Genomic DNA, 130,095 nt, shown 5'->3' with positions numbered 1-130,095 from the left:
CTAAAAACTCAGTTTTCTCATTACTACAATAATGTGTTGATTTGAAATGGCTGAGTGGCTTTAATTATAATACTGATTTTATTTTCCTTTTTGGTTGCAATAATAGTCGAGCAATGGCATGCTCACAAAGACAGCTTTGAACGAGCAGCAATCCTGAGAGTTGCCGTCCTGTTCCCTTCCCCCAGCCCGTCTCCCAACTCCTGACAAAGAAAACAAGTCGCTGCCTCTTCAAGACTTTTCTTGTCCTTTCTGTTCGTGACAGGCGTAAGTGTTAGTAACATCTGCTGGCCCGAGCTCGCTTCCTCCTGCTGTGCCGGGCTCTGGCAGGGCCGTGCAGAGCAGCGAGGACCCTGTGCCAAGCACGGAGCGTGGCTTTGCCGAGCCAGGACTGAATTCAGCGGAGCTGCGCCTGCAATAGCCGGGCACGGGCTCCGTGTGCCTGGCAGGGTCTGCTCAGCTCCTCCTGCCTTCTCAGGCCCCAGCTCTCACAAGTGGAAGGCCTGTTGGCTTTTTCTCTTTGTGGATAGTGAATGTTATTTTAAGCAAAATAGCCAAGGGGGATAAGCAGATCAACATGTGAATCTGTAAACATCTTCTATGAGCTTTGACTTAGAAAGTAACTAGAAATTAGATGTTACAGAGAACACTTTTCTTTCACAATTTATTCTGTGTTTTTGCTCTTCAATAATATTTGTAGTTCACTAGGCGTTGGGGTTTTTGGTGGGTTTTTTCCCTTTACTCTGTCAGATTTCCTTGATGGTGGCAGTATTTTCCAGAGCAACCTGAAGTGAAAGTATATATGTATATAATTTCACAGGGTCATAGAATATGTAAAGAGAGATGCAGACCTTGCTTTATTTTGTAATTGTTTGCTTCAGAGTTGGCTAGCTTTTCCCTTTGGATAAAATGGACAGCAAGTATTTTGGCTTTGGTTTTTTAAAGTAAGGCATAGGGTTTCTCTTCCTAAGCCTGGTTGGTTGAATACTTTTAATTTTTTTCATCAAATTTAAAAAAAAAATAAAGGAATATGTAGAGATTTGATCTATTTCATGTCACATGTGAGGTCAATGGGAAAAATTATGTATGTTTAAGAGTAAAATGTATCTGAGACTTGTCAGCTCCTAGCAAGTAGTGGTCTTGCTACTTGCTCTTAGGTTGGCAGTAATGTCACACTGTGCTTCAGATCTGTTTTTTGGGGGATGGACAGGGAGTTCCTGAGGCTATTTTATGTGCCATTTCCTGATGTGAGAATTTTTAGACTCTTTATCTGGAGATTTTCTTCTAACAGCATCAAAAGGCAGCCTGAAGTTACACAATCCTATACTTCACTCCAATTAGCCTTATAGAATAATCCAGTTGTTTCTTCTTTCTGAGAAGGAATGAGTGTGTGTGGCAATGATCCTGGAGCCTGCAGGCAGCTGCAACAGAAAAGGACTTCCGTGGTTTGCTTTTGCTTTCTCTTCCTGTCTCCTCCATTTCATATATGTTTTTGAGAAGGCTGAGTTTCTAATGGACTACCTAGTGCAAGACCAGGGACAAGTGAAACTGTTTTTTGGGGCTTGTTTAGTTAGTTCTTTTGGTTTTCATATAGTGTTCTATCAAAGGCACTGGTCATTAATACTAAAAACAACCCAGTGCACGGATAAATTAAAGATGCCAGTCAATAAAGATTAAAATCGGAACTTTATCTGTGGAAATACTAATGAGAGGGAAGATGAGTATGTCTCCCCGTCAGCCCTGCCCCCTACAAAATGCCAAGCATCATCACTCTTGCATCATTTAGAAGTAACTTCTTAGTACTTCTAAGTAGCTGAAAGTGGAGAGATTAGAAATCAGGTTGATGATACGGTTTCTTTTCAAATGCTTTCTCTAAATTTTTAATACTGTGTCCCTGAGGAAGTCCCATTATTAAAGCTGCATGACTCTGAAATCACCTTGACTCTGCGGGGGCGATGTTTGAGAGTTCTGGGGATTTTCGTCATCTAACTCTTAGAGTTCCCTTTTATTGCAAGGATTACAAAGGTTTTTTGAGAAACATGTCCCTCTCAGAGTTTGTGTCATCTCCAGTCAACTCAAATTGATAGAGGCAGCAGGATTACCCCGTGTACACTACGTGTATAAACCAAATCATGTTATTAACTGAGACTAAGGGTCACTGTAAACTTTTCCCAAAGGGTTTTGGAGCTTATTCACAAAAAAATACTGAAGAAGAGTTTCAGTGCTTTCCAGGCACCTTTCCCCCCATGTGACATTAATAACGCTAACAAAAATAACTCAAGAATGCATACTTCTAATAGACTTAGTGACAGACCCTAACACACTTGTGCTGTGGATACTTTGTAGAGGAGAGCTGTTCTCTCTCCTCTGCTACAGCCTGGTGTGGGGTGGGACATGGCACCTGTGTGTCAGCATGGCAGCACACAAGGCATTGGGATGAAAAGTGGGAGAATTTCACTATGTCCTGTAGAAACTGTGAAGAGCTTAACCCAAAACAGAAGCTGATAAAGATAGGAGGGTTTAACAGTTGGCTGGCTGGGAAGTTTCATTTCTCTGCAGAGGGCAGACTGTTGGTTGCTGGCTGGTTTTTTTTCTCTCCTGAGTTACAAAAACTTGCTCGTTCTTCCGTTCAACTTCCCTTACTCCAAGTTTGGTTATAGGGCAGACAATGGGGTGTGCAGGCTGAGGTACAGAGTGCTCCTCTCCTGTATGGATAATGTGGTATCAGCTTTGAGAGCGGAGCTGTGTGTGTTGCATAAGGGCGTCGCATGTCTCCTTCAGTGTCTGCTCAGAGCTGTGAGGCGGTGAGATACCATGCTGCAGATCTACAGCAGCTTCCCTGGGGGTAGGCAGTCCATGAGAGAGCAGAGCAGTGCTGCTACATCACTACCAGTTCTACTGTCTGCAGCACTTGGATCTCTCCCCGGGGGCCTCTCCTCTGCGTATTAACCCAACCTGACCCTGCTTGCCTTGCAGGAACTGCCTAGATCACAGCTAAAGGGGGTATGGCTGTACGCATGGAAGTGTAAGGTCTGACACTGATGGTATCAATGAGCAGGAAGCCTTATACTGCTCTGTGTGTTCTTAATGCTGAAGCCAAAATATTCTTAATTTCTTTTTTCATCTGTTACTGCTACAGTATGTTTAATAGTTTTTTGAAAACTGCATGGTGAAAAAGAAAGGCCAAAACCCCTTAACTAAACCATTAACCAAAGCATTCTTGTTAATCTGTGTGGACATAAATATGGGCAGAATGCCCTTACAGGTTTCTGGCTGGGTCATTCAGCCTTAAATTGAAGTGACCTCATTCTGGGGGGATCCAAGAAGCTCAAGCCTTGAATTTTTTTCTTGCCATGGTTGCTGACAATTTTTATACTGTAAGCAAGACTTCTGGTGGGTGATATACCAAAAATCTTGCAGTGGCAAAAATTACTGATAAATTCACCTAAGGAAAGCTCTGTGTGTGGAGGTTCCAAGGAGAGGAGGATGTCTTTGGATTTTTGTTATTTCAGCTTGAGCTTTGGTGTGTAGTTTGTCTGGTCCTTTGAGCTGCCACTCTCTGACAGTGAATTCACATTTCAGATTTTTTTCAGTTGATTTGATTTTGCCTAACAGGTCAAATTTTCTCCTTACTTATGATCAGACAGTGCTGATGGGTTGTGTTTCTATGAGTATATATGGTACTATATATTTACATTGTATACATGAGCACAGAAATATTTTTAGTGACGTGTTCCTTCCAGAAGCACATGCTCTTCTCAATGCTTTGGGTTTGGTTGGTTGTATATACCAAAACCACTTTCTCTTATGTTTTCCTCTTTCTGTTCCAGAAACTGGTCAAAGATCTGTTTGATTTCAGGTTTTGCTTTTTAATAAATTTTTTAATGGACAGATTTTAGCAGTGATTTGAAATGAGCCTGACATAGAAGTTAGGCATAAATGTCACAAAATTCAGTATCTGTGCATTATTTCAAATCTAAACCACAAAAAAACTGAGATTTGCTTTCAGATTTGAAGACAACTCAAACTGCAGAGCAAGGCAAAAAGAAAGTCTGATGCTTCTAAAGCTGCTGAAACTTGTGCAGTTTTTGAGGCCACCAGCTACTAAAACATGCTAATTACTCCATGGAGATGATAATGTTTATGGGAGTCAGCTGAACAGTTAGCATGAAACCTGGGCCCTGGAAAGTCAGCTGCTACTGACTGTAAGGGAGTCAGTGTCAGTTGCTGACCCTTCTTTTAAGAGTTTAGGCATGGTGTGTAAAGGAGGTAGAAGATGTTTTCCTTACTTAACAGAAGATATGGGTGTGTGACTACAGAAGTTGCCACTGCCCAGAGGCAGAGAGTTGGGGTAATTAAGCAGGAGCGCAGACACCTAAAGAGGGAGAGAATTTCCAATAAGTAGACATACAAAATTAAACCAAACTGGTGATTCTAGTTTCAGGCGGTGACTGTACTGGTTTTGCATGGCAGAGACAGTGTACACAGGGAGTGTGAGGTTATAGTGCCCACAGTAGCTTTCCAAATACCATTCAGACAGCCACAATTGATTGATTTTTGTGCCTCTAATTTTGACTTCTTTTGATCAGTGAAAAAAACAGATTCCTCTAAGCCAAGGGGACCATACTCCACCATCTTGCAGTTGTAAATAGAGATTAGTTCTCTCCAAACTTCATTGTGAGTTGTTGTATATCATGTGTGACTCATAGCCTAATTTAACAGTCTCAAAAAGAATACAATCTCAGCATTAGCTGTGTTTTTACTAAGCATATCCAAGTATTATCTGTCTTTTGGAGAATCAGATATGTGGTTTTAAATCATCTGCTTGCCTGATGTTAGATTGCCAAAGCATCAGTGATATCTGTCATGAATGTGCAGGACTGCGTTGTCCTGTGAGTATGCTGGCTGGATGAAATTTCTATCAAAAAGTAATGGCACTTACATGTAAATTGGGCCTTCACTTCTTAGATACGCTTATCTGTTAAGTGTATGAGAAAAACCAGCTATGGAAAATAATCTTACTGTTCTCTATGTGGGTGTAATGGAGGAAGGAAGCTTCTTTTCTTATTATTTTATTTTTAAAATTTATTTTGCTTAGTAGAATAATGTAAGGAGGTTCAGCCCTGTGTTTTCAGTGAACTAACTACTTGGTAGTGAAATGAAATAATGAAAAACATCCAGTTTTGGGGAATACTGTGATGTGAAATAGAGCACTTCTGCATACTGAGTAGGATGCTCCAAGGCATGCGTAGTTTTTGAGGCTTTTTTTGTTTCTTTTACATATGGGCCTTGGTGAAAAGTTGGACCTGTTATAGATAAAATTTCCATTTGTGATCCTCTTGCTTCTAACCATGTTGAGCTCTTAGATCTACTAACTTCTCCCTTTGAGTCTCTGTGTGCGGTGCAGTGCTGTTTGTGCATCTCACACTCCCGTTTGCTCACCAAAAGCCATCTGATGCCCATAGAGGTATCTTTCCAGGCCAAGATGCTTTTAAATAGAAGACCCGATTTTGATTGTTTTGTACCTAGTTTTTAATGACCACGAACTGTTGTGATAATATCAATAACTTCAGAGACTTTAATTCCTTTGAATTAGCCTGGTTTTGGATGTGCTTGCTTAATTCTTGTCAATGTTATTTGAATGTCCATCTTCTCTACTGCTTCAAATTTGTCATTATTATGTTCTGCTAGTACTTTTTTTGGCTTCTGAAGCTGCCTTGTGTTGCTTTTGGGTTTATTGGTTTCTCCAGAGGGAAAAACTTTTTGGTTAGTACTTAACCTACTCAATAGCATAGGTACTTTGCAGGATAATTTTTTATAAATCCCCCCAAAACAGGTGTCTTCCAGTTGACTGGAATACAGGAGAGGAGAGCAGGGGGTGTTGTGGGATGGGAAGACAAATCAGGAGACTTGAGTGCCCAGCTTTTAAACCTCTCTTGCATTTGCTATTCCTTTTGCTGTTTAGTTCCTGAGGATTGTATTTCCTTTTTCCATCCCTCTGACATATCTGTTTAGGTTGTAAGATGCCTGGCACAGGGCTGTGTGTCCAGACATGGAGGTGTGTGCAGAGCCAGACCCCCATGAATCTCTGGGTTCAAGAGGAGGACAGCAGCGACAGCGTTGCCATCCTGGAGCTGCAGTGGTTATATTCTCATCCTGGGAGCTCCTGTACTTGAGGCTGCTTGTCTCTAGGTAACTCCTCGGTATAGGAACAAGGAAGTCGCACTCCTCTGCAAGTTGCTGCAGCACATCCTAGGAGCATTCTACCACATCCAGCCCTGTCCTTCCCCGGGGCTCCCTGATCCCTTCAGCCCCTGTTGTACACACACCGTCTGAGGAAGAGTAGTGTTGGTTCCCTGAGAGCCCCAAACTCCGTGAACCAGACCCACTGGCGTGATTCCTCTGTCTTTCCTTCTCTGGTGAGGTTTAGGGGATTTGCTTGCCTGTCTGCAGGTGTTAAAGTCTTCGCTACTTCACCTCTGTCTTGCTTCATTTTTCCCCTGAAAGTGGTGTAGTGCTGCAGCTGCCGCTGGCTTGGACTAGTGTGGCCCGAGTGCTGCTGTGAAGTCTCCTGGCCCTTGCCATCTCTGGATAAGTTACCTCTGTAATAGTTGTCTGCTGTAGCTGCCTTACAGGATGATTTTTTTTAACTCCTGCACCCTTCTTACCTTTATTGGGTGGCTAGGTGTTCTCTGGAGTGGGTGCTTTCCTCCCGTTCCCTCGCTATCGAGCGCTCATCACATGATAGCAGACCTCACCCAGACCCAGGCGGCTGCCGATCACAGCGTGTCGTCAACTGGCACCGCTCCCGAATCTCCGGAGCTGGCAACTGTCCTCTTTTCTTTGAGCTTCGATAACGGGAGCAGATTAGCGGTGGGAGCAGTCGGAGCACTGCTTTATGGAGCTTTACTCCTGTATACCTCCGGTTTTCCACAAATCTTGCCAAGTGAGTTTCCTGATTATGGGCTATGTCATTCACTATACTCCCTTTCCCTGCCCCCACCCATTTCCTGACATCACTTTAGATCCGGCTGTAGCACTGGTCCGGTTCTCCTGGAGCGCTCCACCCTGGACTTCCGAATGCAGTAAATCTTTCTGGTTGGGAGAGTCATACGATTTGTGGAGCATGAAAAGCTAGGAGCTTTTTTTTTTGTGGAGCATGTCAAGCTTAGGAAAAAGATCCTCAAAAAATGAGGGAGAGTATTGAACTCCATTTATGTTTTTTCTTCTCTCCCCCCCATACTGTGTTGTGTTCATTTGGTGAGTATGCTCTACACTAAATAGAAATAAATAAACAAACAAAAACTTTAAATTTGTCTCTACTGCAGTCTCCTGCAGCAATTTTGAAGTGATCTAGCATAAAGGAATGAAGAAAATGCATTCTTGTTGCTTTCAGTGGTGTCTTTGGGTTGCCTTTCTAGACTATCACCGTCATCATCTTTCAGAACACCATGGGTACTGTTTAGTTTACCAGTGCTTACACCATCTTTCCTCAGAGGTTGGAGCTGGTCATTCTGGGGCTAAAACTGTCCAAAGCGAAGGTTTGCAGTGCTCTCTTTGATTATGAATAATCTCTTGGCAATCTTGTTGCCATACACCCTACTAAAAAAAGCTTTTTATTTATAAGGCATTATGACTAGCATACATTGGCATTTTTCTTCTGGAGATCCCTAGGATCCATGATTTCCTCACCTTCCTGGCATTTGGGCTTGTCCCATTTGCTACTGATTAGAATCTCAAATAGCAAACATAGACTAGATTTTGTGCTTTTTGTCTTTTGTATCAGCTCTGGGAGTAAAAGGACATGTCAATTTTTGAGCATTGCTTTTCCCAGTGTGAAGTCAAAAGTCTTTCCAACTGCATAAACGAGGGAGGGATCAGATGGACTTGAGTCAGGTGTGTTTATAACAGCATGCTCCTCTTCTAAAGAAAACTAATTTCTTTAAACAGTGGGTAATTGATGGAATTTATAGCCCAGTATGTTTTGCTGCAGGATTAATAAGTGGTGTCCTGTAGGACAGCTACAATTTCCTGCCCTAAAACACTGCTTGGGATCCAAGTGCCCTTCTGCCATATTGCCCATGAGCTATATATGGTGACCAGAACTTGGGTGTGAAATGTCTTCAGGTCCTTTTTTCCAGGTCAGTTGTCTGAGGCAAACACAGCTACCCCTTCTGCCTATCTCTGCCTCCTTGCCTTTAGCCACAGTTGAATTTTTGTATCAGTCTAAAGAAATTTGCCATCATAGTGAAATGTCAAAGCCCTGGAGAGAAACAATGTCTGCTGGAAATGATGTCTTGATTGAAATAGCTTTGATGAATACTGTAGAAAGAGTGATGCTTGCTGGTGAAAGTTTTTAGGGGAACCTGCCTGCTTCTTGCAGGAGACATCACAGTTCTACTGGATGCTCCACCATCATGATCAGGCAAATGCTCCTTTTCACTTTTGTCTTGCTGAGGCTTTTGCACCGCTTTTTTGTTTTTTGTTTTTTTTTTTTTCAAATCAGCTGCGGTCATCTCCCTTACACTGGGTTAAATAGCAGCATGGCACTTGATGTGAGTTATTTTAATTATGTCCTGTGGCAGAGCACAGTGATCCATTATGAGCAGCCATATTTGCATGATAGCCCTAACAACTTTCCATATTTTATTGTGACTCTCAGGTTACTCCCAGGGAAATTCCAGGGACTGGACGTTGTAGGGTGCAATGTCACAAGTGCTCTATGACCAGTTTGTGTCCACAGTGGTCAATTCCTGTGTGTCCTCCCCAGAAGTGACATGCAGTGGGGGATTTTTCTGCTGTGGGTGCCGATTACACTTGCAAATGATACTGACATGGGAGGAGCTCTGAGTTTTCTTGAAACAAGGGTTAGGATTTAAAATCTTGACCAAGTGGAGAAATCACTTGGAAAAAATAAGAGGTTATTCAGAAAAGGACAAGCACAAAGTTGTTAACTTAGGTGGGAATAATGGGCTGCCCAGACCCAGAATGGGAGGTGGCTGGCTGAGCAACAGCTCTGCAGAGGGGGGAATGGAGTTGATGGTGGATTCCAGGCTGTGAGTACCGGCCTTGTAGAGTTGTGAAAAAGGCAAGCTGAGGTTTATAACAAAAAGGGTACAGCGTTCCTTCCACTCAGCTCAGGTTGAGGGCTCAGCTGCAGTCTTGAACCAGTTTTCTGCTCACAGCCTTTAATAACAGCAAAACAACTCAAAAGTGGGTCAAAAAAAAAAAAAAAAAGGGAGGAAAATAGCATAAATGGATGATTTAGCAGACATGACCTATACAGAGAGAGTGTAGGTACTGGGGTTGCTCAGCCCATGGAAGAAAAAAGTGAGGGGATGGCTGAACATGTTAGCACCTGTAAAACGTGGGAAGGAATAAACTGTTTAGCATATATTTCAGGAAGAGGACTGTGTACTTGAGTCTTGTGGGAGCTTTGTACAGAGCAGTCCTGGTGACAGGCTGTCACCAGAAATCCACGGGAGCCTTTTTTAAGCAAATGTATTTATCTGGAACTGTTTCTGTGGCAATGGCCCTTCTTCTCTCCTGCTTTGTGATGGCCAAGCCTGAGAAACACATGGTGGGAAGGGAGCCTGTGCTTCCCATTGCAGGAAAGCTGGCTCTAGCCCAGTGAATCGAGCAGAGCTGTCCTGCCCCTCTGATCGATGCTGTCATGGCAAAGCTCACCCTGTGCTTTTGTGCTGAGGAGGCAGCACATTTGTATCCAGGTGGGACCCCACAAATGCTTGGTCAGAGGTGTGCTCTGACATCAGGGAATGAGATTTTTTGGCTGCTGGTGTAAGGAAGTTGAACATATGCATTTGGCTTGCATGGAAAGGCCAGTCATTTTCCTCTCTAAGGCTGGAGGCAGGAGAAGTGACCAGGGTAAAAGCAGGAATACGACTTTAGATTCACTGCAGGACTTGGTGGTCCTGCAGGAGCACCAGGTATCAGCTCTCAGGATATGACAGATCCATCCTGACAGATGTCCCTTTAGCACCAGCAGCCAAAACATTGTGGTTGTGTTGTTCTGAGGGGTTTGTTCCCATCTTTTAGGGAGATTTTTGTCTTGGGGATGGGCTCACTCTCCTCCATCATGTAGCAGCTACTGCAGCCAAGCAATATTGGGAAGTAAGATTTTAGCTGTCTTCCACGTGATTAGTCCTGCTTGAGGGAGGGGGAAAGGCCTCACACTCCCTGTTAATCATTTCTTCTTCCCTCCTCCCATCTGCTCAGTGATTCTCTTGCTCTTGCATACACCACTAATATTTGATCACTTTTATTTCTCTCTGATTCTCTGACTCCTTCCTCTCTTTGTTGGTTCTTTCTTGAATCTCTGCCCTCCTTGTTCCCACATTCTTGCAGAGATGCTACTCAATGACCTAATTTTCTTCCCTAGCTTCCTTAAAAAAAAAAAAAAAGAAAAAAGGGAAAAAATGAGAGAAAAAAAAATTCCAAAGTTCCTCATTCCCTTCTCCATTGACTTTACGCCTTTTCCCAGTGATCAGCACCTTCAGCCAGAGTTGTAGAGCGTGTGTGGGCAGTGCCTGCTTCCCTCCTCCTCCTCTTTGTGCCCTCCCCAGAAGGTGCACGCTTGACTCCTCCTCCACCTCCTTCTCTTCCAGCTGCTTTCACTAGCCTCCTAGCTCTTCTTGGCAGTGAGGAACCTGGACATCTGTAGAAGCAGCTGGAAGCAAGATGGAGAGCCAATATCCTGCAGCTCATCAGATCTCTACAAACCTCAGTTCAGGAACAAACTGCTTAATTTGCTAGGCTTTTGTACTCTTTTAGTTCGCAGTGCACACTGCTTGTTCCTCACCATCCCAGCAAAGCTTCAGCTTTATTGATACATGGCATGGCATGGCTATAGCCTGTTGTTTTAGAAATCTTGTCACCAATCTGTAAATCAGAAGAAGGCAAAGTTAAGCTTTGTTTCCACCTGGATCTTCAGCACTACCTGCCATTAGCATCATATGGTTCCACAGACAGTATTTAATCTTGTGTTAGTAAAATTTGACCTCTGTCAAACAAGCAGCAGTACCACAAATTCGTATTCCTGAGAACACAACAAAAGTGTTTTTTGCTGGTTCTCTGTCACTTCCCCACCTGATTTACATCAAAACCTTCTTGTGAAGATGAATGGTGATATTCTGAAAGGTGACAGTCATCCTTCCCTGTAAACACTGGAAGGCAGCGTTAAAATGAGCTCCACAGGGCTGAAGGAGTAGAAGAGGTGCAGGATCCCTGCTACTGTTCCTGTGGAGATGGGAGAAGCTGGCGGGGGTTGGGAGCTGCAGCGTTTTGCAGCAGGGCATTAGGGGATGGGCCCCCGAAGGGAAGCTTGCAAGCCGCGTTGCCGTGAAAAGCCTCGCAGCATGTTACATGATGCAAGCTCCTTGGCAAGTGCTGTAATTGTGTCGCTGAAATGGCTGAGCCACAATACTCGGGGAAAAGGTTTTTCCTGGTAAGGCTGCGAGCGCGCTAGACCCTTCCCTGGTGCACGAGAGCAGTCTGGGAAGGCCAGGGATACCACAAAGTGTTGAGAGACCTCGTGTTCGGGGAAGGGTTCTTGTGCTCTGTTTCGGGATTTGAAATTTGTGAATTTGTGGCTGAGAGCACGTAACAAGAGATATAACTAAACAGATGCTTTAAAAATATTTTTCAAAGGACTTGGAAATGAGTGTGACAATTAGGGACACCATTTTCATAAAGCTTTCAGCCCAGCATCCTGTTTTACTCTCACGACAAACTGCAGTTATGCACAAAAACACCTATTGGAGTTTTTAATATCTTGCTCCCTCAGCACTAGTGGTAGCTGTTTGCTTTCAAATGCCGTTATATGCACCCAGAACTGTTGGAGCAGAGAGCTACCAAGTGTAAAGGGAATTGCTTTAGAAATCAGGCTTTAGGCCTGATTCAGGGTCAGTCTTTAAACCACCAGCTTGGATGTGGCTGGGCAGTCAGACACATGCTTTTTAGCATGGGTGCCCGTGAGTACATGTGGGTACACAGAGCCTGCGTGTGGTGTTGTCAGGTGTTTAAGCCCAGTGTAAAGCAAATACCATTTGCAAGTAGCCCTAATATGTCCTATTTTTTTTTCTTCCCCTGTCTCTAAACCTTTGCTGTGAAACAGAGCTCTCATATTTTCCATTCCTAATTCAAGAGCTGGAGGGATTGCTAAAGCCAGGTATCAAGTTACAGGAGAAAGAGTGAAGACATTTGGTTGTAGCTTCATTGGCTCACACAGTGCATACACCCAAGCAAAGATTTTCATCAGTCCCTATGTCTCTGTTAAAACTCTAAGTCAAGTCATCTTTTCTCTAGGTCTGTCCTTGGGAAGGACACTGTCTGCAGGGAAAGTTCCCATCAATAGAGGTGTTTGAAGGCTGTGAACAGGAGGAAGGAAAAACCCTGTAATGATCAAAAAGCATCTCGTCCATAGTACAGGAAATGTTACTACTCATCTGAGCTACCAAAATAAGGCAAACCAACAAGTTTCAACAATAACAGTGTTCAAATTAAATACTTTGAATGGGTAATGTGTGTAGTTTAAAATGTGACTCAGCCAGGAATTGTTACTATTTCTGGTACTGTTTCAGTTTTTAAACCTAGTCTACTTCAGATATTTGGTATGTCCTTGATTGTGATAGGAGGCTGATTAGAGGTGGTCACTAAATATCCTTTATGGACTGACTAATTCAAACTTGGATCTTTTTTGCTGAAATTGAGATTTGATGCTCTCCAAGTTAGACATGAACTTGAATGAAGATTGCAGTGTGCAAAAGAAAGCCAAACCCCTGTGTTCTTTTTTTTAACCTTCTCGTTATCACCTCTTATCTAGCATTTCTTGTCTTGTTGGGGTTTTCAAGACCATGGTTTTTTTCCCAGACAGAACCTCTTCTCCTCTGTGTTAGGATGCTGTCCTCAAATCTTCAGCTGCTTATGTTTGATTCTAAGAGTGGTGGCATGTGTTTGTCTGTTTCCTCAGTAGTTTATCCCACCAGAAGAACCTTCTCACATCCTCTTTTCCTTTCCTATGTAGTCTCTTGGTCTTTCTCCTGTGTGCTGGTTTTCCTTTTGCTGATCTCCAGGTGTTAGTCCTTTTTGTTGCTCATTTGCACTTGTCTGGCTTGGAATGGTCTGCAGGCAACCCTTCTGTTTCCCCACCATGCCTTTCCTTTGGTAGAACTGATGGGGAATGCTGTATTTCCCCCTTCCTCTCCTGCTTCCTTTGCTTGTATAGCTCAGTGAAAAGCACTTAATAACAAGGACTTTGGGTAAAAGAGGAGCAGAACAAACTCCAGGTATTTCCCTGTGTGTGCTTTCTGTCTGCTGGTCCCTGCAAGCAGGCACTTAGCTTTTGAAGCTGCATATTCTTGGGGAGCAGTCGAGAGATTAATTTTGGACAGAGTAGCAGTGGACTGACATTTGATTTCCTTATTTGAGTGTGACTGTTATCCATATGCTGGAGACAACACGTGACTTACAACACCCGTTCTCTACGCTTCCTCAGTTTTTCTGCCCAACCTTCAGTTAACATTTTGTTAACTATACTTGCAGTGAAAAGAAGTAGAAATTGTCTTCCTTCCCACTGAAAGTTTAGGTTAAAATTAAAACACATACAGAGCTGCAGAAGCTCTGGGACTTGTCTCCTATAACCTCAAAGGCTGTCTTTAGGGGCAGCCTTGGGGGCTTTTTGGAAAGCTGGAAAGGGGAATTTCAGTGTTGTACACAAGGATTTTGCTTCTTGCTGCCCATGTGGCGGTTGTGAAGGTGTCCCTAAACTGTAGTAGTTGTCAGTGTGTGTTTGCTATACTGAGATACTCCATGAACCCTAAATGTGAAACATGCTGAGATCAGAGGGGAGCCATAAAATGAATCTGTGTATTTTCAGCTTTTCTATCTTTATTTTTCCCAGTTTGGTGGACAGTGATTTGTTGTATATGCTGCTTATGTACTGTGTAGCATGAACAAAGAGAGTCCATGCAGTATGAAAGACACAAATTGAATTTAAACTGTCAAGTTCTTCCCCTCCTGCCACTTTTCCAGGCCAGTTTTTCCCTGTGGGCTGTGTGTTGTTTGCACGTTTCCACTGCTGCTCAATGAAACACAGGCACTTCTGGATAACAGACAAAACAAAATTAGGTGCTTTGTTGTTGTCATATGCCCAAAACTAAGGATAAGAAAAGACTCATCCCTTCTCACAGTGTGGCTCTTGGGGATGGTTCTGTGTAGGGCCAGGAGTAGGACTCGACAATCCTTGTGGGTCCCTTCCAGCTCAACAGATTCTGTGATTCTGTCCCTCATCTCCACAGACCTTCAGTGCAAGCAGTAGGAGTTTGAAGAAGTTGGGTGAAAACCTGAAGGGAGTCCAAGGTCTCCTTATGTTTGTGTAATTCCTAGTGGGAGCAATGTGATGTAACACTGAGCAGAGTCACTGTGCTAATGTACCTTTAGACTTGAGCAAGAGGAAGAAAATCTGTGAGATAGCCTCTTGTGAGGAGCTTCTCCCTGCAGTCCTCCAGATTCCTGAAAGACGGGTCACATCCTACCAGGCATGAGAGATGCTGAGTGAGGATGTACAGCCTGTGCTCTGTAGGTCTGCAAACTGTGGATAGGTCCTTTGAGCCTTTGCCTGTGAATACAGGAAGGATGCACTGTGAAAGGTCCTTTATGCAGATGCCTTCCGTAGATGAGGAAAAAGAAAGCCCAAGTTATCTGCCTCTTCTTCCGTCTTGCCCTTACAAATGCCTCTCATGGTTGCTAGCCCTTTCCTGGGAAGCGCAAAGCCCTTCCCTCTGAGGGGCTGTGGATTGGAGGCTTGCTCTGGGGCAGTCCAAAGAACCAAATCACCTTTGAGAACAAGACAAGAATATTTGAATCGCAACTGCATGCCCTCTTGTGTACCCTGGTGCTCAGGAAAGGGTGCTCCAGTAATAACTGGAGAGCTCTAACAGATGAAGTTCAGATGAGCAAAACCAGATGTCAAACATATTTTCTACCTATCCAAGCTGTCCCTTACTGTAATAGTAGCATCAGAAGAAATTTGAACCTTCTGCAACTGAAAATGTAGCCCCAAACTTTGAATTGTTTGTTCAGCTGTCGTGTCAGATGGGTAGTGTGGGATAGAAGCACACATCATCTTCTGTCAGTCTAGGAGGCTCCCATAGCAAGGTGGACAGGATGCTAAGGGTGGGACAGCTTGGAAAGACTCTCCAGAGCTTAATCCACATGTGCTGGTTAGTCACTGCCTGTCCTTTACTCAGGCATGAGTTTCAGGCTGGGTACTGTAGCTCACAGTCTGACCCCAGATGTGTGTTAATTATTTATTTTCCTCTACGTGCTGGCCGATGGTTGGAAGAAGAGTCTGCCAAGCATAGTGCATGCTTGAGGGCAGTGATTTTGAGACACGGTGTTGAGATTATCTGATGTTTCACATTTTCTGTAATTTAGTTTGTGTGTGTGTGAAGGGAGTATTTAAAACTTGCAGACAATAGTTTGCTAGTTTGCAGGGAATGAAACCCCTAATGAATAGTCCATTGTTTACATCCATTTGAGGCTGTTTCTTTGCTGAATTAGTGCCATAAAACATAGCTGCAACTCTGTTGTTTTTAATTCCCCTCTCCTTACCCATCCCCCTTCCTATTCCTTATGGTTGCTAAATCCTGCTGCTGTCTTCTCTACACAAGTTTCCAGGCTTCCTTCTCTCTTCTTGATTTTCCTCTGCTTAAACCTTTTGTCCAAACTGGGTCATCTTTTGCTTCTAGTGTGGTAAATTTTCCCATCCTTGGCCTCTTGGACTCACGCTTCAGTCCTTATTATTTTTGTCCTGATGAATGTGGGGAAAGAAAAAAAAAAAAAAGAGCCCAGACTATTTTCTGCCATAATCAGGTCTAGATCTCCCTCTTGCCATTGCCTTTCCCTCCCCACCTCTTTGCTTTGGAGCTCTTTCTGTGTCAGTTTGCAGCTGTTTGTATATATATATATATATATATATATATATATATATATAACTGTTTTATCTCATATTTGCCTGCAAGCCCCCTGCCCAGTTTCTAGCTCTTATTTTCCTCTCTACTCAGGAGGCCTTCCCCCTTGCTCTGTCTGTACTGCTCCATACTCTGATCTCTGTGCCTTCTTCTGGTGATCCCTGCAATCTGAGGTAGCTCCCTTTCCCCTGTCTTCAAACAGAAGACAAAGATTGGCAAAGTTGTAAGCTTTTTTTTTTTCCCCCTGTACTCTGGTTTGTAGATGGCCTCTTTTTTGTGTTGCTAATTGATGCTGTATAGCTGTTTACCTGCATGACTCGCTGGAGTGATTGCTCAGACTGATGCATACCACACTCTGGAACAGTTTCTTTTCTCTCCAACCGTGATTTATAGATATCTGGAAAAAGCAGTTTTTGGCTGCCCTGTTTTGAAAACTATTACGCCACAGAAAAACTCATTACATGAACACAGCACCTAATATAAAGAAGTTCTATTTGGTTTTCTGGTTTCCCCCGTGGAAAAAAAAAAAAAAACAAACTTCCCTTTATTATTGAAACAATAACTCCCCTCAAATTATATTTAAGGGATATAGGCACCAAGACTTGCCTGCTCTTCTAGGAGTTCCTGGAAATTGGAATTGAGGAGTTTTTTGTTATCAGTAGAGGCAATGGCGTATTTTGGAGAGGTTATGTTTGTTTTCTGGATAGGCAGTGTGCACATGCCACATAATACAAATCCACCACAACTCTATTTGGCTTGTGTATACCAGATGAAATGCTAGCACAGGTATCTGCAGAGAATTCCCTATGGATGAAGGGGTTAGGAGGGTTGGAAAGCCCCAAAGATTTCAGGAGAGTAGGTACAGACCAACTGTATCTTTAATTAAAGGAGTGCTGTGCATTGTGCAAATCAAGTGCTGCATTTGCTTCCCTTTTCTTCATAACCTCGGTGGGATGCCCTCTGGACCGCAACTTGAGGTCAGTGCTGTAAATTTTGAAATACTGTTTGTTTGTGTAGGACAGTGTTGGTGTCCTTTTGGGTCAGCATAGCTACTCTAAAATATGGCAAAATCATCAAGTGACAAGCAAACCAACGATGCTTCAGCCAAATGCCAAAGAAGATTCTGCAAGGGGGAGAATTAGCTGTGAAAATTTATCCTGTTGCTACGAAGCTCATTTGGTTGTGTAGATCATGTCAGAGTTGAATGACTGAAGAAATACTCCACTTGGTAAATGAACATTTGTGCCAGTTAGAGGACAGCTTATTCATGCATAATACCTGAGACACTTGGTAGTGGTGCTGGAGAGGTTATTTTTGAATGAATGTGCTTGTTGGAAGACAAGGGAGTAGTGAAATGGCTTTGTGTCTTGAAAATATTTTTCCTTTTGATGCTATATACTGTTAAGGATACCTGATTCTGGGGACATGTTAGTTCTGTAAGCAGCAAAAGTTTCTGCTTCCTACAGTGGGGATGCTTTCTCCTTCTTACTTCCACTCCAGATTGATGTTAAGATCCTGAGGCTGTGGCACTGCTTTTGTTTTGGCCTCTTCCTTCCCTCTAAAAACATGGAGCCAATATGTAGAATATGATCAATTCCTGACCTTCTCACAACAATTTTCTCCTCTTCCTACCTCCATCACTAGACATTGCACATTCCTCCCAAACCCCTGTAGGCCAGAAATAGGTCACACCCCACCACCTGGACAGCAGTCATGGCTTGCATCATTGCTTGGTGTGATGTTGGTGAGCGCTCAGTGAGCAGGACCAGCTTCTTCAGGGAGCAGGATGTGAGAACACCCCTCGTGATTCCTCTAGATGGGCCTTGGGAGGTGATGGGAGAGAGGACACTGTTTACACAGGGAAAAAGAGGAGGTGTAAGCTAACATGATCAGCACACAGATTTTCTGCTGGTTGGTTTAGATGATTTATAATGGTATACAGAGCTTTGTCACCTTTATGCTGACTTGTTCCACTGCTACCCAGAGGTCAGCCCATCGGCCTGTAAAAAATGAATTGTCAATCTCTGTGGCTTTTCCTGGTGACCACAATCCCAGGGCTGTTGTCAGTCCTGCTGTTGAGCTCAACTGGGGGCTGGAGGGGACTGCTCCAGATACTCAGTCAGCCTCTTAGCAATGGTGATTTCATTTTGGACGTCCCAATAAAGTGACCCTATTCAGGGCATATCCAAATCTCCTTTTCGGTTAGTGGGTAGAGGAGCAGCAATGCCAGCAGTTGGACTAGTAGCCCTTGCTGAAAAATGCGATTTCTTGTTGCAGTGGTTGCTTTGGGAAGCTCACAGGTTGCTGCAAAAGGTTAGCTGCACAGCAGATGGGCACAGTGGAGTTAACAGCAGAGACAGAGGTATCTAGGAGCACGTGATCATTTTCATGGGATATGTATGTTGTACTTCTTCCTGAGAAGTGCTGAGAACAAATTGTCATAGAAATGCAATGTACAGTCAGTCTGTTTTGGGCTGAGGCAAGAAATGTGGGCCCTATGACCTGGAGAGATGTGTATGAATCTGCGTGGAGAAAATGCTCCTTAATTAGATGGGTTGACAGATCCTGTTTCTCCTGCTCCTTCTGCCGTTTGCGGCGTTCAGTCTAGGAAACACCTCCCAGACTCGCCCACCACTGCCCTTACGGGAGGCCCGGGACACTCACCTAGAGTCCTTCATGACTTATGGCTGGATGTCACTGGGACCTGGATCATGACCTGCTTGTCTGGATGGACAACTTCAGCCTGGGAGGGGAGCCCAGCAGATCTCCTGCCCTCTGCACACCGTGTTCTTTCATGCTCCTTCCCAGCAGCTGGCTGGGCTCTGGCAAGGAGAGGATGGCGTCTGTCCCAGCAGGGCCTGGCTGGGCGCTGGGGCTGGGCCTGTGTCAGGGGCCGTGTCCCCTCCTCTCGCGCTGGGCAGCTTGCAGTGCTGCTGTGCTGAGCGCTGCTGCTCTGAAAGTTGCTTAATAGACATGCTGGACTCTATCTTGACAATGCACCCTTTTCTTGAGAGAAATGAGAAGTTTCAGTTTCAGTTACGAGCCTGTTTTTCATTGACCTGTTTTAGTCAGCAAGTAATGGCTTTACTGTGCCACTCTCAAACTGCCACTCATGAGCCTAACGAGACGGTGGAGCAAAACTCGGGTCCTCTGCAGAAAATGCAAAGAGAGAAGAGACAGTTTTACCCCAAACGTTAGAAGAGACTTGGTCAAATTAATGCTATGGTAAATGTAAAATATTTTAAATTTAATTTACAGAGTACTTTAAGCCCCAGTTGGGAGGTGGGGGGGAAAGGTTTAGAGTGAAGTTAATAAACCTTTAAAAACTTTTGACTGAATCTTTTACTCAGTGTTTGTATAACTCAGTAATCTACTAGTTAATATCAGTATTTTTGATACCTCTCCAGAGCCAGTACACGACAGACCTTCAGCCGCCCTGTTGGGTATTTGTGCTACAGCATATTTAATAGCCATGACAACAATTCAACAATTGTATAGAAGCCTCCCCTCCCTGTCTGAGTGTTGCAGGCACCAGAGTGTCTCCATTGGAAAACCCCTAAACATACAGTTTCAGCCAAAACTGGTTTAATGATAGTCTACTGAGAGCTTGACAGGCTTTTTTTTTCTTTAAAAAAAAAAAGGGGGCACCTCCCCTCCCCCCCCAATTTTTTCTTAACTTCTTCACTGCTTTTGTGAAAGCTGCTGTAAAACTGCTGTAAAACACAAGGCAAATTAAAAAAATAAATTGTTTTAAATTGCTTAACAGGCTTGATGAGACAAAGCCTGGTGTGTTGGAGTGGCTGCAGGGAGCTGTGCGGCTGCTTTTGTATGATTTCAGAGGTGAATTTAGATGGCTGGAAGATAGATGGGTGCCAGATGCAGTTTGACACAGATTCCGGCAGCTGCTCCTGTGCGAGGTTTCATTAGTGGTGAGTTAACGAGCAGCAGAGCGCCAGCGAGGCCCCCAACGCTGCGCTGACAGCGAGGGCACTGAAACAATACAATATTCGCTAAGTGATTTTAATCTGGGAGATTAAATGACACCCAGTTGGTTTCCGGACTTAGAAAGCCAACACAGTATAAAGCTGTTCATGGCACTCGCTCTACCCGGGCCCTTGTCACATACATTTAAGTTGAGAGTGCTTTCCCGACCCCCTCATCCTGAAATGGGAAGAGAAGGGTTGATTTTGTGTCGCAGACATATTTTTCCATCCTTACTGTATAATGTACTTTTAACTACAACAGGAAACATTGGCCTCACTTCAGCAAATGCTTACATTGGACCGAAGTGCTCGCATGCTCCTGCTAAGCACAGGGGAAACTGTTTGAAAGATTAGGGCCACGGTCTGTAAAGTGAACGGCTTCCTTTTTATAGATGGGCAAGTCCCAAAATCAGGAAGCTGTTGGTATTTACGGGCTTGGGCATTAGGATTTGGTTTTAAATAAACCAGTGTACTACAATGGATGACTTGATAGAAATGGTGGAGGAGCTGCTGTTCTCTAGGCAGATGAAGTTTTATTTGTGGATTAGGACTTCGTGAAGGGAGAGAAAATGCAATCAAACTTATTTGCAATACAACCCAGGCTGACTTCAAGATTCTTCTAGGGGGACTTCACAGGCTGTATTTTGGGAAACCTCCCTGTGGCATATTCACTTTTGTGGTTATTCAGACTTTCTGTATATTTTGTGTATCTGTAATTGCTTCAGCAAGTAAATCCCTGACTAGGAAAAAAAGGTGTTTTCTCCTCTGATAGATGGGGGAAAGTATGTAGGAAAGCAAACAAACAAAATCTCTTTTCTTTCACATGTGCAACCTGAATTTTGCCTTTACATATTTAACTGCTGATGTCAAACTACTCTGTTCAATTTGAGTCATTTACTATCCTCACTGTAAGCAGACAAACTAGCTGCTTTTTCTTTTTCCCCTTCAATAAGTATGCGAGTTGGATGTGTATGGGCTGCTGTTTTTAGATCTCAACCATTGTTTGTTTATGCATATTACAGTTCTGTTTCTCTATGCCGTTGGTAAATACCCCATGCATGGCTTCAATTAAGCTTTCTATATTGAGAAAGTATGCCTTAATTTATCAGGTTAAAGATATCTCTGTTACATCAATTTGTTCACAGTGTGCTGTGACCTAATCAACTAGGGATGTAAGCCATTTCATGAGGAATAATTACTCAACAACAAAAAATGTCTCTCTTTCCTAATAGCCGTGAGTGAGTTGGCTAATTGGAATCCATTTTGGTAGTGGCAGGTCAGCAATCAGGAGGTGGCTTTCCTGGCTGGCTTCTAGGTGGGAGGGAGAAGGCAGCAGCAGCAGAAACACAGACTGTGGTTTCCTGAGGTCACTGGGAGAGCTTCTATCCATCACATCAGTGTCACATGTGCTGGCATTGGGGTGTCCTTGTGATCCCCTTTAACCACCAATGCTGTGACAATTTGGTCAGAACCCTTTTCTGGATATTTTTGAAGGAAAGAATAAGTGGGTTGGAAATGCCAGATATTCTTTCAAGACTTGCAGAAGAGTTCTGGTGTTGTTACTGATAGTGGGAGCAGGGGGCTGCAGTGATGTTCCCATGTGACAAATCTCCATGGGCTGGCTAGGCCTTGGTAAGGAGATGACGTGAAATTTAAGGGTGATGGCTCGTTATGTCTCTACTCAGATTAACTTATGACAATGACAGAGCAATTTTTGCTTTCAGTGCTGCATCACTTAGGAGCATGAGCTGCCAGTCCTGCTAGGGATGTCATGCAGAGGCATCTTCTAGATGATCCCACTGGTTGCTGTCCTGTTTTTCTACTTGATAGATCATTGAGGTACATTCTGGTTTTTTCTTCTATTTTTTTCCCTCCCCTCCTTGGCTTTAAAACTCACTGAGAGGGAGGTGGAGAGGAAAATCCTCATGAATTAACATTATTTCCCTGGTGGGCTTTGCTGCCATTTTATCTAATTACGCCTGCTGTTTTCCAGATCGCATTGTAAGCATTTGCATGAAGGGGCTTTCACTTACCTCCTCAAGTAAATTAAATAACAGCCCTTAGGCTGGGCTGACAGCATAATGCATTTTCATGTGGGAGATCAACAGCTCCCATACCTTGAGATGGGAAATGCTGAAATGACAGGGAAGCTCTGTGCTTTTGTCTTGAATTAGGGCAGCTACATGGAGTTAGGGCCACTCTGAAAATGCCTGCTGCTGGCTCTTGTGGTGTATAGGGATTGGTAGGAAGAGAGGAGCACATATGAGTCTGCAGAGGGCCACAGAGAACAGACTCACGAGGATCCATGAGCTATGTGTAATATGTGTAGGAAAGCCGGGGAAAGTAAGCCTGTTGTCAGCAGGTTTAAATGCACAGTCCTATTGGAAAGCATGAAGGGATCTGCAAACTGTGGAAGATTGGAAGCCACAGACATAAAACAAATGCGAGGTGTAGGCCCAGCCCTGAGGATTTACAGCATGACTTTGTGGATGAGGAAGGCTGGACTTGTGTGAGGAACTCAGGAAATAAAAACACATGGCCTTGACTTTCATTTCCACAATAAGCCAGCCTGTAGTTTCCCTGTGTTTCATTTCTTCAGTTTGCAAAATGAGGCAGTAGCCCATCTGCTGAAATGACAGTCCGCTGCTTTCCTTGCCTGACCCGTTACTCCCAACGAGTATCCAGCCCCAGGAATTACCCTCCTCCAAATGTTTCAGAGCTTCCAGAGCCCTTCATGATACCAGCCTCATGGGATGATCTGGTCCCTTCACAGTCATGTGTGTTACACATCAGAAATGTAGATCAGCTCTTCCCTGACTGTGGTCACTCCTTTATTCCTATGATATAGTTGGGAGCATGTGAGGAGGAGAATGGATCAGGAACAAATGACCATGAGGAATTGTATTTCTTCAGCTCCTGATCAGCCCAGGCTCGTCCTGGCAGAAAAGAGGATGTTGATGAGAAGGCAGAGAGACGAACTACACTTCCCCCAAACATTAGGCTTGGACAAGCTGTGGGTAGCCCAAAATTCTGGTGTCCTCTTGGATTCTTTCTTTACAGGACCTGAAGTGGGGACATGCCAGTAAGTGGGCTGGTGAGCTGCATGGCCAAACTGAGTCAGCACTTGTGGAGTGGGGAAGAGAAGGAGATGGACCTCTACAGCAAGTAGGGAATTTAATCCCTACTCTGGTGTGCTCATGTTGGTCATGAATGGGGGTCAGCAACAGGAGAGGCTTCTTCTTGGGAGGCTGTGCCTGACTTACACAAAGCTCCCACATAGAAGTTTCATGTAAAGGAGAAAAGTGGTATGTGTTCATTTAGTTCACTGTAACTGTGGTGACAGTATTACACCTGTAATGTTGAAGTACCTTCTAGCTTTTGGTGCTAATTCCTTTCATCTTGTGTCATTGGTTAAGGAATAAGGAAATCATGCAGATCACTAAGATCTGTTTGAAGGAGTCTTCAGTGACTTCCTTTTGTCTAGGGATCTTTGCTGAAGAAATGTGATTTACTTGTTTTTCATTAGAAAATCAAGTTTTCTATTCCATCAAAACACAGTTACAGGTTGAAGGTGAAGGGGAGCTAGAAATGTTATTGTGGTGGGTATGTAAACACCTTTTAACTTACATGTTAAAGCATCTTGGCTCTTCCAAGTAACTACAGAACTACTTTGTGATGCATTTCTGTGTCTGAGATGAATTTTGAATGCCAGCGAGATAATGAGATTTATCAAATAAAAAGCCTGTCTTTCACTTTGTTCAAGCTTGGCCTGATGCCTCAAATACATGGAGTTTAGCTCAGAAGCAGCTTGTAATTTGTATCACAAAACCACCGTATGTAATTTGTGATGGATGGTGGTCACTGAGTGTGGGAGGTTTGCAGTTGGGATGTGCTGACAGCTCCCGCTGACATTTTCACCTGCTCAAAGTGACTGCAAGGGACAGAGGACTAGGGAATGGTCACCACGAGGCTACCGTGGGAGAGGCTGAGGAGATGTTTGCTTTTATAAATCAGGGATTCAGGTTTAATGTCAGTCACTTTTTAGCATGAACTTGCAGGATATTCACGATGCAAGACACAGTGGTGCTTTTAGCGTGTATGGGGAGATGATTCAGGACTGATACAGCTGCTTCAGTGATCTGGTAGTGTACATCCCATTATCATTATTCACTCACATTATTCACTGTTAGAAAGCTTTCTAACAATTCATGATATTTCTCAAGCTTTCATCCCCTCCTCCCTCTTTCTAAAAAAACTAATTTAATTTTATTATTATTATTATTCAGATTCCTGCTGTACACGTCCCCCAAGCAGGTGGGAGGGGGAGTTGGTGGGTGATGACTTGGCTTTGTTGGAACTTCACTTAATGCAGGGTGGGGGCAGAGAAAATGAAGCTAAATTACGCAGATCCTGAAGGCACAGTTAGTGCACTGCATCACTTGTGAGCATGACTAGAACTGAAAATGAATCACAGCCTTGTTAGATACAGTATGTGTCAGTGCATGTGGGCAGAAATATCATTCAGCGAGAGAGAGAAAAAGACAGAGAGACTACATCTTTTAAAGTGTGCTGGTCCCACTGAAATTGCTGTAGTATTTAACCTAATGGGTGAGAGCTGGGAAACACTGGGACAGCTGCTCTCAGATACTTTGCCTTGTCGATTTTTATTCCTTTCTGAAGGTTCAGGAGTCTGGATTTGTCAGCAGTTTTTGACATCTATTTTCTAAACAAGAAAAAGCTATAATTGCAAGCTCATGTTTGAACCTACTGTTGAGGACTTTAAAATACAACCACCCATTTGAGGCTAGATTTGAATATGGAGTTGCTTCAGCCTGTGTGTTCATTGTGCATTAGGAAGCAAATGTGATCTGCTCTTTGTGTAAACTTTTGATGGTTGCATGTGCGCACGAACACACAGTACACACACATGCACACTGAGCCAGTTCACGTATTCCAGAGGAAAAAATCCAGCTTGGAACTATAACCCTGGTTCTTGTGGATGTATAATTCATTCTATTTCTAGAATGGAAATTGGTTTTGCAGTTCAGTTGCAGTGTGACAGGGCCATGTCAGGTGATTTGGTGGAGAGATGCTGGAATCAGCTGGCCACTAAAATCTGCTGTATCTCTATTTGTGTTCCAGAAGATACTTGCCACAAGTGATAGCAATGTTACTAAAGAAGTTCTCCTACCTCCTGCAGAGATCTATCCGTGGCAACCAACAAGCAGCAGCCATCTTAAAATTCCCCTCTTGGCACACTAAAACCACACTTTTTCGAAGCCAGATGGAATCAACTAATGTATTCTTTAAGGAATTTTGGTTGTGCATTTTTGAATGTTGTGCTAGGTGTCTGTGCTCAGTCACAGGCCTGTTATGTGTGATGTGTTGTATAATTTAAAAGCTGATGATTCTAGACACTAGCTTGTTTTTAATAAGTGGCTAGAGATGTGTGATTTCTTCTCTGTCCCTCTCCCGCAGACTAGGTAGTTTGTACTTTCTGAACATGCAGTGGTTATGAAGGATGTGAACTGCAGCTGAGAACATAACAGTGCACCTTCCCCTCCAAAAAAAAAAAGGGAAAAAAGATAAAAACCCCACCATCAGCAGCTTTTTTACAATCCTTGTCATCATGTGGCATTCCTAGAATGTCTGTACATACTAAATGAAAGAGGGAAAATGGGAACAGCTTGTGATTTTCTGACTCTTAATATGACTTTTTTGGGAGGAAGGCAAAGAAGGGATCCATACTTGCGACAAGTTAAAAATAAGTTTTAATTACTTAGAGTAAGAACATGTTCTGAAAAGTAAAGATTTTGGATTTAATGTGCATGGAACAAAAGGCTGTTGTGAGCTATGTACGAGAGTTGCTGTGAGTTTGTATTCTGCCTTTTTTTTTTCTGTGGGAGTTATTTCCTGTTGTTGACTAGAGTTCTTTATTTAGAACCACCTAGCTACTGAATGACGGCTCGCTTGCAACAAGAAGAAGATGTGCGATTAAAACTTGCCAAGGCTTATTCCAAGATCTCCCCACTTCCATTTATTTAAGGGGAATCTTTGCTAAATGAAAGAAAGTGAAGTTCAAAAGAAAAACGCATTACCTTCTCATTATTGTGCCCACATCAGCTGTAGCAGCTAGCATGAAGATCTTGGGAGGCTGAGGTCTTTCACCTGAGCATCTCATGGAAGACAATGTTTCTCTAACAGGTGATTTAGTTTAGGTTGTTCTGGTTTTAAAACAGAAACAAACCCATCAAATGCCAGGCCTCCCTTTTTGCTGGCAGGAGTTATGTGCTGATGCTCTTGGGAGCGGCTCTTTCTATGAACCCCACAACTTGACTAAGAAATGACCACTTGCACTTTACCAGCTGCTCAGAGAAGGAAGAGTTTCTGTTGAAGAGCACTGCCAGCAAAAAGAAGTTTCTGTATGTTGACCTGCTTGGCAATAGTATTTGGGTATGTGTGTGGAGTCAAATTATCAGCACTTTGACATCTGCCTAACTTCTTTTGCTCTTGTGGCAGGGCCTGAACATCCAGCAAGAGTACAGTGAAGTTAGCAGAAGAGCATATTCAGCGAGAAAAAGAAAAAATAACTAACATGAAGGTTAACTACTGTAGGTAGTAGGTAAGCAAGCAAAGTAACTGGGGGTTTATTATGACTTTTTTGCTTAGCAGGAAACACACTATGAATGTACCCTGGGTGTGAGTGATTAGAAAATGCACTGGGGCATGAGTGATAGCAGATGGACAATCATCCCTCCTTGGCTTGTCTGGCCCCTTGCTGTGAGTCTCTGGCAGAGAGCGCCGCTTTTTGCCCAGGTCTTGCAAAAGAGCTGGTGCCTCTCTCTGCAGTATCTGGGGCTGGCTGCTTGGGGTGAGCAGGTACACTCTGCAGACAGGAGTTATGGCTCAGTTGTTGGCACCTTCCCTTCTGCAAATGAATCCAATAGAAACTGGTTTGTAAAGTGGATCTCTGTGAAAGAGAGATGGGTTTGGGAGCCTTCTGCCCATCCCACGTATGCTGGGAAAGTTTGTGGCTGGGAGAAGAAGCAGGGAGAGCCTCAGTGATACATCTTGTGTTATTTTCTTCTCCTGCTGCTGTCCAGTAGTCGAACAAGGGAAGACCCTGGACTCAGTAGCAGCACCATCAATGGGAAGGCAGCTCTTCCTCCTTGTTTCTTTGGGTCCGCTCCTTTCCCTTGACTTGTTCCCCTCTATACTCAAGTTATGTCTCTGTTTTGTGCCCTCACCAAGGCTAAAATAAAAATAAAAAGGGGACAGTCATTACTGTTTGAACAACCTGTTTATGGCTGTCACAGAAAAACTCAATAGGCTTTAGGGAACCATATACTACATGCAACACCTTCTTCCCTATCTCCATGCCATCCCTGCTCACGACATCTCTTTTTTTCTTTCTTTTTTGTTTTTTTCGTACTATTTTCTTTTGGACCCCTGCAAATGCCCACACATGAAATGTCATATGGGTGTGACCAGACAGGAGAGCTGCCCCTCTCCTGTTCCAGGCCCTTGCCACATTTCAAGGACATTAGCACCCCAGAGCCACTGGGGAAGGAAGAGAGAGACCATTAAGAGGTGTGAAAGGAAAGGAACTCTGATGATAAATGGTGGGTTTCCAGCTTTTTTTCTTTGTTCTGTTGGTAAGACCTAAATGCTGTGTGGGTTTACTGTGATTTAGTGTTTCATCCTTGCTTGGGAATACTAATTAGGTGTAAACCTTTGTTAGCCTTTGCCTAATGGTCACTATAAATGAACAGCTTCCTTTAAAGTGGAAGAACATAAAAAAAGGTTAGAGGAGAACCTAAATTAATTTGTGCAGTTCTCTTTTTCGTCAGAAAGATAAAATGCGTTTCTGACGGTTATGGGATGGTTTTAGGTAGAGTTAAGAAATGCAGACACCCACAGTCTGTTTACCTGCATACACAGTATGAGGTTCTGCTGACTCTTAGCCGTACTAGCACTAGGGAATGTAGAAAGACAAAATGAATCATTACCACAGGCATAGCCACTGAAAACATCTGATGTACTCATTCAGTCTTTTTTTTTTTTTAATCTCCTCTTTGCACATAATCTAAGGAGTTACACATTTTGTGAAAGGTTAAAACAGAAATATTTCTTCATTCACTGCATTGACTCAATGAGTTCAGTTCTAGATTATCTTCAGTTTTTTGTAGAGGAACAGAATGGCAGTGGGAGTTAATACTGCTACATTTGATGTTCTTGTGCTAGGTTTTCTGCCAGCTCCTTTTTTCTTTCCTCATCTGAATTTGGCCCTATAGATTCAACTTCCATTTTATTGGGGTTTGTTAGTTTTGGCTTTTGTGCTTTATTTTTTTTTTTTAAAGAAGTGGTGTAAGTCACTCACTGTTTATTTAAAATTAGACCCTCAGAAACCTTTGTCTGAAAGGAGTACAGATAAACATCATCTGGAAAGAATTTTGCACCTGGGACAGTCAGAAAGGATTTGTCATTGCAAATTTGAGTTACTTTGAAAATGCCTCTATCTTGGTAAGCATTCTTTGAATCTAGAGGCTCTGAGAAACTGCAGAAACTAGTTTAAACAATAGTCCCAAGCCCCCAAATCTGTGTAGGAGCATAATGTGCTTTACAGGTTGTATTCCAGCCAGCAGAAGCAGCTATAGGTGAGTGCATTCACTTGGATGTCCATGTATTAACTGATGTTTTCATATAAATAAGGATTGAAATAGCTTGTTGTTGGTTTGGTTTTTGGTTTGTTTTGTTGGGGTTTTTTTTGGTAATGTATCTGAGCACAAACACCTTTAACTCCAGTGACATGGTTTAAGTCCTGCATAACGTGCTGAAATGCTGTGCAACATCCTATATCAGCACTGTAGCCACAACACCATTTCGATTGTGCCCTCCCAGCCTCAAACTCGTTGTAATTGTTGTACAATGCTTTAATGCAACAAATCTGAGCAGGAACATCCACTTCTGGAAGCCTCTGGTCACCCCCACTGGTGGCTCCATTTGGTCTATCAAGCCTTTGTCATCTGAGCAGGGTTGAGCAGTGCTAGACATACTCCAACCTGCCTATGCACCCAGGCCTCTTTCAGGTTTCAAGAGTGCTTAGGAAAAGTGTGGGGTGCATCTGCGCTCCAGAAATGTGTGGCTCCACGGAGACCTTTGTAGGAGTAGCTTTGCTTCAGGAAAGCTGAGCACTGCTTCTGTGCACTGCTTAGGGTAAGGCAGAGCAGTAGAGCTGCTCTCCCCTGGTGAACAAGGAGCAGGTGACCCCTCAGCACTGGGGACATGGTGGCGACCTTTGTGCTGAAGTGTGTGTGGCTTGCATTTCTGACAGCCCCATGTTGTTAAGATTTTCAGGCTCGTGTTGGGTTTGTGCTCAAGACTGGTGGGTGGCCCAAAGTCTTCTGGCTTGATTGCAGCAACATCTGTTTACACCGGTGGTTAATTAGGCCTGAAGACTGGCCATCTCTCTATTTTCCTCAACCGTTTGTGTTTTTTCTTGATTAGAAGTATTCCCTCCTCAGCTCTAAAACAGAGGCTTTGGTTTTATCTGCAGAATTTTTTCCCTCTTGATCCACTGGCCCTGGTATGAGATGAATATCAGGACATCAGCGTAGCCTCTCTTCAAAAAAGTAACCAAGCGTTCCCGAAAAAAATGGCTTGTGCTTTTGATAGAGACTGCAAAGTGAGAATTGAAAGGGAAAGAAAAGCAGCCTGAAATTGTTTAAAACTCATCTCAGTGCAGAGTACAATTCACTGTCACAAGAAGCAAGATTGGAAAGGGCAGACTGTTTTAGGAGCCTGTGTGCCGTACAGGGAGTGTCAGTGTGAACAGTCTGGCCTGGGCCAGGAATGAAGCACATCTTGCAGGGGATGCAGCCTGAATGGGATTTGGAAAGGAACACAGATTTTATAAAAAGGCAGAAATATGTGAGGAGATATACAGCATCGATAGGCAGCCCGAACCTCTGCCAGAGGACAGTCTTTAAGCTGGAGCAAAGATGATGCACACCAACAGTCTCCAGAGGACTGGGAGTGCACAGGGAATTACAGAGGGAGGGAGTCATCTCTGTGCATGAGGAATGCAGCAAAACCTCCTCTGACTAAGCCAGCTAATGCACACTGCTTTTTTTTTCTTCCCTGATAATCCTGTTCCATAATATTTCCTTAATAATTTAGTATGTGAAGAGTAGCCGTTCTGAAAAGCATCTAAATCACCAAATCTTGCTTTCAGATGAAATCTTGCTACCCCTGTCATTCTCACACACTGGGGGTTTTTATTTAGTACAGCTATTTGAGAGCTATCCTGGAATTAAGGGTTGGGGTTTTTTTTCCTTAATTACTTAATGAATTTACCATGTGGCACAACCCTTGGTACTGCCAAGCAATAGCTTCCTATTACTAGACTGTACAGGCCTGGTCCTACATAACCGAAGCCAAAAGCATTATTTGGGAACCAACGTTGTCATCAAAATCTGTAGGAAGCTTAGAATAACTATACAAAAGGGGTTAGTTGCACTCAGAATATTGATTCATGAGCTCCCTCATTTTTTGCATCGCTGTTCATTTTACCCAAAGAAGATCAACTGCCCAAGTGGACATATAATATATGATACTGCATTAGAACTAAGGCTGCATTTGGTCATATTCATTAATTAAACTGATTTCTCCTGTAGGTTTTTTTTTCCTAGAGAACTAACTGAGAATGATAATTAAGCATGTTATGCATTCTAGGGAACAGTGTTTCTCCTACTGCCACAAAAACATTAGAGGACAAAAATATGAACTTAAGCAGAAAATTAAGTGGAGGAAAAGAGCTAAAACTGGAATGAGAAGGGGTGAAGCATTACTTCCTTTGGTTTTTACTGACTCCTGTGCCTTGGGACACATGGGACAGCCTTGTTAGAGTAGAAGAGTTGCACCAGCAAAAAAAAGAAGAAAAAGCCCTTGAAATCCCAAGAAAAGCAGCCCAGCTTCCAGGAGCAGCTCCCTCCCTCCTCATGTACAGATGCAGATTGCAGTAATGCAGCACCCCAATTTTTTGCTGAGGAACTTGTTTTTATTTGTGGCTGAGCCTGAACGGAGATGGCGTGAGGTGTGAGCAGTGTTTAATTGTGCCTTTGCTTGCAGCATGCTTTCTCCTTACCCTGGAGAATCTTGCTGCTCGGTGAGGAGCGCCACTCGAGTGGAACGAGCAGCTCTGGCTGTAGGCAGGCCCTTTGTTTAGCTTTTCCCAAGTTACCAGTGCTGAGGGGGTCTTTATTTGCAAAAAGTTGTCTGCTCTGGGGGACAGTATTAGTTGTTTGCCTGCCAGCTCCTCACACACCAAAGATATCCAAGGAGAAAATGAAATTGTGTTGAACAATTTTACCTGATGAAATCTCATAGTATTCCTGTGTACTGCAATCAGAAAGGAAAAGGCCAAGGACGCAATTAGAAGTATAGGAAGCAGTTCACTCCCTCTATTTTTGAAAAATGCAAAGGATGCCAACATTCCAACACACCAAACTTTGCCATTCTTTCCTAATTAGCACCCGTGTTGATGGGCCGATTACCTGGCAGTCTGTAGTGTTTCTAATGAATTGATTTATGAAATCCAGTGTCTGTTTCCCCCTTCCCAATCTTTGATCTCTGGTTGTTCATCTATTACCTTGTTCATTTATTTATCTTAAATTCAGGGGTGATTTTTGAATGATCTTCATGAGACCTGGCCTCATTCAGACAGTCTTTGACCATCCTTGCTCAAAGACAGGGTTGCAATCAGGCTATGCCTGTAGCCCGTGTCAGGTCGGTACTGCTGCAGACGAAGCTCCTTCCTTTTACTGTGTCATCTTCACATGTGAACAGCTCAAGGGCCTGTGTCAAGGCTATGACTGCACAACTAAACCTGTGCTACTGCTCCCTGGGAAGCCCATGCATGCATGGTTCTGAAATGGGATGCATTTTGGGTGGCTCCTCCTTGCAGACGCTCAAACTTTTCCCCCCTCCTGCTCCTGCAGGCTCTAGAAACCTCTGCCAACAGACACACTTCCTAGCACAGCATTTTGTGGCTCTGTTGCAGGCTGCTTCTCTGTGCTTACTGACGTGTTCGGGCAAACTGCATTTGGGTCTTGCAGACACTTTCTGGTCAGGATGCTCCAAAGCTGCAGAACAGAGTTTCTTGGCCAGAAAAGTCTTGTTCAATCAGGTGCGAGGCCATGTGAGGAGCAGTCGGCAGTGGGATTATTCTCCGTGTGCAGCCCAACCTTGTCCCACCGTGCTGGAGCCTGTGCTGTGCATGAAGCACAGGAAGGAGCTCTATTCATATTGATTCGTATTGTGACCTATGCTCAGCTGGGAGTGCTTCTGAGTGTGGATGCAGGTTGTACTAGTTGTGTTCAGAGGCACAATCTGAGTTACAGCGTGACTATAAACTCCTGCCAAGAAAGACTCGGGAGAGTTACAGTAGGAAACAGAAGGGGCAGTGAGCTTTTTCTTATACTGGTGTGAAATTGGAGCAACTGAGTGAAGTCAGAAGTATTTAAAACTCGAATGACACAGGCTCAGGCTTTTTACTGCCGCCTGTAACATGGCAAGATCAGGGCTGTGCATATCGGGCTGGAGCCCAGCTGCTTATTTAGCTTTAGTTTGTGGTTCTGCCTCTGGTGCCGGTGATAGCGTGCACACACCCAGGCACAGGGACTGTAAACCTGCTGCGGACTTTGAGCTCCGGAAGGCAGGCGCTGCTTGGCTGGGCGCATCCACGGCTCAATTGCGCAAGGCCAGATCCCGCTGTGTTACAAATCTGGTGTAAAGGAGGGTGGAATGAGGCCCCTGAAATTCAGTGAATCTGGCATGCAAAAAACCCCAAACAATGCAGCCAACAATATACAAATCTTACAAATAGTCTGTGTGGCTTTTGAGTAGGCAGAACACCGCTGAACAGGTATCAATCAGGCTCTAAAGAACATGAATCCCTTTTATTTAGTGCTTTTTATTGTGACGCTAGTAATTTCAGGGAGAGACTTGTTTCCCCACGCAGAAAGACCAAATTTCAGTGCCTTGCTGCTGGAAAGTATCCAGCCAGGGAGATTCTGGTTTTAATGTTTGCCAGCTCCTGGGCAATTCGCAAATCAGTCGTCAAAATCTAGTAAACGATTCGTGAATTGCTTTGCAGATTGGTTTAGGCTAACTCTGGGCCACAGATGAGAGAGCTTGGATCTCCTCAAAGGAACGGCTGATAGCACGGATGGAAAGGGAAAAGTGTGCTGAGGCCTCCAAACTGGCAAAATAAAACGTCAGTTTTTAAATCTGATGCCCTTTTGTTCCTTTTTATTGAGTTCAGCAGAGTGCTCAAGTGCCAGTCCTGGTGTTTAAACATCAATTAGATGGAGTCTTTTAAATTCTAATTTTAAGAATACATAAAATCAGTGCTTAGGCTCCTTTTATTTTGGCAGATTCACTATTTTAATTGTTGGGTATTGTTTTTCCTTTGTGGATTTTTGTCAGATACAGTTTCCAGGTAAGGAAACCTTTCTTCTAAAAGTATCCTTTTTTTCCATTTCAGTTTTCTGACTGAAAATGGAACTTAGTTTCTAGCAAGACCATCATCTTGATTTATCACAAATCATTCCAGACCGTTTTGAGTATAATACCTAAACGAGTCGTGGTATTAATGACTAATAATCGCCTTTATATTAGGTCTAAAAGCTTTATTGTCCCGAAGTACAACCGGTTTAGTGGAACATGAAAGGCCGGAACGATCCGAGATGCCTGCTGGGGCTGCAGCCGAAACTGTAAGGTGTTTGAATCGCCTTTAACAGCGCCAGCTGGGATTACAGTCCCTTTCGAAACTCAGTCATTTAGGTGACTTGAAATAATTATCTTCTTTCCAGATATTTATTTTATTTATTTATTTATATTATTATCTTTCCAGATAGCGCCTAGTGCCGAGCGCTTCCTTCCTTCCCCCAGGGCTTCGCGCGCTCGAACATCTCCGTTTGGCCTCATTTTTGTGCTTTGGTGGTATCTGCACAGCCCAGATTAGCAGCGAGGATTCCACGGACGGGGGCCGCTGCCTCCCTCGGCTCCCAGGTGAGGTCCCGGAGCGGGGATCGGGCGGCAGCGCTCCGGGCTTTCTCCACATCCCCCCCGCGCCCCCGCCTGCTTGGCCGGGATGGGGACTGACCGGAGGTGCGGGGGGAGAATTTTGGATTGTACTGGGACAATCCGGGGCCAGCCCCGCGCGGGGAGCAGGGCTGGCAGAACCCCATGCTCCGGCCGGGTCCCCGCCACCGGATAGCAGGGATACTTGTCATATTTGCGGTCGGGGCGCGCTGGCCCTGGCCTTTCTGCCGGCCCGGCGCTCCACGGGGAAGCCGCGGTGACTGCGGGGGCCGCTCTTCCCGCCCGGGGCACGCGTGGGCAGCGCGGGGAGCCGGAACGGGGGAGGAGGAGGAGCAGGAGCAGCCGCGGGAGTTGGGGGGGCGAGGGAGGAAGGCCGGGGCCGAGGCGGAGCTTTGACGCGGGTCGGAGGGTGAGGAGCTCGCCGGAGCCGCCCCTGTCGTCAGTGCTAGTGGCAAGTGCTGGGAGCGGGACTGGTGGTGCCTCCTCCTTCTCCTCCTTCCTCTCCTCCTCCTCCATTGTATAATGCTGCGTGATCGCAGCCACCGGGGCAGAGCGGAGGCGTAAATCCTCACGCCGCCTGCTCCTGCCTCCTCCTCCTCCTCCTTTCCTCCTCCTCCGTATCCCACCCTGCCCCTTCCCGGAGCGGCGCGGCGAGGAGCGACATATGGAGCTGCTCTAGGGCGAGAGTTTCCGACCTCCCCCTCTCCATGCTTTAGTTCTCAGGTGGAGCTTCATGTGGTGAGTGGGGCTGGGGGGCTGCGGGGAATTGGGGGGGGGGCAGGGGGCGGCGACATTCCCCCACCCCCTCTGGCTTTGCGAGTCATCGGGGTTTGTTTTATCTCTACCTTAAAATTGGTTCCCGGGCAGAGAAGCCCGGGGCGGAGATCATCTCCCTCTCCTCCGGGGGGGGGGGGAGGTTTCGTGCTGAGATGAGCAGAGGAGGAAGAGCGGCGGAGTTGACCTTAAAATACGCCCCCTCCCCGCCGATGCGGGGAGATCCCGAGCCGAAGCAGGTGCGGGTAGCTGGAATATACTTTTTTTTCGAGGTGGTTGTGCCGGCCCCGGGAGTGCGGCCGGTTGTGCTCTTCGGAGCCGGGCTCCTTCCGACGCCGCGGGAAAGCCGCGCCACCCCGGTAAGTTCGCATGTGCGCCGGGGAGCCCCTGGAACCGGGGGCTGAAGCCTGGCTCCGTTCTCCCAGCAAGAGCGGGGGCTTCAGGGAACCCCGAAAAGTGCGTGCCGTAGTGCCGGGAGAGCTGAAAGGGCCTGGGGGAGACTTTCACTCCGCTGTAGCAAAGCTGGCATATGGCTGGGCAGGACTCGGCTGGCCCCACTGCCTGGCCCTTTTCAGGGGTTGGTGTTAGGGCGGGGGGATCAGCCTGTCTTTTCCCTGAGCAATAGCGCGCATGGGTCTTCCTTGGGAGCACCGCCAGCACGGAGAGACAGGCGTCTGGAGAGAATTTTGTGAGTAAGGTGGTTCATCTTTTGGAAGCGACGGCAAAAATGTATATTTATTAGAATTTTCTTTGGGGTGGATGAACGCTTGGAAAAGAAGTCGTTTTGCAGTGCCGCCTTGATTTGGAGCGTTGTCTGCTTTACTCACGTCAGGATCTGGAAAAATAAGTTCTTCCTAAGCATGAAAATAGGAGTACAGTTACCTGCTGTCATTTCTTGCGTTTTGTGAAAGAGCTGGAAAGCCCAGGGCCACTTTAGCTGGAAATCATCGGAGGGGCTTGTGTGCTGTCCAGTGGGCCCCTTGGCTGATTTACAGCTGTGGGTCAGCCGCTGGTATAAAATAAAGTGAATTTGCCCATATTATCTCCATCGGGGGGCTGGGGGGGGCGGGGGCTCTCAACTTCTTTACCTGAACTTCAGTGCAGCACGCCAGAGCTGTTGCGTGTGATGGTGAGTGCTCAGATAGATCCAAGGCTCTCGGGAGCAGGGAAATCCAGGCTTTTTCATCTGATGCCTGGTGCAGTCATCAGGGTGACTCTCACTGCCGTCAGTGGGTGCTGGATTTGGTGACTCCAAACAACGGTGGGAGAGGGCTTGGCTGCCCCGAACACCAGTTTTATGCTTGTGTCTCTCAAATGAGTGAACACTTGCTATGTGTGTGAGTTCAAGCAACGCTTTCTACCTTTTAAAATTCTGATAATTTTAAGCATGGATCTGCACAAGTGAAGGTTCCTGTGTCTTACGGACTTCTTACAGGATACAAAATTGACAGAGGCACCTCAATTTGCATCTAAGGTCACAGGAAGCTTTCACATGAAACAACAGACTATAAAAATTAATTGTGTTTTCTTTAAAATGACTGCTATAGAAATTAGCCAACTGATCTAGTGGGGTAAGTTGAAAATAGCCCCTTCTGGCTGAAGTTAAAATGCATGCATTTTTACATAATAGGATGGTGTCTTTGGGCTCTGTTTTAACATAATGAACCAGTGGTGGTGGTAGAGATAAGAGGAGGATTAGGAGTTTGTGCTGCTGGACAGGTATCCGAGAGCATGTCCTTTGGAATACTTCCATTGTTCAGGCAAGTGTTGCAGCATCCAATGTAGGAGCTCTAGATAATTCCTTCTCTCATGACTGATCCTGCTTCCATTTAAGTTGGTAGCGGCAACCACCCACTCCTTTTCTGCTGGAACTGGATTGGACTGCTAAACAACGAAGCTAGACTTTGTGCATATTAAAACACTGCTTTGATTTTTTTGTCAAGCTGATTTCTTTTTCTCTGAAGCTGATTGAAAACAAACAAAAAGAAACTTGATAGCCATAGGTCCTTCAGGTTTTGTCTGTAGATGAAACAGTCTTAAAGAGCATTAAATACATCTGTAGGTGCTGATTTATTAAGAGTTGTAATTGTGTTCCTTTATACACCTGCTCTTTTTAAAGATGAAATAAGAGTTTCACAGGGAAAATAATAACGTAAATATACCAAGTGCTCAAATTTTCTGCCTGAGAGGCATCAAGGACTTTGAGATAATGTCCTAATAGCAAAGAAACACTCAAACTTCATATTCAAAATTTTTTTCATTTTCCATGAAGTACAGCAGATTTAATGCAGTATCTAGTTTGAAGGATTTTGCCATAATTCACACAGGCTGCTTTTCTTTTTCAATAAATATTTCATTGGGAAAACATTTTTTAGGAACTCTGACTTTTTTCACACTGATGTAAAGCACTCCTGGCACAGTTCATCTCTGGCAGTGCTAGCACTAGACAGGTAATCCAAAGTATTTGTGACTATTTTTGCTTTTATGTAACATCTTAAAGTGTAATCTGTCAAACAAGGAGAATGCAGTACTTTGAAAGTGTGAAAAGTCTTCTGGTGATCTACTTCTTATAAGGGCCAGGTAGCAAGAGTTCTTTTAACTCAGCTCTGTAGTGTAACTGTCTCATAAGGAGACAGCTCCAGTTGCAGTGGTTCCTTAACATGCACACGAATCAGTGCCAGAAATAGCAGCTTTCAGTTACCAAGTCCAAAGATCAGGAGTGTTTCAAAGGAGAGAGCAAGGTCCAGCTTCAATGTAAGCAGGTTGGCAGTAAGCATAGATCTTTAGTCTTGATGAATCTTTGCTAATTAATGGTTTGTGGAAGATGAAGTTTGCCAATCTGAGCACAGCACTCATTTTCTTCAGGGGTATATAATTGCATGTTTTCTGCCACTTCTTTTGATTTCTGAACTTCCATCAGTCAGAGAAACTGCTGTCATGAAGAGGTGCCTGTTTTCTGTAAATGGAGAGAGACTCTCAGCATGTGTTAGTTCTTTAATTCTTTTATAAACAGAGTCAATTTTTGTGCTTGCTGTAGTGGAGGCTTCAGGCTTGTTCAGCATTACCAATGCAAACACTATAACAAAAATAAGATAACAATGCTTGGCTGTTCAACAGGAGTGGAGAAAGCAAGGCCCATAAATGCTGTGTTAATGTTGCTCTTGAGTGTGCTGAAGTGAAGCCCAAACTGAGGTCCAAAGCAAATGTGTGTCTGGGAGACAGCAGAGGTTTAATGGGAGAAACAGGCTTGTGTGTCTCACAGCCTTGTCTCTTGACTGTGTGTCACTGTGCAGAGTAGAAGCTGCAGTGCCACCACGTTTGCCTCACTGATGGCTCCTGGTGAGCGTATCAGATGCTGGGTGTCATTGCCAAGTGGCCAGGAGGAGCTGTGAAGATGTGCTGGCTGGGACATTCCTCCAGCTCAGAGGGGATTTTCGAGGTGGGGAAGACCTGATTAGAGGGGCATTTCCAAGGGAGAGTTGGGGCAGTCTCCAGGGCTGTTGGGTGCAGCCTTAACGGCCTTCAGAAAGAGCTTTAAGCAGTGACTAGGAGTGGGAAGGCTTGAAAGGGCCAAAGAAACTGTCAAGTCACCAGAGAGCAAGTTTTAGTTTTCATGTGTCCCTTCTTTGAGGGTAGAGGCTCATCTAGCTCAAGTGAGACAGCAGCCACCACCATATCAGAGTGACTCTGGATTCAGGCTGCTGCAGTGAAATTAAAACCATGCTCAGAGCCCTGCATTAGGTGAGGTCAGACCACTTTTCTTCAAATGAGGGGCCAGGTTTGATACCTTCCTCAGCTTGGTACATAAAATTAGAGGTGTTGCCATAGGACATCTGAGGTTCCCAACCTGTATAATATGAGCAGTGTTTTGAGTACCAGTGATTTTAAAGATAAATTTCTCCTTAATATCACCCTGGAATTGAGTTTTAAGTGACATTGATTGACGTGAATCTCTCTGTAATTATTAGGAGCCAAACCTGTTTACTTTGCTTTCACACCAGTAAGGTGTGTTGGATTTCATCTGACAGTTTCCTGTGAAGTTAGAATAAAAATTGAATTCTTAATATAGTAGAACACAGAGAGAAGAATTCAAATGTGAGTTGTTTGTTTTTAATGTTATTTTGAAAACTGGGCAGTATATGGAAGTAGCAGAAAAAAGAAGTTCCCTTTTTCAAGGAGCCCTGAATTAGTGGAAAGATCTAAACTTACCCTAATACTTCCTCAGATGTAACAATTAAAACTGTTTTCTTGATCCCAGATTTTCCACCCCACGCCAGAAACTCGTACTGTTTTTGAACCACACTCACCTTTAATGGAAATGTGACAATTATTGGCTGTTTCTTATAGTAGCCTGTAACATTAGTCTTAAAAAACCCTCCTGTCGTGCCAGGCAGGCAATAAGGTTGAGTGAACTGCGCTATAGCAAGAGCCACCCATGACTGGAGGTAAACTATGTGGATATATGTTGGGGTGGAGGTTGAAAGGAGCGTGGAGGGCATATTTGAAGCAGACTGTGCAACTGCTATAGCAGGTCTGACAAGTTTGAGATGCCTAAAGGCAGCTTTGTCTTAAGTTCAGGTAGCTGCAAGATGAAGTTTTAAATCCTAATTCAGAAATACATCATCATCATCTTCCGGTGCCTCCACAAACTTTACTTTTCATGTGTTTTTACAGATGCTCTTTCTCCCTTGGAAAAAAGGATTTAGTAGGTACACGTCCACGTGCATACATATAATTTGCATATTTTTCAGATATACATTTCATCAAGATAGGAGACTAGCGTTTGTGTGCAAACCACAGTGGTTTTTTTTGAACAGTGGTGGTTACATTTTGCTTTCTCACTGCTCTGTGGGCCTTGTGTGAGACAAGCCACTCTATTTCAGCACTTTTGACATGGCCTGATTTGCTGTGGATGGGGTCTTGTGCCTGCTTCTGGCTCTATGTCAGAGCAGTGCCTTAGGCTTTAGGAGTCTGTGCTGCAGTTGCAGGGATTTTGACTGGCGTACTTCCATGTTGGCTGTCCAATAACCTTCTTGGGTTACCCTGCTGGGACCTGTCTCCTCCTTACCCCCATCCTGTTCCATCTGCTTGGCGAAATTGGCTCTTCTAAACAACCCTTCCACTTTGCTTCCCTAACTAAAGTGTTCCACAAATAGCTTGTGAATGAATACAAGAGAGAGAATATTTTCTCTGTGTGTGACACACAGTGTCAAGCTTCCTGTCTCTGCTCTGCTTCCCCTTGCTGGCAAGGGGACACACGTGATATATGTATACTTTAATTGTGGGGAAGATCACTATAATACTATAATGGGTGAGGTGAATAGGTTGTGTCTGACTGAACATGAAATCAAGTTTTGGACGTTCTGTTTCCTGAGCTGTTCTCCTTCTCTATTATCTGCTCCCAATTTCCAAAATCCTAGTTCTCAGTTAAGCTTCTTTGTTCCATGTTAATGAACCTGTCCTAAACATGCTTCAAAATACAGACTTAAGACACACATTGTCAAAACGCGCTGTTAAAAGGTGTCTCCATCTAAGTTTAATAATTTACTTGAAATGTTTAAATTACTCCACATAGAAGAGACATGGGTCCCATGGTGGCTATTTTAAAGAACATAGCTTTGGTGTAGTACTTTTTATTGTGTAATCGAACAGGTGCCACAAAAAATGGAATCTTTGTCTCTAGCTCGTAGCTATTATAGGTTGAGAATAGTTCAAGTCTGGCCAAAGTTCCCTTTAATCAGTTTTCAGGAGTCTCCTTTGTAGGACATGGAAACACATGCAGTATTTCAACAAATGCAAGAGAATTAGTGCACTGGACTGAAAGGCCAGCAGTTATCTTGTCCAACATCATTTAACACCATCTGAGCAGACTTTTGTATCAAATTTTAACTACCTTTTTTTAAATTTGTTTTGTTTTCACTGGTGGTAGAGAAATGTCCAACAACTTTTTCACCTCTTTAAGAGAAACTTGGAGGGTGAGTGGGTTCTTCTTCATAGGACGTATTTGTTTGCAGTGTTGTGTTTAATTCATTTAAGCAAAAATGTTGAAAGCAGCTCGTGCTGTTAAAGCTATTTTAAAAAATGCCAGGGAAACACCTTTCTTTTCTCTTAAGTCTCAGTAATGCAAAACTGGCTAGTGAATAAAATCTGCAGGCCAGAAACTAAAATGACTTGTCATTGCTGGGATTTGTACAGTGCATTTGCAGTATATATTTCTTCAGAGGATTTTTTTTTTCCTTCCTCCTCTTCTTCTCTCCTTCCATTTGCTGCTTTTCAGTTTGACTTTGATAATTTATTCAACACTGTTTTCAGAGCAATAACCTACTTTTTGGCAAATAATTCAGTTCCTTCAGTACTGTGGGGGTTTCTTCCCCCCTCATGTGTTTATTAAGGGTCTATGACAAGGGGGAAAAACAAGGTATCTTTGGGGAAAAGACACTACAATAGGGTTCAAACAAGTAATTATACATAGGTGAGAAAAACTCCCTTATTATACACGAAGGGGTCTCGTCTCTTGTGGGTGCACACACAATTCTCATTAACCTTTTCAGGAATTGCACAGGTCCAGTGGAGATGGGGCTGCAGTGCTCAGTCCCTACGTACACTAAAAATACCGGGCAGCCCATGACACGTGCGTGCCAGTAGAGGTGTCTTGTACGATACAACACAACATTGCCGTAATCCATTGTTCTGTGCGCGAGTGCAAGGGAGGAGGGATGCACAGCCGGGCTGGCTATTTCATCATTCTCCCTTAGAGCCTGACCAGTAGCATCTTTTCATTACAGGCGTGTAATTTTAGCAGTGAAATGGGGGTGTGTGTGTTTCTCAGCCTGTGTCACTTTCTGCTAGCTGCTAGCGAGGTGTCTCTTTTTAGACAGCACTTGCACTGTATTGGTGCCTGCTGGCTCTTCAGTGGGAAGGGATGGAAGGCAGTCTTGGCTGAACTGGGCCCTGGAGCAGTACACAGCCATCTTAATTGCTGCTGCTTCACCTCTTGAGGAGATGGCTCTGGTTCTCCCAGCATGGACGTGTGTGCAGCTCCAGCGTGGCTCCTTGCTCACTGACACGGGAATTCATGGTGTCGTGGTCCTGCCTGTGGGACCGGCATCTCCTGCTTCCATGCAAGGAGGCCCAGAGTGCTGAACTTGTGGGAAGAAACAGTGCTGTGGAGCAGGAAGAGCTTCTTGGCTGATCACAGGGAGACTTGTGTGTAGAAGCCCTCGCATATTTTTTGGGTGACAAGCAGAGTCTGCTGAATAATCAGCTAATCACGTAGTAAAGTCAGAGGATCTGGCCTGCTGCTGTGCCTGGTTTGCTTTACTGCAGCTCTGATTTCCTGCTGCTGATGCCCAGATGTGTAAAGCAGCTCCTGATCCTTCAGCAGAGTGCTGAGCCTATGTGTTCACAGCACAATAGAACTGAATTTACACTTGGCAGGCCTGGCTGCTTCCTTAACACTGCCACATGGATACCTAAATTTCAAAATAGCCTCAGCCCAGCTCTTTTTGGTGGCTCTTTGAAGCACAGAGCACAACTAAGCTGAACCCCTGGGAAGAGGCTCCTGGTGGTGTGTCAGGCAGTGTTGTGAGTAGACGATGTGTGCAGCCATCCTGGGAAAGGATGTGAAGGAGATTTGGCACTGAGATGACCTGAGATGAGGGCAGATTTGGAATCTTCTGGAAAATCTCTCTTCCCTCAGTAGGTAACCCTAACAAAGCATCTTCTGGTAGTGTGAAGGGGAGGGGGGGGGACTCCTCCACCCTGATCTAGCTCAAAGCACAGGTGGTTGGTGGTCAGCAGGGCTATGTCTGCACCAGGCCTGTGAAGGGCTGTGGCAGGGTTGTCAGTCGTAGCTAATGTGATTCCTAAAGCTTCCAGTTAAGAATGAGACCAAAAAAGGGCAGTTGGGGGCTTGTTTGTATCTTCTGGGCACTGTTTTTTAAGGAAGCACATGGAAAGTCCTGTCTGAAGCAGAACATGTGAGGATTGACATGTTGGCTTTGAGATCTTTGAGACAGAAATCAGTTCTGCTGGGCAATCCAAACCTGTTCTGTGTTATTTCCAGTAGACAACTGTCTTCCTGTACATGAATATTGAATAAATGTTTTTCAACCCTGGTGTGTTATCCAGCTATATCTTCCCTCTTGCTTTGCATTGAATGGGAATTGTCAGAGCTGCTCAGGGCTTTTTACTCTTGCCTTCAGCCTAACAGTGGTATGCACTGTGCCTTGCTGGCTTTCCATGCTCAGAACCTGTGCGGTCTTGTCCACCTTCTGGTTCTGTTGGGGCAGTCTTTAATGCTTTAACAAGCTAACAAGCGCTCCTCTGATTTAAACTTGCATTAACTTCTGCTACCCTGATAGAATTCCTAATATTATAAACACCCTTAATAACATGGCTATAATCTAGAAAACCTGCCGTCCTTTCTCCAAACAATTACTTAATGAGGCAGTAATTTATTCTAAGCTGTATTTATTGGAGCCCGTTCTAGCTTTATCGGACATACTCTGTTTGGATGTGTGCAGTTGGTCAAAAACATTAAAAATGCTCCGCTTCTTCCAGGGTAACATGTTACATTTAGCAAACTGACAGCATTAGAAACTGTTTCCAATGTAATAGAAGCATATGTTTCCTGCAAGGCTTAACACGCTGCAGAGTCAGAGATTGCCTTAGACTGCGGCTTTGCCTTTTTTTAGCATGGTGAAAAGGAGTGCAAACTGAAGGCAGAAGTGGAGTTTATGTTTTTGGTTATTTTGCAGAGATCCTTCTAGCAGGTCTTCGGTGGGCTGCAAGTTTAAGAAACTCAAGAAAGTGGTGTGGGCGGCGCACACAGAGTTCTCACTCCAAATGCAGTTTCTGATCATGAACAAACATCAAGAGCTTGCTTTGCCCTCTGGGCCTCAAATAGTACAGTATGCAACAAGGGAGAGCAGGCAAGGCACGAGGATGGAAACAGTAGGATCAGATTACAGTTTCAAAATATCGCTGGAACATGTTGGCTGGCGTTACGGTATTGACTGGCTTTATAATTGCATTGCTTATTTGCTAGGGAAGGCTTCACCTTACTTTCTGATTAACATGGACACTCCTTCGGGGACCTGGGGACTCCAGGCTCTAAGTATCAAAGGCAAACCCTGTGAGACGTGTACCACTTCAGATGCTTCTCAAATGAGAGTCTGAGCTTCCTCTGTTGTCTCCTGTTTGCCAGAGGTTTCCTTGCACAGTCCCTAACTAAGTTCTGCTTAGATCAGCCTCTAACAGTCACCCACTATAGTTTTCCTTTTTTATTTTGATGTTAAATGAAGAGGAGAAAAGACCCCTATAACTCAGTTTGCTAGCTGCAGTCTTCAATCTGTGTGGCATGCTTAAAGCAGGGGGCTAAGGGTGTGTTTCTGAGAGAAGCTGCCTTTCTTACTAAATGCAGGAGTAGGGTGCTGAGGAGCTTTTCTTGCTTCTCTGTTTCTTCTGGAAGAGCTGAGGTTTACTCATCCACCACAGGAGATGAGAAGAGTTAGGTCCCTGTAAGATATGTGTGAGAAATACCTGCCACTTAGAGTTACCGCTGGCACTGACAGCCTTGCCATGAAGACTTGCAAACATAAAACAATCCCCTGTACTCTCTGGAAGCAGAGAGCGGTCCAGGAGGCCAATTTTTTTATATGCTCTAAAGGAGAGTTTCGTAAGTGCTTATTAAACCTCACTCAGTTAAAAAAATAATTTTAAAAGAGCAGCCAGAATTAATGTAAAATGTGTCAGGGAAAACAAACCTTGTAAATACGGAATGTCTGAGCACTGGCTCTGGAGAGGAGGACAGAAACCCCTGCGCAGCTCCATTCCCTCTATCTCTGTTCGACGGTTGTGGGATTTGTCTCCTAACTCACATGTGACATGAGACACAATTCTTACCAGGCAGCGTTGTCAGGAGTCCTCTTTAGCCAGACAACATGTATGCAGTGCACTCCAACATATAGAAGGTGCTACAAATCAGATCCTGAGAAAGCAGCCATGTGGGGAAAAAAAAGAACACTCTCCCCCACTTCCCCCCCAACCCCGTCCTGACTGGTTGGTTCACACCCTGCAGGCCAGCTGCAGCTCAGGGAGCGTGGCCGTGCAGTTCTGCATGGAACAGGCTGTCCCAGCTCCCGGGGATGCTGCCATGCCAGGCTTTAAACACTCCAGTGTCAGTAGATGTAATCCCCAAGGAGGGGCGATTTCCATCCACCTCTGGCTATTGCTTCTGAAAGTCCCATGTTGCTTATTCACTCCAGCCCTAGAGTTAAACTTGGGCTGTTCAGCTTTCCTCCTTGTTTTGGGTGAGGCTGGGAGAAGCTGCCAGGTTCATACTGGCCTTCCTCTCTGCTTTTCCTTTTTAACTTTGAATGGGAGGAGGGTGCCAGTGCTCTCAGATGTCTGCACTTCCACCTGCTGGAGGAGGTTTGCTGTGCTTTGTCAGGATCCTGCAGGCCAAGGAGCATCATTCTGTAGTGGGTGAACCCATGGTCCTGCCCCAAGGGGTCTTCTACAGATGTGTCCACTCTCTCTCTCTGCTGGGGCCTTGGGGATGTGGAAACAGGGAGAGGGAGAGAAAGGTTTACTGGTTTGTCTCCCTAGCTCTGTCCCGTAGGGGACAGATACTTTGAAGTTGTGAAGACTGGTTACAAGTTCATGTAGTCCCTCAGGCTGGGTCCAGCAGCACTGAAATACCTCACAGCAGATCAACCTGCCTCTGTTAATTCAGAGGATCCGGCCCTTGTCTTGCCAGTTAAACCCAGTTGGCATAAAAGGCCTTTTTATTTTGGTCCTGCATCTATCTGTGCCAAATCCTGATTTTGCTGAAGTCAGTAACAAAATACCCATTGACTACCATTGGGCCAGGATATAAATAACGGGACCCTCAAGGATGAGGAGTGAAGGATGGAGGAGAGGAAAACTAGCTTTCTTTGTCACTTCTGGCATGTGAAATAACTTGCATAATTGACTGGATAGGTTCTCCAAGAAAACCTGGTGATGGTCACTTACATCTGAGTTTTGTGAAACTTAAGGGAATGAAGTGTACAAATTCAGTGCTCTCATTACACTACACTAAGATCTCTTATGGGGAGCTTTTGTGTTGTGGGTTTTGTTGGGTTTTTTCATGCGTACATGTGAAGTAGCTTTTATTTTAATTCCCCCAAGTTGCCTTTTTCTTTCTCCTTTTTAACCCCCCTGTGGTTTTAATTACCTAAGATTTCAGAAAGTAACTGGTCCTGCTTTAAACTCCTTACACAAGCCCCTGTGGTTCACACCTATGTTTCAGTGTTCAGCTGCCTGGAGAGGAATGATTGCCTGTGGACTTGGGGTTTGATGCTTTTACCTTTTTGAGCAATGTGGTGTTTGTTCTAAAAGTAATCTCAACTCTAATAAGCTGTTCATCCTCTAGACTGACTGAGGGGGTGGCATAAATCTGCGAGTAGAAATGTGACTTCTTAAAAACATTCCGTTTACGCTGTTACTCTTGGGATTCAGTTCCTCCTTCTTTTTTCTCTTTCCTGTCTGTGTCGATGAGCAGGGAGGGCCTAGTGGATTGTAGAATTGATTTCAAGATGAGCCCTCAGTCTTGAGAGGTATTTTAAACTTGTTAGAAGTCTTTGGGAATTAAAATTAAAGGTTATTTTTATTATTGGGTGAGCAAAATCACTTTTCTCTCAGTTTTTACATAGCTGGTGCTTTTCTATGCCAAAGTGCCGATTCTTAAAGACTTCAGAAATAGTCCAGCAGTGCTGAAGTGTCCGAAGCACAACCAATGAACACAGTACTCCTCTCACAATCTACACGTACCTCTGTCCTCCGGAGAGCAAAGGATTCATCACTAAGTGGGCTCAGAGAAACAGGCATTGCACAAACTCTCCTGTGTTTAATCGATGACGGTTGACTCCAGAGAACCATCCACTCCAGACTGATTATCTCTTCTACTGAGCCCCAACTGCATTTTTTCCCAGCTCTGTCTGAGGAGCATGCAGAGCCAATAAAAGGAAGCTAAATGACATGTGAATAAGAAAAAAAATATACTGCTGTTGTTTTTCAATTAAGAAAAGACAACTCCCAAACAATACTAGGGTTTCTCTGGCACTGAGGCGCGTGCAATCACCCTAAATGGGCAAAAAAGCAAGTAGAATCTTTCCCAGCAACAATGGTTTAGCTTTTGGTTCTGGGTCTTCCAGAGCTGAAGCCAACTGGTAGATAATATTGGGGAAGATCTCCATGTAACTCCTCTGGCCCCAATCCCCTGAAAGATGCAGCTTTTCCATTGTCTTTCTTCATCTTTCTGGATCCACATACCTAAAAAACATTGAAAACCCACTTGCAACACCCTTTATTACAACAAAGTGACGTCCAGGCTCAACTCTTAACACCCGGCCTCAAAATTATGTTTAGCAAATGCGTGAAAATGCAGCAGAAATACATCTGGCTGAGGTTGCTGCTCAGCCAAATTAGATGCATGAAGGACCCTCCATGAATGTTACCCTTTATCTCTGTCTGTGCAGTTCTGTATTTGGGTGGGTTGGTGTTGTCTGGCTGCACCTGTCACAGCTATATGTCTTGGTTGGACAACTCTCTTTTGACACCTGGGATGGTGCAGGTTTGTCTCATTTTGTACTGACCTTTGGTCAAGCTGATCTTTTAAGTTTGGCATTTTTGTTTTTGCAGCAGGAGGTTTGGCTGGGAAGGCTAGGAGCAAAGTTTTTGAGATGAACAGAACTAATTCAGATCAAATGCTGGAATTGTACAGCATCCTTTTTTTTTTAATGTTATTCAGTATCTTAAGACATACAATACTGATCTCTTTAATGCAGGCATGAAATGGGTTGGTTGAAAGAGGCAAGAGATGGCTTGAACTGTAAAGAACAAGCAGGCAATATTGTCTTAAGCTTCTGTGGTCAGAAACTAAGAAATTCCTTTATGAAGAGACAGAGAAAGACTTGCAAGACCCCAAGCATGTCTGGTTTTACCAACTCTATCAGTTGGTATAAAAAGATACCACCTCCTTGCTTCACTTGGCATGAATTAAGTGATTTATGGAAACTGGAGGAAAACATTCTTTACAATTCATGGTGGCACGCCAGAGGAGAATGGGACAAAATAAAACTTTATAAAGCCAAGAATCTAGCAGTGCTTATTTGAGCCCTCTCCTTGGTAGAATAAAACCCCCATGCTTAGGCTGACATCCTGCTTTGGTGCTTTAGGGGTTAAACCCTCTTCAGAGAGCATGAGTGGGGAGAAAGGAAACTGAAAGCTGTGCTGAAAAGCTAGTAGGTGAGACTGGGAGTTGCCTGATCTATTTTATCTTTTAAAAGGGCAAGCTCTGAATCAAGCTTCATGAAGATCGAGTGAGATGCAAAAGCTTGACAGTCACACATACAGGAAATGTTGAATAATCTCTGAGCTTCCTGGAAAATGACGTTGTGAGGTTATCGTAGTATTTACTTAGTGATGATCCCATAGTTCTTACTGATCAGCTTTAAAAATGTATTCGCTACCAGCACCTCAGTCTTGGGTGGAAATGGGCTCGGTTGGGTTTGTTGAAAATGTTTGGCAGCGTCACCTGGCAGTGATGAATAACTGAGCACAGGGAATGGAGCCTGGGCTGTTTTCTTTATCGTGAGGGAAAAGGTTTGTTTTGTGCAGTGAATGTTTTTATGCATTCCTGGCAAAGGCTGACAAACTTCAAACTCTTCTAGTCCCCAGACCATTTAAAAATGTCTTCTTTAAATAGAGCATTGTGGAAGGAGCACTGGTATGTCTTTAGGACAAAGTCTGTTTTTTTTCAGTGGGAGGAGATACCAGGAAGAGATGGAAAGCTGCTAACTCTCCTCCTAACCCCTTGTTGCTTTAAAATTGTGCTGGAATTGGGCAGAGTTTTTAATTCTTGCTAGTCCGATCCTCCCTTTCTTGCTCTTATCTGTCTGAAGTGAAAGGAAATGTGTCTGCTGTGAACACTGGAATAGCAAAGCTGCCCGCTCGCACCCCAAACCCATGTGCACAGCTCCAGAGTAGTCCGTGGAAATGACACTAGGAAGCAGAGAAAAAACAGACTTCGGCAGTAGTCTGTAGGTTTTGTTCACCCGAGATTCCAGGTGCAGGAATTGCTGGTAGCTGGCCAAGGAGCTTGGATGGCAGCCTACCTGTTCCTCAGCTCTGCTCAGCCTGCTCCCTCCCCTGCCTTTCTTTTTTTAATTGCATAATATGCTAGAAAATTACTTGGATTTGGGACTTATTTTTAACCAGAAGAGGCTCACTACACCTGATCTGGTTTTGGATTTACCACCCAGCAAATGCTTTCTGAAGCTCTTGTAGCACTGAAATCCTGAGTTCTTTTGCCCCCTCTTCTGCTTCCCAAGGGTCTCTTTGTTCTTAAATGTTTGTCAGTCATTTTTTGTGATGTTTAACTACATTGTCTGTTTGTTGGACTGCTGTATGACCATCAAACTGTGTTAGACCTGCCTAATACAGTTGTTTGGCAGGCACTAATCCCACTGGGAAGACTGGGAGTTGTACTCAAATAAGGAAGGCAAATTCTGTCTCCCAGATGACAGCTGCATAATGTGAGAAGGGTCAGGTCTGGGTTAAAAATCTATATGGCTGTTGCAACTTCTCTCTGAATACCTGTGGCTAGAAAGCCTCTTCCACTTTCCTTTTTTCTTTTTTTTTTTCCTCTTTAAATAAGGCAGAATTCTTCACGCCAGAATTTGTTAAACAGAGGGAGGGATACAGGAATGAACAGGGAGCTGCCTGTGATCATACTAAAATAAGAGTGAGTGGGTTAGAGCTCCACCACCTCACCACTCTACCTGGGAAAATGAGAGAGCATAACATTAGGTCGTGCTACTGTCACAGTACAGTGACTCCTTCATTCCTCTGTGTTTGGGGGAATCTTTGTGTCACAAAAATAATGGTGACAAAATGAGGTTGGGACTGTGCTGTGTAGAAGAGCATTTCCAGGCTCTCTGAAACATCCTGGAAGAGATGGCACTGGGGACTGAACTCCCCTACTTAATCTTAGCTCGGAAATTATTTATAATTTGGGGCAAGTTTGGTAGAATCCCCTTGTTTCCTTCAAAATCTGCTGTCTGACCAGCAGCAGAGAGTAGTGCAGAGAGGTCTTTGGGATTAGACTAAAAGACTTGACAGATCTTCTTCATCTGTAATTTATCTAATTCTGAGTATAATAACTACATTTCCTGCTCTGGTAGTTTAGTCCTTAGGCGATCTGCTAAATAAACCCATATGTGTATATCCTGGTCTACCAAAGGGCTGGATCTCCCAACTTCACTTGGGAAGTTTCTCTCAACACACAATTGCTTGAGCCTCATTTCCCTTCCCTCGTGAACACACTTTTGAATAAAAAGAGGAAATTCATTGTGAGAACCTCGGTGATTTACATTTGTATTCCCAGGTATAGCACTGCCTCAGTCAAGGAATGTAAGGAAACATTCAGTATAGTGCCTGTGGCTTGTGCTCCTATGGACTGGTATTTGCTTAATGTAAGGAAGAGCAAATTTGCTGCCAAGCATGCCAGATCTTGAGTATCATAGATGCTGTCTGAATTCCTGCTTGGAATTTACCAGCACAGCCATGCCTAAACATGGATGGGCCAGAGCCTTGCATTAGGGTGGCTGCTGCTTGCTCGTCATGCTGCTGTGGGCCAAGGCCGAGTTATTGATAGGGACAGATGTCCACCTGCTTTGCTGCCTTCATCAGTCTCCTCTCTTCCCTTGCAGATATATGTTGGGGAAAAGAGGAAAGCGGAAGTTTGACGAGCATGAAGATGGGTTGGAAGGCAAAGTGGTGTCTCCCACTGACGGTGCCTCTAAGGTGTCTTACACCTTACAGCGTCAGACTATCTTCAACATTTCCCTTATGAAACTTTATAACCACAGGCCATTAACCGAGCCAAGCTTGCAAAAGACAGTTTTAATTAACAACATGTTGAGGCGAATCCAGGAAGAACTCAAACAAGAAGGCAGCTTGAGACCCATGTTCGTGGCTGCTTCACAGCCTGCCGACCCTCTCAGTGACAACTTCCGTGAGGCGCAGCCGGCGTTCAGCCACCTGGCCTCGCCGCCCCTGCTCCCCGCCGACTTGGTAAGCACTATGCCCCTGGAGTCCTGCCTCACCCCGGCCTCTTTGCTTGAGGACGACACTTTTTGCACTTCCCCGGCTGTCCAGCACGATGGTTCGATGAAGCCACCACCTCCTGCTCTCCAACCAGTAAAGGACAGCTTCTCCTCAGCCTTGGACGAAATTGAGGAGCTTTGTCCAGCACCTACCTCCGCAGAGGCAGTAGCAGCTGAATCAGCAGCCGGAGACTCTAAAGCCCAGCCCAGCGAGTCCAACATTCACAAGCCCGAGGGCCTCCCAGAGAGCAGAATGGCTGAATCCAAACTCATGGACCCCCTGCCTGGCAACTTCGAGATAACAGCTTCCACAGGTTTCCTCACAGACTTGACCCTGGATGACATTCTGTTTGCTGACATTGATACGTCCATGTATGATTTTGACCCCTGCACAACTGCCACAGGGGCTGCCTCAAAAATGGCTCCTGTCTCAGCAGACGAGCTCCTAAAAACTCTTGCTCCGTACAGCAGTCAACCAGTAACTCCAAATCAGCCTTTCAAAATGGATCTCACAGAACTGGATCACATCATGGAGGTGCTTGTTGGGTCTTAAAAATATTAGAAATATAGCAACTTTTTTTTTTGTTGGGTTTTTTGTTTTGTTTTGTTTTTTTTTAAATTTTAAGTACCAGTCTATACACTTGGTAGTATTTCCATAGTCCCTTCCAGCCCCGATTCACAGCACTGTGCATGCATCCTTGCTTGCCTTTTTTGAAAAGAAAAGGATCACACTAGTTTTTGCTTCGAGCAGAGTTGGAGTGCCTTCATCCATGTATGACCACTTCTAATGTATTTTTTTAAAGTGGTTCCTCAAGGAAGACCGAATATCCTGGTATAGGAAAGAATATGTATTGTAGACAATGTTATGTTATTACAAAAAGAAAAAAAAAAAAGTTTTAAAGGTAAAAGCTAAGCACAAGGATTATGTTGGGGAAAGCTGTAAATTGCATGTGCATACTTGTCTATTTTTTCTATAAGTTTTATTGCAAGAGGTAAAAAATTTTATTATTTAGATAATCTCAATGCCATTTTAGCCCTGTATAGGTTGACTTCAGCAATTCAGCCTTTTGGAGGCATTAACCTGCTCCTCTTTAAGTGTTGCATTTACATGGCTGTTTAGAAACTGCTGCCCAAATTTATTTTATATTTTTGTACAGATTCTGCAGTTTATGGTATTGTTTTTTCTAAAAACAAATGCTGTTTATACACACAAAAAATACCTATTTTGATAGGATTTGCTCACATAGTTCCTGCATAATTCAGATGTACAAGAACCACTTGTACTTTTATACAGAGTTGTAATGTTTTATATGTGTATGGTGCAAAGAGAAAATTTGATCAAATAAGCCTGCAGTTGGTTTTCCTGAATGCAAACAAACAAACAAACAAACAAACAAAAAAGTGCTTTAAGTAAGGGCTGGGAGCTGCTTCTATCGGAGTTTCACAAGTGTTTGCTCCCTGCTGTACCCACTGCGCACTACTGTGATGCCTGAAACTTAGAGCCATGTCCTTTTCCAACACGTATCTGAAGCAGTTGGCAGGAAACAGTTGTGGAACTTCACCCCCGGAGTTCTTGAGCGCTGCCGTGGCCTCAGCTCCCGCCCCGGGGCCGGGCGCTGTCCCCAAGCTCCCATCCCGCCTGACGTGGAGCCTTAACACGGCGGAGATATGCACCTCCTCACCCGGAGCTCCTGGGAACAGGGTGAGGGGGAGCGACGTGCCCGGAGCCCACCGAGAGCCCGTGGCATCTCCCTGACTGACGGGCGCGGGCAGAGAGCGGGGCTGGGAGCATCTGCTCGCCCTTTCTTGGAGCATTTTTCCTCCCCTCTCCCACCTCACTGTGCTAAGTGCTGAAAAAGGCAGCTTCAGTATTACTGCAGTGAAGCTCATCTCGTACCTGCACTGGATGGACTTGCTTTAATATCCATTGCTGTTGAAACTGGAGCCAGTTGCGTGACATCACTTGGCATCTCGTATAGAGTTGGGTTCTTGTATCAACTGTGTTACCTGCTTTACACTTTATAGACCCGTTTTACAAGGAGTATTACAGACACAGCTTTCTATGCATGGTCCCCTCCCCCGTAACACCTGAGAAGTCTTCTTACTGCACCAATAGCTTTTTTTTTTTTCCTAAGTTCGTTGTGGTGTACATTTAATTTAAAAAGAAAAAAAATGTTTGCAATGTATCATGCCTATTGCTGAAGTTGCTATGGCATTTTAGTTTTCCAATGGTACTTTTGTTGTTGAGTGCCGGTTACAACCTATATTGTTGACATGCCTATGGCTTCTTTAGGAATAACTTTTATATTTATTTAAGAAATTTTAAATTATGTTTTACGTTATTTGGCAATATTCAGTCGATTCTGCTCCCTTCTTGTCATGGATGAAATTGGGTCTTGCCTGCCTTTTAAGGAGGCGGCTTTTTATAAATTGGCACTTTAAAACAGGCCTTACATATTTATTAGTATATAGATAGATGTAACATAGATGTGCATACAGACACAGGATGAGAGCAAATGCATTTTTGCAATGAAGGAACTCCTAATTGAAATTAAATGCATCGTGTACAGCTGTGAAAGGTGCTTCTGGCTCCCAGTTCATCTGCCAGGGAGAGAGAGGGCTGGGGAAGGGGGTGTACTGGCCTGGGGGTATGGGTTTGTTTTCTGCTTTTTCCCAAGCTGAACTCCATGAAGCACTGGGGTGCTGATGGATTTGTAGTCATTACACAGATAAAGAGAAAGGAAGTTACTTCTTCAAACAGAACCATTGAGTAAGTGTAGCTTTAGGGACCAGGGGAAGGGGAGGGGGAGGAGAGGGACAGCTCCAGCCCCCACCCAGCCCTTACTCCACAGCAGTCCTCGACCCTTGCAGGAGAACCCACAGCCTTTCTGTCCCTGCACCTCGAGTACCTGGGAACACAATCCTGCACAAACCTGGAACAGCACCAGGCTCACAAGGCAACTTGGTAGGCGCTTGCCTTACCATGGTTAAAAACTGATTTGCAGGACGCTGGAGCCACCTGGTTTTTGGGATTACTTAAGTATTTACATCTGCCCAAATACCACCTGCTAGGCAAAAGCCCCCATCAGTGCCCTTTTCAGAGACTTGTTCTGTTAAAGGGAGTCAGCTAAAATTTTTGTACTCAGAGAGCAGGAGCCGAGCTCTAAATCTACTTTGCCACTTGGGCAGTGTCTGTGGCTCCTTGGTGCTGATGCATGTCAGGTGACAGAATCCCTACAGGAATCCCGTAGGACAAAACCCTACTTGATTTGTGTGACTCAGCAGAAGGTTGGGAAGGCTGGTGCAGGCTTGAAGGGCTGAGCTGTGGCTTTCCCCCGTGCACCATCATTGTCTCTAGCTGGGCCTGTGCTGTGGTCCCAACAGCAGCCACGCATGGAATTTCTTTGAGACTTACACCAAGGATGGAGATTGACATTAACGTGCAATGAAGTGACAAGATGTGAGCAGAATAAGAGAGCTTTGGATTTGATTTTTTTTTCTTAAATTATTTATTCTTTTTTTTCTTCTGTAAATATATTTATTTTATTGTGAAGCTAACAACATCTGGATTGTAACATGTATAGAATGTATGGTAGGAATGTATCCTCTTGTAGGAATGTAAATCTGTATGAAAAAGGGTATGGGAGCCAGATTCAGAAAGAATGAATTGAGTTCCAGTCAGGATATGCATGGATAACAGGATTATTTTTTCCTTACACTCTTTTTCTAATATGGGTCTGGTTGTTTGAAATATGCAAAAAAAGGTATGGAGGAGGGACAGGTTTATGTTCAAAATTAGTCCTAATCAGGCTCCTACCCCCCACTGGTTTCTTGAGAGGGGCCTCCCTTGGCAAGATACTGGAATCTGCCGCTGAAGGCAGGAGTAAATGCAATCATCTCCATCATGCTGGCCTGGGAAAGGTTTAGAAAAGATTTTTTTTTTTTTTCCTTATTTTTTAAACACGCATGGAAGGCCCAGGAGAAGTCCCTGGGGCTGGACGCCCATAGAAGGGGGTAGGATGTTCCCTCCGGCCCTACGAGTTGTGTCAGAGCCACGTCCTTGCCCGGAGGTGAGGCCGGGCAGGAGGTCCCGACCAAACCCCCGGCTCCGTGTCCGACCAGCAGGAAATGAGGCTCCACCGTCCCTCCGGAGCCCGGCGGGATCCCTCCGCCCTGGGAGCAAAGGAAGGGGAACTTCCGTCTTGGAGAGAGCGGCTTCGCAGCGCCGTCCGTGCAGGCATCCCTCCGGAGCCGGCTGGAGAGCAGCGCCGCGAAAACACCGTCTGAAGCAATCACTGTCGGGAAAAATTCGGACCTTGTGCAAGATAATTCGGTTTTTCCTCAACGCCGTGTGGTAAGAGCCTGGGTTATTTAAAACTGATAATTTTGAATCCGAAGTTTACCATTGAATTGAGTAAATCGCAATGGGTCCTGTCTGACAAATGGTTTAATTCAGTCTGGCATGTTTTGAACTTTTAGTTCTAGTTACAGGGTTTTTTTCCGGTTTCATTTGTTTTTGGTTTTTTTCATCCCCCCAACCCCCCCATCAGGCTTCAGTATCCTGCTTCTGTGCAAGTTGCTTTCAATATTCTATTAATTAATGAGACTGAACATTTTAAAATAAATGAGTTCTTTTTTAAACACTTTTTTTTCCCTGAAAATAAGCCTAATGCAAGTTCTGGAACCTCTTTAAAAACACAAATTGCAGATAAATTCCCAACCTCAACTCCTATCTAGTTCTGAGTGTATTCCATACTAGAGCCTGCAAAGGCCAAAATTCTGGAAAAGGTGTAAATAGTGTGACATGTTCAGTGCATGGTTGATTGAACAGGGCTTGTTACTGTAAAAAAAAAAAAAAAAAAAAAAAAAAGGCTGTATTTCCCCTTCCTCTCCCACAGACCTTAGAGCTGTGCCTTTTCTATGCAATATTACAGACATCTGAAACCAGATTACTGTATTCACATGTAGGTATGGGCTGTAATTAAAAAAACAATTGGACAAATGTACATGGAAATGAGCAGTCTTACTTTTGTAGTTTTATATTATACAATAAACTATTAAAATTAATTCTGGCTTTATTCTTTCCCTCCACGAAAGAGGGCAGTCAGGGGAAGACAAGACCCCATGACGGCTGCAGGGGGAGTGGTGGAAGGTGGCAAGGGACAGGGGAGGGACAGCGCGCTCTGACCTCGCTCCGCCTGACAGAACAAGAGAAACATCGCCTTGTGCCAGGCCTGTTCCTGCTGCAAGCCTTTTGTGCCTGTGGTGGCCGTTCCTGGGCTACGTGTGTGCCGAGGGATGCTCGGCTCTGCTGAGGTGGGAGCTGCAGCTCTGAGCTGGTCCCGGGGGTGTGAGCGGCTTCCCCGGGAGCAGCCAGGCTTGCCCGGAGTGGGACCTGCCCACTTCTAATGCACGGAATGCACTGTCCTTCAGGCCACTAAATCCCAGCAGGAAACATCTGATACCTTAATCCACTGCTTCATTTATCAGTGCTCTCCTCCCCTCCCCACTCCTCCAGGTGCCTGGTGTTTGTTTTCAGGGCCAGCCAGGAGGGAGCTCTCTCCCCTGCCTTTGGCTCCAGCCTTTTGTGGCTGTGCCTTGGCTGGCCGCGGCTGCGGTGCTCAGCTCATGAGTCACCCCTTGCGCACGTCTCGCCCGGCCTCCCACACCCACGAGAGCACGACTGCTGCTCCATTTTGGATTTCCAGAGAACCGGGAGCCAGCGGGAAAAGCAGCGAGCTGTCCCCGTCCCGACGTGCCGCACGCAGCATCCCGGCTGAGGGAAGCTGGCTCGTGTTACGGCGCAGCGCCCGTGGGCTCGGAGACAAATGGCTACGGAGACATGAGAAACGCAAAGAAAGGAGAAGTGACAGAATTAAGCCGGCCCCGGGATTGGATTTCTGTTTGCTCAGCAAGCGCTGCGCTCGCAGGGGTGAAGCGCAGCCGGGGCTACGGCGCGAAGCCTTCTCCGGGGTTCGGCTCAAAACCCAGCTCCGCGGCTCCGACGGGATCAGCTCCCGTACGGACACAGCCAGGTGCTGGTGCACTGATCCGAGGCAGGGCCGGCGGAGATACCGCTGTTGTATTCCCGAAACTGCCCCGAATTTGTTGCCACCTACGTTTTAAGAGCTTATTTCCTCACTTGGGTCTTGTCAGTGAGAGCTGCCTCCAGCGCAGAACATCCAGGCTCTGCACAGAGCCCTTCTCCCCGCTCCTGGGGTGTGCGTGCAGCTTCCCACCCACTCCAACCCTCCAACTTTCTGCCTCAGCGAGGGCAAACCATTGCTCTGGGCTTTTAAGATGGGGTACCCCTGCGGGGAGCTGCATCTCCTCGCAGCGTCTGCTCCGACCAGAGGGCAGCTCCAGGCAATTGTCCAGGCAGCGCTTGCTCTGAGCCCGCTGTGCAGGGAGCAGGAGGAAGGGGGAAGCAGGCTGGAGTTCGGCACAGGCTGGATGAGGTTCAGGTCCGAGGTATCTCACAGCAACACTGCATGAGGCACTAACCTTGTTTCTCGAGGTGACAGGGCTCTGGGGTACCCTGGGGACCGAAGGAGAGTCCCTCCTCCCTCGGGTAATGCCACTGTGCCCCAGGAGTGGCGTTTCCAGGCAGAGGAGGCACCACAGCACTGGGCAGTGGCTCGTTTCCAGCAGCATTGGCCCAGGTTTGCATTCAGCTCTGCAGATGCTCGGTATCACGGGTCAGGGAAGCGACCCCATGGCTATCAAGAGCCACACCAAGCTCCTCTCTGGGCCCGAGTAACTGGAAGATCAGGGAGCTGAGGCCAGGCAGCCACCAGCTCTCACAGACCTTGCTCAAGTACGTGCTCTGTGGGCAGAAAGACCAAAACACGGCACTGAGGCAAGGAGAGGTGGGCAAAAACGCCCTTGTGCAGCATGCTGCTGGTGGCCTCACTCGGGAGGGGTAACACTCCCTGCCTCCAATCTGCACATCCATGTGGGATACATGTTCCTCCAGCACTGGCATTAGGAGTGAGCCCTGCTCACACAGCACGGCCAGCTTCCCTGGACCACACGCATTTTGTACTCACCAGAGGAAACGCAGCAGGGAAAAATCATTGGAGAATTAAATCCCTTCCTGCCACAGGCAGTACTTCGTAGAGCTGGTGAGAGCCACAGCAAACTCATCAGCTGAGACATGTCTGCTGGGATGTTGGCTCCATGGCTGAGCTGTGCAAGAAGCTGCTTCTCCTGGCCCCCCCCTGCCCCTTTCCACTTCACCCCTCTCCTCTGGGCTCCTTGCCCCCTGCTCCTACTCAGCCCTGGGTCCCATTTGCCTCCATCACTGGGGGCTGCAGGCTCCTCTCTCTGCGTACATCATCTGCCTCCTCTTCAGGCAGATCCCTCCTTCCACAGCTCCCCTCCCTTTTGAAGAAACTGCCTTAGCAACTGGCAGCAGGCCAGCAAGATCATGGGTTTTCCCTCCCACCCTTCTTTCTCCTCCAAAGAACAAGGTGGCCAGGGAGGGGGAAGGAGCCCTAAGACCTCATGTGCAGCAGCCACAGGGGTTCTGCGTGTGGCAGTGGGCTGGGCACACCTACTGATTTCCACATCTCATCCTCCAGCACTCCAGGTGTGCCAGGTGCTCTGGGGTGAGGGGCAGGGAGGGTTCCTTCTAGTCGTCTGTCCCTCTCCCTTTTTCAACCAACATGTCCCCAAAAACTAGCCGATTCCTCCCCAAACATCTCCAGATCTAGAGCATCTGCCAGGGGGAGGCACAGGAGGAACAGGTTTCAAAATAGCCCATTTCTGCAAGGATTTCCTTCCATTCTTTTGGCCCTGCCTTCCCCACCTCATGCTGCTCTCCCTGGACTATTTCCTCTCCTTTTCCCCCTGTTCACTGGGCTTCCTCACCCTGTTCCTCCCCTTGCTTTCTCTCCTTCACATAGTATGGCCTACAGCCTTCAGTATTTGCCCCTTTCCTGGTGTGAGCAGAGATGACATGGATTGTGTGCTTGTGCCAAGCTCTGCATTTATTAGAGATGGGGAGGAAAAAGAGAAAAAAAAAAAGCCTCAAACCCCTGGAAGCTTGCTGGAAGGCAATGCTCAGGTAGGGTAACATCGCTCTTGCTTTCCTTGCATGCTGCCTTACTGTTTGCACTGAGGAGGGATTATTTGGGCTGCTCCAAAGGGACTTTACTGCCTGGCTTGCAACCCTTTGGCAGAGCTAATTTGGCCAGCCTGCTCTTTCCTGGTGGGGAGGGAAGGGGTCCGCTGGGGTGGGAAGCACAGAGAGGGATAAAATCCCCTTCCCCCTGCCCTGATGGCAGAAAAAAAGCAGTTACTACCACCCTTTTCCTGCCTGCCAGGAGTTCATATCATGGCAGCCAAAGTCGCAGCTTTCTTCAACCAAAGGTTTCCACCTAAGTCCTTCAAATCTGTCACATGAAGTGGTCTGCATTTCTTGCCCTGCCTGCTGTTTGGTGGGAAAACTTGGTGAAGCAGATCTGCCTAGTATAACCTTAATTAAGGGATGTGAGGGGGAAAGTAGGACATCCCATTCGGAAAATCCAGAGGGGCCACAAATCCAGGGGCTGTGGTTGAGGGGGGCTTTGAGTCCTGACTGGCTTAACAGAAGCATTTTCATGTGAGGCCTGGCAGCTGGCTTGGGACACGAATGGAAAGGGGGCTCCATTTCCAGCCAGCTTAAAACCCAGCCCTCTTCTCCTGTACCTTTCTCCATTCAGAAGTGCAAGGAAGCTGCTTCTGCCACCCTGAACAGAACTGAGGGTCACCTCAGCCACTGTCTTCTCTAGCCTGAAGTTAATGCTCCAGTTCCAGGGATGAGGAACACCTATTCTCAATTTGGAGAACATCTGTCCTGAATATAATGCCATTTTTAAAGCACCGGAGCATCCTACCTCCCTTCAGTAGCTGTGGGGACACAGCTTTAGGCTACACCAGGGTTTGAAGAGGGTCTGGTGAACTGAGCTGCCAGACTTTGGCTTTCACTGGATGAAAGCAAGAACAGGGTCTGGACCCAGATCATATTCCCCAGAAGGATATATATACAATGGGAAGCAGCAATGATGCTCAAAAACCACACACGGGCTGGCCAGTGCACCCCAGAGGCAATCCAGCTCCAGCAGCAAGACTTGGTCCCAGCTGTGGAGCTTTCATCCAAGGAAAGGCTTGGGGGTCAGGAGAGAAGCAGCTCAGCTCCAGGACAGGAAAAGGCTTTTGGGGTTACCTGTTGATCCACATAGTCTCCACATGCAGCAGCTGCTCCTTCTCCAACCCTTGGACACTGTGACACAGGGACACCACGGGCACAGCCCTGAGCTGGCTGTGCTGTCACCCTCACATTCCTCAGAGCAGTCACTCCCGCTGAGGAACCTCGGGACACTCAGATTTGCAGCTGGGGAGGGAGAACTGGACTGTGCTGCTCTGGGACCCAGGCTGCTCCCACCTTGGAAAGGGAAAGGATTCAAGGAAACAGTAGGGCCAGGGAAGAGCTGAGCTTGCAGTTTGCTCTTTTTGCCCTCTCAGATGCAGCTCTGGCAGGCACGATGGTGGTGGCAAGGCCACCCCCTTTTGGATGACACTCCTGTTTGGATGACACACAGCAACAAACAAAGCAGAATTTCTAAGCAGAGTTCAAAACACCCCCTGCATCCCTCCTGTGCTACAGATGCCTCCTCAAACGTGGTGTGGCGTTACCAGTCCAATGGCTTATTACTTACTACAAACTGAATTCTGGATGGTTTCCTTTGTCCAGACCAAGTGAAGAACTCCGATGCAACCAAAAAAAAAGAAAAATCACGTCATCGCTTCTGACACTTAATTTGGGTTATAAAAAAGCCTTGACTTAGTGGGTTAGAGACCCAGAATTCGTTGCAGAGAGGAGTACAACAATGATTTGTACACCCCAGTGTGTCATAGGGGCTCTGGGGATGGCAGGAATGCAGAACAGCAGCCACAGCATGGCCCCAAAACCAGACACTGCGGGAGCAAAGCAAGAGCCAAAAGGCACCCAGTGAATCATCCACTGAGAATTGGTTCAATCAGTCTGGAGTCCCACAAACGAAAGCAAGGACAACCCAGGACTGTGTCATCCCAGGCAAAGGAGTGGGGGAAGAGGGAGAGAAACGTGCTGGGCAGGAGGGACGACTCTTCGATGTGGCCCTGGGGATGAGTGGAAAGGTGGAAAGTCCCAGTTTGCTCCCTCCTGCCAGAAACTCCTATTCCTGCCTCTCCTCCCATGCCCCGTCCTCCCAGTGTGACCTTCCTCCCAGCTCAGCCACCACGCAGCCGCTCCCAGGCAGGTCTCCCGAGTGCAGGGGATAAGGTGAACAGCACTGGGGAAGGAGAAGGGCTCGAAGGGCTCAGGACTTGCTGAACAGAAGCATCCCTTAGAAGGGATGGGAGGAAAACCAACCTTCCCACAGGCCATGGGCTGCTCCTGGGGTACAGCAAATCCACATGGCTCCAACTAACTTCATTTCATGCCTGGACCTGGGGCAGGGTAAGCGCCCTCCGAAGTTGAGGATGAAAAAGGTGTAATTTAAAAAGAAAGAGTAGTCCTCTCCAGGACATCCTAGCCTGGCTGGTGTTTGCCAGGCTCAGAGCAGACATGGTAGCTCCAGCCTGCCCAGCACCCCTGCCCAGACAAAACCGGCTTTGGCACCAGCTCTGGGTGCCAGAATGTGCCCAGCTGGCTGGGAAGGGCTCCCTGGGACAGTGGCACCAAAGGAAAACTGCAGCCTCAGGAACACACACACCGAGCCTGTTCTCTTGTACTGCTCTAAATGCTTCAGTGCTTCAAGGGAGAGGCATCAAGATTTAAGCCTAAGTTAAGATTTAAGATAAACATCAGGAACAAACCCATTTGGCCCGGCTCCTTCCTCTCCAGCAGACTTGCAAACCATACCAGGTGAGCAGGGTCCAACCATTTCTAGTTATGGTGTCTGTTCTAAAGCAACTGACCTAAACTTTTTTCCACCAGTTTCAGTAAAACAGGCAAATTTGTCTCTGTTGTTCCAGAACACCCTGTGCCATCTGCAGATAATTCTCTACACACAGAGAATGTGCCCTGACAAAAAGAGTTAAACAACCTAATAGCTTCGTGTAATATATAATTTATCACCCAGAGTAACCATAAGAAAAGCACATTTTAAATGTGGGGGTTTGACTGTGGTTAACCCTGAAATTAGGGACTTTCTTTTCTTGATTAGTGCACTCCTCTTTTTGAAGCACAGCTACCTCCAAGGCCAAGTTCAACTCTGCTGCTTTAAACCCAGCTCTGAACGCCTGCTCCTCACACAGCCTTTAGCATGAAATAAGTCCTGAAACTGTACCTGGGCCAGCGAAGGCAACACCTGCCATGGAGAAGATTTAAAAACACTTTGTAAAACCCTGGCTCCTTGTTAACCCAAAGGAGAAAACCCAGGCACTCACTCCTGGCTTAGTGTCTCACACCACCCTGAGCAGCAGAATAATTTACCAACATATAAACGGAGGGCTTAGGGGCAGCTCCACCACATAAACAGTCAGGGTGGGGCTCTGAAGTTTCTGTCAGGATATAGGATATAAAGCTGGTTGAATAACTGATTTTTCAGTTCACTGGCAACCCTGAAAAAAATGTTTCAAAAGAAAAAAAAATTAATTTGGGACCAAAACAAATATTTCGCTTTGACTTTTCAGCCCCTTTAACAAAAGTCAGCTCCAAAGATCATTCCAATGAAAAGCAGCTTCCAAGAGGAAAATCTCAAAGCCTTTTATTCAGAAAAGGCTGAAACAAAATAGGTTTGTTTATTTTCTAGCTAGCAAAAAAAAAATAGTGTGGCAAATCAAAACAACTCCTTCTCATTTTGCCAAAATTTGCCTTTTTAGCTCAATAGTTTACCCAGCTCCAGCACAAACAATTTACACATATAATAATTTAAAGAGAGACACTAGTAATCCTGGTGGAATACAAGTTTGTTTTGTTTTTTTAAAACAAAACAAACAACAACACTGCACAAATGTCCTGAAACTGAAACCCAACAGAAAGTAAGCTCAAAACCACTAAGCTTTTCTTGCTCGGCTCGAGAATCTTATTAAGTCTCTGAATCACAGAGCCACAGATTTGGGATGTTGTGAAAATTAAATTAGTCTTACTTATTATTAGCAAGGCAAGAAAGGAACCAGGAGATTAGGATGCAGCAAGTGGCATTGTGAGCCAACTTTTCAGCCTGTTTCTGCCTTTCTCCTGTAAACCCACAATTAGCGGCGCCCACACTGCTCCGAGGTGTTTTTAATCTCTGGATGCAGGTTCCTGACTCTCCACTCAGCCTAGTGCAAATCCAGGATTTAATGCCACGCCACAGGGAGATTCTCATTTCACTTCCTGCCTTGTTTCATTTGAAGTCTCTGCTTGCCTGTGCTCTGTAGGTGCATCTTACCCTATGGGTGCAAATGTTTAAGATCTAGGGAAACCAGGAATTAAAACCTTGGGACAGAGGAGAAGTGGCACCCATCCATATCGACTTCCAGAGAGTACAAGCGGGATGGACTCACCCCTCTCCTGTTTTGCCTTTTTCTTTGGGAGTTTAATATTGTAATTTGCTGGATGGCTCTGATGCCTTGGGGGACCAGAGGCTGACAGCTGGGACAGGAACACTGCCCTACACTATGGGACCAGAGACAGAGATGGGATTTATTCAGATTTATTCATGCTTTCATTCAGAATTCAACTGCTTCACATACCAGGGAAGAAGCAGGAGCTAGGCACCCTGTTTTTCTAAATGCTGTACTTTTAAATTAAGCCGGCTCACCTTTGTAATTCACAGCTTCCAGACATCCCACCACACTCCTTAGTGGAAAGAAAGCAAAGAGCAGATATTCCAAATGTCTCACCCAAGCCTGGATTTTAAACAGTAGAAAAAAAAAAAACCAAACTGGTTTTCATATGTCATAAAGAGACATAGGCAGTGACAGCTTGCTGGAAATTGTTTTAACAGATCACAAATGAAAGTGGCTTTAAACCCACAGAAATCCTTGGAAAGTAAAAAAAAAAACATCCAAAGAAGAATTTGGACCATCTCAAATCACCGCTACATTATGAAACCATAGCCTTCCCGAGGGCAAACTCCAAAGCAATATTTAATGAGCTAATACTTCCATTTATCATGAGCTCATTTGAATACCAGAGTCCCTACCTAATAAATCAAACCTGCCTGCAGTATTATTATTATTGTTGTTTTGTTTAAACAGCTCCTTTAATCCCCAAACAGCTGGCTATCAGCACAGCAGGGCTAGGGGTGAGCAGCTGGGCAGCACAGCACCTCTGGTCCCTCAGGCCACGGGGCTTCCAGCAGGTAAGGTGTGAAGGGCTGTCCTGCTTTTCCAGCCTCAGCTCTCCCAGGAAACAGCAATTGCACCAGGGAGGAACCAGACATCTCCAACCCTGCTCAGAGCAAAAAGGAGCTGAAAACCCTCCTAGGTGGATGTGGCTTTTAGCCCTGCACCCTTAGAGTGGGAGCCCAGGGGGTTCCAGCACTGACTGCACAGCTCCAGTCATGACTATTGTCCTTCAGCCAAAGACAGCAGCTTCTCATCCCTTCCCCTCTCCAGGTTACAGCACCCCACAAAACACGCAGGTTTTCCAGCCTGATTGAAAGAATAAGCAAGGTTGTCTCTGTGCAGAAGAGCATGGACAGCTGGAGTTCTTGCAACCAGGACCTCTGCACTCCTTGGCCACACCTCTGGAAGAGACAAGCTCCCAGCACACTCACTCCTGTCCCTTGCACTTACTCCTGGTTACACATCTCCTGTGGTGCACCAGACGAACAGAGGGATGAACGAGATTTACTCCAAATCTCCCCTCCCAGCCTTTTGGGAGCAGAGCTTTTCCCTTGTCAGAGGTCTCCAGCCCAAAGTGAGCACACGCAGCCTGCCAGGAGAGATCGGAGCCCAGAGAATCACTTATTCCTTGGAAAACTGCAGGCCCTCAGAGTACCACGGATGCAACACCACCAGGTGAAACCTACAAGAGATGGGATGTGGTGCCACTGGTTCTCCTTCCAGAATGAACAAGGAGCTGGGGTTCTGTAAGCACCCTGATCACAGCTGCAGCACTTCAGATGAGCAGCTCCCATGTGCACTGTGCTCGTGAGACACATCTGCACCAGCCCAAACAGCATCCAGTACCTCTCAGGATAATTCCAACTGCAGGAAAGGTCTCCCTGTATCAACTCTGTGTGTGTGTATAATCATATATAACTGTGTATGATAATTATTCAAAATCAGCTCCTCACAGCAAACTCTAGACAGGGAAAATGGTCTGGGCAGCATAAATTACACAAAAAAAGAAAATCCCTATTATTTGACACTTGAGTTGAAGTGTTTGACTAGAGAGTGCAGTCTTGAGTTCATCGGCCCCTTCTGTGGCCAGCTCCAAACAGCCAGCAAACAATCACACTACGACTGTAGCATCTTTTCTGACCTTGGCATCCCCCTCTGCAGGAGAAAGACATCTGTAACTCTGTGCCTGCACTTCTGCAGCTACAACAGCAACTTCACAAGAGCCTTAAAATTACTTTTTGTGAGTTACTTAGTTTCCCACATGTGAGTTTGTTTTGCAGGAGAAGAGCAAGGCCTACCTCTGTCTCGCTTTTCTCTTTTCCAGGGGCAGCTCTGGTTTTGGGGAGCTTACAGCAGCAGTGGGGTCTGCAGTGCTCTGTCAGGCAGGAGAGAAAAGCAAGCCTTGTTGAAAGTGGAGCACGATCTCCCCTGTGGTCCTGCCAGCGTTCCTTCACCCACCTCCACCTGTTTGGGTTGCTGAGAAAAAACCAGAGCCTATTATCAGGCCGGCTGCTTTGTCAGGTGTTCCTTTGATGAATTCAGTCACGATCAGATGTGCTGATGGCAGCAAACAGCCAAAGAGAGCCGAAGGTGCCCTGCATGTTGACCTGCAGAGATTAGAGTGAGTGGGGCTGTAGACAAATCATGGAAGTTAAATGTGAACGAGCTGAGAAGTCTTGGGAGAAGCATCCAGGAAGGAAAAATAAGCAATGCAGACAGAAAACAGGAAAACAAGGCAAATTAAGGATTGACTAGACCCTTCTAATGCATAAATCAAAACCTTTCCCCACCTCTTGATACTTCAGCTTTGCCCAAATGTTCCTGCCCCACTTGCTGCAGGGCAGCTGGCTGACAGAAACCTTTGGTGCACCTTTGCAGGATTCTGCCTGTCACAGTCATCACTGCAGAACCAACTCAACCCTTACAGGGGAAAAAAAAAAAAAACAGGCTTCCCCCACCAACCCCTTTCTTTTATCCTTTTTTCTTTTTCAAAAATTTGTGAAGAGCTGGTGAGCCTTTTGCAAGGCCAGGAGGCCTGCAAAGCCAGAAAATCCCATGCCCACATTTAAATTGAAGCAATGCTATATCTGTGCAGCTTCCCTTCCTGAAAATCTGTCCCTGCCTGCAGCTCAGCTTCGTTTTGCAAGGTTTCTTTAACATTTGGAGAGTGGGGCTCTACTTTTGAAGGTGGAAACATTTAATTCGGGGCAGTATAGCATATCATTGCATTACTTAATTTTTTCATTAGTGGTGATGTTCTGCCCCTGCAAGCTCTCAGATTAGATGACCATTTCTGATTTAGGGACAACTCAGCAGGTGACAGACCATATTTGGACACCCAAATTCATAGGGAAAACTGGAGAGCACCAGAGAAAAGTACTTTTTTCACTGATCAATCCTTCTGCAGCTAAATGAGGTCTGATGCCTTATTACAGGCACATCTACCTTTGGAATCCCAGTTGCTGACAGCATTTTCTGTATCCATCAAATAGGGAATTTCTCTAGCAACAGAACCAGAGCTGTAAAATTCCTGCAAACACACTAAAATCCCCCTTGCCACCACACACCATAGCTCTTCTCACCATCACTTGCAAACCAGGGCAGCTACACTGTGTTCACACTTGCAAACACATTTGACCCTCCTTCGATTTATTTTGTTTTCCATAGGACCCCAGTGTCTTTTAGTTCAAGGAGAAATATTTTTTTGCCCCTTCATATCCTAGAAGTAGTCTCAAGCCTAACTTAAGGCACACAATTCAATTCAATTACTATTCAATTATGGTGTACAGAACTAGGCACCTCTGCAGGTATGTGCCAGGTCAGCAGGGTCCTGACAGAATCAGCAGACCTGCAGAGGAAGACTCAGAGACCCTAAACTAGGAAAAATACTTCTCTTTGGTGACCACATGGTGAATCCAGACATGAGAAAGTCAGATTTCCTCCTCTGCCTTTGAGATCAGTGTGAGACTCAGTGCCAGCTGAGTCCTTCTCAGATATTGCTGACAAGGAGTTGATCTTTGCAACCCGTCTGTAACACAGGGTTAACAACATATATTACATTTTTAAGTACAGGCTGACAAGGTGAAAACAAGAACTCCATTGGTTTTGGATGCATCACACGTGCACCTGACCTCCAGTGCCACAGAGCCACGACTGCATCAAACAAGCAAAGCTCCTAACTGCTTAAGCTACATCCCAGAGAAATTAGCACTTCTGCACATCCCAATCAGGCAACTCATGCTGGGTACCAAATGACAGAAGTGCAGAAGTGACCTCCTGTGAAAAAACCTGGCATGGCTAGCTGCTTCCAGCAAGGAGAGTATCATACTCCACTGTGCCTTCTCTGCAATTTCCACACAGGGCCATCCATTCCATTCAACCGCAGGAGCAGAGGCACTTCAGAGAAGAGTTTCACTGCACTACGCTGATTCAGAGAATAAATCTGCACAGATCATGAGGCAAGGATCAGGTGAAGACAGGAGGATATGTAAGCAACAACTGTCACATTGCAGATAGATGACAGGACTGAAGCTGCAGTTCCAAATCCATGGCAGAGCTTTGCTTTGGAGGATTGGATTTTATATCTACAGCGAGGAACTATAATGTACCTCCTTATCTAAAAATAATTTTTGAAAAATGTGTTCTAACATCTGGACTTGCATCAATGCTACAACAGGCACCAGTGGCTGCATTTAAACCCCTTAATTTGCAGCCCAGCTCTCTACCAACAATAATTGACAGCAATAGCGGGGCTGTGGTGATGCAGCTCCCACTCACCCCGTGGCTGTGACACATTTCCTCTGCAGAACAGGAACTTGCATCTCCGAGGCTCAATTCTAGATTTTGGAGGAAAGCAGCCACTGGGCAGTGTGTGCACCTGTAATCTAGCCCAGTCTTTCCCTTCTCTTCAAATGCTCCTGCTCCTCATGGTTGTATCCCACTTTCTTCACCATCTGCTCTTCCTACAGCTATCCCAGCTGCCTATATTCTGAGTACTGCTTCACCTTCCTATTTCCCCTTCTCAGAGCTTCTGCTGAGCTCTTACTTTGTGATTTCTTCCAGCTCTTTCTCCCCTTGTTTTTAGCCCTCTTAATTTAAATGTTTCTTCCCATCTCCTTTCACATTCCAGGCTCTCTGGAGAGAGCAGACCAGGCTGCTTGCTGCCTTTAGTGGTTGTGCTCTTTGGCGAAGGCCAAAGACAAAAAACTTCTCTGATTTTGTAGCCGACACTCCTAGCAGGTACTGTGCAATTATTAGATGACATATGCTTTTATCAAATTGTATCCAAGTGTATTTTGCAACTATCCTGTATTTTCAAAATGCTCTGAAATTCAGAAGATAAATATGCAGAGTTGCAGAACTGGCACAAAATGTAAATTCTTGGACCAAGGGTGATTCATCTTACTTGCACTGAGCTACACCTCTCTCACATCCTATAAAGCCCACCAGATATTCAGCTCAAGTGCAGCAGTCCAACAACAAAACTTCTGACAAGATGATTTCATTACCAGGCAAAATTCTGTACAACTCAATGTGATGAAGAGTTAACTTCAGTACACACTCACTGCATTTGAGGACATGTAAACACATTATTTGCAAGCTTTACTTTTGGCATCTCAAAATGAATTTGCTGAGCTAATGATATTCTGAGGTGTCAACGTTCCAAGTGCTGTGGGCAGTCCAGCATTGTCAGCACCTGCAGCAGGTGGTGGTGCTCTGGGTAAGGCAGATCTGAACCCTCAAGTCTCACAGCACAGTCTTTCAGATAACACAAGCACAGCCCAGCCCTTCTTAGCAGTCGTTCCGGAGCCTGCAGCTCACTTCACGGTGGGATCTTTGGACTTTGCTTCATGGCCATGTGCCAACTCAGGGAATTGCATCTGAACCAGGTGTCCTCCACTGCTTGTGCTGGACAGGCACATGAACACTCGCTCCTCAGTGACACCAGTTCTGGGGTGAACATGATGCACCCTGAGACGTCTGGTCACAATGTACAACAACACAAATGTGCACAAAGTATCAACTGCCATCCTGCCCATGAAGCTACTGGCAAGATTAAACTAGACAACGCATGTTGTGTCAATGGGAACAGCATGGAAGGACAACCCCAATGCAGCTGGATCTGGCAAAACTTTCTGTGTATGAACAAAGCTGTTGTACAAGACAGAGGAGAGAGACAAGAGGATCCTATCTGTCCATCCCACCATCAACAACAAAAAAGGAGGCTTAAGCTGGGAGACAAAAAGCAGTCCTACATTTTAAAGCAGGCAGCATCTACCCCAAACGGCTGAATTTGGAAGCAAGCTTTACATCTTTCCATCAGTGTGAAGGTCTGTGGGATGCAGAAAAAACATAAAACCCCATAAACACATTCTGGCTAGTACCAGGTTTCACAAAGTTTCAGATTGATAAATCAGTCAGAATAGAAATCTTTTTCCCCTCCTCCATCCACGGCAGGCCACCAGAACTGCACCCGGAGACTAGAAGACAAATGGGCAGCTGCCTCTGGAGGCAACTGTGAGGAGACTAAAGATCAACTTGCAGCTGGCAATTCCACCCCCACCTCTCCTTAATACTTCAGTCCACTCGCTGCCAGAGAAGGATCATGAGTCAGCTCCTAAACATATTCTCCTTGAAACAATAGCTGTAGCTCTGTGCTGCAGCTATCCCACTGCTCCAGCTCCAAGGGACGTACCACAGTCATGGAAACAAAGGCACCAATTTTAACCTACAGCAGCCCAACACCAGAACTGAACGATATAATAAGCATGCACTAAAGAATACTGTGCTAAACCTGGCAGATTAGCAAAGCTAATTTTGACATGTAACAGGCATGAAGTCAGTGCTGTAATGACAATCTGCAGAAACAGCAAACAGAAATGGGTTTGGGGCTACATGGTAAAGCAGATGGCTTTTGCTTAAACCTTTTCTGCTACAACAAGGTCCAGTTTGATACCACATCATTGTATGCTGCAGGGCAAATTAGAGGGCAAAGAAGACAATTTAGCCTTTAAAAATTAACTTTACCACAGCCATAGGTATGGAGCTGCTCTCTCAATTCTGAGCAGCCACCACTCACTGAAACTCCTGCATTCACAAAGATGGAACCCCAGCACTGGTTCCTCAAGGACATTTCAAGAAGTAAAAAGTTTCCTTTTGCAAGGACGACCTTTCAGCTTACCCAGCTGATGACATCAAACTCGGGCTTTTCTGACCCAAGTGCTGTCAGACAATAAAGAATTCAAATAATAGATAAAAAGACACACTAGAGATTTCTCACAACTAGATGTTAAGTGATGAACTGGTGGTGACTACTGACCACTTAAAGAGCTGTGTACGTAGTAAAGACACGGAAGATTCTACGTCCATGCGCCATCAAGAAACAGCAGCACCCAGAACATGCCTTAACTGCAGCCAGTCTACTGAGACCATCTGAAGAGATGTTGCTCACAAAGCTACATTGCCAGCTAACATGAGAGGAGACTTCAGTGACTGCTGTGTTTCTGTTTTTTTTGTAGCTAAGAAATCAGCAAACCTAGTTGTTCTTTCTCACCTCACCATAGCAGGTGTTTCTTACAGCTGAGCCAATCACTTTGAAGAAGTCTCTATCCCCAAATATCATGAGCCACATGGCCTTACAAGCCAGAAGGGAAATTGGAGACAGAAGTAAGACTGACTGCCAATGTGATAAAGAGACGGGAGAATTGAAGGAAAATCCGCAGGAACCTGCCAGGTGTGGTTTGTGAGACTGAGCAACACAAATCAGAAGGTCCTACAGCACGTACATTTTACCACTAATAGAGAAGTGAGTAATGCATACATTCTTTAAAAAAAGATAGCAGACTGTAATCATATGTATCTTTTAAATTATTTTATTTTGTGTAAGCTAAAAGGAAATTTACACACTTAAATCTCAAAAGACCTTGGGCATGCATATTGACCTTTTTAGAGGTTCTTCGACATAGCTCTCTTTTTTCCATAGGAATTTCCCCAGACATTTACAACCCATAGTTTTTTACTGTATATACAGCCTAAAACCATAGCAATCTATGATTATGTCATTTTACACTGTGCAAAATCAAACAGGAATAGTGGTACAACAGAACATAAAAAATTTTAACAGGTAAATTTCATTGTAAGACATTCATATTGTTTTGGTCCTTCTTTTCCAAATCAAACTGATTAAAAGCAGACAACCTTCTAATGACCAAAAAGAAAAAAAAATCAAATGTTTAGACAGTAATCCATAGCTGGAACAAGAAGTTACTGACAGCATACCTTTCAAAAGGCTATATAATGACAGAGCCATACTATTGAAGTTCAAGAATATAAAAACTGATCAGCCAATCAATCAAACAGGGGGAGGGCATGGAAGAAAAGAAAAGGAAAAACACTTCTTAAGCTTGTTAAAACACAAAAGAAATTACTGGGTTTTAAAGAAACAATAACTGAAAAACCCACAAAAGGGCCAATATAACCTTTTGATTTTTTTTCCAGTAAGAAGTATTTTAATATATGCAGGAAAGAAAAAGTTGCTCAATGCAGTCTGAAAGTCTGAAGGGGGAGCTTCACAGATTGTGAAGATTGAAATTTTCATTATGTGTTATAGGATTTTTTTTTTTAACTTTTAGGAGTTTTTTAAGAAGGACACCACCAGTGTATTTCACAAAGACATAAATGTATACAGCCCAGCACAACAAAAAGAATAGATCTTCAAAAAGATTTACCCCCAATTATTTACATTTTTCTCTAATATAAATTTAGGACTCCAGTATGTAAATAAATATACATTACTATGTATACCTTTCTAGTGCTGCTTACCAACAAATCATCTGAACTTGATATTTTTTTAATTAAAGCAAGATTGCTTTTTATGACCCGCAGAGGAAAGAAAAAAAAAATGAATAGAAAATGTCCAATTCACATCACTTTAGTCTACCTTTTCTTGGCAGCTTGTTGAAGGTGTTAATGTGGCTGGAAACATCAACACCTTGGCATGCATGAAAGTTAAGTCAGGAAGGCTAGAAATCACCTTGGCAGCCTCTTCACTAAGATGTTCTTCCTTTTTAGGCTTCCTGTTGGGAAGAAAAGAACAAACTGCATTAATCCAGCACCTGATATCCCTGGGATCACTGAAACAATCACTGATTGAAGCAATGTTCTGTCAGCTTGTCTCCTACTGACAGGCACTTCTGTAAGCTACTTGAAGGTAGTCTAATGTTATAATACCTACCTGCCTACCAGTAATGCCTTAAGAGAGACAGAGTCAGCAAAATGTTCCTGTGCATATTGTTGCAGTAAGGAAAAAATGTCCTATTCAAATGATCATCTTTACAGATTTTTTTTTCAGCACCTTCAGGAGTCAAAAGACTCACTTGAAGAGACAAACATGTCCATATTCTAGAGATAAAACAGTTGGAGCATTAGTTCTAAACTACCTAAATCTGGTACAACTCTTCAAAAATAAAATGGAAAAGATCTTAAAACTCCTAAGTTACTTCTCAAGAATTATAAATTAAAAAGCACTTACACTGTGTTTTCAAGACGACTGTTCTCAGACTGTACATCATACTACTCTACATTGTGATCCCAAAACCTTTTTTCCCTTCAAGATTCAGCAGCAGCAGAAGATGCTTCACAAGTAAGTGTATCTACTTGCTTTGAAGTGCAGGAGTATGAGTAGCCATGAGCAGTTTGGGAATCACTAGGGTTTACTTTGCCTTTTGCATTATTCACAAGAATTACTGAGCACAAACGAATAAAGAAGTCTGAATCCTATATCGCTTGGTTCTCACTATTATGCAAAAAACTCACACTTCCTAAGTAAAATGAAGCCTGGCTCAGACTGCTACAGACCCCTCTCCTTTGCCCAAACATAGTTTACACACATCTGGCTTATCTTTGAAGAACACTGCCTATTACTAGAAATACTCAGTTTTCCATCAAACGTTATTCCAGTATCAAAAAGGCACCTGCTAAATCCTGTAATGATGTAAGAAATTCCAGCTGAATAAGCTCCCTCACCTTTGGGGGGAAAAAAAAGCTGAGACATAATGCTTGAACCAAAGAAACTGCTTTCCCTAGAACACTTCAGAAATTTCCTTTCTGTATCTGCTCTTTCAACCAAGCCCATGACAGGACAATGTCAACTCCAATCATGAAGCAGCATGTACTTTTTGTCCGCCTCATGAGGATTGTTTCCTCAGCTGAGCAGAGACCAGTGCAAAGTGAGGCGCTGTATGTTTGCTTCCACAGCAGCCTCAGAGTTCCTTAGCTAGGAGGAAAAACACAGCTGGAGTCAAACGCATCCTTGACATCTGATGATTGTGTTGACCATCATCACTGATGATTGCACTGACACTGAACTATCACTTTTGTTTGCTACTTGAAATCCCCACTCAATGAATGTTCTCTAGATGACACAGTCTAAATATACTAAATCTGACTTCCCTTCACAGAACAGCAATATTTTTTTCTCTGCTCAGTGGAATTTAACGAGCTACTCTCTAGGCAGATTACCAAATTCTGGAGGATAAACAAAGCTGTGTGCTGGATTTACTGAAGGAAGAAGCAGAGAGCCAGTATGTGCCTCCTCTAACAACTTCACAGTCAGCTCTGTTTGCACTCAAAGGACTATCTCTGAGCTGTTGAAATGTGGTTCTCACCCACCACTGTGTTATCAGTATCTGGTGCCACCATTAATAATCACTTACCACAAGCCTCTTAAAGGTACAAACTCCTGATGATCAAGGACTTAGAGCTAACAAAGGAGTGTTTGACAGAGGAAGTCAAGGGAAGAGGAGATGTTCCTGTAATTGTTCATCAGGCAAGATGGAGCTCACACACTCCTTGCTATTTATATTCCTCTTCCTCCTCTGCTCAACTAGAGCATGCTAAGAAATGGCACTGCTGAGTCCTAGAGGCAGTGCTGCATTTCATTCCATGGTCACATGCAGCAACTTTATCACAGGACAATGCCATCAGTCCTGCTATACCAGCTGCTCTCTCTGCAGAACAGGCACATCAGTGAGACCAGTCAGGTGTCAATCTCACCCAGTTACCAACTCTTCCCCTTCTGGCTGGAATATTCCCCTTTGTAATAATTTATGTACTCCAGTGCAATGTAAAAAGTATCTATAAAGCAGGAGAAGCTAACACACTAACACAGCAACCACTGCTTAATTGTGACCAAGACAGAACTATAGATACAATCACTTACTAATGAGATTCAAACTCTTTTTTGAAATTATCTCAGTGTAGAAAGGGGTGAGATGGCGAATATTCTACATTCCTCAACGGAGAGAGGCAGATTCCTCTGCAATTCAATAAAACTGGACACTGCAAGTACCCTTTCTGGGTAACAGTCAACACTTTTGGTAGCAAATATCACCAGGGCAACCCTAAAAAGTTACTCATTAACTGTCTAATTTTAAAAGACAAAGTAGCATCATCATAGCAGACAAGTTTTGCCCTTAAAACTTCGCAAACTAGCTACTAGCTGTGATGTCCCTTAATAGAGGCAAGAGAAATAATTGTGCTTTAACTTCAGGCACCACTTTTGCTGAAGATGTTCCTGTTGTCAAAAGCTTCCTTTGCTGAGCCCTGATCAGTGGAGGGAAGTCTTGCAGAGCTTCTCCTGCTCACGCACTCGTCATTACTAGGTGCCATGGCTTAAAGAACAGACACCTAAGTGAATGTACAGTCAGTGGCAGCTATACTACTTCTGTCTGCTTTGGAATCAGAACTTTTGATTACAAAACCATGAAAGGACCTATTCCTGGATCAAAACAAGGTCTCTGCCTCATTCAGGTTTCAAAGTAATGCTCTACAGCACACGTTGTCCCCATCCATCTCTTCTCTTACAATAGGTTACATTCTCTCCCAAGAAGGACAAGAGGGATACCCCTAATCAAGCATTTGTACCAGCCCTTCTACTTGTAGGCACTAAATTTCCTTTTCAAAGGCGTGTCAACACTAAGCCACAAGAAATGAACCAGACTGACAGGCAGGAAAGTTGTTGGAAGAAAATCTGGCTAGAAAGAGGGAATGCTTTATCTATCTATCACTTGCATGTCACTGTACTGTTTTGCATTCCAACCCCTTCCTGCACCATTCAAGTCTTTCAGGGCTTCAGTCACCTCATATGTTGGCCATGGGCTTTCAGGATAGAACCAGCAAGGCGAGGCTTTATCAGCAACAATGAGCCGATTAGAAAAATGCCCTTTAAAAACATTCTGTAATTAAGAGTTAGCCTGTTCCGTCCAACACCATTCCCAAGGAGTATTTCCAGTTTAAATGAGAGTTTTGGCCATTTCTTGGAAAGGTATCAGTGCTCTGCTTTCCTTCAAAAAGACAGCAGATAAACTTTTGATCTCTGCCAATTCTATGGAACTAGACAAGGCTGGAGACTCTCTGTGGAATGCTGCACTGGATCCCTGACCTTCAACACTTACTGCTTCTGTCAAGGTTTCAGGCTCAAGCTAAAGGGGAAGTTTCCCTCCTCTCCCAATACTTTCCTGCTGAGAAACAGACTTTCTGGTTCAAGAGATGGCTTTGCAACTAAAGACAGGGCTATTTTAGGCAAAGACCACTCTTCACATGGCACTCCACAGCTGAACAATGGTATTTTCACTCTAAATTTTACCCTAAAAATCCTGAGCTCAGCCAAGTTACAGACATGAGATAGCTGCAGCACAACTGAAGTCGCCATCAAAGTGATCCTAATCCACTGGTTTTGTGTTCTTCAGTCAGTTATCATGGGTGTATAATAATTAACATCTCCAGGCTGGTGCATGAACCATTCTCATTGACCTGGCTCGAGCCAGCCACTCCTATTTTAAAGTCTCCAGATCATTACAAAGGAACTTTAAAAACTGAGAAGAAAAACAAATTTATTACAAAAAGCTAACGTTTTGCCACACTATTTGGCATACTGCTGAGGCTATAGCTTCTTACTTCTCAGAAGGTTTCTAGCTTGAAAAACAGACTGCTTTTCTTTAGGGGAGCAAGAAATCAAGAAGAAAAAGCACTTGATTTTTTTTTTTCAGAGTTGATAAGAACACACAAAATGTATTAAACCATGAAAACAGCTAATCCTTGTGTGTGTCTGAACTCAGTTTCCAAATCTGATGTCCTCAGCCTGATATATTACTACATCACAGATCTAGAACCAATTCCTGCTGGTAAGAAATGCTCTCCAGAACAGGGGAAGAGCTCTGATATCTGGATAAAGAGCTTTAAGAGCACAAGTAAGAGCTTTCAAGTGCATTGTGGAAGCACTGGAAAAAAAAACGAACTCCTCATATCAAAAAAACAGCACAGAAAAATGAGGGTCAACATTCATTTACGCAAAATTCCTTTGTGAATAAAAAGCTAAGACATCTTAAAGCAAGGTACAAATCTAAGAATGCAGATACAACAAAGATACATTTCGAGTTTGCATGTCCTGCTGTGGTTACTTTAAAATTAATATTAGAATGTAATACAAAAGTATTTCAACTGCAACTATGTTTTCTAATTCCTGAAAACCAAACTTCCATCACAGTATCTCCAAGAAGAGTATGTGCACTCCATGGATAGAAAAAGAAGCAATCCAAAAGACCCAAAAATCTTCATGGAAGTGGGGAGTTCCCTCTACTGGTTCTCCCTTGAAATTTCATGGCTTGTTGATTTCATGTTCACTGCAGGAAAACTAGGAAGATAGTTTTTTCTAGTAGTAAAAGATAGTAAAAGAGCATGTTTTAAAGTACTCTTGAAAATTACAAATTTGTTATTTTAAGCAAGCCAGCTCCATCCCACCGTTACCGTGTCTCTTCCTAAGGGCTGATGAAAACACATCTAGTTAAGATGCTGAATAACCCCTAAAGCTCACTTGGGAGTGAAGATATGTTACCAGCTACTTGTTGCACATTGAGGCACACACTTCAAAAAAAAAAAATCAATGTTTTACTTGGAAAAGATTCCTCAGCATTTCTTTTAATGGGCACAGACATTAATTATATGTTAAAACAGTCTAGGATCCTACTGCTAAGATATACATAAAGTAAGCCCAAAGAATACAAGCTTATAAATGGAGAGACTATTCTGTACCCAATAAAAAGGGCAGACTTCAAGAAAGCCATTTGATATCTAAAGCCTTTCTATAGATACTACCTATAAAAAAAGCACAAAACTAATTCACATATGCTCCACTGAGGCAGAAATGACATCCTAAACCAACTACCCATTCAGTCCTTAAACTGCAACAGCAAAATTAAACTGATGTTTGTTCACTGAAGTTTTAACAGGTATTAGAAATATCTGTGAAGGGACAAATACAGTCATAATCATTAGTCTTATCATTCTACTTGTGGAACATTCTATATTTATAAATTACACAGAGCCCAAGGAGAATCTTCTGTCTCAGTCCTAGGTCACTGAACTCAGTTTACCCTGCCACTCTCAGGAATCAGCTCTGGTGTTCAGAAAGTTGCTTCTTCCAGTTCACTTCCCCCAGTTCAGTCTTTACCTTTTAAACATAGATCCTGGTGATCTCTTTCATTCAGCTCAAACTCTTACCCATCTCATTATAGAGTTCTGAGACAATTTGAAATAAGAACTACAGTACAGTGAACTTCAGATTTAAAATTCAAAGCCTTTTGATCATTCAGGAACTTCCGCCCTAAAACTGCGCACACATTCACACCTCACATTTCATGCCACCCTTAGAAACAGAAGAAAAACGTGCAATGAAGAGCATTTACCTTGTGGATGTGCTTGCCTTCTCCACTGTGGACATAAGCCTTGCAAATGCATCAGTCACTCTGCTGCTTGCATTGGAAGTTTCCAGTTTTGAGGTTGTCAATTCATACAACTCAGGATCCACACCTTATAGTATAAAATAATAATCAGTGATGGTTGGAGGGAAGTAGTCATAATTAGTCACAGACCAACTTGCTAGAGACTGTTTTCTGTAAACATCTGAATCATTTATAATTTCAAGATAAATGAAAAGAACATGAAAGAACATGTTTGCGTTTCTGAAGCACCATCTTCTCTCCTCATCCTTTTTCAGCAGCTTTTTTAGTTGTAGTACAAAACACACACCTTGGATCAAGTCTGGCATACAAGGTCTCAGTCTGTGAGTAAACAAAACCAGTCTGATTGACTTTTCAGAGTAAAACCTCTATAAAAAGGTCAGCTGTGTAAAAATGGATTGCTTCAATTACTTCAACTTAACTGCCTGTATTAAAAGAACACTGATCAACTCTTCACCAGGAGATTACAAACAACACTGGCATGCAATAGAGTACATTTAGTATTTGGCTTTTCACTAGGGGTTGTGTCGAAATTTTAAATGAGGCAAAGCACTTTTTATGAAACACAGAGGTGGAATGGCATTAAAAAGAAGTTACATACTAATATGCACAGTACTACCAAAACTTTTAGTCTGTGCTCCCTTTTCGACTTTAAAGTATTTCTAATGCATTAAGAATCTGAACGTTTCAGCCTTGAATTCCTAGCTTCAAGTATCTGAAGATGTCAGATGCTGAATTTTGACATCACATTTGTTGAAAATGGATTTAAAATTTTAGCAGCAGAGAGCATTCTGAAAACACTGCAAACAATGGAAACCTGTATGCAAAAAATATATAGTTATGAGTTAAATTCTATCTGTTTAGTATCAAGCGTCACATCTCAGTAGGAAGTAGTTCTACGATTTTTAAATATTACATACTCTTTCTTAAAAAAATCTCTAGGAATGAGAACTACCAAAATAAATCAACAGGAAAGACTGCTACAACAAATTTTGCTGCATTTTAAATTGCTGATACTTCCCTAGTTACAGTTTCAGATATTTTATGCTTCATGGGTTTCATGAAGTGTGCATATGTGCCATTCACAAGGTGTTTTTCAAAGACAGCACAGAATTTTTGTTCATAAGCACTGTATTTATTTACAGGCACTTCTGTGCTAAACAGGTGTCACACTTGTGCCTGTTGGTGTGGCCAACACAGAAGTATTTCATCCTACTGCAGAACAAACACTGCAAATACTGGGATCTGATGGTCCCATGCAGCTCCCTGATACAAAATCAGCATTTATTACTGTTTGCTGACGACTGTATCCAGCTTACTTCCCGGGATCAAGATGTTTTTAGAAGTATTCCTGAAACACCAAAAGATTACTTAAAAAAAAAAGCCAGTGCCTATTGTCCTGCCTTTACCACCAGTAACTGCAGCACTGTGTGCACTAATAGATGATGTTAATCATCCTCAAACCTGCTTTGCATGAGCTCTCCACAAGCAGTGTCTTGACCATTTATCCTTTTGGCACAATTTAATTCTTCTTTTATTGTGAGGAAACTAAGCTGATCAAAATGTAAAATAAAGAAAATCATCTGGTTAAATTGAAGGAAGTGGAAGATTTGTTCCATATAATAGGAGCTAATTAGAAACTAATCAGCTGTCCTTTTAACATGTATTTTTTTTAGTCTGGATTTTCACAGTTGATTTGATCCAGCGCCATGCAAAATATCAAAATATGTACTGTCCTGAGCCCAGTATACCAAGACTTCTAGTAATGTCAGATGTTTACAGAACTTAGAAATAGGAAAATGCCCAAATATTCCATAACACATCCACTTTCAATCAGGGAGAAAAAGCCTTGAAGAAATACACTTTGACTTGCAGAAGCCTGTGAAATCCCATTAAGGTACAAATGGAAAGCTAATTGAAGGAAGGAGCCCTTTGACTTGCAACTCTGCAATAAACATTAAATGCAATCTTGTAAGTTACATCATTTAGATATTACCATTTACAATCCTGTATTGGGATGTCACTGCTCAATTTACTGTTCTTTAGGCACCTCTTACTCAGCTGCATTTATGTTAAACTATTAACATGAAAAATAAAATGATACACTAGATCTGTGGGAAAATACTAGAAATGAGTAACTCCTTATTCATATTGTGGAATGAAAAATTTTATATAGAAGTTATTTTGAGTACTGATGAAATCAGACTGGGAAGAATCCAATGTCAATCTGCAGCAAATAAAACTAAGTCTCCAGTGAAGGAATAAACTTCTTCTGATAAAAGTATTATCTTTAAGCAAAAAAAAACTAACAATTTGTCTTTCAATTATTTTATATATTTTTTAAGAGTTGCATATTCTCCATTTTATTCAGATGATGAGAGAATATTTAAGGAAACCACTGCAAAACCTTAATGAGATATTGAAGGAACGTTAGCCAACCAAACCCCATACAAAGCTCCTAAACACACACACAAACACACGAGCTGCAAGCCATGAAACAAATGACTTTCCCAGAAACAAGTCAGTAAGAAAAAAACCCAAAGCCAAACCAAAATAAAGAAAGAAAAAAAAGGGGAAAAAAAGTGCCCTATAGGGCATACCATAGAAAGTGATGCCTGTAACTTGATGAAACAACAACATAAAAAATAAAATGCAATAAAAGACTAATAGAGTATTCCTCCAGTAACCCCTTCCAGTGTGCACACCTTCTGCACAAGCAATAATGCATGTACCCAACTACACAAGCTGGGCACTGGTGACTTGTGTCAGTGGACTTGCACACACACTTACAAAAGAATCTGCACCTTGACTTTGCTAGCTGTCACTTCCATGACAAATCTGCCCTCTTTCATCTGAAAATGGTATTTCTCAAGGGTGGAATAAAAAGTCATTTAGATTGCCATGCCAAAAATTGCTTTCAGTGATTAGATTTTAAAACCAAAAAAGTGTGTTTCTAAAAACAAAAAATACCGTAATTATAATCACTTATTTGAAATGTAGAAGGACTCCAAACATCTTATGAATGGATTTTAAAAATTAGAATCATTTAGACAAAAAACATCTTTTCTATGAAGAAATTGATTATCATGGCTTCAGGCATTGTATCGAAGAAGTACTTGCCTTATCAACTTAACTATGCAGTGGAACAAATCCCCAAAGTGTTCCCTGAAATTCCTGCAGAAATTTATTCAAAGTGTAGGTTTTCACAAGCTCATGCAAAATAATACTTAGAGCACGTAAAAACCACGTGATAAATGAACTCAATTACTTTCACACATTATTCAATGAGAGAGTGGTGTTTTTATCTCCTTTTTAAGGGAGTAAGTTGCAGATAAAGTGCTTTGGCTTCAAAATTAACATTCATGAACTTCTAATATCCCACAAACATGCAACTATCCTTCTTTTCTATTATAAAGGCTGTTAAAACACCTTTTTCACTGTATTATTAATAGTAGTCCATGACCTTCTGGGTTGTGATGTATGAATGTTGGTAAATTTATATTCACACATGGCTTCCAAACATCATCATAATCCTGTAATTTGCAAGCATTCAGAGACGACAGCAAGCCTCATGTTTTCAGAATTGCCACATCTACAATATTTTTCGAATTTCCTTAAGTGCTTAGAAGAGTTAACTACTGGAATTTCTCATTTGAAACAAGTGTTTTAACATCTTATTTGCAAGAGCATGAAAGCCATTCATTCCTTCAGCAGGTGACAAATACAGAGCTGACAGTACCTTTTAAAATACAAAACATCAGAAAACAGAACACAAATTAAAGGAAAAACGCAGTAGAGAGACATTTTAGAGAAACGCAATGTAAAACTTCTTGTTTGTAGGAAAGTCAAGTGATGTGCTCATGCTTTTAGTAAGTCGTTATATTCTTACAGTTGTGGTTTTAACACTCTGCTGACCTGGGATTGTGGTGGTGCTGCTAGAGCTACTGTCATCCACGGGCCCAAAGAAATCAAGGTTCAGAAGAGTGGAACCTCCACTAGCTTGAAATTCAGTGACCGTGTTGGTAGGCAGCCATATAGAAGGTAAGCCAAGGGAGGGGTTTATGTGTAAAAAGGGGTAAGACACACACTTGAACATGCAAGTTATAATTAGTACTCAGTATGCAATTTAAAAATCTACATGAAAACAATGCTGACAGTATTAGTTTATACCTTCTAAAATGTTAACAACTTAATTCAGTGCACATTTCCTCATGTACAATGCAGCAAGGAAATCAACGCTCGTAACTTTAAAATAGAAATATTTATTCCAATCTAAAAATGAGAAAGAGAACCAGCACGACCCAGAGAGAGAGATGTGACCAGTTAAAGGGAAACAATATATAGGTCAACTGATAGTTAAAATATAATGGGCTTTTTCTCCCCTCACTGAAATTGAAAGCCATTCTTTCATCAGGAAAACTTAGCAGATCTCAAATAGCAAAGAACAAAAAGGAAAAAAAAATCAAAATTTTATTTAGCAGCTTTAGGCTATTAATTATCATTATCTTAAAGCAGTGTGACCACTGGGTAATAAATGCCACTCTTATTTCCAGTTCCTCACTGGCAAATTATACTGTTCCCCTTTAGTACTAAAACAGAAATCAAACCAAGATACATTTTAAAGTTGTTTGTTAAAAAGAAACCATGATAATTGATTGAAGTAGTAAGACACCAGACAACAGCAAATGGGTCCATCCAGGCTTTCCTTCAGCACCACGATATTGCTATCCAAACTCTTACATCCCACACATTCTGCATCAACACAGTGTGGCAACACCAGTGCAGCATGAGATGCACTTTATCCGAGCCTAACTTTGAATTTGTGTGTCATCAATCAGTTGCTGTCAGCAGGTTTCTTGCAAAGGAGTTTCTTGATAGGTTTCTAGTCTGTCAATCAAACAAGTTTCCAGAACTTGTTTTATTTCCTTTGCATGCACTTACATTTCTGACACTGGAGGCAGTGGCACAACTCACTTTGCTATTAAAATAGACATAGGTGAAGGGTCTTTCAGGTGATGACTATATACATTTACAAATACAAATAAGTTTATAGCTACCTCTTTAATATATTAGCTATAATTAGCTCTTTAGTGTAAGCAAAAGTGATAATGAATGAAATCACATTTTTGAAATATAAAATTATCTTTAAATCTGAAAACTTTCAGCTCAGGAAGTGTATATTTTGCAAAGTTTCTGGTTAAAATATTGTGCTTTGAAGTAGCCACTATACAGAAATTTGTCATTCAGAGGATGTCTAAAGAGATAGCTGACTGGTGAAAAATACTTCTAAGAAGTAAAACTTATCAACCTAAAATGCTCATTTGTTCAGAGTTCATTATAATCTGCAGTTATACATAATGAAATGTTAATATTGCCACTGTGTCACTAGCATACGGCAAGAATCTAAAATAATACTTTACTTCATATTTTTCAAACTATGTAATACTTCACATAGGGGCACTGTTAATCAGAAAGAAAGCCTGAATTTCCAAAGTTAGGAGTGAGAAATAAGTATTATATATATTTTTATATATATGTGTGTGTGTATATATTTAAAAAAAATAATCAGCAGATAGATGTTTGTCTGAACTTTGTAGCTTTCTTATCTCTAGCTCTGGTGCTAGAGGCTCTACGGAGAGACGTACCATCTAAAGGGTTAGTAAGGCCACTGCTACTCCAGTCAAACTGGACAGGTGGTAGAGATTCCTAGAGTTGAAAAGTCAGAAATCAGATTTTATAGTCAGTTCAGGTTACAACAATGCAAAGCAGTTCAAACAACAGATTCTTTAGTGTCTAAACACTAAAAAAGACAACTAAATGATCAAGCCCCAACTTTTGGGAAGTGTGTATTTTCATAATATGCACTAGAGATTCAAAGTAGATTTGTTCTACCACAGGAAGTCCATTAAATTCTGTTACAGATTAGGTAACTTCTAACTCAAACAGGATTTGCAAATTAACAAAAACATGAATTGAATAACAAACCTTAAGGCATCATTGAAAATTAAATTATTACTCATGGAAGATGGGGCACTTAGCATAAAAAGTTATGTATACACAATTACAGGGCAAATTCAGAACATTGAAAGCTGCCTGTGCATCCATGCTTTGTCTTGATCATATATATTATTTATCATTAAACAACCCATCATTCTTTTGGTTTGTTTTACTCTTAAGAAACATAATCCCCACACGTGAGGGACAAACTATCAACACTCTTCACTCCATCCTCTTTAAAAATAGAAGTCCTGCAACTTATTATCCCTTCACAGTCAATTCATCCTGATCTATATACAAACCATTGGAAGCAATGCTTGAACAAGAGGAGTATGGAAATATTGACTCCTTCTGGGAGCCCATCTTTGCCTTTTGATTTCCTCTTGTTAAGCCTTTTGGACACAAGCAAGCAGCAGGGACCACGCTCTACAGCAGAGGTGTGTTCAGGTGCAGTGTAACTTGCAAGCACTGTCCTCCTGTACTCTCAGGACACAAGCTGATGGGACAGTAGCAAAAATATCTGAAAGAAGCTGAACCTTTCTATTTTTGTGCATTACACTCTGCTCTCTCCCCAGGGAAGTTAACTGTCATGGAGCACTGGGAAAGGATGTGCCCTCAACTTCCAATGAAACAATCACAGTATGGAAGAAACGCAATAGATGTTCTCAGCATTATTTTTTAAAATGCATCAGTACTTGTTAAGCTTCCAGTGGCTGAGCCATACCTTCTCTTTGCTTTTGTAGAAAATCAGCCTTCATTTTTTAATTTTAAAACTTCCAATCATCTGACACTGAAGAAAAATGCAGATTCACTAATTGAGACTGTAGCAACCTGAGGTAGATTTGTAGCACAAATGCTCATTGTAAAAGGCATTTCCTCAGTGCAAGATGTTTACAGGAAACAAAACAAAGAGAGCTGGAGATTTCTGTATTTACTTAAAGGAAAGCTTTTTCTAAGCAGACATTTACTATCTAATGTCTTAAAATACGTTCAATACTGAGCACAGCTTGAACAGTATTCTCTCCGTGGACGTTAAGAAACTGATTCTTCACATTTTACTTTGCTTTGGGAATGATATTACTGGCACTGAAATGACTTGCATGTCGATATAATGTCAGCAGTGTGGAAGCTCCACCTGATGAAGCAATGATTACTATCATCAGTATCTTGTTTAAACTTTGTCACATGTAAAATGCAGTAACATTAAAAGGAGTTTGTAGAAAAAGGGTAGTGAGGATGACAATTTAATAGCTTTCTGCCCTGAGCAAAATGAACTCAAATCGAAACAAAGTGGCTTCCTACCGACTGTCTTACTGAGGAAAACACCCAGCAGATTTTGTGTCAAAGGCCTGAGTCAGGACTGTGTGACAGAGCTGCATTGAAAAAGTAGCACCAATGGCTTGCTAAGCGTTTGCCTTTTAGGATGGCTTGACTCCCAGGTTTGATAAGGAAAGGACAAGTGATGTGATTAATTCTTCCTAAAACAGGAAAAAACGACTCTGACTCCAAATCAGTAAGAATATACCAAGTATATTTGTCTGCTCTGTGAGATGAGGCCACTCTGCTGACTCCAACTACTTTGCAAAAGAGAGGGTAAGTAAAGCAGCCCTCACCTATAGAGGATGCTGGCAAGCCTCAGTCTATACAGTAGCAAACAAAGTAAAAGAAGAAGGCAGAGGAAAAAGCAAAATTAAACAGAAAGTTTTCTGTTTCTAATTACCTCTGCCCTAAGAAAACTACACTGGGACACCTGAACACAGGCATTGAAACCTCAGCCAATGGGAACATACCCTGCAAATGGGAACAATGTTTAGCCTTCCTGAAACTGTAAGGTTGTTAGGCTACTGCAATTATATTTTTAGTTATATTCTTAAAGGAAAAGTGCCCAATCTAGGAGAATACTGAGAAATGGATCACACTGCTTTCATACCTCGAGGCCTCCATCTTAGATTACAGGACACAGTACAGAAATTGAAAAGCATACTCAGCTGTCAGAGTGCTACTCTGAATGTTAAGGAAGTAAGAAAGAGGAAATTAAAATGCCTGCTGGTTTTACTGCATCATATTTCACTTTGATACAAGCGAGAGATGTTTTCACACAGTAATTTTAGAATGTATTATGTAAGAGCTCTTATAATCCAAAAGAGTAAAATGTAAATGTTTGTGTCTGTGCCAATAATTACCCAAGGAAAATTAAACAAAATTTTAAAAAGGGAAGCATTTTGCTGTATTTAAGCTGGGTGAAAAGAATAAAAGGACTTGCAATACAAATACAATGTCAATATTTAGATGAATTCTACAAATGATCATCATACACATTCAAGAAAAAGCTTTACATGCAAGTAATTCATACATTTCATTGTGTGTATTCATTGGCAAAACTGCTCTTTCAAGACAACCCCTTTACACAGCTGTCACATCTGACAGAACAGCAAGTTTTGTAGCATCTCCTACCTGCAAATCTTTCTTACTCTGTGGACAAAGCTACACACACTCTCATACTCTTGGATCTTTCTCACACACACAACTGGAGAGCAGTTCCTGATGGAGCCTTTGGCTGGTGGCCAATAATATGGTAGTTTGCATCTGTCATTGTTAGAAGTCCTGATGGTCTCTTATGTAATTAAATGTGTTTTTAGAGACTGTCACCCCACAGGGTTTAATTAAGGTTCAGTCCCTAATAGCCAGCAAGTGTAAGACGTATATTTCTATTATAACCTGATCCCTAATTCAGTGGCTTACATGCAAGCAGATGGGCTGTAATGGGCACTTGCAGAAAAGAATCACTGGTAATTTTCTTCTGGAAAGGTCTGGGTCACTGCAGATTTTTATTCCAACATAAAACTTACTAAGTAAAACTTGGCAGGTAACCCCACCAAAGAAACATAGTCCCAAATAGAGAGAAGAGAACGCTTTGAAGCAATAGCAGAAGAGCAGAAATATCTGGACAACTTTTTTTAAAAAATCCAAAGAGAAGCAAATAAATAAACTTTAACCAGAAAACAGTATCAAACCAAGAGAAAGCAGTCATCATTAAGTCCAGACAGCAACCCTTTAAACGAACACTGGAGTGTATTTTGCATGCACTGCCTCAAGACTTGGCTGTGATGTAGAAGCCCACTAGAGCTGTATAAAAAAGAGAAAACCACCTGTCTTGGGTCTCACAATCAAAGGGTGCCAATTTCACCAGCCACTCCTTACACCTGATGTGCCTTGACAGAGCCTTTTACTTCAGCCCTGTGAAGTCTGAGACACCATGGTTAGATCAAGGCAACTGTAATCAGCGGATTATTTCATATTCTATTTACTGCCTTAAATTTATGAGCACAGAGGAACAGAGAAATAAACCCCTCAACTGTCAAGATAAACAAAAGATCAAGGAAGAATTTAGATGCTACCTTCAAATATAAAAGAGAATGACTCTACAAAAATCCTCCTTATGCAATAAACTAATGCGACAAACCAGTCAGTAACTTGCTTGTGAAGTCACTTTGAAAACCCTTGTCCTTATAGCTTAAATGGCCCAGATGGAAATTTGCCCACTCTATTTCCACAGCCTAACTCAGTGAGACCCACTGCAGGGAATGAAGGCAAAACATTTAGAGTTTATATCACAACTAGGAAGAAACATTGCAGCTCATTTGCTGCTTTTTACCTCATTCTATTAGTTCTAGAGTTCCCAATTTCAAATCTCTGCATGCTTTTGTCTGTTTGTCTAAAACAAAAACATTTAGGAGGCATTTCTGTGTTTCTACAAATATTCTTTCCACTATTGCTTTTGCCTCATCAGTCTTCCAAAGTCTTATTCCCTTACCAGGAAGTCATACACATACATGCACAGACACTGATCCATATACAAGTGCCATAAATGCCAGCCCTTGAACAGAGAACTTTCCCATGAGCAAAAAACATCAATCTATCAACCAGAGCCTCTCCTTCCAAAGAGAGTGCCAATATTCTGAAGTTTCTGAAAGTAGGGATAAATCATCATTCTGAAAATGGATGAATTCAGAAGTTTAATGAAATAATTACACATTAACCAGATACACTTAAGAGATACTTGAATTGTTGCACCTAAATCACTTGCATTTAGAATAAGTAGTTTCACAATAAGAACAATTTTAGAATAAGAAGTTTCAGAGTCCACAAAAACTGCTTGTATTTCCACTGAATACTTTAACAATGTTTGTAGTATAGTTCCTAACAAAATGCTCAGACACATCATCTTATTACCACAACAATCTGAAATATCCTGAAAGAGCCATTTGCACAATGTGATGTGAAACTGGATTTACCCCAAAGCAAACAGAAGCCACCAATCATTGACAGAAGATGAGACCAAGAAAGATAGGCGGTTTCTGAGGTAGAGAATTGATTGTTCACAACCTGAAACTTCCAGAATGTCATCTAACTGAGGCCTCCTAGAGTTCTGAATGGTTACTATCTCTAATCCATCTCTTCCCCAAAATGTTATTTTAGTATTTGTCTTTTTGGAAAAGCTAATCTAATGCTAACAGTGCAGACAGACAGCACAGAAGCTTCTCAGATGTATTCATGGACCACAACTGTTGAACAGAGATGGCCTTGTCAGAACAAGCTATGGGACAAGATCATGAAACTGTGAAAAGTAATGGGAAATTCTGTAGCAGGAATTCATACACACAGAAAAAGAGAGACTTTGGTAAGTAGAGGTTCTTATTTTCAGCACTGTGACGGTCAAGCAATTGAGAAAATGGCACTTGTCAGAAATGTTGCTACTGCAGGCTCTCACAGCTCTCTACACTGTTTAGCACATGGCTTAATTTATGTTTTCTCCTCTGTAAAAAAGGGTACTTTGAATGCTGCAAAAAGACCATGAAATTTTACTACTTTCTTACCACACAGTAGACTTCTTCAGGTCAGACTGTTTGCAGTAATCACTACTGTTACCTTTTCTTATATCCTGTTCAGCTGCTCAGTTCCACTACATATGAGGAGCAGCACAGGAAGCACCAAACGTGTACTGCTGTATAAAACAACATCAGCTCTGAGCCCACTGACTAACTGCTACTCAATAATGAAAAACAATTCTCTGCTACAAGCATGTCATACTCTGCAGTGTGACAGAGCAAGGACTGCAAGAACATCACTGCAGTCACAAGTACCTACTGTTAAGGTTAGGTAGCCCAAGAATAATTATTTTTGGAATGCCTTCAATCAGAAGTCATGAGCATAAAAGGTAACTGAAAATACTGGGTGGATTAAACATTTAAGACCTGCACTAAGGAGGGACACAGTGGAGTCTCTGAATATGTACTGAGCATCACTGTAATGACACCAAAAATGAAATATCTCTGCATATCCCATTAGCTTGTTGACAACCACACACATCGCACATGCATGGCATTCAAGTGCTCCTCTAATATCCTTACATCAAAACAACAACAAAGAATTCGTGAAATTCAAAAGCTCACTCCTAAACTCCTCTGAATTAATTTCGTATCAGATTTTAAAGACAGAGAAGCCAGCAAAGCAACTGTGTGTAACTGATAATTCAATAAAATTTGGCACAAAGTGCCAAGATAATTCATACAATCAAAAAGTCAGACACATATGCTTGTAATGACCACACCCAAAATCTCTCTCCAGGCAGATGGGCTGCTTTTCATGACACTGAAGAAGTAAGAAAGGGCAAAAGGAAATGAACATGAACAGTATAAATATAAATAGGATAATTCAGAAAATCAAGTGCTAACCAACATGTAGAACAACCTCCAACAGTAAGTTCCAGAATAAGCAAAGATGGAGAACTTGAGCCAGAGGTCAGATGAGTCTAACATTACATGTAAAATCTGTCTAACTGCCTACTGCCTTCCTTTGAGAGCAAACTGCTGGGCAACAGTAAGGATCATCAGGACTCTGAAATGGTGGCCACCAACTGCTACAGCCTCATCATAGGGACTGCCAGTCACACATGAAAAGCAGATCCAAGAGCAGGACTTCAATCTGACACAAACAACACCTGCCTTTTACATACATGTGTCTTTGAATACACCATCCAGATATTTTAAAGAGACAAGGCATCCCATTATTTCCCTCATTCTTTCTTTTCCTCTCCTCACCCTTCTCTCTCCATTTTTTACCTGGAACTGATAGGATGCACATGTGTTCATCTCTGGTGATACAGGAGGTGTCTGTCCTATTGAAGCTATTTTTTCTGCTGCAGATACTGGTTTCAAAGGTTCCTTGGTAGGTTCTAACATACCCTGAAGAAATAAACAAACAAGCAAACGAAATCTAATTTTAAGAAAATTATTGCACATGCAGACACACGCATTTACAGACATTTCAAGAACTGCAGATGCCAAAACTAGAACACACTACTAGGTAGTACTACCTTCAACTAAGGGCTTGGGGGTAACCATGTATCTCTGGGACACTTTCACTGTGTCAAGAGGGGGAGGAGTAGATGGAGCAGGGGAAGATCATCCTAGGTCCTTAGGCCTAAGGAACATTTTAGAGCAGTTACAAAAACCCAAGTGTTGAGCTGGAACTTGCTTTCAACTTTCAGCAATGTAATTTAAGTTACTTGATAAGGTGATGTCTTCTCCCAAGAGTGTGTTGACTATCCCAGAACTATCAAATGACCCATCACAAAAGTACAAGTGCATTCATTTCATTCCATTTCAACAATTAAGTAATCCACAAGAAACAAATTAAATTCAGAATGATACCAAGAATGATAATTACTGGGATACAAATAAATGCATTAAGAAGCATTAAGAAAATAAACTCACATTTTTAATTTTAAGCAAACATTTCAAATATAGATAAATTATGAAAAATGTATGAAATATGATCTTGAAAAAAAATGGAGGGTGAGAAGATCTATAGAAAGCTCAAAGTTTGCACTGAGACAGGCCAACCACCCAAGAACAATAAGAAACCCCCAAATAAAAGCAGGGGATTTGCAACTACAGCATCTTAAACAATTTTCAGGAAGTCACTTGTCAAGATCAGCTGTCCTACAGATGTTTCTACACCATATTAGGGGAGCTTTGAATTTACCTGCCAATTAAATAATTTCTTCTGGACAGCAGAGAAACACAGAGAGCAATGTGGCAGCAGATAGCAGCAAGCCACTTTACTCCTATTATCACTGTTATCCAGCTTTTTCTGTGCAGAACTATATAAAAATTTAGAAGACAATTAATCAGCAACAACAATCTGTTGCAAAAAATAATTGCATGTGTTGCAAACATGGTCCTGCTCACAAACAGAAGAAAACAGCAATATCTCTGAGTTGCTTTAATTATCTGTATCAGAATACCATGTTTACATCCAAAGAAGTACATGAGCTGACTGACCTTGATGCATCAGAAAACTGCAGAAGTGTCTTGGGGTGACTGTATGATGCCTATATCCCCAAATCGTCTGTTCTGATGATGTTGAATATTAAATTCTGCAACTTTAAGACTGGTTCCAGGAGTGAAAGGACGGGGGGGGGAAGAAGAAGTGCAGAGTTTGTTATCAGAGACTGCACGGGCTCCCCCGCATTCCTGCTCTTCGGACTGTGTTGTCTGCGGTGGACAGGGAGAGAGAGCTCTCCTTTGCTCTTGGTTAGTTTTTTGGCTAGCTGAGGCAGAGAAGCCCCCTGGATTGTTTTTTTCCCCTTCTTCTGTTTTCCTGGAACTGTTTGAACCTGCTTTGGACTAAAAACCCAGAAGAGCACCGGGAGCTCACACCTGTGGCCCACCAGGCCTGGCCTGGGCCGCAGCATTTCCCATCACCGGAGGGACTGAGAACAGACTGAGTGAGCCGGGCAGCCCATGGAAAGAACTCTTCTAAATCTGCCATCTCCCCGGAACGGCAAGAGGTTTTGCTGTTTGATATTGTTCATTGTTGTGCAGGGAGGTGTGTTGCCTGTTGAATAAACAGTTTTCTTTTTTCTACTTCTCTCCAATTTTTTTCCCCTTTTTCCAGAGGGACCTCATTCAGAGGTTTCCTCCCAAATTTGCCCTAAACCAGGACAAATATCTTTGGCGCCCAACGTGGGGCTCGAGAAAGTCTAAAAAAACCTGTTCTGATTGCATTTTGATTATACTTACTCTGTATTGGGGTAAAGCAGTCAGTAACCATGTTGTTTGAAGTCATAATGTCTGCTGTGTCTGTCACGGTAGAGGCCTTTATGGGTCTCGGGTCTCTAGGCTTTTTTGAGGTTTTAATACCTTTCTGGTCTCTGGGCTTTTTTTCTTATCCAGAGATAGCTCCAGTAGTGTCCCTAACGTGCAGTTTTTTCAGTAGAGGAGCACGAATTAGAAAAGCTATTGTGCTGGGCTCAGTGATAATGATTCATAGAAAATTCATAAAGCTACTGGAGTTTGTTCCAGGTATCTATGGTTTATGGTTTCTTCGTCCTACCCTGCATCCCAGTTCTAATAGCATGTTTTGGGGTTTCATTAGTAATTGCACCCAGTTTGTTAGAGGAGGAGCAGGGGATGAGGCTTTACAGCCTTTACTTTCTTTTTTCTCCCTTGAATCTGTTAAGTTAATTCTTGAGGATGTTCAGTTTCCCCTGAATGTCAAGGAAACCGCCGTCCTGGTATTTAATCTGGTAAGCTTCCTCTACACAGTTTGCAGCCTCTCTAGAGTGAGGGCTGAGGTGTCCAGAGGAGCTGATGGGACCCCTGACCCAGGAGTAGGCCCAGGTGTGGAAAATTCTGAGTGGTGTGGGGAATGGGAGAAAATGGGTAGAACCCTGAAGAAATTTTCTGATCCCCCAGCCTGGGAATTTTCACATGAACCCAGACGAGGTGGGGAAATATCTGGAAGAGAAGTGCCATGATGATTCTAATGAGAAAAGGATCATTGCAATAAGCTGGGCCCTGGCATATGCTTATCACACACTGCTAAATACTGTAGGGCAGCAGAGAGAGGCACAAGGGCAGGGAGATAAACCAGCCAATACCCCAGTCACTCAAGTTGTAGCTAAACCAGATAGTAAACCTAAGCCACTGGCAATTGCTGCAGGAAGAAAACACACCAGCAAAACTGATTGGCCAGTGGACGATGATGATGAGGGGGAAGGACCCTCAAGGCAGGCTTCCGATACAAAATCAGAAGTCAGAACAACTGGCACAGGATCAGAAGCCAATATTGAGTCCCTATCTCTGAAAGACCTTCGTGGCCTGAGAAAGCATTACACCCGACAACCTGATGAATCTATAATTAGTTGGCTAGTCCGCCTCTGGGATGCTGCAGGCAAGGCTACAATTCTGGATGGCACTGAAGCCAGGCATTTGGGATCCGTGTCACATGATCCAGTTATTGACCAAGGAATGATGAGGGGGGCTAATCCTCAGAGTCTCTGGGCATGGGTCCTGGAAACTGTGGCACAAAGATACCTGTGTGCAGATGATCTCTATATGCAGCAAACCAAATGGAAGACCATAGAAAAGGGATTCAACGCTTGAGAGAAATGGCAGTGGCAGAGATTGTCTTTTCAGATGACCTAACAACTAGGAATCCAGACTTGGTACCATGTACACCTGTGATGTGGCAAAAACTTGTACGACTTGGGCCACAAGAATACACTTCTGCTTTAGCAATAATGAAGGGGGATGACAGGGAGGAGACTGTGCTCGATATGGCGAAGAAGCTCTGAGCATATGCAGATGCCCTGCATGGCCCAACACATGCCAGAATTGCAGCTGTGGAAACATGTCTGCAGAAATTAGAAGATAGGATGGAGGAGAATCATAAGAGACTCAGGGAGGAGATTAAAGAGGACATTCTCCAAATCTCGGCTATACAGATCAAAGGTTCTGGCCCCAAACGTAAACATTCCCTAGATGGGGAGAGAAGACTCTTCCCACGAGCTGAATTGTGGTCTTTCCTGCGTGATTCTGGAGAAAACATGAAGAAGTGGGATGGAAAACCTACTACTGCTCTGGTAAAACGGGTGCTTGAATTGCAGGACAGCAAGATGCAGAGAGGGAGTTCCACTAAAAGGGAAGCAGCTCCAATTGCCCATAGCCAAACTGCCAAGTACGATGACGATGATGATGATATGTCCGAGCCCCTTGAAGGACCCTCCAAGACATATGCTCAAGGAAAGAAGAATAACCAGGCTTAGAGGGGCCCTGCCTCTAGCCAGGTATAGGCTAGGGAAAACCCTGTTTTTTGGACTGTGTGGATTCGTTGGCCTGGCACATCTGAACCACAAAAATATAAGGCCTTGGTCAACACCGGTTCACAGTGCACACTAATCCCATCAAGACATGTGGGGACAGAATCTGTTTCTATTGCTGGTATAACAGGGGGATCATAGGATTTTACTTTGGTGGAAGCGGAGGTGAGCCTGACTAGAAATGAATGGAAGAAACACCCTATTGTGACTGGTCCAGGGGCCCCACGCATTTTCGGCATAGACTTCCTCCAAAATGGGTATTTCAGAGATCCAAAGGGACTCAGGTGGGCTTTTGGAATAGCTGCTATAGAGGCAGAGGGCATTAAACGATTGAACACCTTGCCAGGACTATCAGAAAACCCATCTGCAGTAGGACTCCTGAAGGTGAAGGAGCAACAAGTGACAATTGCCACCTCGACAGTGCACCGCCGGCAGTACCGGACGAATCGAGATGCCGTGATCCCCATCCACAAGATGATCTGTGAGCTGGAGAGCCAAGGGGTGGTCAGCAAAACCCACTCACCCTTCAACAGCCCCATCTGGCCTGTGCGTAAATCTGAAGGACAATGGAGATTGACTGCGGACTATCGTGCATTGAATGAAGTGACTCCACCACTGAGTGCTGCTGTGCCAGACATGCTGGAACTCCAGTACGAGCTGGAGTCCAAGGCAGCCAAGTGGTATGCCACCATTGACATCGCCAATGCATTTTTCTCCATTCCTCTGGCAGCAGAGTGCAGGCCTCAGTTTGCTTTCACCTGGAGGGGTGTGCAGTACACGTGGAACTGACTGCCCCAGGGGTGGAAACACAGCCCCACCATTTGCCATGGGCTGATCCAGGCTGCACTAGAAAAGGGTGAGGCTCCAGAACATCTGCAGTACATCGATGATATATCATCGTGTGGAGGAACACAGCAGCAGAAGTATTTGAGAAAGGAAAGAAAATCATCCAGATTCTCCTGAAAGCTGGTTTTGCCATCAAGAAAAGCAAAGTCAAAGGACCTGCCCGAGAGATCCAGTTCCTGGGAGTGAAGTGGCAAGATGGACGGCGCCAGATTCCCACTGAGATCATCAATAAGATCACTGCAACGTCTCCACCAACCAGCAAGAAGGAAACACAAGCTTTCATAGGTTTTTGGAGAATGCACATTCCTGAGTACAGCCAGATTGTGAGCCCTCTTTACCTGGTCACCCACAAGAAGAACGATTTCCACTGGGGCCCTGAGCAGCAGCAAGCCTTTGCCCAGATCAAGCAGGAGATTGCTCATGCAGTAGCCCTTGGCCCATTCAAGACAGGACAAGATGTGAAGAATGTGCTCTATTCGACTGCTGGGAACCATGGTCTGTCCTGGAGCCTTTGGCAGAAGGTGCCTGGGGAGACTCGAGGGTGACCTCTGGGATTCTGGAGCCAAAGTTACAGAGGGTCTGAGGCCAACTACACTCCAACAGAGAAGGAGATCTTGGCTGCCTATGAAGGGGTTCAAGCTGCCTCAGAGGTGATTGGCACAGAAACACAACTCCTCCTGGCACCCCGACTGCCAGTGCTGGGGTGGATGTTCAAAGCAAAGGTTCCTTCTACCCACCATGCCACTGACACCACATGGAGTAAATGGATTGCCCTCATCACACAATGCGCCTGTATTGGAAACTTGAATCACCCTGGGATTTTGGAGATAATTACCAACTGGCCGGAAGGGGAAGACTTTGGTCTTGCTGACGAAGAGGAACAGGAACAAGTGACCCAGGCTGAAGAAGCCCCACCGTATAACCAACTGCCAGCAGATGAAACATGCTATGCTCTTTTCACTGACGGTTCCTGCCGCATCATGGGGATGAACCGGAAGTGGAAAGCAGCCATATGGAGCCCCACACGACAGGTTGCACAAGCTACCAAAGGAGAAGGTGGATCAAGTCAACTTGCTGAACTCAAAGCTGTTCAGCTGGCCCTGGACATTGCTGAAAGAGAGAAGTGGCCAAAGCTCTACCTTTACACTGATTCATGGATGGTAGCCAATGCTCTGTGGGGTTGGCTGGAAAGGTGGAAAAAGGCTAACTGGCAATGTAGGGGAAAACCAGTTTGGGCTGCTGACGAGTGGAAAGACATTGTCACTCGGGTAGAAAGGCTACCTGTGAAAGTCTGTCATGTAGATGCCCATGTCCCCAAAAGTAGAGCTAATGAGGAGCATCAAAACAACAAACAGGTAGATCAGGCGGCACAGATAAAGGTGTCAAAGATAGACTTAGACTGGCAGCACAAGGGAGAGTTGTTCCTGGCTTGATGGGCCCATGATGCCTCAGGCCACCAGGGTAGAGATGCTACCTATAAGTGGGGATGAGACCAAGGGGTGGATCTAACCATGGACAGAATTTCTCAAGTTATCCATGACTGTGAGACGTGTGCTGCCATCAAGCAGGCCAAGCGGGTGAAGCCCCTCTGGTATGGGGGGCGATGGGCCACATATAAGTATGGAGAGGCCTGGCAGATTGACTACATCACACTGCCCCAGACACGCCAAGGTAAGCGCTATGTACTGACCATAGTGGAAGCCACCACTGGATGGTTAGAGACCTACCCTGTGCCTCACGCCACTGCTCGGAACACCATCTTGGGCCTTGAGAAACAAGTTTGGTGGAGGCATGGTACCCCTGAGAGAATTGAGTCAGAAAATGGGACTCATTTCAAGAATAACCTTATCAACACCTGGGCCAAAGAACATGGTATTGAGTGGGTGTACCATATCCCCTACCATGCACCAGCTGCAGGGAAGATGGAGAGGTACAATGGACTGTTAAAAACCACATTGAAATCATTGGATGGGGGATCTTTTAAGAATTGGGAGCGGCATTTAGCAAAGGCCACCTGGTTAGTTAATACCCAAGGTTCCACAAATCGAGCAGGCCCTGCCCAGTCTGAGTCCTTGCATACAGTAGATGGAAATAAAGTCCCAGTGGTGCATGCTAGGGGTTTGTTAGGGATCAATTTGTTTGGATCAATTCTGCCTCAAATACAGACAAACCCATTCATGGGATTGTTTTTGCTCAAGGACCAGGTTGCACAGGGTGGATAATGCAGAAGGATGGGACAGCACGATGTGTAACTCAGGGAGATCTAATTGTTGGGTGAGAACCATATGTAAATATTACTATTGAATATCACTGTCAGTGTCTGTCTATAGCTGTATCTTGTATATATATGTGTGTATGATGTATGTGTTTATAGAATTAGAGTGTGTATCAGATACGGTAGTAAGCTGACGATATGGGGATAAGGGGTGGAATGTCTTGGGGTGACTGTATGATGGCTATATCCCCAAATCGTCTGTTCTGTTGGTGTTGAATATTAAATTCTGCAACTTTAGGACTGGTTCCAGGAGTGAAAGGGCATGGGGGGGAAGAAGAAGTGCAGAGTTTGTTATCAGAGACTGCACGGGCTCCCCCGCATTCCTGCTCTTCGGACTGTGTTGTCTGCGGTGGACAGGGAGAGAGAGCTCTCCTTTGCTCTTGGTTAGTTTTTTGGCTAGCTGAGGCAGAGAAGCCCCCTGGATTGTTTTTTTCCCCTTCTTCTGTTTTCCTGGAACTGTTTGAACCTGCTTTGGACTAAAAACCCAGAAGAGCACCGGGAGCTCACACCTGTGGCCCACCAGGCCTGGCCTGGGCCGCAGCATTTCCCATCACCGGAGGGACTGAGAACAGACTGAGTGAGCCGGGCAGCCCATGGAAAGAACTCTTCTAAATCTGCCATCTCCCCGGAACGGCAAGAGGTTTTGCTGTTTGATATTGTTCATTGTTGTGCAGGGAGGTGTGTTGCCTGTTGAATAAACAGTTTTCTTTTTTCTACTTCTCTCCAATTTTTTTCCCCTTTTTCCAGAGGGACCTCATTCAGAGGTTTCCTCCCAAATTTGCCCTAAACCAGGACAAGAAGTCATTCTATAAAATTAACCTACATAATTAAATCAGCCTAATATAAACCAAAGAAAACAGGTTTTTTTACTATTCCATTTGTGGATGATCATATGAAAACACAGGTGTGCTTATATGTGTGTATACATATACATGCACTGGTTTTTGAGAAAAAAAGGACATTAATGCAGCTCAGACCAGCAAAAATCACAAACGTTATCTTCTCCTTGTTTTTACTGAATACTTCTTTCACTTAAAGTCAAGTATCTGCCTGCACACAAAATGAAAATTATTTATTTGGTAACTCTAGCAATTCTACTGATTTCTAAGCCATAATTGTACTCACAAAAATATCTTTCAGCACACTTAGTGTTTAATGTCATTTAATATATTTCATTACATGATGTTATTGGAACTATAACAAAAAAAATTATACTAAAAAAGCTTACCAGTCCTGCTGCATACATGGGTACTATAACAGGCTGCTTCTTGTTGCCTGTAAAGAGCTGATAAAACAACAACAAAGAATTTACTGAGAAGTTTCTATAATGAGCCAGTGATAGAAATGTTTTTCAATGCTACATAACTTGCCTAAGGTTAGTATCACAGAATAAATACGTTAATTATAACACAATGGTTAAAAGCTAATGCAACTTTTTATATTCGTAGGGCTTATAAAAGCTTGCCAGGTGGTCTGTCATGAACAACCATGTTCTGTGCAATTACACAGTTAGGAGATGGCATTCACACAAAACACTTCCACCTGATTCTACATATAAAGCAACTTCGTTATTTAGAAAGGCAGTTCTACTGGCAGACTCACAATATTTCTTGTGTCGATTCCCAGGGAGCACAAAAGCTTTTTGTTGCTGTGGGAGCCACCCCACTGGTATCTCAGTCCGTACGCATCATGGACGTCCTGCAGCTCTGTCCACACGTCCATCAGTTCTCTGCACAACCCATCATAAATGAAGTTCTCATTCAGAAAAACAGCTTTGCATCCTTGAATATTTATTCTGTTTTTTAATGCAAATGACTTATTATATATTCCAGTTAAACTTATGCCCAAGCACAATGCCCAGTGGAACTAAAACTGCACAGTGTTCTCAGAACAATAATAATTCAGACTTCTTACTGGAAAATTATATCCACAGCAGACAGGACAAAGCCTGCTTAGACTCCATCATCACATGAATAAATATAGTAATTTATAGCAAGTATACCTAATAAGGCATATTTGGTTAATTCAGAGATATCATTGAAAAGAAGATGATAGGCTGCTGAGTTGCTAAGTGCAGTACTTCTGGCGTACATAGTCACTGAAAACGAGCATTCTGATAGCTAATTTTCACTTGGTGGCTTCTCAAAATGCTTGAGGCAAACACCTAATTTTAAATTACTGCTGTATGTGGATCAAATTCATTTTATATTTGTTGCATTGTGGTTTCTTACCCAGTACTTCCTAAGGTCTCCTCAGTTGTTATCTGCTTTTCACCAGCTTCCAACAAATGATTCAAGGAACTAATTTCTTCTTCAATTTCAGCAACAGGCATGGAAGGAAAACAGACTTCAAATATTCGTTCCAGACGACTTAGCAATGTTGTCTATACCAGAGAGAAAATATTTATGTCAAGTTTTCTAACTGCTATAAAGGTAAATCCAATGTTATAGTAAGATGGAAAACAGCTTATAGGTAACACAAGATTTCACTTACCATGAAGTATGAACTGTCACCACAAGACTCTCTAACTGCTAAATAATACAGGCTTCTAGCAACTAAGAAACAGTAAGGATCTTGCCCTCTGCAAAGAGAGTTCTTACAGAGGAGTCCAAAGTTACTCTGTTAGAAATCAGCAGAAAATGTAAGCAACAAGATTATCCCTACATAGCATCCATGTCTCAGCAATATAAACAGCACATATTGGAAGTAATGGTTTCCAGACATTTTAATTCCAAAGCATGCACTGGGCCATGGCAGATGGATCAAACATGAAAAACAAAACAAAAGTCAAGCAATCTCCTGTCCTCACAAAACAAAAAAAATCACCCCTTTTTTTTTTGACAAGCATAGTATGTTTTCTTCAAGTTTCCCTTACATTTCTCTTTTCTATTTCCATATAGACAAGATTTCAACTTCTTGTACCTCTGTTAACTGGTCTAGGACATCAGATGTACTAATGATACGGATTTTTTTTCCCCAGTTCAACCCATTAAAAACAGGTAAGCATCAAGCTTTTATTAATTATTAAAATACCAATTGCAAGGTATGCTTGTAAAAACTAAATTAAAGCCTTTTTTAATGTACTCATTTTTGCCAGAAACACCCGAATCCCTTTCCTTGCTAAGAAAAGGAGGCACAAGCCTGGCACTCAGTGCAGTGTTTCCATCTTTCTAGTTTAGTGTTCCTTAACAACCACTTTCCCAGTGCTCTGCTGCAACACACACAGGGCAGCATCCAGCAGCTCCAGCACCTGCTTTTCTACTGGGAAATGGGAAAGAAACAGAGTAGGCGGAAATCCCAGGAGCATCCCATGACCTGGGCTGTTTTAGCTGTGCCAGCAGAGCCCTCCTGTGGAGATGCAGCATATATCAGCAACAATGCTGAACTTAAGCACATAGGCCTCAAAACAGAGGTTTTTTTGTTACAACTGAGATGATTCCAAGCTCAGAAAAGCAAGGCTGTAGGAGGAAGTTATCTATTTCAGTTGGGCCAATCAATACAACTGGGACAAACTTTCATGCAGCAAAATATCTGCTTCACAATTCAAGAGTTATCTACAACATTTCTCATTTGAATTTTAAGCTGAAAAATTGCCTTGTCTCTCATCTCAACTAAGCAACTCATTGATCATCATTGTACATCACCTAACATAACAGAGGTAAACACGTTATCAGAATATCTGGATTCTGTATTGGAATTGGGATGATGAGTGAGGAACAGGGATCAAGTCTGTCCTGACTATTTTTTCTATTCAGCCACTAACTACAAAAAACAGGAAAATGAATTGGCTTAGAGCATCAGCTCTTCAGTTTTACTACCTGTGAAAGAAATGCCTGACAGGGACAGCCACCAGGTACAGTCTCTTGCAAACCATAATGTAAAAATGTGCAAAGATCTGAATTCAGAGCATACTTGACTCACCCTTTTTTTTTTCTTTACTTCTTCATTAACTCTCTGGTAAATTCTGACCATAACGAGCCATGTTCTACAGTATGTAATTTTCTTTTTAATCATCTCCCAATGCTCAGTCATTCTGGCCATACACTAAGTTGCAATACTTGTTGGCTGTTTCCTGTTTGTTGATCAGAACTAAGACACTCACATTTTCAGAAAGTAAAACTAAACAGTATTCCAGATTCTAACTTAATGCTTCAGCACACAAAAGCACACTCTGCTGCAATTTTAAACCTTAACTTTGCCTATAATATATTATTTCCCTTTATCTTACATCAACTGGCGATGCTTACTTCATTTCTCTAATACAGCAAGAATACATATCCCCCGGGGAAAAGCAAGAGGCAGATGAATGGCATTGGATCATGGAAACAGCAAGGCATCACATTTCTTGAAAAGGATCAACATTTGAGAACATGCTAGTGTCTAAAAATATGCTTGCTTAGGTAATGCAAGAATTAACAGAACATCTCTAAGAACCAAGCAGCATCTCAATCAGTGTTACATTTCAAATCTGAGTTCAAGAATTGTGCTAAAATTTCAGGAACAGTTTAACTACAGCATTCTTTACACTCCCTGTCATCTTTTCTAAATCTCTAATGCTGCTTAGCCCTTATTTCTATACAACAAAGAATGGTTTCCATAGCAAACCAGAGTAATTAATTCTGTGTGTGCAAATGAACAAAGGGATGAGTGCACAAACACACATCTCCAAGCAGTGGCAATGTAAGCAGGTGAACTTGTTCTTCTAACTGGTGATAAAATGTGGTCACAGCTTCCAGGTATACAAGGCATCACCAAGATTTTTAAGCTGGTGTAAATGCCCACCTCTACAAACGTCAATCTGTTGCTGCATAAATCAGACTACAAGAAAATATTATGTATGATCAGAAGAGATGTCAAGTCTGTCTTTCTGAGAAAAAAGAAAGAAAAAGGCAGAAAACAAGAATTTTTATCCACTTAATTCTTGAAGGCACTTACAGAAGATGTGAAAAGGCTAAAAATGCCATTCAACATTAACTGTGATTCTCCAAACAGTTGATATAAAAATAAATTTATTGATAGATTCAAAGCCCTATAGTTTTGGTAAATGCATAAAAGATTTTGGTAGACACGTAACATATGTGGCAATCACCACCAGAACCAAAATATCAGAGATATTTTTCTGAAATGAGCATAACCACAGGATTAGAATTTATCTCTATGGTAATTAAACGGGGGCAAGATCCATCCCTCAGAGTTGAAAGCCTGAAGTACTTGGTTTACATAATTTGGTTTTTTCTTCTCCACCTCAAGGCCAAAGAATCCATGAACTCTTTCAACACAGCAATCCTTCACTGATCACCCAGCACACCAAATCCTCCCCAGCTGCCCCCACATGAACCCAAGTGACAGGTCACTGCCTTTCTTCACAGCTATGAAAAGATAACAAAAATTTGCCATAAAAACAACACTCTTGAGCCCCACTACAGAAACAGTGGACACGAATGGCCGTTTTCACTCTATCACTGCTGTAATGCTTCTCTGGGTAAAGTTTTGGGGAACTCTGTGTGCAAGAGTGGAAAAAAAGTCTTGCTTCTCTCCACAGTTCTGATCACATATGAGCCATGGAGCAGACACAAGAACTCATCCAGGTGAACTCCCCTTCAAAAGTGGAGTAGCATTTTGTACTTCCACCCTCTCCCCTTTCCACTGGAGGGCACAGCCCCATTTTTTAACACAAGCCCTTATTTTCCCTTAGGAAATCTCTTACATCCCACAGCATCTCTGCTCTGGCAGCCTCCAGAGTGCTTTAAGAAAGGGAGAGTCAAGAACAGCATGACTTCAGCCCTCCTCATACTGCTGCCAAGAAAAGAGGCCACAGAGGAAGCAACACAAACTCTGGGCCATTTGCATCTACCAAAGACAAAACTGGAAGACTTAAGAACAAATAAAACCAGTGTAATAGTTAGATTGCTGAGCATGTTTAGATATTCAAGCTTATGTGAAATGTAATAAAAAACATATTAAAGGAGATGGAAATGAGCCTATGGAAGATCCAAGATGTTAAACATATAAAGTAGGAAAGAAATAAAGTCCATATGGACATGACTAGCTTCTAGCTGGAACTCAGAAGCTGAATGAAAACTCTCAATAAATGACAGAGCAAAGCTCAGGGACCAAGAAAAGAAAATTATTAACCACTGAGATTTTATTTAACTTAGATCATGAACTCGCTGTTCTGCAGTGCCTAACACAGCTTTTAAGGATTATTTTAATAAAGTAGAGGTGTTAAATGAGGAACTCCCTTTGCTGGGTTTTTTAACAACCAAACCACATTTTCCAGCAACACATGTGCTGCTGTGTTTGCCTGTGAAGAGCTAAGTTGCCATTTACTCTATCTTCACCATGTTTGTGCAGGAGATGGGTGTATTTGGGGTTTTTGTTTGGTCAGTTTTATTGTTGTTCTTGGAGCATTTTGGGGGGGGGAAGGATTTAGGGATTTTTAAGAGCTAAACTTCATGACCATATAGCTAACACAAGGGAGCTGAAGAAACAGTTTTAATGGATGCAACTCACCATGGGGAACACACCAATCAACTTCCATGAGTCTCAAATTTTTCTGGACTCAAGCATTATACAAAGCTAAATGGTTAACTAAAAGCACACAAGCAAATAAACAAATCCTTCAGTTGTTAATTACATGGTGTTTTTTCTTTGAAACAGTTTACAGACTGTTTAAACTATGAATCCATTTCCTTTTCACATAGCAACAATTTGTTTCTTTGTCTGAAGCAACACCTCCTCGAAGCAACGGGAGAACAACTGCTGGCAGAAAAACTCCTGAGTAAAGAAGACAAGCAAAGCTTACGAAGAACACTAGTTCAACTTCTTGCGTTTCAAATGTGATGGCTTGTCTCCATCCCCACTTTAAAAGCAGGTAAATATAAGGTAGTGCCATATATTTCTCAGACGTAAAAAACTGAATTGAAATATAATTTTTATTTACATGAGAAATTTATAATGAAAATACTCATCCTAAACTGAGATTTGCAAGCCAGGAAGAGGATGCCACAAAAGCTAAAAAAACCTTCATCAACATAAAATGAGGAATCAGAGGTTTTTGGGGTTTTTTTACAGTAATTTAAAGAATTAAAGAAGACAATGTTAGTCCTAAATATCCCATGCCCATTTTTAAAGAGTAACTATAAATGTTTTGAGCTCAGCTGGAAAGCAAATCTGAAAATGTAGTGACTTAAGGAAAAAAAAAGGTTAAGACTTCTCTGTTCTTTTTACTGCTTGATCTGAGAGAGTTAGAAACTGCAGGGAAGTTCAGGCTAGAAATATGAAGCTGTCTCTCTACTTCCTGCTGGAAGCTTCACCATTTATGCTCCCTCAGCTGAAGAATGCATCAAATATTGCATCTTCCATGCAGGCAAAGTACAGTTTAACATTTATTGTGACTACATAAACCTCACTGACCATTTCAGTTTGTCACACTGTTATTATCTACTGGTGTTGTACTAACTTTTCAGTCAGACTCAGAGGAAGTACAGTAGATGGCACATGTACAAAACAGGAAATAATTCTGTCCTGGGATATATAAATAGTAATGCTAAAACAAACCCCTCTCAAACAATTTTCTTTTGTGAGATTCCCCTCAGGCAGTCTGTTCTGAAAAACAGCAATTAGGGGCTACTTTTAATAGTCTGATTTTTACTATTATTCAGCTGCAAATACTTCATAATTGTGCTATGGACTTGAAACCCCCAAATCTTTCTGGAAGGATGTATTTACATAAGTAGCCAATACTATTATAATTTACCTTACTGAACTGAGGGGCTGAAGTCTTCAAGGTCATAATTACTTTTTTCCAACAGGATGGATGATCATTGCCCAAGACGGACTACACTCCAAATGACAGTGATCCATGGTTTTCTTTGTCTTGGTGCCTATTCGTGGTTTAGTAACTGTGCCTCACCCATACTGATTAATCTGAAGAGGCAGCTCCTCCAAGCACAGGCTCTCTAATAAGGGGAGAATCTTAAAACCCACTAGAGGACTGTTCACCTTTTCCTTCATCCCTTTCCAGGATTTGTTAACTCTCAGCTAAACCAGCCCTTCTTTAGCTCCTGTTCCTCTGGAGATGCCCATGCTCCTTGCACAGAGGCAGGTACAGCCATATTCCCCACTCACACGATTACCATGGATTATTACTGCTCTTGTGCCTCACTGCTGAATCCTATATATATATTCTTAATGCAGCAGAGTAACCCCCTCAGCTGACTAATGTTCAGAACTATCTCATGGGAAAAGCTGCACTACAAGCCTTATATTCATCATAAATATAACCTGGTAGTGTGCAATGTGATCGCATAAAAGGGACTAATGCATGTGCAGGTCTGCTCAAGACTTGTTGGATCAACCCATTCACCCACAACTACATCCTAAATCTGTTAAACACAAAGGCACATCTCTAATGCAAACTGCAGCCATACTGAAAACAAACATTACATCTTTCCAGCTGAAGACAGAAACTAAATGGATTAAGGCATATGTAGAATTTATATGGGTTCAGATGGTAGTCTGTATGTACACCATGCCCCTTCTCCTCTCCCCTCTACACAGAACTACTGAATGGAAGAGATTAGCATGTTACAAATCCTGCACTGCGAATTGTGGGCAGAAGTCAGAGAGCCTGAGACCAAAGGCAAGGAAGAAAGACCATGATCTTTTTGCCACTATGTGTCACTATATAAGAACATTTTTATTAACATCCCTCCCTCCCCTTAGTTTCATGCTTTATATTGCATACTTTCTAATAAAAATTGGATTAAATAGTTGAACTGAAGCAAAACCTGTTTTTAAATTAAATATTATACCAAATCCACAGTCTTTAAACAGTTTGCCCAATGTACATACATTACACAATCAAGATTGTATTCAGAAAGCACAATACTGCCATCTCCACATTCAGAATATACAAACTAAGAAACTGAAAGGAAAATACAGAGACCTTTTCAATGGAAACTTGAGCTACTGGTAAATAACTTTGCTTTCATGCTGCATTCTGATGGATGAAAATTACTGTATACATTATTTCCACATTTAAACAGCAGTGCTGCTGGCTAAGTATTTTTTCAATTTTCTGTTTTTGCAAAGAATTCCATTAGGATCATTCTGTTTATAAACCATTCAAGATTCTTTCACTACCACATTACAGTGACTCTCCCAGCCTCACCATCACTGATCAAGTGTGTTCAGTATCTTGTAAACGATCCCAGCTCACCTTTAGCCTGAGATCTCAATTTTCTCATCTATCTCAAATGTCTAACACACGCAGCATTTCTCACTTGTACACATCCTGCTCCCTTTGGGTTGCTACAGCAAGTGCTTTTTAGATCTGCCAGCAAGTCATTGATGCAAGTGATCCCCTCCTCCCTATCCTTCTTTAGGCTTTGTAATAAAAACTTTGTTCTCTTCCCTCTCACTAGATTTATTTTGCCTGTCAGTATTTCTGCTTTTGCATCAAACGGCTGCAGAACTAAGTTTAATACATGGCAAACAGAAGATTGGTGACTACTTTAAAATACCGTATTTTGTGTTTTGACCTCAGTAATACCCTCTTAAATGACAGCAAGGAAGCTGATCAAATTCTGAGTTTAATTTTACTAAGATTCTGAGCTCAGAGTACCAAGACTGTCTGCTGGCTCACGTTGACTCATTAGTTAATCTCCGTTCCTAACAGCAATTTAGCAAACTGTGGCTCAATGGATTATAAATAGAATTAGTATTTAATCTTAAAACAAGCATTTTTTAAATGTATAAAAGTTTAAATAGATCCTTCCAAAACTTAAAGCACTAACAAAATAACGATTGTTTTTAAGAGTTAACTGAAAAAAAAAAGTAGCAATTGACATTGCAAAGCTAAGGAAACTATTGCCACAGAGAAAACATGCCCAGCTCAACTTCCTCTCCAGTTTATTTGTCTAAAACATTCTCTCAGCTGTACCTCCTCACTGGTAAAGGAGGAAGAACATCACTTTAGATCCAAACAGTCAAAACTGACTGTAGCACAAAGACAAGGAATGAAAACACTTGAAGTCTGAAAATTTGCTTTACAATCTAATCAAACTACCATATAACTGCACGGCAGACTTTAAATAAGGAACTTCCAATTTAACTTGACTTTTATCTTTTGTTAAGGTAGACTTGGGGAGGGAAAACTTAATTACAGAGCCTCTGAGGGTTCTGTTTATATAAACATCTACATACAGAAGTGTTTTCTATTGAAAATCTACCATAAAATGACAGAAAATTTTAAGTGAAAATATATATTTAAAACCTTCAGACTATCCCTTAATATTAATAAATTGCTAGAAAAAAGTGATGATTTACTAGAATCATCTCCTCACTACATTTCTTTCTCAGATTCTGGACAGTCTTTCAAGTGGCTAGAGAAACAATTGAGATTAATTGCACTAAAGACCTTAGTACTCTCCAATTTTATGGGTGAATAGGTAACAATAAATTTGTGCTTTCAACTTAAGAAATGGACCAACACATTCAAGTGATAAGCAAGGTCTTGCACAGACAAAAATCTGCCTGCAGGTTTACTCAGGAAGGTTTCTTTTTGATTTGTGAAATCTCTTTGAGGTTTGGAGTGTTAGTCACTGCACAGAACAGCAAAAAGGAAGAGTAATGACCGAGGCTCACAGCTTTTAACGTGACAAGAAATCAGTGCTAAGTCCGAAAAGCTCCATTCTATTTGCTGACACTGGCAGAGCTCCAGCTGGCACAACCTTCTGAAAAGCCATTTCACCCGTCACTGATAGGAAATGGGAAGAGGCAGGGCTGTCACCGAGCAAGGTCCTGAAAGAAAGGTCTTATTTCCTTTTATTGCCAGGAAAGATCCAAACCTTTCAGACACATATTACCACCAAGTGGTGATGCTGCACGCTTCATAAAGACAGAGCATACTCTAAACTACTCATATGGAATGATGTGGATAAAAAGAAGCTTTGAAGAAAATTCTAAACTGAAATTGTTATTCTGAATTTTGTAAAAGTATTATTAAACGCTGAACAAAAAAAAAAAGTCTTTGTAAGAATAGCCACAGATCTCAAAACGACTGTTAAAAAGGCTTAGGAAGTAACTAATTAGGAACTAATGAATACTTAGCAATCAAAATAGAAAACATAGGAGAGGTGGCAAGAAATAAATCTATTTACTTCCCCCTCCTGGAAACTTCTAATTAGAAATAGCAACAGCTTTAACAAATCACCAGTCTTCTGTTTGTGATGTTGCTACAATGTGCAGCTTCCCACAATTAATACCTAACAGAGACTTATTTTTAAAGAGTTAACTTGCCAGGAGTTTGAATACCCAAGACAGAATTCCACAGCTTATGTTTTATCATGCTGTCTGCCCTAAGTGAATTACTGCAGCTATTTACAAATCAAATCATCATTTTTAATCAGATTTTTAAAACATTGATAGAGAATGGTGATGGAAAATTTTGGGAACCAGTAATCCCAGGTTCTGGTTACACCACAATTTTACAAAAAGGCAAAAGAGTGCCCTCCCAAAAGGCAGTAAACAATGAAGCAAAAGAAAAAAACTATCAGAGGCTCTGAAATATCTATGATGGCTTATTCCTTTGATCAATTTATGTAAAGGATCACATGTAATCATCAAAACAAATTCCTACAAGTTCCAGCACACCCTGCTCATTCGTCTGTGGGAAGTAACAGTGCTGCAAAGATGTGCATGATCCAAACACAGCATAATGTTTTGTATCAGCCAATCTCACATAGTACATTAAATCTCTCCTAAAAGGCAAACAAGGCCTATTCAAATATTTGTTCAATGCAGAAGCAGGAACCAGGAAGAACTGTAGACATAAGAGCAGAACAAGACTGAGGAAAACCAAGCAAACCCTTACCTGAACTGAAGGTGATAGCTCTTGGGATTGCTTACTGATAGTCCCTTGGAAAGACGCTAAAGCAACACTGTCACTCTTGTGTAACACCGGGTCATCACTCCTGGCAGACACGCCTGTCCTATGTGACTGCCACGTCTCTTTTCTGTGATGAGATTCACCAGCCTGCTCATCTCCAAAGGCAGCCCAAGAACAGCTGTCTTTTTGTTCATCTTCAAAAGCATTCCAGTCTGTAGGCTGGTTACAACCTGCTGAACTGAAATCTGCAAAGTCATCCGAGTCCTGGAAAGCAACGCTCTCATCTTGAAGTTTTGGCACTGAATCGAAGTCTCCAAATTCACTATCATCACCATTTTCTACCTCAGTAGTATGCTGGAAGTCTAGTCCAGAAGTTTTACTCGTAGTATGACATTCTAAAGTGTCAGCAGCCTGATTTAGTTCAGCTTGGTCCAAACTTGCTGGCTGCTGACAAACAGTACTCATGTCCCTGAATTCACCAAATTCCTCGTTAGGTTCACTAATATGTGCAGACTGTTCCGTTCTTTCTGAATCTAGAGCGTTTATTGAGTCTTGAGCATTCCTGACGGTGGGAGACGCACTGCTCACTGAACCAAAGTCACCAAACACATCATCATGTTTGTTGTCACCATTCTTGAGATCTTCAGAACCACCCAGTTTTTCTCCTGCAGGATCACAGCTTAGGCTTTGGATCTTATCAACCTTGATGTCTGCTGCTTTTAAAGAATCCTCAGGCCTACTAAAATCTTTGCCATTCTCTATGTGATGTTGTCTTCTCCCACTGCGCTCTCCATTCTCTGTAGTGCATATTGAACTTCCAGTTGTTTCAGACGTACTAGAAATTGCAAATTCCAGTGCTGAGGGACCCTGTTCACAACTAATTTCTGAAATGCAAACATCTTCTTCACTATGAGTTACTCTGTTTATTCTGTTGTTCTCCTGAATGCTCACTGAGTCTCTTTCATTAAGAACACTGCATATTGTAGAATCTGTTTCCTCTAAATGTGCTGGGGTTTTGTTTGAGAAGGTAGCAAAATCTGCAACGTCTTTAGCTGAGCTAGGCATTGAGTTCAAATGTTGCTCAGTATTATGGGAGCCAACAGTTTTCAGTCCCTTTGAGTCACCAGTACTGTCTAGATCTTCTGTTCCCTGAGGATTTACAGGGTCTGACGCTGCAAATCCATTTGTTAGAATCTCTAGACATGGAAGCTTCTCACCATTACAAGCATCTATTTGCTCATCTTCACTCTCAACTGTTACATCAGTTCTAACCACACAAGAAGAAAAACCCTCTGATTTTCCAATGTTGTCTCTTTGTTCCCCCCTTCTGTTTACATCTTCTATAGCAGTACCTGAAGTTCTAAACTTAGATTTTTCTTTGATAGTACTAGTAGCTGACATATCAGAAAGCTCCTTAGTATGAGTAGGAAGCTCTGCAATGCAGTCTTTATCTTTACCATTTTTAACAGATGTGAAAGTTGCAATGCTAGCTACATTGTCAGAATAATCATGGAGTGGGATGAAATGATTTGTGGGTATAAACTCTTCCTTTGGATGACTGTAGTCCGGTGTATCAAAATCAGCAAAAGCTACACCAGCAGTGCTCACACCAGAAAATCCTCCAAACTCATCTTCATCGTCATCATCAGCCCCATTGTCAAGTGGTGGAGGGGATGAGGAGTACATTCGAATAATGTCTGGTTCCATTGTTTGGTTCTGCTTCAACATTAATGTATTTCTGTATGAGGGAAAAACAGAGCTATGTTACAACTTGGCTAGCTTTTGTGTTCTTATATATTTAATTTTTATAGTCTCATGCCTCATTTTTTAAGTGTGTATATAGGTCAATATCTGTGTTAGATATCAGAAAGAAACATTCCCCCAACACATTTGTTTTATTAGTCACAAAGAATCTAATGGGACAGTTCAAGCCTCTTTTAAAGCACTACATGATCAAATTGTGAGCAGACAGTGCTGAAATGATCCTCTTGAGCTGTTGTGCAACACACTGGCACAACTAAATTCAGTTTTAACTCATCAGTTCTCTACCTCCCATCAGCAGCAGTTCACAAAACTGCCAGTGACCCTGGTCCATATTTTGCCACAGTCCTTTGTGTGCTCAGGTACACGACAAGAATTAAGCCACTCCATGGCCTATGCCACAACAGCCATACACATAAGGGACATCCACCAGAATCAAAAACTTCAAAAAGTGTTTCCATAAGCTCTGAAATTGTGAAGGAGTGGAGGAAGGAACTGCTGTTAGAACCACCAGGTATGATTTGCTGCCCTAGTGTTTAAGTCTCTTTCTAACAGTCCATGGGTTTCTGTTTGGTTGCCCTTTTCTCTGGATTTCCTACCCACAAGCCAACACACTGCCTTCACAGCTGCTGTCACCAGCCTGCTTCTGTCTTAGGAACCAGCTGAGAAATGCCATCATGATGCCACCAGTAAAGCCTAGAGCCAAACACATTTCATGAAAACGTCTTCTCAAAAGAAGACCTGAGCACGAGTATTCATAAAATATTTAAACACAAATCACTAAACCACAGGGGAAAAAGAAAAAAGAAGAAAGTATTTCCACGGCCTAGACAGATACAGATTAAGGACTCCCTCTGTCTTAACACTGCAAACCATTACAGGAACAAGGCAGGTATAGGTGGAAAATTTTCTTTCCTAAAGAATAACCTTGACTTTTTCAATGTAGTGTGCAATTAATGAAACAATAACTACCAGTATGTATATATTGACAGTTGTACACATCATTGAACTAGTCCATACCTTAAAACCCTTCAAAGAAGAGCTCACACCAAGCTCTCTCCATTTCAAATGACACTTGACATGAACGAACTGTAACAACACTAAACCTTACCCACAGAAAAAGAGTGGAAACAACCTATACATATTAGCAAATATTTGAACCTCTAACCATCAGCATAAGTGCAGAGTTTACAATACTAGTTGTGCAACACAGATAAAATATGATCCTTAAGTCCAGTGCCTTTAGCAAACAACTTTGCAAAAATACCTTAAGAGAAGCACACAATGGGTAGAACACAACAAATGAAGCTCTTTAGGTCTTCTCAAGCACAACATACCAAGCACTTCAGCCAAACAACTCTGGATATTTGCCAGAAAACTCTGACATCCTTGAGGTGACTAACATACCTACAATTTCTTTTTAAAAGAGTGGTTTTCAGTTAAAAAAGTACATCATGCTTATCAGATGAAACCTTGAAGTAATTTCTAATACAACATGCAAACTGAAGAGAACTGCAAAGGAGTTTTGTTTAGAATAAAGCCTAAGTTGTCAACAAGTTCCCACACAGGCTGACTCAGCACCAGCTGCTTAAACAAGGTATTCGAGAGAAGAGCTTCACTCACTCTAAACTTCTGAACTTTCCCATTGAAAGAAAAATTTGCCTATATGGTTCATCAAAAACCATGCATTCTAAGTATTTTCAGATTTGTAGGCTTATATAGGTTGGTTTTCACCTGAGTTATTTGTAATACCACATTCAGGTCTGTATTAGTAACTACACCATCTTACATTGGTGGATCTCATTTTGGCAAGACACGCCAAGAAAAATTACTTCTTAGCCTACACTAGCCATAGACCCATATACTATCCATCATAACTCTACCCTTTTTTTTTTTTTTTTACCATTTACTGTACGAGTATTTTAACCTCAGCCAAAAATAAATCACGATAGAGTTGAGAACATCCTTGGAGGCAAGGATGATCTAAAAGAACCCAAATATGCAGTTTCAGAAAACAAACTGAATAATGTGAGAGGAGCAAGCATCACAATCCCAGGGAATATACCCACAATACTCATTTTCCTTCCAGTTTAACATAAAAAAGGGGAGACAAGGAACAAGAATAACAAGGATAAGCATAGGACAAAGGTAACTGCACGGGAGCTGAAGCCAACTGCCGAAGCCCAATTGAATATGTAGAACGATGTCTGACCATTACAAAATTTTCTCTCCTGCAACTTCTTATATAGAGCAGAAGAAACTTCCTTCAATTTTTCATTTCAAAGCACTTTTAAAACATCACAGGGATCATTTACAAAGCAGCAGTCCAGCAGCACAATGCTCCACCTACATTTCAATAACAGTTGCCAAAACAGGATCTGCGAGGAACATTAACTGTACATTTAAAAATTTGATCACAGGTTTGATAGTCTACTATGTGTTTAATCAGTTTAACCCACAAGAACCCACTGCATAACCAATTGTATAGACTTCTATATAATTATTTTTTAAATGTCAGGTATTTCCAGTTATGTTACTGCTGCATTTTAAAAGTCAAATATGAAGAGTTCCAAAATGTATGAATCTGCATAATAAATGAGTATAAGGTTACGTTGACACAATTTAATTGTTGTATACAGAACTCAAACACATTCAAACTGTAAGAAAAGGAAAAAAGTCATACTAAAAGGAAAAAAGTCATACATAAAGCAGGCATAATCCCAGTTGTCCTCACAATATAAAACAGCATGGGAATTTTACAGTCTTTATGTTTTTTTCCTCAGAAAGAATTTCATTATGGTCCCTTCTCAAGACTTCTAAAAGTCTTCTATCTGCCAACTAGAAACCAAATAAGTTACTGTCCATTGAAACCTGTGGTGAAAACTCACAGGTCTGACAGAACAACTTTTTTGTTCCTTATCTCATTTAGTTAATCCTTGCTTTGTCTGGCATCTCAAAAAGAGCTGGAAATGTGGCTTCATCTTTTATAGTCCTTTTACCCAACTCAGACATATTCTTGGTCAAGACACTCAGCTACATAATTTTGTAAACCTGGTATTTTAAGTGATGTTTACAATGTGATTTAAACCAAAGTAGAATTTGAACAAGTTGTATGACCAATAATATGGATTATTTAGCATCTTGTTTTTGAGGAAATTGGTTACCAAATTTAAAAGTATAACGCTAACATGCTCTGTTCATTTATAGATTCTTTAAACATGTATTTCTTAAAACAAATGACCAGTTTTTCAGTACACTATATAATAAGGACTGTGATTTGAAGGAAATTGTAGCAGTTTTTACTTGTGTAACAGAGCATAACATGCCTAACTTCTGTGATTTGTAATAAGCAACAACCCAGGTTTCTAGCATCAAAACTTACACCTCAAGGTGAGGAATCTGGCACAGTTAAAGCATTCCTGTTTAGTGGATTGCTTTATTCACAAACACAGATTTATGTTGACAAATGCCAGTAACTTCTGCAGATCTCAACAGTTTAAGATTACACTGAAGAGACTTCCATCAATTGCTCATGGCATCTGGTTGTACCAATGTTTTCTAGGGAAAAAACAAAGAATTGCATTCTCTCTCAGATGCCATTTTATGCATTTCTGCCTTTTACCTATTTGCTCCTTGGGTTTTTATTAACTGGAAATGCCAGTTCTTGCATACATGTGTTTCTTTATATTCACATTCTAACATTCACTATCAAGGAATTTCTCAAAAAGTTTCACTACCACAAACAGGAGACCACTGTTTAAATTATACTATAAATGCAATTCACCAATACACTCACAAGTACATATTGACATTGTACGCTAAAGAAGAAAAATGCTGATTAATTAAGATTCAAGGTTCAAATTTTTTATTGAAGTCACATGCATTTAAGGATGCAATTGAAGTTAATTCGAAATATTAAAAAAGAAAGAAAATGGGAATCAGTAACGCTAGAAAAATTTTGATAGGCAAGGAACTGGAAAGAGAAAATGAATATCCTTCTTTTATGATCACTAACTAATGTTTTCAAAAGATTTACAACAAAACCAGGCTATCTTACTATTTGTTTGCAGTAAATAGGGAACAATATGTGCTTTCCTCACACACATCACATCCTTGTTCACTACCTTTTTGTAGAGTAATAGCAACAGCCTAACAAAGACCAGGCAGCAAAGAGAACAATACAATTACACTACACAAAAGCAGGTATAAATAGTTCCTTCCCTGTGTATCTTCTAAGGCAAAACTTGAAACAGCATCTTTGGCTCTTACATAAGACCTAAAAAATCAGGAGGTTGCAAAGAGGATTTCTAAAGTAGTACTTGAGGTATGTAAATTCAAAAGAAATTCCTTGTAGAACGGAATGTTTCCTTTAACTTGAGAGGAAGCAAAGCAATGAATAACCTCTCAGCTGTGGATTATTCAGAAGAAAAGCTGAGTTAAGCAAACCATATCTTTAAAGCATACAAGAAACACAATAATCAGAAATGGCACAATAAAGATCTCCATGACAGAAATTATTACGTTACTGAAATACTCTACAGTAAAAGCCCTGCAATAGCAAGGTGATGGATTCAAGTCATTAGCATCTGATCTTTCCAAGAACATTTAACTCTTACTGCAAAGGAATTCCTCTAGCAAACGCCAAAAATACCAGAGTAATGACCAGATTTATACTTATTACAGCACAGTGTTGGCTTCCAACAGGAAAAGCTGTAATGGAAGCTCCTCTTCCATTATCTCTTTGCTTTTTCTTCGGCTTACAAACAATGGAAACCAGATTCCCAGTCTTTCTGCACCTGAGAACCTATTTCTAGAATGGTGGTTGCAAATGAGAAGAGCCTGTCTGTTAGAACAGCATTTCTACAACCCAAATCCACTCCAGAGAGAGTGCCTCTGTCCAAGCTGAAGCCATTATGTTCTTAAATTGGTTTAATAAGCTTACTTTTATTTTTGAAAATAGTTACCAGCAAACAAAATACAGCAAGAAAATGTTTACTTCATAAAGCCTCCAAGAAATCAATGTTTTCGATTTTGAACTTAATGCTGTTACAGCCAGGAGGTCCATTACCCAAAGCAGGAGTTTCAGAGCACTTTTTCTTGGACATGTATGAGTTGAGGAAAACACTGTTCTCCAGTTCCAGTAAGGGAAACATATCTAAGCCTTACTTCTCACTACCCAACATTTGGAATTAATGAATACCACCATACATTGCTGTGGTTTCAAACACTGAATTTGTTGGACACCTATTACAAAGTGTTGTATGTATAATGAACATTAAAGTAACAGAACTCAGGAGAGTTTCACCAAGAATCTGGCACTAATCTCAGCCAGCTCATTCTTCCTCTTCTCCCGTGCTCCTCAGGCTGGCATTAAATACTAGGCACCCCTAGACAATCCAGCCCATGCAATATTCAAACCTCTTTGACAGTGTTTCTCTTCCTTTCATTGCTGACAATGCAGGAAGACCAAGTTAGGTGGCACAAATGTGAAATTCAATAGATCTTGGATATAAGCATTTTAATTTTAAATGTTGTTAAACTATATAAAGAAGCAAACATATTTTGAGTAGTTGTGCTGCTTCACTTATCCCTGCTTCATTTTGGTTTAGCTGTGGAATCAGAGGAGCTGTTGGAAAATATCAATCTAAATGTTCTGTTGATTCATTAAACTCTTTTTTTAATCAAGAATAGCAATACTTCCCAAATTTAAAAGACCAAGTTATCCTCAAAACTACTATAAGGAAAAAAATGTTTCAACTTAAAATCCACTGATGTGCTTTAATGGCTGCAGATGAAGATGCTGCTGTACCTAAATCTGAAAACAGAGAGTGGGGAAAGCATTGGAAGAACAAGCACATTCTAAATTGATATGGGCAAACACAACTGGCTGGAATCAGGTTTCAATCTAACTCTGTGGAATGCAGTATTTGTGTCCAACATACAGCACACAGACACAAAATGTGTAAAGACAGATGTCATAAGTAACAGTAACTGAGATGATTTCATTCTTACGATTTCCCAAATTCCTTTTAAAACAGGGTTCAACTCAGCAAGAAATCTACTTCTAGATGTGTCTTGGGGTGACTTTATGATGCTTGTATCCCCGAATCGTCTGTTCTGTTGGTGTTGAATATTAAGTTCTGCAGCTTTAAGACTGGTTCCAAGAGTGAAGGGGGGAGAGAAGAGGTGCAGAGTTTGTTATCAGAGACTGCACCTGCTCCCCTGCATCCTCCTCACAGACTGTGTTGTCTGCGGTGGACAGCGGTAAAGAACTTTTTTTTACTTCATTTTGGTTAGTTTTTCTAACTAGCTGAGGCAAAGAAGTTCCCTGGACTGTTATTTTTCCCCTCCCTTTTTCTTGGAATTGTTCGAACCTGCTCTGGACTAAAAACCCAGAGGAGCACTGGGAGCTCACACCTGTGGCCCACCAGGCCTGGCATGGGCCACGGCATTTCCCAGCAACGGAGGGACTGAGAACAGACTGAGTGAGCCGGGCTGCAACCCGTGGAATGGACTCTTCTAAATTTGTCATCTCTTAAGAGCAGCGAGAGGTTTTGCTGTTTAGTATTGTTCATTTTTGTGCTGGGGAGTATTTTGCTTGTTAAATAAATGAGGGGGTTTTTTCCACTCCTCTCCAAAGAAATATTTTTCCCCGAACCAGTTGGGGAAGGGACTGCTTAAATCTGTTTCCTAGAGGGACCCCATTCAGAAGTTACCGCCCAAATTTGCCCTAAACCAGGACAAGATGTTACCCTCAAACATGCTAGCTGGGAATGTGCTCTAAATTAGGATTAAAAGATGCTAGATTACAAAGTATTAGAACTAGATTACCTAGGGTCAACAGTTCTCAGAGATTTCCTCACACTGCAGTATGATCTCCATCACAGAAACCCTTCAAACTTCACAGAGACTACAGCAGAGTAGATTAGAACTAATCCACAGGGCTGCACTCTTCTGTGACGGGTTCTCTCACAGCCTGGCAGAGGAAATACAGCTGCACAAGGAAAACAACCATGGATCTTCTTTCCATACTACAAACGTACTTACTGCTTGTTTTTCAGTGAGCAGGCTTACATTTTTCATCATTTATCCCACCTAAAGACATTACCTCATATTAAAAACACAATACAGGAGGGACACATGATACTCCAAAGAATAAAACCTATTTTCCATCAGCTTTCAGTAGACATATGAACTTGAGGTTTCATATTTCCTTCTTCCTACTTTCAAACATACTGAAGTGAAGAGAGGATTTGCCTTTCCCCGTGGTTCTCCCAAGACATAACTCTTTGATTTGAAAAATCCAAATTATTTGCTTTACAGAAGCAGATTTCTTAGATCACTTTGCAAATTGCACCAATACAGAAATATTCCTTGCAATCGAAAACTAATTGTTAAAAACATTAGCATGAAAAAATTCTATTGAAAATGAGATTGTCAGTTTTCAAACAAGGCATATTTCACGGCTTTTTTTCGTGTGTGTGTGTGCGCAATAGCAGCAGCTTACTCAGTGTGGGTTTTGGTTTTTTTTTTTTGCACAAAGGGGAAAATCTAACAGACAAAATTTCTAACACCTAGGAATGAGTAGGATCTAAGACACTTCTCTGACTATCAAGAAAAATTGTAAGTATTTTGAATCCCCGTGAAAGGGTTAGCATGTCATTGTGCTGAAACGTTCACAAAGAAGCAGTTTAAGTTGTCAAACAGCACAATAGCACAGAAAGGAATGAATATTCTGTCGAGATAGATAAAGGTATCTGCAAGATTATGCTGATGAGTGTAGTGAAAACAACTCGATCGAGCATCAGTTTCTTTACTGCTGGATTTTCTAACTGATACCGCCACAGATCTGCAAAGATAGCTCAATGAGTATTTCAAGAAGAAAAGACAGTTGACTGAGGTCCATCTAAGCTGCTCTATTATTTCCACTGTGAAAGACAAGTCTTTTCAAAGTACTGAAAGTTTCCGAATATTACTCTGGGTAATTAATGTGTTAAAAGGCTTTTGTTAGCTAGGTAAGCTACTGGGGGAATTTTTAAGTAGAAATGTAGAGATCACAGAGAGCATTCATCACCAGCAATATGTAACACAAATATGATTCACTGTGTGAACTCCAAATTTTATAGTCTATTAAATTCCTGACTAAACAAAACCATGATCTGAGCAAAACCAAAATACATTAAAAAAAACAAAACAAAACAAAAAAGGCTGAGATCTTTCAACTGCTTACTTATAAACAAATTAAGGAAGTAAAGACTTTCACATGACCTTAAAAGGTCATACAATGTGTACTTTATGCAACTATCATGCAGAATGAAAACACCAGAGCTACATAAGCTTTTCTACATATTTTAAAGTCCCATTCTCACATTCATGCTATTCTAAATGACATGACTGTTTAAAAAGCACAAAACAAGCCCTAAGTATTCACAGGTACTCCATCTCTTCCCCAGGCTCTCACAATTAATGTTACATTCCTCCAGGTATAGCTCCAATTCCAGGAGGAGAAACTGCTACCTGTGCATGGAATGAGGAAACCTCTGCCTGTGAGGGCAATACAACAGAACATTTTTATTTTTAAAGCAGGCTAATTGCCTTTCCAAGTCTAGTTCATATGTCCAGAGAATAAAACAAGGAGGAAATACTTTTAATTTTGTTCAATCTCTAAGGACCAATTCAGCTAAAAAGCAGCATCCATCAAACTCACTTTACCATGGACTCAACAGCTGAAATGTGAGTTCTAATGAAGCATGTTGGGCTCTAAACCATGCATGGAAACAAAACTTGTAAAACCAACCCAGCACAGCTCCTGTAAACAATGTTTCTCTACTCGCTCCAGTCATTATGAACAGATGTTTGGTTAAGGAGCATTAAGCTGCTGAAGGCTTCCATTTCTGTGCTGAAGCTGGAAGGAAGGGGCTGTCACAATTAAGAGGCCAATTTACTGACAATTTGAAGGAATCCCAAGGTTTAATCGTTGCTTTTAAGGCACCGTCTTCTCTAAAGAAAAAAATACATTTTGGTTCATCAAGTAGACACTTTTCACAGTAAACTGAAGTGTCAGCACCTTATAAAGCATTTCAGCAATTTCGCCCCATTTTAGAATGACATCACTTATTTTACAAAAAGAAAAATATCATACTTAAATTATCGTAACTCTGTTCAGCCTGTCATGTCCAGATGCATTTAGCAACCGATACTCTTTACGCCCCTCAAAAGAGAAAGCTTGTAAGGAAAAGCCAAACACACAGGACAGCTGAATTTCTTGCACTACATCCTCGAGCCTTCTCCCAGCCACGGTGCCGCTGAACCCCAGGGAAATGCGGGCCCCGCCGCAAGGCGAAGTCGAACCCCCTGCTCCGGCCGCGGTGGGACGAGCCCGGGGAGCCACGGGGCTTCACCCCTGCCCTGCCCTGCCCCGCCCGAGCCCGGCCCGGCCCCGCTGCCCTCCCCCGCGGGCCAAGGGGAAGGACGGCGCTGCCCCGACAGGCCTCGGCCGCCGCCGCCCCCCGGGGGGCAGCGCCGAGAGGTCCCCGGCGCTTTTCCGCGGCCAGGCCCGGTGGGAACGAGCCGCCCCCCGCCGTCTCTTACCTGCGGGCTGCGCGGGGGGCGGTGGGGCCCGGGCGGGCATGGCGGCGGGCGGGGATGGGGAGGGAAGGAGAGGGGCCGCAGCCGGTTATCTGCGGCCTCCCCCGGCAACCGCCATGGAGGGGAGCCCCTGTGGGCGACAGGAATCGCGTCGCTGCGGCCCGGCCCCCTCCGGCCGCCGCCTTCCGTCCGTCACCGCCCACCGCGCTCCCGGCACACACCGCGCGCCCGCCCCCGCTCGCGTCACGTCCGGCGCGGCCCGCGACTCGAGTCACGCCGTAAACTGTCCTGAGAATAAATGGCTGCGGGAGGTAGTGGGGAGTGACTGAGTGAGTGGAGTGAGTGAGTGGAGTGAGTGAGTGGAGTGAGTGAGTGGAGTGAGTGAGTGAGCGAGCGAGCGAGCGAGCGTGCGCGCGCGCGCTGCGTCCTACTGTGCCGTGAGACTGGCGGAACACAGAATCGTAGAGCGGCTTGGGGTTGGAAGGGACCCTAAACGTTAGCTAGTTCCAGCCCCCAAGCAAGTGTGTGCTAAAACTGTAAACAATAAAGTTTAAAAGAGTACCATTTAGGTGATGTGCAAAGCCTGCCATTCTTCCTGTGGCCGTGGTTGACTGAACTCCGTATAGCGGTCGTAATGCGGTGGCAAATTGCGTTAATGAAACAGCAAGCAAAGTGTAACGTTAGAGCTTTGTTACAGAATCACGGAATGAATTAGGTTGGGAAAGACATCTGGGATCACCCAGTCCAACCTGTGACCCAACACCATGGTGTCAGACGTGGCACCGAGTGCCACATCCAGTCTTCCCTGAAACACCTCCAGGGACGGTGACTCCATCATCTCCCTGGGCAGCCCATTCCAATGCTTAATCACCTTTTCTGTGAAGAAACTCCTCCCAATGTCCATCCTAAACCCTCTCTTGCTTACGATTATGGCCTCTTGTCCTGTCCCTGGTTGCCTGGGAGAAGAGGCCGACCCCACCTGGCTGGAGCTGTAGAGAGCGATAAGGTCACACCAGAGCCCTTGTTCCTCCAGAGCCTGTAGATACATACACACAATGGTTAAACACACAGTAATTTGACTGAGAAAGGCTTAGAACAAAGCCAATCATAGAACTTTTCACGTTTCAGATAGATTTGTGGAATAAAAATGCCTCAAATGCATTTAAGGATAATTATAATTAATCTGCTAATTAAATCAGCAATAGAAGGCTTTTGTGAAGTTGGGGGGGGGGGGATTATATTGTTAACGAAATGTTAAATGTTTCTGTGGCGTTCTGAATCCTGTTACAATAGCTGAAGATAATCGTGGATGACTATTAATGAGGCTCTATTACTTCGCCTCCTGGTGGCTGTTCTCTTTTTTCAACTTAGTGTCAGAAACACAGGGTGAAGCTTGTGCTGACCCGGCAGGACAGAGGGAGATGCCTGAGGGAACAGGAAATAGGGTAATTTAACTCTCAATTCTCTTTGACTTTCACCCAGTGTACAACAATGTGATTTACAAGTCGTAAGGGTATAGAGAAGATCCTGTAAAAGCAGTGAAATATTTTGCTGTAAAGCAACTGAGAAACCAGATCTTCGCCCCCCCACCCCATATCTGGCAGTAGCTATTAACTTCCAGGGGCCCGAAGTATCCCTTACTGTGTGGTGATACTTCGTGAAGAATCATTTTCCATTCCAGCTGTGTTTAATTGGTGGTCATTGGCAATCATCCTGTTGCAGATAATACAATTAGAGAAGGTAAAATAACACCTTCTCTTTTACATTTGCCTTATCAATCATTTGAATGATACATGAAATAAACGTGCTGCCTGCACACTACCCAGATAGCAACATAAGCCCCAGTGTTGTCCAAAATAGTCGGATTATTTTACCCAGTGCAACAAGCCAGTAATTACACACTCAAGAGAGACTTTAGTTATTTATTTTGGAGTTGCAGCCTGGGTCCTCTGTGGTATTGCACAAATCAAGCACACCAACTATAAAAACTTTTTACTATTTCTACATTTTAGCAAGCAAAGGAATTAGTGCTTATTGGCTATAAGTTACACAGTTTTCTTACTAATTAGTATTCTCTCCTCTATTGTTTAATGACTCTCTCGCTTGTCATGCATGTTAGTCCGCATGCTCAGGCTTTCTCTTGCTCTGAGGTGTGATCAGCTGGTGGCTGTGAACTGTCCCTGCTGGAATTACCTTTTATCCAGGCAGAGCTGATTCAACACAGTCACTTGAGTTGTCTTTATTACTTTCTTCCTTATCTTGGGAGTTGTGCTAAATGCCCTTGAGGCCCATACATTCTGCATTCTTTGTGTCCACTATAAGTGATACATCCTTCTTCCCAAGCCTAGTTAACCTCCCCCTACATCTGGGATCATTGAAGCATGTCCAGCCCTAAACGTTAAGAAGGCAATTCTACCAACAAGTCATTTGTTTTTCTAACACCCGTGTGCCACTTAGAGCTTGTTAGCTGTTTTCTGTTTAATGGATTAAATCTCCCTTCTTGTTGATTTGGCTTGAAAGTATATAAAGACCAAACATTAAAGAACATCCTTTCTTAAGAAAATTTCTCATGTTACATATTTTGCAACACTGGCACCCTAAAGAAAAACAAAGTAGTAAAGTCCTTATTGTGCAAAAGCCCAAAGCCACAATCATGCACTTCAGAAAAAGAACCAGAAAGATAACTGGTGTCAGTAATCAGGTTCTGGATAAGAAGGAAATTTGTTAAGTAAAATTTCCAGATGATTTGAAGAAGTGGCTAACATCCTAAGCTAGAAAGAAAGGCAGAAAATTCCCCCAAATAGACACTGCCAGTCTGGAATGGTAAAAATTTCCTTCTCTTTCTTGGTGGGATTCAGAAGTTTCCAGGACCAGAAGTGTTAATCAGTATGCAGTTGTGAGTCCGTAAAATTCACTTAACTTGAATGCAAGATCAGATGAGAGGTAAGCATGTCACATAAAAAAATGAAGGGAATATTCACTTAGGCATAATGTGAATGATTGACAAAATGTGTCAGATTTCTTCAGTCGTTCTTGCATAAGCTTTGCTGGTTGAAGGAGATTACATTTACTAACTCTTTATAATAGCACTAGCCATATCATGTATTAGCTCTGTGAAATGGAATTCATGGGTTACAACAGTAATTTCAAGGTTACATTTTTAAGATATGAAAGTTTTCTTTACGGAATTGCATGGATTGTAAACACTGTATCTTATTTGGAGACTATTCTAGCATGGTGTTCTATCCATTTTCAAACAAATGAGGCATTTTTAAAGCATATACTTTCAAGACATTTGTTTTCTTAAAGCATGGTGAAAAAAATCATAATTTTGATATATATATCTCAACGTAAAGCCCTTCTGCACCGTGCAACAGAGGTTCTAAGTCGAGCTGGTCCGGTCTTGGTAGCTCCGAGGCTGAGCCGTTACTTGTTGACTGCGGTAAAGTGGCTTTATCAGTCACTGCTACCGAGTCCTGAAGGGACAGGAGAGGGCGCAGCCTTCCCAGAAGTCTCGGATGGAAAACGGTACTGTGGTGTGTCAGGATGAATCAGAAAGCTTCTCCCAAAACCCTGCGTGGTCTGGAGGCTCAGGTTCTCCTCCTGGTTTGGGAATTGAGGACAGCGGAAAGAATATGCTGTGATCTACATCCATGTCTTTCATAAAACTTAGTCAGTCATAATTTTCTCAAAAAATTGAGTATGTAGTATTTATGGAGAAGAAATTTAGGTTTTATTTCTCATTTTGAAGACTACAACATGGCTCCTGAATATGAATTTTAGTGTTATATAAGCTGTACCATATATTGTGTAGTGTGATGCAGAAAATCTGGAAGATGTTCTGCTGGTAGTGGGTAGTGCAGTTCTTTTTCTTTTTTTCTTTTTAATTTCAAAAATACATACGGTGCAACATGGCTCCTGGCAGTGCAAGCTTTTTTGGCTTCCCACAGAGTGAGGAAGAAACTTACTGTAATCGAAGGCTAGATAAGTCTCCAAAATTCAAGCAGTGTGCTTCCCTCTCTGCTGTGTCTGGCAATGCTGCTGATCAGAAACTAGATAGTCAGTATCCTAAGAAATTATCGTCCTTGTTTTTCCTTTTTCTTTTTTTTTTCTTTTACTTCACAATCAAATCAGACATTTAAAGATTTTATATGATCCATAGGATTAATTTTAAATAGTCTTTTAACCTACCAGATAGTTTAATTTCATTAATGCCAGATGCTTTCATTTCTGCTATTGGCTCTATCCTTGGCCAAGTGCTCTTCAACATCTTTTTTAACACCTTGAGTGCAGAAGTCAAAGGAATACGAAGTAAGTTTGGTGATGTCACTAAATTGGGATGAGCTGTTGACTTCCTCAAGGCCAGAGAGGCCCTGCAGAGAGACCTTGATGAATCAGAGAGTCAGGCAATCACCAACCATATGAAGTTTAACAAAGTCAAATGCCAGATTCTGCACTTGGACCCTGGATGTACAGACTGGATAATGAGAGGCTGGAGAGTAGTGCCATGGAATGGGACCTAGGGATCCTGGTCAGTGGCAAGTTGAACATGAGTCAGCAGTGCCCTGGCAGCCAGGAGGGCCAACCTTGTCCTGGAGGGCATCAGGCACAGCATCGCCAGCCAGGCAAGGGAGGGGATTGTCTGTGGTCTGCACTTGGTCTGTTCAGCCTGGAGGAGACTGAGGGGAAACCTCAGGGGGATCTTCAACATCTTCACTGAGGACAGCAGAGGGGCAACACAAATCTCTGCTGATGACCAGTGTTAGGAGTTGAGGAGATGGCCTGAAGCTGAACTGGGGGAAGTTTAGATTGGGTATTAGGAAAAGGTTCTTCATCCAGAGGATGGCTGGGCACTGGGGAAAGCGGTCACATAACTAAGCCTGGCAGTGCTCAAGAAAGATTTGAACAAGACTCTCAGGCACATGGTGTGATTGCTGGGATGTCATGTGCAGGGCCAGGAGCTGGAAGTCAATGATTCTGACGTGTGCCTTCCAAATCAGCATATTCTATGATTCTAATATTCTGTGAAATCATTGCAATTCATCTTCACAGTGTGTTTTGACTTTTTCTCATTCTGACATGAAACCGAATTGGCACATTTCTCTGAAAAGTTTTAAATTCAGTAAAACTGCATTTATCTTAGACCCTTATAGCTGAAATTACCCCTACAACTGCACTATCAACAGAAAGGTATTTTTTGACTGAATTCACCAATCAACCTCAAAAGCTTTATATGAAAGGTTTTTGTAGCTGTGATTTCATAAGATGGGCATTATGAAAGCTAGCTGAATGAATAATATGTGCTTTCTGCTGCCTTCTAAATGGGCATCAGTCAATAGAAGAAAAATTCTGCGGTTACTGTTAGCTGAGTTAAACAAAGCTGCAGATGAGCAGAGAATGAACTGTTGCTAAAGCAGCCTGCTGCTGAACCCCAATGTCCTTTGGGATAGAAAGGTGGTAAACCAGATCTATGAGCAGTGGATACTTGTTTCTTTGGGGAGCTGTTGGTACCTTGAGCTCCGTCCCAAATCAGTGCACACTGCTTGGCTCCTCCCCAGGGCAGTGCAGGGCTCTCATCTGTGTTAGAGTTGAGAGAGCCAAGAGTGCCTCTCTTGGCCCCAGGGCATCACCCAGCCACATCAGAGACTCCTTGTGAAGAGCCCGTCCGGGTCCGGGGTCCGCAAACTGCTACCCCCTTTAGCACTGACCTCTGGGCATGCAGAGTGACCAGGCACTGGTTTCTCTGGTTTTGAGGACCCAGCGAAGATGGTTTAGCTTTTCCCAGCTCCCCAAGGAAGGGACTGTCTCCATTCCGTTCTAGTTGCGAGGGCATAAAATATAAAACATTGTAACATATGTCTCAGATGCAACATGCAAGTATTCTGTTTGGTGGAGTGCAAGTTTGTTATAACTTTTCACAAGTCTTCCTGGATACCTTTACTAGAGTCATGGTATGGAAGTGGGAAGGCATTGCTGTATCAGCAGCTCGTTGTCTTGTGATTACCAAGCGATTAAAAAAGTCAGAATTGTCCTTAAACAGGCCTGAATGTATAAATTACAAAGAACCCTGCGTAGTTACAGAAACAGATGAAATGGCAGTTATTTTAGAAGTCTCCTACATCTGAAAGTAAGTCCTTTGAGTTTTGGTCAGGCTTATTTGGGCAAGAATGCAGTTGTTGACACGCAACAGTGTTTGTTGGGAGGGTTCAGGGTTTTTTCAGGGTGTTGTGGCTCTGTATGTGTGTATGTGTGTGTGTGTGTGTGTGTGTGTGTGTGTGTGTGTGTGTGTGTGTGTGTTTTGGTTTGGTTTTGACTGGTTTTGACTCTTTGGTTTGGTTTGGCTGTATGTTTCTTTTAAAGTTACTTTTAAATGCTTTTCTGAGTCTTGACCATGTTTGCAGCTGATTTGGAGCATCTAATGAAGATGAAGACTCATTGCTGGGGGTTGAATGCTTCCCTTTTCTTTCTGTGGAATTTCTCCCATTGTTATGCTAAGTGGTTATACTTTAAGGTAATGTTCTCTCGCAGGGAGGTGGGTGGAGGGAGGAGGGAGGAGAACCGGAGAAAGGAAAGGTGGGACTGGGGTCGGGAGCGAGCTGGAACTCTCTCTCGTTTGGCTCGTGGAGGGAGAGGGCGCCCCGTGCTCAGATCTGGCATCTCCCCTGCCACCCCAGCGCTGAGATCCACGTTCCCTGCCGTTGGACATCGCTCTGCTGCTCTCCCACCTCACCCTACTACCTCCGGATACTCTGCTGAGCACCACGACCGACACCGTGAGGGGGGAGTCACTTTCACCATCCCTCTCACCCCTGGGCCGCTGCGGCCATCACCCAGCCCTCTTCGACTGCACGGGACCTGCCCTGCCAACAGCACCGGTAACTGAGCGCAGGGAGACGGCCTGCGGCCAAAAGGGACTGGAACTGAGTTATACTGTTCTGTTGTCAGTTTTTATAGCTGATGTTGTTTTCTGCCTTGTTAGATATCAGTAAAGAACTGTTATCCTTATCCCCACATCTCCTGCCTGAAGGCCTCTGATTTGGACCTAAAATCATTAAAAGGGAGGGAGGTTGCACTCTGCATCGCAGGAAAGGGGCTCTTGCCTTTCCTTAGACCATACCTGTCTTTCAGATCAAGACACTCATATTCTTGCCCTATGATGGCTACCAAGTGGATTAACCAGATATGAATGTCTAAAGAGCCTCGTTTTACCTGCTGTGGCTTAGACCACATCCTCCCAAGTGGCACAAGTTAATGACTTCAGTGTGGAAATGTTATGTGTGCACCTGGCCTCAACATATTTGCATACATAACTCATCAGCAAGGTGTGCAAATTGTATTTTAGTGTATGTACATATTAATGGTGATGAGGCTTGTCAACAGAGTCCATAACCAAACCAAGATCTGATAATACTTCCTTCTCCTAGAAAATGGTATTTAGTACCTCATCTGTCAGCAGGAAAGCAAGATTTCTCATGCCCACAGCAACAAAGCTTTCTGGTGCCACTAAATGTTTTGGTTTGGTTCTTATTGGTTTTTGGTTTGGTTTTTATTTGTTTGTTTTTTAGTAGGGGCTCTAAATGCAGAAAGCCCATAAGAAAAGAAATCAAAATTATTAATTTCAAAACAGTCCCTTGCCTTTAAAAGGCATGGCTTGTCAGCTTTTTACATTTAAGATGAAAAGTGCTTAAAAGTGGTTAAGACCATTCTTCTGTTTTAATGGTCTCATTCATTTATTGGGCAAAGGTGAGATGATTTCCGAAGTCATCCTCCTCCCTGGTGCCTCAGTTCCTTTCTGTGAAGCAGGAGTAAAGAGCCTCCAACGTCCTTGAAGATCAGCTGATAGGAAATTCCAAGGTACAAACTATTCACTCTGTGTGCATAATAGGCACTATGACAGCAGTCTCTTGCATACCAACCTGAGCAGGGTAGTAGTATACATTCCTGTAATCTCCATTAACATCTGTTTGAAGACATTTTCATTTCTAAGGCATTTTAGAGTTTCGGGATATTTTGTTTGGTTGTGGTTTTTTGAGATTTAGGAACACTGAAACTTACCTCTACAGCTGTTTGGGTTTTTTTTAAACATATATTTAAGAAGGACTGCAATATCCTGTTTTAATCACACAAGTTCATTTCATGTCTGTATGTCAACCAAGTCACTAAAATTCAGGTGTCAGGTCCAGATATTTTGATAAAGTTTTCCCAACAAACCAATGTTGTGTGACTGGCAGTGATTCTTATCAATAAAAATAATTTGAGAAGTTTTTGCAAAATTTTTTTTCCTTTCATTTTTACAGTGAATGAGAAAATGTCCATTAAACACAAGTGAAAGTAGCATTCAGTCCTGGGTTTTAAAATGGAAATAGCAGAGGTTTTTCTGGGTTAATGACAACTTACGTCTCAAATGCAACTGCTATGAAATTAAAGTGCTTTCTTTCATAGGTATTTGTCAAAATCCTTCTCGTTGTTTTTCAGACTCATATCTGTTGCCTTTTTTATTTGTCAAAATCCTTCTCATTGTCTTTCGGGCTCATATCTGATGCCTTGTTTCAGAGCCATACATTCCAATTTTATCCTCCATCATATTTTTCTGTAATAGGTTTATTTTCTTGATCTACATTCATTGAGATTCAAAGCATCTGGGATGTAGGCACATAAGAAGGCTAGATCTCAGAAAAAAAGCATTGCTTCCTTGAAAGCTCTTACACAAGAAATGTGTGAGATTGGCTGTACTTAACCCAAAACTACCTGACGAGGTTGTTGTCATAAACAGCAAGACAGAATCAGGAGAGGAAATACCGTACTCCAAGTAGCTAAAATGTGTTTCAATGCTAACAGAATGTCAGGCCCCATCTGCCAGAGTCCTGCATGCAACAACCTGTGGCTGCACCAGCGGTCAGGATGAGACCTTCAGATGGAGGAATCTGCTGGTCTCTGTGTCATCACATTGTTGTCTCACAAGCAGAAAGAAGAGAGAGTGAACGCCTGACATTGGTACCAAGAACAGGCTGAGTGGGGGAAGGAGCAGGCAGAGAGGAGTGTGAAGAACAGGGAGGGAAACAGCAGGATGGCAAAGACAAACACAGACAGTGGGGCAGATGAGGAGATGAAAAGTCCAACCTCCACCCCTTCTATATCCAGGATCAGTCAGAGATCTCTGGAGAGCAGCTGAACCAGCCCTTTTTCCAAGAAGAGAGCTAGGAAAGATGAGATCAGGTAAATCCAAGTGCCTGAACAGTCTAAGTTCATTATGCCCCTCTTTCTAAATCATGGCTAACTGGGTCTTGGCTGTGGGAAAAGGATACCACCTCTGAGTCAGCTTCTTGGTTCTAGGAAGCAAATATGATCCCATCAAGCTTACATGGAGTCACTGATGTGGTCTGCAGGACCCTTTGCCAGGATGTGTCTCCTCACCATTCTCAGCAGCTCTGCACCAAACATGCAGCCTAAGGGCAGCCTATGGCAT

The 130,095-nt window shown here is 42.9% G+C and overlaps 2 protein-coding genes across 7 annotated transcripts; one reads left to right on the top strand and one right to left on the bottom strand.

The window, feature by feature from the left end:
* Window positions 1-25,908: 25,908 nt before the first annotated feature.
* SERTAD2 (SERTA domain containing 2) lies at window positions 25,909-52,349 on the top strand. Of its 5 annotated transcripts, XM_088160965.1 has the most exons (5): window positions 25,909-26,173; window positions 26,489-26,591; window positions 27,461-27,591; window positions 33,885-34,042; window positions 50,608-51,636. In XM_088160965.1, the coding sequence occupies exon 5, from the start codon at window positions 50,612-50,614 to the stop codon at window positions 51,554-51,556; it is 945 nt and encodes a 314-aa protein (XP_088017091.1). In that variant the 5' UTR covers window positions 25,909-26,173; window positions 26,489-26,591; window positions 27,461-27,591; window positions 33,885-34,042; window positions 50,608-50,611; the 3' UTR covers window positions 51,557-51,636. The 5 variants fall into 5 exon arrangements, with proteins under 5 accessions (XP_088017091.1, XP_014745688.1, XP_014745687.1 ...); XM_014890202.2 differs by lacking the exon at window positions 27,461-27,591 and having other exon boundaries at window positions 26,043-26,173; XM_014890201.2 differs by lacking the exons at window positions 25,909-26,173; window positions 26,489-26,591; window positions 27,461-27,591; window positions 33,885-34,042 and adding an exon at window positions 34,463-34,813 and having other exon boundaries at window positions 50,608-52,349.
* An 18,812-nt stretch (window positions 52,350-71,161) lies between these two features.
* AFTPH (aftiphilin) lies at window positions 71,162-120,833 on the bottom strand. 2 transcript variants are annotated; one of them, XM_014890192.2, is made up of 10 exons: window positions 120,633-120,833; window positions 109,266-111,018; window positions 99,619-99,770; window positions 98,990-99,116; window positions 98,616-98,672; window positions 90,221-90,343; window positions 83,747-83,807; window positions 82,017-82,100; window positions 78,048-78,171; window positions 71,162-72,380 (listed from the first exon to the last, which is right to left on the bottom strand). In XM_014890192.2, exons 2-10 carry the CDS (start codon window positions 111,006-111,008, stop codon window positions 72,236-72,238), a joined length of 2,616 nt encoding a protein of 871 aa, XP_014745678.2. In that variant the 5' UTR covers window positions 111,009-111,018; window positions 120,633-120,833; the 3' UTR covers window positions 71,162-72,235. The 2 variants fall into 2 exon arrangements, with proteins under 2 accessions (XP_014745678.2, XP_088017087.1); XM_088160961.1 differs by lacking the exon at window positions 82,017-82,100 and having other exon boundaries at window positions 120,633-120,800.
* Window positions 120,834-130,095: the final 9,262 nt, after the last annotated feature.

The sequence above is a fragment of the Sturnus vulgaris genome, chromosome 3 (assembly GCF_052056855.1).
Source record: "Sturnus vulgaris isolate bStuVul1 chromosome 3, bStuVul1.hap1, whole genome shotgun sequence".
NCBI classification, from domain to species: domain Eukaryota; kingdom Metazoa; phylum Chordata; class Aves; order Passeriformes; family Sturnidae; genus Sturnus; species Sturnus vulgaris.
The sequence above is the reverse complement of the archived record's forward strand: the minus strand, read 5'-3'. Positions and strand labels throughout refer to the sequence as shown.

What these genes read in the sequence shown, in the direction of transcription:
- SERTAD2 (XM_088160962.1), top strand. Translation starts at nt 50,519, where the DNA reads ATGCTGCTGTGGGCCAAGGCCGAGTTATTGATAGGGACAGATGTCCAC.
- AFTPH (XM_014890192.2), bottom strand. Translation starts at nt 111,008, where the DNA reads ATGTTGAAGCAGAACCAAACAATGGAACCAGACATTATTCGAATGTAC. An exon ending in AGCTATCACCTTCAGTTCAG is followed by an intron (nt 99,771 to 109,265) that starts GTAAGGGTTTGC and finishes TCTCTGGTATAG; the next exon opens with ACAACATTGCTAAGTCGTCT. An exon ending in CAGCACCACCACAATCCCAG is followed by an intron (nt 78,172 to 82,016) that starts GTCAGCAGAGTG and finishes TTATACTATAAG; the next exon opens with GTGTGGATCCTGAGTTGTAT.